Source organism: Pagrus pagrus (genome assembly GCF_965226575.1).
Source record: "Pagrus pagrus genome assembly, chromosome: 3".
NCBI classification, from domain to species: Eukaryota; Metazoa; Chordata; class Actinopteri; order Spariformes; family Sparidae; genus Pagrus; species Pagrus pagrus.
The window spans coordinates 20703335-20846124 of record NC_140187.1 but is presented as its reverse complement, the minus strand read 5'-3'; the positions used below and the strand labels follow the sequence as shown (position 1 = coordinate 20846124).

The window sequence follows — 142790 nt, the reverse complement described above, 5'->3', positions numbered from 1 at the left end:
TCAGCTGACAGTAAATGATCTTCTCAGCGAGGGGGCCACCATGTTATAGCTTGTCCTTGTAAAGCGAAAAACAAGGTTGTACCAAACTGTAACGCAGGATGTGACAATGCCTTTTGATTATTGATCCACAAAGCGGGCTAAAGATTGGTGGTTGACATTGATCCTCCTCGACGTTTGAATTGAGAAGCACATCTGCTGGGGCCCAGCTGATTAGGCAGGAGATGATCTTGTTCTGAGGGAGTCTCAGCTGCGTTCACAATGACGGAGCTGATCTCCAGGGGAAGAAGACAGGCAGGTTCCCGCTGAAGTCAATCTTCATCTTGATACTTTAATGCCTTTTTTGAGGAGTGGTGGGGATTCAAAGGGTTCATTTAATTGTCATTTTGCAGCACAGGGTTGTGCGATGAAAGAAAAAGTTTAGTTTTTTTTCCGAAGAGGAAAGAAGCTGCGCTGTGGTCTGGTGGTACAGCAGCCGAATGAACTGATGAACCCTGTTTTTTCTTGGTATGATTAATATCAGTATGCCCAGAGTCGTAACCTGTCACATACAGGAATATCTGGGGCACGATGTCTCACCCCTTGCTATGAGTAAGCACTCCTCGCCTCTCCTGCTCTCCTTTGACTCAGTGGGGCCAGCCACACAGATCTGAGGTTTGTTATTAGCTGTGAGGACCTGTTCACATTAGGAGTTTTTTGGGTCAGTAGGTCAGAGGACAGGCTCCCCAACACCTGGGGGACACTGAGTTCATCACTCAGAGAGCCATTAGGAGCAGAAGGCTGGACCCTGACCACTGACAGACAGGCCTCTAGCTGCAATAAGAGGTAATCAGTGAGGACATGCGTGTGTGCCTAAGCTGTTTGGACCCGTGATTCTGCAGAAATGTGAGTTAAGGGAGTTTGAAGGTGGGCCCATGCAGAGCACAAGCATGAAAGTATTGTTGATTTTTCGAGAGGGATTGTATTTTTCAAGAGAAAGAGAAAAAAAGGGCGGATTCAGAGGTGGGGTTGATGAATGTGTTGATGGTGGCATTTTGATAGGGGTAATTTTGACCTGACAGGGCCCAGGCTCTCTCATGAATCAAAATGTGTCAGCCGGGCGCTGGAGATGGAGGGTCGCTCTTTGTGGCTCTGACACCCATGTGAGGGTCTGAGGCTGCTGGGGGTCAAGTGTGACACCTCATTAGGACGATGTTGATTTAGTGTGGCCGCAGCGCAACAGACCTCCTCCCATGGGGTATGGAGAGGCGTTTGAGCGGGGGGTGGGTGAAGCACCGAGCACCGGACAGAGAATGGGGGCCTACTGCTCTTCATCCGCGAGGCCGTCATCTGACAGCTTGCAAATCACGCACCTACGCAGCACAGCACCCTACCCCCTCTTTAATTATCCCCACGTCTCTGTTTTGGGACATTTCTTTAACCACAAAGGAGCCGTGTGTGTTAATTGTTTATGAGAGGTATCTGAACATAGTTTTTCTTTCTTTTATGAAAGGCGGGCGCTCTGGTTTGGTCAGTTTTCCCCCTCAGTGAACCCAACGCTCCTGACAGAATAATTTTGACCTTTCACCTTTGATCTTTCGATTCGAAATTGTTTTCTGTAATGTCAAGATTACCTCTGACAGGCTGCAGTTGTGCTCTGAGCTCAAGTGCAAACTGGTATCAGCTAATTTTAAAAATGAGAGTTGGAAGGTTTAAAAGTATCTCTTTCCTTACACCCCCTCCTGTGCAATATTTTTGAATTGTTCTAAGTGTTCTAACTTAAAAAAAACTACAAGTGTTTTTGCTCGTTTGTACTGCCAGTATTCACTATACACACTCAAGCTGTTTCTGGTTGTTGGTCAGGGGTTAATACCACAGAGCGTGCTATAAATACTGACTGTTAACTTAGAAGTCAGTCACAAACACTTTAGATCTCCCGTCTATGTTTTAGTTCAAGGTTTTCAAGCATTTACACAGAAGTTACACAGCAGGAATTTTTACATTTGTTTTATAAAGTTATGACAAAATGTAGAAACTGCGCATGAAAGAGCAACTCCTCTTTTGTTTTGTTTTTTATACTTTATTACAACGATGCTTACAATGTTTTGTGCTTTGTAGTGAAGAAAAAAAGCAGAAAAAACAACGCAACAAAGACAAAATAAACAAATGACTAATACTTGTATTAGTGCTGTCATATGTCATCATATAATCGTAACGATGATAGTGAAATAAATGAAATAAAATAAGTTAGGATGATGAACTCCTCTTTTGTTGATAAAAGACAGGTTAAATCGATGGCAGGATGAAGACAAAATGAAGAATGTTTGAGACAAAGTTAAACTTTGACCTTTAGCTGTACTGCCCCCGTCTGGCCAACTTGTTAAACTGCATTTCAAGTTTTATCTCTGCTACTTTATGCAACATTTCACAGGACATTTACAATAATTGAGGTAAAAGAAGACAAATATTTATCAGCAATATTTTCTTGAAGTGTCATCAATGTTTCACCGATAATGCTCATAGAGAAATAATTTAAATGTAAGCGTTAAAATAACAGCAGATAGTTAAGAAACATGATGGATCATCTCCATTATTCTTGATTCAGGCTTTTTATTCAGGTAGCTTGACTGATTCATTCATGTCAACTGATCCTCTGTCCCCTAATTTCTTTTCTGTTATAACGCCTCAGTTTTAATTACACAACAAAGCCGCGCGCTGCTGGACTGTCCCTGCGTCTCATTTCTCACAGAGAAAATTAATGTCTGTCTTGAATTTGATTACACTGACTCACACAAGCGTCCACCAAATGTCATAGTTTGTCACACAAAAGACATTAAGTCACCCCTTTTCTGCATGCACTCATCATGCATACCTAAATCTAAAATGATGGAAAGCACTGAACTTAATTATGAGAAAACGCATGAATAATTAATGAATCTTATGGTCAGTTATCATTCAAAAGTAAATTATTCTTTAGTAAATAATTGGGATTGTTTTACTCATGCGTAGAATTAAAAAAAAGTAGCATTCGAATGTAAAATAGTTTTGTCAATAAACCTGACCTTCCTCACACCCTCGGTGTCTGTGCAGGCACATGTGCACACCAACACACACACATAGACACGCACACACACGCCCACAAACAAAGGTGCAGAGGGCCATCTGTCTTTTCTGATGGTCCAGATCTGGGAAAACAATGAGGGCTTCGTGATATTTCACAGATTTCCCTCCGAACACTTCACACTGCCACAGCAGAAATCACCACAGTGGTGTTTGATAATGAACGCTTTTTTAAACTGCAGAAATTATATTTTGTCACCCACTTATTAATAAATCCCTCTTGCCAAGAATGAATGATTTATGAATGCTGTTATAGCCGATGTCACAGTCCACTTTTGTTGCCTTTGAGATTTTACTCATTAGTCTGAATAATAACTGTCACTAATTCAAGCTGTTCTCGAATGGCTTTTTGAATAGAAAGAGAGGGAGAGAGTGCGAGTGAGAGAGAGGCAGCAATAGAGAGGAGAGAGGCCTGAGAGATTAACTCCAGTGAGCTCACTCTGAGAGGCCCAGGAACGGCTGAATATTGTTCTAGTGGTGGGGAGATGGGGAGATGGAGGGGTGGTGGGGTGGGGTGGGGGGGCGAAAGGAAAAAAATCCCTATGCAGCCAGAGAAATGAACTTGATGATCTCAGGGGGGCGGGGGGAGGATCACCATTCCTTGCTCCTGACAATCAAAATTAGATTGGCCAGCACTGTGTCAACACTAGCCTCAGTTAAGGCATGACAGGGGAGGGAGGGAGGGCAACCCCCCCGTGGGTGTTTGAGAGTTTGCCATGTGAACTATGGAGACCCCACAGTGCCTTTCACTGACTGCTCAGGCCTCAAAGAAATCCACAACCCCTTTTTATTGGCCAGCACTGTAACCGACAGCATCTCTGCCCCGAGTTTTCTATATTTTGGCAACTCGTTATTGCTGTTTTTGCTGCCATATTTCATTAAAACCTGAAATCTGCAGGGCTTGTGAAACAGAACAAAAATATTAACTTAACTAATCTGTGAGCAATGGGGCAATACTGCTCCATCTTTTATTCTTCTTGCTGTTTTTTAGCCTTTCACTCATCCGGACTTCATCCTCATGATGTGCGAGGGTCTGCTGCCTGCTGACATTAGCTTTTATTACATATTTCATATATTTAAGTGTTTTACATGTGTTTAAAAGAAAAAAAATGATAGAGTTTAAAAGACTGAATCTAAAGGAGAGTGTGAAAGGCCTTTTGCAGTTTAGCCTACATGTCAACTAACCTAGAAATTGTAAATATTTCAAGCAAATTAGTCTCAATTTATGCAAAAATAAATAGAAAATGAATCCAGTATTAAAGAACATTTCATTCATATACATAAAGTATAACATACACACTCTCTGCAGTGTGACGTGAGATCGTCAGCTGTATGTGTGACATGAAGTACAACTGTATTAATCACATAACAGAAAACTTTGTTTCTTAACATCGAATTTGGATGTGTGTGTGTGTGTGTGTGTGTGTGTGTGTGTGTGTGTGTGTGTGTGTGGGTTGTGTTTTTGGAGGTTTGATCAGTGACCTGGAATTGGAGGGAGTGCAGCTGTGTCCTCGTATAACCTTCCCGTTTTTTATTATATCATCCCGAAGAATTTGATGTGTAACAAGAGAACAAACAGCTTTGTCGATGATTCACATTATGGAAAAAGACCATCCTGATGTTTTAACTTTGTTAGTTTTGTGACTTTGCAAGTTTGCTTTCTTTTCCCCCTCATAACATCCTGAATATTAATAGCACTGCGTGTGATAATTCTCTGCTTTAATATGCGGTTATTGTCGTGCCACGGATTGCAGATGTTGTTCCAAAAACAAGGCAGATTTAGGATTATTACCAGGACTGCAGGACGACAGCGTGGGACAAAAGGTTTTGTTTTCCGCTCTCGGGCTGATTCCTGTTGTTGCCAAAAGAGAGATGTCCGACTGACTTTCAAGTAATCACACACTGCTGTGAGGAGCATTCAAAATAAGTGGGAGGAATGTGCAGATTGCTGTGTACTGGCAGAGGAGAAGCCAGTGTTTCATGTTTTCAGTCATCATTAGGATGTTTTGTACCTGTGTGAACCACAGAGAGAGTTAATTTCTCACATTTTACACTCTTACGTCAAAGATGTTTTGCTCGGTGATAACTTTTGTGTTTTTTCTTTTGACTCGATGTCCTGTAACTTCTGAGGGTTTTGCATCACATGCCAAGTAACAGTTGTCATATCTTAACATAATTTTTTTCCTTCAGAATATCTACATCTGCTTCACATATGGATGAAAATAAGATTATTGTGTGCCACTTTGAAATGCATCCCTTTCTCTTGTGGTGAGGAAACAGAAAAAAGATTGTGAGAAAGTCTGAACTTTTTTGCTGTTTTTTTAAACTACTTTAGCAATTTCCTCACCTACATATTTGCATTATTCATTTATTAGTGTCACTGGTGTTGATATAATAAATAAGTAGTCCTGTTATTCCCACTGAATTTAAATGCATTAAAATAAGACATTAATCTCATATTAAAACTTTAAGAAAACGTGTATAAACTTGAATAAACTTCTCATCGTCTCATTTTTTTTTTATTTTGAACTTAATCTGTTGACCCAGCCTATTGTCCAGCTATCAAGAGGTTCACATATTGTTGAATCTTTTATATTGTTGCATTAATCACGATGAAAAGGCCACACTGCCGAGAAATTGTCAAACACCAGAAGGATGTACGCATGTGAGTATAATTGATACCTTTGTCGCTTCCTTTTCAGGCCCGACTGTTAGAGAGGAAATCCTCCAGGGTAGGGGTGGTCACCCCGTCCCCAGGTATAATCTCAGATCTGTGGGACAGTACAGCAACATGCCCCGGCAAGGAAGGCAGGAGTATCAATGGACTGCAGCTCATCACCATCTATGGCAGAGGCAGCAATCGTCAGCTGGAAACCAGATGGTGCGCTGGGAGCACAAAAGAGTGACAGCTGTCATTCATGAGAGCCGAGACTCTGAACCACTGCAGTGAACTGGACCTGAACCTGTTTACTGACTGCAAGTTATGCAAGAGGTGAAAAACAATGAAAAAGGATCAACATGCAGATTTCTTCAAAGTAGTTTCTATATAATGAAGGTGTGCTCGTGAATACGGATACTTAAAACATAGAGTTCACTGTGAAAAAAATCTTTTTGTTCAAACTTTTATAATTTATCTGTGTGTGAGCTGTCTAAAAATGATAAGTTGACTCAATTTGAGAAGACTAGTCAGGGTAATTTTGTCATGATTCAATACAAATGAACATTCCTGGTCATATACACTTGATATTAATTCAGTTGTACTAAGTTTATATAACTTAATCACAATTCAGTTCCTGCAGAATTCACTAGTTGAGTCAACACAGTCTTTCAATTATTTTTCAACTGGAAAAGACTTCATCTATCAGTCTGTCAGTCCACCTAAAATATCTGGTTTATCTACACGAGTTATGTTGAAATTATCAATGTAAAAAACAGCTGAAGCTGCTGGTTGAGAATTATGGAAATGTGTGAGGGGGAGTAAAGACTTCGATAATAATCTTTATCATGATTAGCAAAGTTTTCATCATTGCAAAAGTGAACAACCATGACTTAACTCAAAATGCAGCAAGTTTCCAGCACGTGTTAACTTCAAACTATGAAAAAGAAGAGTCTCAGGAGAGTTTTAACTCTTAAACAAAGCATGCTGGGAAGTCTGCTAATATATACTGTATATTATTATATTTCTTTACTGATGTAATTGAACTCAACATTCATCCAGCTCAACCTTTAAAGTCAAAAGGCTTCAGGCTAGAAGAACTCATGTTTCTGAGCTCTGAAGTCGTCTGAAAATAAAAAATAAAACATTTACATTTAAGAAAGAGAGAGAGATGAGATGATTCCATGTGACTTTTTTTTTTTTTTACAGTGTACAATAAGACTAACAATTAGTGCTACAATTAACAAAAGCCTACTTCTGTAGCTAATGATTGCTACTGCTACTATTGTGGTGTAAAAGGACAGTTTTTCTTCAATGCTTTTGTAACACAAGTCCTAACAGGCGAAAAAAAACAAGCTTAGCAATAAAACAACTGATATTATTTAGCCTTTAAGAAGTAGAGCTTGTGTTGCACTTAAAACAACACATTTGAGAGTTCAGAAGGACAATTCAGATATAAGACTGTAACCAATACATCCATGTTGAAACAGGAAAGATGGCGTTTTCAAAAATAACTTTCAAAATGTACTGTTTATATTATAATTATTTCCCCGAAAACATGATTTTATATCCACTTTGAGAAGGTGGAGTGAGCTTTTTAGAAAATAAACATTTCTTATTAATTTGAATCACAAGAGAGTGCAACTCAAACTCAGTGAGCACAACTAATTCGACCACCACCATTATCCCTTGCTGATGATAAAAACATTTCATAAGCTTTGTCCGGCTGCGTCGACTCAAATCTTGCGTCTCCACAGTTTATTTTATTGTCATGCGAGATTCTTTCATCCCATAAGAGTGCGTGTGATCTTCCCTGAACAGTTCCCCCCTCTAAACACCGACCAGTCAGTGAGCCAGACAAAAAGGTGTTACTGATGACTGTGTCCAGCAATTTAAGCTATTGAGAGCTGCCCCCAATTCACCTTCTTTCTTAACTTTATGGCTATAATTGCCATAAAGCTCCTCCCAAATCCTCCCAGCCCCCACCAGCCTTGCTTCAGGGCTTTGTAACATGTTCAATATTCCCATTGTACTGTACTTTTTTTCCCTCCACAAGTACCTCCATGGTATAGCCCAGTCTTTATTTAATGAAGCCTGGTCAGAGTTCATCATGTTAGTAGTCTTAAGGCTTTGGGTGCAGCATTCAGCCCCTAACACTTCACGTCCATCTTGTACAACTACTCCTTATGTGCCAAAACAATAAAAACATCCATCAATGTCCTCCCTTGTCTATGTAGGGCGGGTATGACTGATGATGTGTACGGCACATTGATGCACTTGAGGGGCAGGGGACTGTGTGAATGTTTGTTTATGTCAAGTGAGGATTTGTCAAAAGGTTTATGTCATTGCTGGCATCAGTCTCCTCGAGCTTGTACTGGGTGGTCTTTGTCTGTTTGCATCCGTAAAGAGCTTCGTTCTCACTCTCATTTGTCCCCTATTGATTCTCCAAATTAGGTTGATGAGAGGCCCTCCTATCAGGTGGCATATTAATTGGGTCAGGCTGGATCTTATATGACATCCAAATAATGGCAACCCGGACCCCAACACTAAACCGTTGTCCTCTGAACGCTCTCTTTCACCAATTAGCCTCGCGGTGAATCTGCTTCCTGCCACCTCTGCTGCCTGTTACTGTTTTCCAAGAATCAGGATGCCACCGGTGGTTTAATTGTGTGTGTGAGTCTGCGTATGTGTGCTTCTCAAGGTGTGAGATCAACCTGGGGTGAGTTTACATTCTCCAAATAAAAACTTGTTTGTATTTCAGTGACTCACACATCTCCTCCAGAAATTGAAATTGCTGTTTTAAAACACTAATAAAGTTGATTGATTATAAAACATAACTGCACATTTAATTGACATAAGCAAAAAAAAATACTTCTGGCTTCATGTACATTTTTTTGAGTGGGGGGATGTGTGAGTATTTCTGAAATCCTCACTATGGCCGTGGTAGCACCGTGTGTTTAGATTTAGCCTAGTAAACCTACCTGTTCACTAAACGCATCACTAAATTAAGTTGAATTGCATTTCACAATCTAGTTCTTACAAAAACACTATGACAAAGTCTTAACACCCAGTAACTTCCAGGTGTAACAGGGTATTTGTAAATCCATTGTTAAATTTGTACATAAAATCCAAATTAATAGTTGTTACTAGCTAGTTTCAAACTACCAGTTACACCATTAAAACTTGAGGAAGTCTTAAAGCATAAAGACTTTTAAAAATGTAATTTAGATGCCAGTTTACATCAAATACTGGGGTCAGATTTGTCGACGACATATTATGAATCTTCATTTTAAGAAAGTCATACGTAGCAGGCTAATTTTAGTTTATCAGTTGGTTCAGTTACGGTACAGCTAGCAGTTAGTTGGAGCAAAGATTTTGTTGTATAGTAATTATTAATAACATTATGTGAGAAATGATTTAATAATAATGTTAGTATTTCACTCTAAACACATTATAATACAACTCTGTTTGACCTGAAAGAGCCAGTGCAGTGCTGCGTAGCTAACTAAACTGACAAAGCTAACCGTAGCTTGCTAACCTCTTTAAACCAACACTTTATCAGAAGAATTGCAATTATATTTCACCAAAGTAAAACTAGACCTTAATTTCAAAATAATAAGCATAAGCTATATTTTTGGAAGTTATGCCTACATCCTTCTGAAGTGTTTTCTCATTCAGCTGCATGTCTGGTTGCTTTTGACCTGAGAGCTACAGACAGATTTAAGTCTACAAACTACAAGTCTGTACTTGCTAAGACCTTCATTAAACCATTAATAACTGAATTAATTTTCGGCCACTTGCCAGTATCAGAGCCAAGCTGTGAACACACACATACTCACATTTTAAGTTGATATGACGAACACCTCCAGCAGAGCAGCATGTATTCTGGCTTGTGTCTCTGGCCTTCTGACGACTCTCCTTGTACTGTGGCTCTGTTTATGGTTTCCACTTACTCCTAAAGGGAAATGTCTGGTTCTTTAGCTGCTGAACGCTCCACTATGTTCACTAGCAGTGGCTAACTTTGTCAATCAACCGTTTGCGGCAGTCGGCAGAGGGTTTATCATTACTTTTTCTTGCAGTAAACATGAATGCAACGCTGTGAGCCTGCCCTCTCACTGAAGTTACATAGTGCAGGAACAAGTGATAACTGAGACAGAGACACCATTCACCCTGTTACAAGACACTGTACCATCTACATGATTTTGAAGCTGTTATTTTAAGGTAAAACAGTTACATAATGCTTCAGGAAGGACTTTAAACACAAACATTTGGATTTAACGAACAGCTGGAGCGACTCAGGTTGAGTTAAACACGTGTACTCGATGCAGTAAATAAACAACAAATCCTGTAAGCTAAATAAATGATTTATTGTACAAAAGAAAAATGACAGTAAATAAACAACAAAAGGCAAAAATAACAATTGAACAGTTATTCATATGCACAACCATTAAACTACAAAGTTGGGGTGATTTTTCTTTTTAAACTACACAAAGAACGGAGGAATGAAGGGGGAAAGTGAGAAAAACATGAGAAGCGGTGAACCTGTCCAAAACATCATAAATGTCAACATTTGGGTAGGTATTTACATAGAGATTTCTTACTCTCATATATTTATATGAAAACACTCTCACACATACCAGTATACAAACACTAAAATTCAAAATGCAACTTCTCAACAAGCCATAGATGTGGGCACAGCTAATTATTTCTTTTGACCACACATTACCAGAGCCGCTACCATCAGTCACTCTGTCAATAACTCAATCTGAACCTGAGAGCAAGGGGACCCTGTGGTTTTCATCTACATTTTTTGGGGGGTTGGGTGGGGTTCTTATGGGTTAAATGTTTGCACAGATTAATCGATGACATTTGTTTTTAAAAAAGCAAGGTTTTTAGAAGGCTAAAGTGAGGTAGACAGACTTTGAAATGCATTGTAATTAATATTAATAAATAGACAATTGACCAGTTGTATTATTTCCAACCGCTGCCCCTAAACCAGCTTTTTCCTCCCTTTGAAATGTTCTAGCATAATTTCCTGCGATCACAAAAGTTACAGCACACAACATGTCATCCTCTACTTTGGCTAACAATCCCTGGATACTCCTCCCATACTTACATGGGTGCTTTCACTTAAAATACACACAAAGGCAAAAACATGTCTACGCAAGACAGTCGACACATTGTTTAAGTCAAAAGGACGTAGTCTCTCTCTAACATGGTAACAGATTAAAGTTGGTGGGCGGGCCATTTCCAGTTAAAGCATTCTATGTTTATTGATCCAGACACTTATTATACACATGACTTATCACCCAAAGTGGGAAAGGAGGCCTTTCAGGCCGCTGGTACAGCACGTCCAGGTTCCAGATTGGATACAAGTGTGTGAGTGTATGGACAGGCCCCCGCTTCGGACAAAAGTCAGGAAAGCGTGATGGTATCAAAACGAGGTGATAACCTCTCTAGTTTATGGTTGATCACCAGAAGCTTGAATAGTTTTTTTTTTAATCCTATACTGTACAAGCTCTCTTGTGCTTGGTAAAACACAAACAACACTTTACCTCCTCACGCCATGAACGTCCCATAGTGCAAAATTTATTGTTGGTAAGGTAGAGTGCCCCAAAAAAGGTTTTTGTACCCCTTTTTTTTTTATATATACATATATCATTTATATATAATGTCAGAAGGCTCTTCCTTTATCCAACAGCATAGTGCTTTCGTTTACAACAAAAGGATATCTTTGCTTTGACATCCAGGAGACAAAGACAGACTTCAAGCGAACTAATCTACTCTGTGTTCAAGCACTAACAATATTTTCTCCGTTACGATGATGACGATATGAGGTGGAGGTGGATGGGGGCATTTCAAAACGCAATCAAATATGTTGTCTTCACTAAAGTCAGTGGTTGAGTTACATTCTCTTGATTTTCTCTGCATGTTACGTGGTTTGTTGTGATGTATAAAAGCTATTCATTCTGAGCACAGTACTGCATTTTTATCTTTTCTGAAACTAGTTTTGAGAAAAGATGAACGAACTGTCCTGACACGAGCTCTGAAGCTACTGCTCTTTAATTTACGTGTATTTTTCAACACAGATGTGAACACTGTACGTATTAGTGTGTCGACTTATAGTGTTAATACTGTAATCATGTTTTGTGCTGTGGGTGAGCATTTGAGCCACCCTCGAGTGTTTTATTTCAGGGTATGGATTCTGCTTTCTGTTTGCTCAGTCCCAGGCCTCTTCAAGTTATGAAACAGTGCATTTGTCTGCTAATGCAAAGGTTGAAGGAGTTAAAGTGTATCTTCCTTTGTTACACAGAAGAAAGGAAATCTGTCAGGTTCTCGTCATCCTGCAGGACCCTCCTCCTCCTCCTCCTCCTCCTCCTCTCACAGCTGAATGACTTCAGAGTGCATCTACTTTACAGTACTGTTTTAGGCTTTAGTGTGCAACTGAAACCTAAATCTGTATTATCTACTTTTGCAGGATGGCAGAAATAGCTATACTGGCTTTATATATCCGCTTTGAACACTGGAGTTAAAATAGTATAACCTCTTCTCTCCCTTTTCCTTTTTGAGTTTTACAAGACTACAAATAAAAAAAGATCAAAGTAGCTGTGAAAGGTTTCGTAGATACTCGAGAATGTCACACTGGGGTGTTATACATTAATAGAGGGTATAGGTTTGGTTTTGTATCTCCTCAACACTTTACATCTCTAGAGCACATCTCTAAACATCTGTAAACAAGATTTTGGATTTATACTAACAGTATTTCTAACAGTAAACCCTCCTCACATTAGCATGGATTTTGTTCTTTTTTGTTAAAGTGAAAGATTGCAGAATAATTCTGATTATGCCCCCTTGCAAACCTTTTTCCGTGGATCGAATCTCACCCGTAAGTAAGTGTATCTGTGAAATTAAGACTTTCCAAACTCACCTTAGGACTGAAATTGCTTTTAAAAAATATTGTAAATGCTCATGTCTCCTGTCATCTCAATCCACTAACCTGGACATTTCACAAAGATGCCATTTAAAAAACAAAATCTTTAAAAACCCACAAAACTAACACGCACTCTATAACATAGTTTTGTCTCATTTACCGTTTTTTCTGAAGCTGCTCCACCAGGACAAGCTCTTTAAATCATTCATAATGTACCGTATTCCCATCAGTCACTCCTTTTAGTCTTTTTTTTGATTCATGTTTCATTTATAACTTTTTCTTTTACAGTTAGAATCAGTTTAATTACTGGAAAATTGGAAACCCAGTGGGATGATTTTGTGGCTGAGCAAAAGTGAAATCTGGTGCCGAGGAGTGGGTTCTGGTGCCAGGGGAGAGCTCCGTAAGGGTTTTGGGTGGTTTGATGCGATGGTGGCTGTACACAAGTGTGCGTCCCCCCTGCAGCCTAAGAGCAGCCACATCTATCCACCACCATCCCTGGGATTTTGCCGTGAATGATCTGCTGCTTGTCATTGAAGTAGAGCATGTTAATGGGGGACATCTTGGTTGGTGTACAGCAGGGCCCTGCGGAGCCACGGGGGTTGGCGTGTTGCACCAGGTGGGTGTGCGGGTATTTCTGCATGAACATGTACTCGCACTGGCCGGAGCAATAGTTGGCTTTGTAGCGTTTGGGAGCAATGATCCAGTCCCAGCCGAATGCCTCGAAATCCACAGTCAGAGGGTAGCGACAGCAGCGAGACTCAGTGGAGTGCTCGTCGCAGTCCAGGCCGAGGTTTCTCCGAGAACGTTTGGTCGTCTCGAGAACCTTCACTTCCAGGAACGGCTGCTGGAATCAGGGGGAGGAGGGGCAGGACAGAGAGAAAGAGGTGGTTATAAGAGAACAACAGCAGCAACACGGCTGACACATCAGAAGTACAAATATTTGAAGTAGTAAATTCATTTTTTTGGTCATTCTGTCATCACTTAATGTCACTAATGTCTTAAAGGGCATCAACTTTTTGGGGTATGCACTTTTTTGCAGAGAGTTGAGTGAGGATCGCGACCACTCTCATGTCGGTGCATTGACTGTGGAGCTAGAGCCAGGCTGTTAATCAGCTCAGCTTAGCTTTTCTTTCCAAAGTTTAAAAAAATATGCTCACCAACACCTCTAAAACTCACAAATTCACATGACTTGTCTTGTTGCTTTAATGTGCACACAAACTGAAGTTTAAGGGGGACTATTATGACTACTGACTACTATAGTTTATCCGTCCACTCAGTCTTTCCCCGCAGTGTCGCATGCACCGACAAGCTTCAAGCGGCCATTGCCAAGAACTTGCTACAGCATACAGGTCTCTTTGAAACCTCAAAGTGTTGTTGTGTTGTTGTGTATGGATTAAACAAATGACACACAAAGTGTTTATCAGTGAGCTGTGAAGGTTCTGGTTGGCGTATTTTTTAACAGAGCAAAGCTAGCTGTTCCCTGTTTTCAGTCTGTATGAACATGCTAATGCTAAGCTCATTGTCTCCCAGTTTTCTCAGTGTTGCATCAATCTTCTTATCTAACTCTTGGCAACAAAGCAAATACTTGTATTTCCTCCAAATGCTTAAGCATTCCTTTAATTTCTACAAAGACTATTTACATTTATCATCCGTTAGGATGGACTGTAGTCTGTAGTCATCAGTGTAGTCTGTGTTTATCTAACATATACTGTATATTCAAAGTGTACTGTATATATATTTAAAATATGGATCTATAGAAAAATATATTTCATCCTGTCACATTTATATATTCATGTTTTTCTGTTTCTTCACATGTCATAACAAAAAAAGCAAAAGTGTGATTAACAAAATAATAATGGCTGCATCTAATTTACCAGTTCTGCTTTTGTCCATGACGGCTCACTAGTACGGATTATTGGGACATTTAGGTAAAACTGAGCCATCATAAATGCTATTAACTTGCATGTTTGCAAGTCGACATGTCTGCTGTGAATTAAGTTTGCTGATACATAATATCTTTGTCAGGCTGATGAGAGCTCAACTAAATATATAACAGAACAGACTAAGTGTTTTTCTTTTCTTCTTTTCTCTTTCAAGTAAAGAAAAACAAACAAAATCAATTGACAACTGCACATATCTTGTGTTGAAACAATCACCTGCTATCAGCTTGACATCAATCTTGACTTCTGATAAATTGGTTGCGCAGCGATATGAATAGAATTTAAACATAAATCAATAAATAAGTGTAGATAAAAACAGTGATAAAGTGAATAGTCAGAAGTATCTAATGCTGTAATTTAAGGATAGAAACTATCCAAGAGCGATATGATATGATATATGACGATATGATTATACTGCTTGTAAGGGTTCGTATGTTGGTTAACAAGTCCACAACAAAGGGATTGAAAAAAAAGAAAAGAAAAACAAGATAACATTTTGGACCATTGTGTATGTTTTTACATGGGTTACTATGTCTTGTCTTATTTGGAGCCAAACTAATATCCAGACTGATCCTGACCTGATATTTTAATGCTAGGTTAGGGCCTTTTCACACACCTTTTTTTTACCACTTATTATTTAAAGTAGACGAAAACTCCTGGAAAAAAACAAAGTCTTAATAGAGTGAAACTCTTTGGCCTCAACAACAATCACTTACAGCATGTTGAGTTGCACTGAGGCAATTTGTGAATTTAGCAAAGTCTCCTTTTTTAAATTTGTACTGTAACGTTTAAAGATATCTAGTTAAACAAGGTGGTCCGACGTATCTGAGGGTTCAGCTGCTTATTTACTATATACTGTGTTGATTTGCGAGCACCTTTGATATCTACCCAACAGTGACATCTTGGACTAGCTGCTAGTTTTGTGATAAACTCAAGCTTTCATTTTCTTTAGTCTGTGGCCCAACAGGAACATTTGAGAATAATGAGGTGTACTCACTTTGAAATAACATCATTAAAATATAGTTCAATTGTGTTTAAGCTAATGTGTGATGCAGGCGATTTCTACCTGTAAGTTACTGTAAACAAATGTTTTCATTGGTTCATTGTTCTATAGAAAAAAACCCATTTATTTCTTAAGACAAAGCTTCTTCTCAATATAAGGCTACTTCTGCTAATATCATACCAACTTGGACTGAAAGAGATAGCAGGATGATATCCTGAAGATTAAAACAAAGAGTTAATGTCAACAGAGACGTGCGTTCAGCATCACAATAATAAAACCTAAATGTTCCCATTTCACATGTCAGGCAGCTGTGGTGCGTTGAGACCATTCTTTAAACATCATGGGAAATTACACACAACTGATGACACAACTAACACAAACTGATTATCCACTATAAACAGTCACAACAGCAGCCCAGTAAGCCTCTTCCACTGGAGACAGTTTGACAAGTCACAGCAGCAAAAGCACAGGTGTAAATAATAACAATAATGACTGATGGCTGATGAGTCGCTTCAGTTTCACTAGTGTTCATGATGGCTCACTGTCAGACTGTCATGTCTGAACCATCATTAATGTTATTAGTATCACCTGTGCTGCTGTGAAAAAGGCCCTCTAAAAAAAATCAGGCAGTAGTTACACAAGTACAGTTTAGTTTTCAGTCCTGGGTCATCAGCACCTGTCTGACACACCACATGTTAATTAATTCTAGATTACATAAAAAGCACTTTACTACTCCTGAGACCAGAACTAATAAACCTAACCTGCTTCATGTAATTTAATGTCACACACACAGTTAAGCTTTAAGCTTACAGAAACAGCCATCCGGTCAGCTCCTCCACTGAACGGTTTGTAAAGCAAGAACATGATTTGATCAGTAACCATGACAACAGTATAGACCTTTTTCATGGCGGACATTTTGGCATATCATAGCAGGAAAATCACAGGCATAGATGATTACATTATTGCATTTATGTGAGCCAGGCATAGGGGTCCTGGTATTGTGAGACTATAACAGCTTACACTCGATGTACAGTACCTGAGCCATCGTTAGTGTTTGTTTGACCTGTGCTTTTCCTGCTGAAACAACTCTGCTGTGAGAGAGGTCTAAAATTGTTAAACATCTTAGCCTTCTCCTTAATAATACCTCACTAATGTAAAGGTAAATATGTCATGTACACATGGAGATTAGCCATTTAATTTCTATTAATTTGTACATCTCCGTGCCCCAAGTTTTCCTAACTCAGGTCTGGTTGTTATTTCCACTGGAGTGAATCTGAGGTCCGGCAACAGCTCAGTTTAGAGAGCATATCATGTTGGTGAAACAAAAACAAAAGGAATGAAAAACAGAGCAACTCTCTGATTTGGCTTGGCATAACTAACAGTTGCTAATAGCCACCAATTTTTTTCTCCAAACCAAAACGTCGACACCTGGACGACCTGAAAGGAGCCAAAGTGACAAAAGATTGAAATAAGCTTTGAATTCAAAACCTGCTCAACTGATATTTCACAAAAAGATATGAATTAATTTGTCATTTTTTAGAGCAGCAACACAATATACTATCCGAGCACTGATCAAAGAGCGCTGATAGAAACTGGGCTTTTCTAACATAGATGGCCGACTCTGTTTGCTCGGTTTGATCCCTGACCCACGAGGTCATCTGCAGGCTACCATAACCTTGACCTTTGGGCAAGGCAAGCGGATCAAATATTTTACTCCATCATGTTTGTTTTACAAAGCCTTCCTCTCCCCACAGTGATTCCAGCTGGGCTCGAGCACAGTTTTTTTGTGACGCATTCAAAAGAGGAAATAAGCTGAAAGGCCGTCGGGGTGAGACCATGTCAGCTTGGCCTTTAGGGCTTTTGTTGCAGAAAAAAAGAAACCGAGGATCAGGGAGAAGCGGAGTTTGACTCTTTCTTTGCTTGTTGTGTTTTGTTTTATTTTGCTACACTTGCCTGTGTTTTTGATCTTTTCCTTTTTTTTGTTCAAGAATAATACTGCACACTGCTGTGTGCTCAGAGGGCAGCGATTTATTGGCCAAGACACCAGAGCTGACCTCTGATATGTGTCGTGAAGATCTGACCCAAATGACCACTTGGTAAATATTTGGTGTTGCTTAACTGGGATGAGTGGCCTACATAATTCAACATAGATGTGGTGTGTTTACTGTCAGTGGCAGTAACTCTCGGCTTTCTAGCTAGATTAATGGTTCACGGATGGTTTTGCTTTCACACTGAAGTTTGAATTCATCTGTGCATAGCCATCATTAGACATAAACGCAGCACATTTTTCAAATCCTGTTCGCAGAGTCGAGGCCCAGGAGCATCCATGAGGCTAAATGACTCAGAGACTACTCAGAGGAACATAAGGTTAGGAACCATTCACATTTTGCAAAAGTACTACTTTGTCTTTAATATTATTTTAGAAGGAATAATTTCAGTTTGTGTGCACAGAAGACGCACATTACCTTTGGAAGAATTTGTGACTGGTGCACATTGTGCCACTGTTTGGTAATATTGGTTAGCACCGGACTTGAAGATGAGGATTTGGTTAGGAGCAGAGGATGTGGCGATGAAGACTGATCCAAACAAAGCAGCTGTGTTTTCTCTGGTCTGAACTAAATATAGTGTGGTCACGACTGACATGTTCAAACAGAGAGCTGCGGTGATGGTATTCAAGGTCAAATACATACAAATACATGTGGTGCATCAATACGTGACTGGTTGTATGTTGTCTTTTCTTCCAAATCTACCATTTTGGTTAAAATACAGAACAGAGCTACAACTTAAATGACACAGAATTAAGCCTCTGTGTTCCTGTTTCATATGTGTTGAGATTTACAATAAGTTTCTTTAAGCTAATACAACTAATACAGTTTGTGTTTAAGGTGACACAAGTCAGATGGGAGCTGTTCTCTTCACAGTGTGACTTTGTGACTTAAGCTGTTAGAATAAAGGCAGATTTACAAAAACATTGTGTTGGCTGCAGATTTGGGCTTCTGCGGAGGGAAGCTACTTTGGTCGTAGTACAAAAACATGGCTTTTGATGTCAAAAAGTAACGTGAGCACAGACTTACCTATCACTATTATGACAAGCAACTTTAACTTGCTCGATCATTTACTGTGAAAATCAATTGTTTGATTTTCACGCACACACAAAAAACGTTCTGATCACTAAAACTCAGATTGATGATCCACTACAAACAGTTACTTCCACTGAAGACATTTTGACATGTCACAGATGTAAATGACAACATTAGTGATGGCTCCTTCAGTTTCAGGTTGCTGTTGTGACGGCTCACTGTCACCGTGTCCTGACTTACTGATACACTTGAATATTCAGAAAACTTAAAGCATAAAGGACTCAAGAAAAAATATTGTTGGACAACATCCAGTCTGAAAACTTCGATGAAAAGATCTCTTATGCATCAGTACAGTAGCCTGTGATACGTTCACACTAAATAGCGACTATTAAGAATGTTGTTCCAATATTTCATTTGTCTGCGTTAAGTATTTTTGTCATAGAGATTAACAGGAGAGATATATAGAGAGTTATCATTACAGAATCACATTTCTCTTTGAATCAAGTTTTATTCCACCAATATGATTTGTCTGCTCTCCTTTGATTGATTTTGTATTTGCATATCTCTGAGCTATAATGAAAGTGATCCCCCCCTGCCCCAGGGACAGGTCTGAGGGTCCTTACCAGCCCCTCCTCCCCGGGTCGCAGCGAGGTAACAGCCAGGTCATTGCCGCTCTCATCAAAGGCGTTGATGTCGATCCCCCAGTTGGTGTGGGGCTGTTTGAACCAGTTCTGCAACACGTGCTTAAAGTCAATACTTTGCCAGTGGCCAACCCTGGAGTTGAGCTCTATCTTCAGGGAGCGGATGCGGATGTGGCGGCTGCCCTGCTCCGTGACAGGCTTCAGCCGGAGGATCTGCAGGTAGACGGTGGAGGTCTGCTGCAGCGGCCGCAGGTACACCCACAGCTGGGCCTTCAGCACCTTAGTGAACATCAGTTTGGGGCTGAATTTGAAGAAGCAGCAGCTCGGCTTCCCGTTCACCTGCACCAGGGGCTCCGCTGTGGAAAACAGGACAGTTATATTTATATGCAGTATACATATAAACAGTGTTTGATGACCCACAACATTAAACATGTGTTGCATGTTAATCTCATCTTCTTCATTCATCGAACAAATAAAGGTTTTATTTTGGCTCGATCTTTGGTGATAAACTTTTTTTTTTCAAACCTCAGTTCATGACATTTTGGGTTCTGCAGGTGGTGCTCTGTTCTGTATTAGTTCCTGCATCAGTGGCTCCAAACACATCACTTTCTGTGCAGCTGGCTGATTTAATTAGCAAAACCCAGTTCAAAACAGACTATTTGGACCAGGAAACACATCACCTCAATGTAGGTTCACTAGTCTCAAAACTTTAAATGAACAAAGGAACACGGAGGGATTCAAAAACAAACACACAAATAAAGTAATCCACCAAAGAAACAATCAGTGACAACAATTAAATGTATTAATTACTTCAATAACAACGATTACAGTGGTCACATAGCTGGAGGAGATCCTCTCTCTCTCAGCAGTTCCCTGAGTCACAACCAGTAGTTTAGTCTTTTATATGCAAGTTGTATTATCAGTGTTTACAATCATTTATTTAATGTGTTAAGACACGAAGTTAAAATGTATTTTTGGGTACACCAATGCAACCAGTGTGAAAAATAAGTCTGCAGGCCTGCTATATTCATATATGCATGTTGCATCATTGGTCAAGGCAGGTACAGTTATTATAAGTCAGGACACTCTGATTTGACTCACACTGACTCCTCATCATCAATCATTTTAACATCGGCCTCATCACAGTGATGGATAGCTGCAGAGATGATCTTTTCATAATGTAATAGAGTAAAAGTTTTAAAGGGAGTAGATAACAGTGCTGAAATCAAAGTCGCAGTTTTTTTGACGCAGCACCCTGACAAGAAATACGTTGATCATGAAGCCAGAGATGACCACAGATCTTGATGTCAGTGAGAAATGTCGGCACATTTGTTTGTAGACACACAGGATGTGGCTTGTTTTTGAAACCCAATTTTTTTTGCTCCATGATGAATATTAACAAGGATTTAAAACTTAACACACACCCTGAGTACATGTAATCCTCAGAAACAGTACAATGCTAACTCAGACAAGATATTGTGATATTGTGAAACAGTCGTACCTACACTGACTCTGACTCAATGCTTTTATTTTGGTAAACTGATATTCTCTGTCCTATTACTCCTTTTAGTCGCATCTGCATGAAGGCTGTCCGTTATCAAATGCACATGGTCCTGTTGTTTGGTCCCTTCAGGTTACATTTGTGATTACATCAAGGTTGGACAAACAGATACATTTGCATATTAAAACAAGGATCAGAAATGGTGGCCAGTGGCCAGATGGTAACCTTAGATTCCCCTGGGTCAATCATAATGAAATGGTCTGTCCCTACATTACAACTAGCAAAATTAAAACAACTTTTTTTTAGTGGCTCGCCCCTGTTGGAAATATATTTGGGGTGTGGATTAAGGGTTACGTCAAACAACACCAGCCGTCTCCTAAAATAGGCAGATTTATTCCTGTCATGATCCTTCGGCTCTGGTGTTTCTGTGATTTGCACCACATGTCAAATCTGCACATGGTTCATTTACATAGACCTCCATCTGATATAATGACATCCATCCATTGCATTCATACGTTCATTTCCATGTAAAGCGTTCATTTATTAAGGGAAATTTATTCTGAATCTATCTGGCATAATAATGTGCCAACTGAGTACAATAGAATATCTAATCTGCCCATTTTCTCGGAGCATATTTGACATATTGAAACTCGAGATCTTAGCGAATAAACCGTTGTGTTCTCTCATTTATCTTGCAGAGGAGGGTTGTTGTTCGTTCGTGTGAAAAATAAAAAAGCAGATAAAAAACTGTATGCAGCTGTCAATCACTGCTAAATCTGAGGTTGCTCAGGCAACCTGAAAATGCTTCCTGGGTCAAAAGGTTATTTGGCACCTCAGCCTAGTTAAGAAATGGGATCAGGGGTCAAAACCGTCAGCCTCTTTACATCTCAGGGGTGCTGGGGAGGGGCTGCCCTAATAGCCAGATTGAGTTTGAAGGTCAAGGTCGACCCTATGGCAATGGTAATATGTCTTTCTTCACAACAGAAACCAAGAGAATCATTTAAAATCTCAGAGACACAACAGCGCCGAATCAGCCACAGTTTGTTTTTGTTTTGATTAGGGTGGAGATTCTCCAGCCAATAGTGAACTGTTTATCAAACCTCAATTGACCAGGAGAACACTGCACCAGGCTGTTTTTCTTTTTTTACACTAAACAAGTGTTGTAATTGAATTATGGGCATGCATTGAGGGATATGAATTCACTGAGGTACAGATGGACTATCCATTAGACGAGTCCAGGGCGAAAAATTGAATAAGGGCCAAGCGAGGGACAGACCTGGTCCTTCAGCCTGTATTTCCATGGACAGTCATTAGTGAGTGTAAATTATACAGTGTCTCACGCTGGACAAACAATATGTCAATGTTCCTTTTGGTGGGTTGCTGGGGTCACAGCAATTAACGTGGGTGGTGTTGTGTTTGCTCATCAGCACAAAACTGGGAATGAATGATTCTGCAGTTTGCTTGGGGTTTACTTGTGATTACTACTTTTTGTTGTTTTTAATCACTGCAGATGGGGGCCGACACACAACCAGCTCTTCCTTTGCAAACAGTTTTTGTTGAGCTCTTGGGAGAGAGAGAGAGAAAAAAAAGAAGAAGAAGAAGCAAAACCATCAAATAGTGCAGAGCAGAAATGGTTCAGTTTATGGAGCAGAGGCCTTTCTTGAGAAGGAGTAATCTGAGAAGCAGAGCCCATGCGTACACCGTGATCCAGTTAGGACCCCGCTTATTAAACACACATGCACAACACATGAGCTACGTCATGTTAAACAATGACTGCATTGATAGGTGAAATCAATTTGTGCCTTTATAGATCCTGTAAGTGCACGAGCACGGAGGATGAATGCCTGCAGCTTAATTACACCCAACATCTTGGCAGAGCGTTCCACTTGTGCAGAAACGAGTGCAGGGCTAGCTTGTAAAAATCAGAAAACCAATGAGACATTTAATCCTCTACCTGCACTAACATTGCTTCTGCTGCCATTACACATTAATGTTGTTGGGAGAGCTCATAATGTTACTGCAGGACTATTTTACGGCTTAATTTCCTGATTTGCTCAGTTATAGCTCATTCTCTGATTTGCTGCAGTAAGGGTATGAATTCTTATTTTGCATTCAGCACCACCTACTGGAGCAATAACACCTCACTGCTGAAGATGAAGATAATCCGTATTCAGTCATAACACTGCTTATTTTACTTTAAAAAGTCAAACTCACATAAGTAAGTATGGACAGAGGCTGTGTTTTTCCAGAGGAAACAGGCTTGTTTGCTTTCCCTCCTCGTGTTTCCAGCCTACTTCATTATTACAGCAGCTTATTTCCCTGTGGTATAATTGCAGCATATGCAGCGCATGAATTTTACTGCCAGCACACAGCAGGCCTGCAGGTGAGCCTATCAAACATCTGGTGGACTCCCCGGGTACCTGTGTCCCATACATAGCCCACAGCCTCCTATACATGCATGTTAGGGGAGACGTATAGAATATAAGGGTTTATTCACCATGCCATCTGTCCTGTTTAATACGACCGTAGCCTGTTTCAAAGTTAAATGCTTTTAATAACCAATTCTGTACAGGAGCAGGAGCCAGTTAAACTGTTGAAAACAGATGGAGAGGGGAAGTTAAGGTGCACTTACACGATAAATAGTTAACATGTGTTTGCAGTGAGAGTGATTAAATGTTGGTAGTATGGTTAAAATTGTAGATTCTTAATCAGCCAAATTATCTTTGATTTCCACGAGGAAAATAGGAAAAAAAATGTCAGAGGGATCCCAAAGGTTTCTACTTTTTTGATAAAGATTAAAGCCTGACGATACTGTTTTTTTAGGCTTTTACCGATAATATGGTGTAAAAAAATTCAGATTTATCGGCCGAATTTAGTAGTGACAGTTAACAATAAGTTAAACAATAAACGTTGTTGTCCCAAATGACATCATTGCACTGAATCAAGAAACTTCACTTGGGATTTATTAGTTATAAACTACCCCAAGCATCTTTTTCTGCTTTATGTTCTGTCAAAAGAAGTTATTGAACACATAAGCCGAGACTGTGACAGGCCAATATTGGCCAGCCGTATATCGGTCGAGGTCAAAGACTCGGATTTGCTTCCAACTTTAGCAATGAAGAGCAACCTCACTATGCTTACTGTGTTTATAAGATCCCCACCCAATGATCATGACAGTATAAACCACATAACACAGCTTACTGTGTTAGTTTTGGAGTTAAGAACCAATAACTGTTTCACGTCCAAATGTGTTCAATTTTCTTTGTTAAATATCAGGTATCAAAGTAAAAAGTAGACAAAAAAATGCCCTCCACATTTCTTTCTCATATAAATGTCAAAATAAATTTCATTAGAGTTCAGTTTTATATCCAAACTTTTGAAAGGCGATCGTGAGCAGATTGTGTACACGTGCCGTAACTCGTCCCAATCAGGTGAAAATCTGCAGCTGAAGCGGTGTGGGGAGAGAAATGGTCACTTATTGTTAAAGTCCAAATGGATAATGCATAATGGTATAAACCTAGATAGGAGTTTCATTTGCATATATATCTATATTTTCTTTTCTTAATGGGAAATGCAAATGTGCCATTTTGTGGTGAGTGTGTGTTTGGGAGCCTTCATGTTGAATAAATGTGACTCTAGGGTATCCCCACGCACCTCGGCATATTAATCATCGTGACACGTTCACGACCCTTCTAATAAGACAGGGGCCACAGTGCACCCCCTCAAACATCCCATCCCACCCCAGCCGCACTCCCTCTTTGTCTCTCGGCCAGTCCCAAGGGACGGGAGAGGGTGGTGGGGGAGGCCGGGCTCGAGCTGGGGATGGAGGAGGAAGGGGGGTGTGTGTGAAGTTAGACCCCCTCATTCAGAAGCCCTCCCCTGGGACAACGGCAGGCACAAGACTCCTATTAGGACTGAGCACAGTAGCCCCCCAGGAGCAACAAAAGACACCTCCTAATGCTCCCTGTTCTAGCTCAGTGAACACACACACACACACACACACACACACACACACACAGACACACACACGGAAACATGCAACCACACATAAACACACAGGCTCCAAACTGACCGTCTCCAGCAAACAGCTCATTGTTTTTAGTGTTGGAGTTATATATGTTTGTATCATAAGGGGAACGTCTGTGGGACAACTCCAGCAGCACAGAGGATGAAAAGAGTGAGCGTGCAGTGAAGTGCAATAAGGTGGACAGCTGGACAGCAGGAAGCATGCTGGGGTCTCAGCGCTTGTGTCTGTGTGCATCCACACATGCATGCAAGACGTTAACGTCAGAGGACAATGTTCTGCTGCTGTTTTCAGAAGTTAAACACAAAACTTTTGACATGAACAGATATCTGAACAAAATCATGAATGAATACTGAGATGAATTATTTCAGTGCTGCCATCAGGTTATTTTCTTTAAAGGAGAAAACACTGCAAGATGACAAATAACAGTTAATATATTTCAATACTATCATTCACACAGTTGAGCGATACTCATTTTGTGACCATTGCTTTTCAGCCACTGATCATTGTGATCCAATCCATGTCATGCCTCTAAGAGTAGAGAGAAAGTAAATCTTCAAACGTCAAGAACAAAACTAAAAATTGTATTTTTCCAATTTGGAAGCTGATCACAAGCTGATTAACTCTGATTAATAGGATCTGAAGTGCTGTTTGTTATATTGCATTGATTAATTTAAATATTTCCTCCACCTACTGAGAGTTTCAACCACATTAACACAGGATAGTGATAATGTGTGTTTCAGCTCACTCATTTTTAATTGCACCGATCTAAAATACCCTCAAATATCTGTCAATCAGCTAAATCTTCAGCCATTTGACAGGCAGCATTCAAACAAGAATTGCATGAATTGTTGGCCGTCATAACTGATATCATGAAAAGTATTTTCTAGACCTACTCTGAATAAAAGTGCCCTATGATAACTGTTATTTGGCACTACCTGAATAAAAATAAAATTGACCTGACAGCCAAAACTTACCAAAAACTACAACTCAGTTGTTGGGAAGTTTAATTTCTTAGTCTGGGACTCTGATCTGAAAAGTGCTGCAGCGTGTTAGTTTACCAAAGTGTCTCTGGCATTCAATTTGGCAGTGACCCTCTTGTGAGATAATCGTTGGCTGAAGCCTCGAGGCAAAGGCTTCAGCAGGGGTGTAGCACAGAGGTGACTGATGGAAAACAGAAGGAAGAGAATAAACACTTGAGAGGCGATTGAGTAATTATATGGTGAGAATTTCAGCCATTATTTAGATGATAGAAATGTAAAACTCATACAGATGTATCATCTCTTGATCTGCAGGATGACCATGTGTCACTGAATAAGGTGATAATGTGATACGTCTGTATAAAAGTTACACCAGTTATCAACTTGCACTCTAATGTTGGTCATCAGTTCACTGGACTGTAGAATAATGCGACCATGATCTGCAAAAATGCCAACGGTGCATGACAGAAACCTGGTTGGTCTACGGGATGACAGAAGCCATGATTTTATCATCAAACTTGATCATTTTATCATCAGTCTTTTATGGACTGTTGCTCAGTGTAACAAGCAAAACTTACCTAACAAACTAACTCAAAGAGAAACATCTGTACAATGACAGAGTTTGAGTTTTCACTGGTTGTTCACTTGGTTTGCACATCTCAGCAGAAAGATTATAATTTAATCTGATGTTTTGATCTTGTTTACGCAGAACGACAAAAAGTTGGTTGATTTTGTTATTGCCTGTTTGAACAAGCACATTTTTATAAACCTTCCTGCCATCCTGAATGCCTGCTCCACATGCTACAAGTGACCTACAACAACACCAACTGTACAACCAGTGACAAGCACAAGATTATGTTTTTCTGCAATGAGATATGGTCACTGATATTTTTTCACATTATCGGTGTAAACAATTGATATTTCAAAGATACTTTTCAAATAGTCGTACACAGCAAGCTTTTAAGGTAGTAACTTCATTTTAAACTCTTCAAGATGTCATGAAGAAAATCACTCATGAAAAGAGAGATTGACACTAATGATAATGAAAGATCAATGAAATAATAAGATCAATGAAACCAGAACAGGAATAAGGTCTGACTCTCCACCAACCATCTGACATCTGCCAGCTCCATGAATTTAAATGACAGTGTATCTGTAATACTGAGCCTGCTGTAATTAATGAAATTACAATTCACTATAATAAAAACAAAATATCTTTAACCTTGTGTTTAATTTACCAGTGACACCTAAAATCTGTTTGTCCTTGTAAAACATGTAAAATGTTACACATCACTTATTTTATTTCCTCATATCGCACGCTGCCTCAGTCTGTTGCACATGACCATTAAGTTGTTTTTTGTAAGAGATGCACGTAGACTGGATAAAATATTGACAGAGCTTCAGGGTCTGAAAAGTGAAGCCAATATGGAAGTTCCTTAAACCTGCATTTTTCTAATGGCCAGCAGTCAGATTGTATGTAAACTTATGAAAAAATGACCCTACTTCTCACTTGATTTGTGACTTCGGCGAACAGTTTCCTAATGAGTTTATGGTCTCAATCACTGGTTCAAGTAAAATAGATGATAAAGCAGGGTATGCTTCAGGGCGTCACTACCTAGGTGTGTCCCTGAGATCTCATTCAGATCCACCCTCCCATCCAGATATGGTCACTTCTGTCTCCCCAAAAAATGATGGAGATAAGTAAAGTGCAAAACAGGTGATGTCACAGTGGCTAGGTCCACTGTCAACATCATACTGTCTAAGATAGTGCAAGGGCATGATCCCTCACTGGCCTGCCAGCCAACTGTGTTAAAAACACCTATTCTAATTAGTTGTTTTAAGTGCTAATGCTCGCTAAGACCAGTTTATTCAACAAATAAACAAATCAGATGATACAAATATAAACAAAACGTTGATCATTCTCTCCTCTCCGTCTTGTATCATATGAAAAAACTCATGTCTCGCTGGTAGGAGTCTGATAGCTGGAACAAACCTTAAAAACTAAACTCAATATATTTTTCCCTGTTATTTAATGTCTCTTATTCCAATAAACTGTGTTTATTGTGTTTAAATAAACACATATGAACTTCTAACCTGTTACCATGGCAGTACAAACATAAATGTCATGAAGGCATGGGGAGACTGATCCATGCTGATGTATTTTTTGTCATTCAACCTGAAACTGAGCGACCAGACACACACACACGCACATGCACACACACACCATTTCATCACCTTCAAGCAACATTATGTAACTGTTTTAACTGTAACTAAGAGCTTTAAAATCATTTGGGTCTCCTATGAGAAGTGTGTGAAGCTTTATGGCACTACATCATTTACCACCACTGGATAATATTTCATGCAGAAAATGTTTTCTGGTTTGCTCTCTGATGTGTTTCGACTGCTCGGCCTCAACTCTCACAGACTCTCCTGATGGGCAGATGGCTACTAAGCTAACCGCCAAATGTAGCTGCTGTTAGCAAGTTAGCTCATTTAGCCATGCAGCTAGCTGACTCTGCCCAGACCAGACTGGGAGCTCAGAGCACCAGGCGTTTGTTGGGTGTTTAACAGGTTTTCAGGCGGGGAATGCTAGATAGGAGTGGCAATGGATTGGGCCAGAACTGGAGTGGGGCGAGTGTGCAACAGAACCAGGAAAAGACAGAAGAGGACTTTGAAGCAGGGAGCTAAGAAGAGAAAAAGACAAAGTGACCGAGCAAGAGTAAACCTTGGACTGGCTTTTAGACACTAGCGAGAGCTTCGTGAAATAAAAGTCTGCAAAACAGCCACCGAGCTGTCCTTCTTGCTGTTGCACTGGTAAGTAATGTTAGCGTGTTATGTCTTGTGTTGTTGCACCTGCTCAATGTTTGGCTGTGTTAGCAAAGCTTTCAAGTAGCTTGTTTTTGATCAAAACAAATGCAGAAATACAGTCATCCATATTTACAATGGTGGTGTATAGGTGAACTCAGCCGGATGCTATACCAATTAAAATGCTTTGAATGCTCAAAAATGTGGTAGCCTATATTTCTTCCTGGAAGTCTTTCTGTCTGAGCACACTCAGCTACGGAAAACAATCCCTGAAGCCACCCAAATCTGTCAGAGTGTCAGCCAAGAGTTTTCTCTAAGGACAAAGTTAGTGTGACCAGATCGTGCCAACCCTCCCTCCAGGCAGCATTTTCTGCATATGCAGTTTCCCCGAGAATTTCAAAAGCAACATAAAAGTTCCCTTTATGAGAATCGCTTCATCCATCCGTGCTGTACATTAAAATCAAATGTGGCTCGCATCCCTAAAGAAATCACTTCGACTGTGCATTTTCATAACTCCCATAATGAACTTCCTGGGGGTGATGTGGGTATGGCAGGCAGAAATACAACCACAGGTGATAAATACAGCGAGAAGCTGCTCTCCTATGCAGCAAAAAGGAGGCTAATTAAATTTTCATGTAGATAATCGTGAGGTAATCCACCGTTAATTGTGCTTCTTTCCAACACAGTGGCTCCCTCATGGGATCCAGCATTATGCACATGCAGCATTTCCTTTGCTTAAACGCCTCTTAGATTTAATGGACTCTTCCATAAACTGACCCTTAGCAGCTCCTCGCACACGACCACACAGAGCCTGAACGCATCCATCAACAATAATCCCCTCAATGATCTCCATTTTATCTTTTCACTCCCCTCCTCCTCCTCCTCCTCCTCCTCCTCACTCATGTCCCTACACAGGGCTTAATTACTGGTGTGAAGTAATTATTTCCTTTATTAGTGAAACGTAACATCTGTTTCAGGTCTTTTTAATTGTACCTATAAAACCCTTCCATGATTTCTGTCCCTTTAGGATAGGACTGGGCTGCTTGTTGCTCCCCGCGGACTCACTCCCTTCTTCCCTCCACCCCCCCTTCATACCCACGACATGAGCCGCGGCGCACCTAACTCAATCACGCTCTCTGAAATCCTTTAAAGACGCAACGAGGAGCTCACCACAAGCAGAGCTCATCTTTATTTATAAGGGGACGACAAATATTACTGCGCTGACATTAATGCAGTCTTACATCCATTCTCACAACTTCTCACTGTTGTATTTTTGGTAAAGCGTGCATTAAATTCCAGAGCAACATATTCCCAAATGCCAAGAGGAAAGAGCGTCTGCAGGGACTGGTACACGGGAGCGTGGGAATAGGGGAAGGAGGGTGGAAGGAGTGAGATTCCTGAGGTCCTGGGGAAATTTTGTCCCCGTATTAATAGACTTTGGTCCCTTTGAAATTTTATTACCCATAAAGTTGACAGTATGTTGTGCAATTTCTACAGTCCTACAGACCTTTCTTTCTTACGTTTTTACTTCTTTTCAAACAAACCGGTCATGCCCCCCGGCGTCCAAACAATTCAACACCAAAGTTTATCTTTCCCTCAACTGATGCCAGCAACTACACAGGGAGAACAGGTGTCATCGTCAAACTGAGACCTCCATGGAATAAATAAATCTATAAAAACCTCACATAGTCATCAAATTCCAGCAAACACTGGCCAGTGAGTTGAAGACAGTCCGACTTCTGCTGCTCTGTCCTTTTAGCGCTCTCCCTCTTAATTTTTATGGTTCCTGCACCTTCAGGAAATGACCCTTTTATAGGGTCAACACTATAAAAGACTTGTTTTTTTGTGGGAGTGGTTAGTAGATGAGTGTGTGTGTGAGCGTGTGTGTGTGTGTGTGGTGGGGGATAAGTGTTCAAGTTACTACCGGTTCGTCTTTGCTGCCAAAGAAAGAGACCCGATGAGGTTAATAGTCTCCTCTTCCAATATATCACATAGCTGTGAACTCTGTGACCCTTTTTGTCAATAGGAGAACTTTTCTCTGGAGTGTGTGTGTGACTGTGTGGGTGTGTGTGGGTGTGTGTGTGTGAGCATCCTTATGTGTCTACACAACTGGGCACATGTGGAAAATTTGTATAGATTTGTGTACATGTGTGTGGATGTTCATTCGTATGTACTCATGAGTTGTGTAAGCCTGTGCTTGAACTGAATGTGCCTCATCTTAACAGGATTACATAATAATACCAGCATAGCATTTCCTAATGTTAGCCTACTGTACACACAATCGTGACGGATGGGACGAAACGCGGGGATAGATTAGTTTAACAAAGTGAAGCGTCTCAAGAGCGGCTTAGTGGTAATCAGAAATGTTTCAAATTTGATCTCAATCTCAGTTTTCACTTTTAAAGATGAAGTTTTTCCGTGATGGATAGAAGTCACTGTCTGTTCACTGGAATAAAATGTAAACATTGAATTAATGCAAAGGGAGAGACAGCAAGTGATGCTTGCTGCTGGATTCTTAACGACAGAGAAAAACGGGAGGCAATTCAGGCACTCCAAACAAGAAAAGGTATCAAAACAAGGGAGGAAATATTTAAGAGCATTCATTATAGTGGCTAAATCATTTTAAAAAAGTCAAAATGTTTGGACTCGGGCTGTCCTGAACACCGTTTTTTGGAGCTTCAGTGGGAATTTAGCAACTGATATATACACTAAAACTATTCTTAGTCCACAGAGGTGCCACTTCTCTTTTAATCCTTTTGCCTGATGTTCTTGAGCAGAATAATTTGTTTTTTAGTATTTAATCCAACAATGATTGAATGAATAGTGTGGGGTTAATCAGCATCACAACATCCATACAGAGACACAGAGAGACAGAAAGAAAGAAAGAAAGAAAGAAAGAAAGAAAGAAAGAAAGGAGGAGAGGGCCAGTGATGGCCGAGGAGGGTCCGGTCTAAATGTCTTGGACAGGTGACAAATGGGATACTAGTGGGGTCAAATCCTCACCCCACCTCGGGCAAAACAAACTGAGCTCCAAAATACACACTTTGCACGCACGCTCACGCACAATTACACACATAAATCAATCAATACACAAACAGTTCAGCTCTTATGTGAACGCAGATAGATTTGTTGATGGCAGCTCATTCACAGTGCTGCACTGAGAAATGACCCTGATAAACTCGAAATCTTCTCTATGCATGAACAGCGAGCGGAGCGGTTACCTACACAACACACTGTATGGAGGGAGATGTTTTAGTGCCGCACTATGATATAAATAGATGTACTTTTCCATGAAATTTCATAGTAATTAGAGACCAGGAAGCATGGACCCTCTCAACCCCCACTGCGGCACCCACGTACCTTGAGTGAATACTAAGAAGCAACTCTGGCACGGGTCCAGTTCAGTATGTACTGTGTGAACCCACATGGCCCATCAAAGGCAGTGTGCACGACCGTGAAAGGGTGATTGGGTTCGAGGTGCGCAGGGAATAGTGTTTGAAGTCCTCCTTCTATCAGAGAGACAGAAAAGGCACTTTTAATCCTGTGGGATCACTAAGGCGCCACAGGCAAAAAAGAGATGCACTCATTCTCTCAACTCTTCCATGAGTACCGGAGAGAAGAAGAGGAAGGAGAGAGGGGGCTAACGGGGAGGAAGGTGGGGGGTAGGAGGGGGGCAGGGAGAGGGTGAGGGGTGGGAGAGAGAGAGAGAGAGAGAGAGAAGGAGCAGATGATAAAAAAAACTGCAGCTGACGTAAAGAGATGAGGCAAACAGAACAGAGAGGAAGTGCTGTAACATGACAGATAGAGCGGTAATGTCAGTCATTAGCTCCTCTGGCTGGCATGAGGCCGGTAGAGAGACGCAATTATCCAGCGTCACGCACAATGCCTTCTTCTTCTGGCTTGAGAAGGTATCAGATCGCTTTGCATTGTGTGAGCGTGCGTGTAGCAGTGCAAGTGATGGGAGGAAAACAGTCAGAAATATAGTTTGAGGATTTGGTTTATGTGCGGATGAGTGTGATTCATCTGGTTCGTAAAAACAGGTGGAGAGGGAATAATCCAATAGTGTCAGATTAGATTGTCAGCATGTGTGGCGTACTTTCTATATGACTGAGTAACACAAATAGAAACACAGGGAGGCAGAGAGAGAGTGAAAACAGGGATCAGCGTTCGAAATGTCTCAAAAATAACGGCCACACATCGGCAAGCGCTCGACAGATGACACATCAAACGCTTGACGACGCCTCTTTAAAATTCACCTGTGAGACACAAGGCATCAGCTGTGCAGCGTTTCTCCTTTAGGATGAACTGAACTGCATCTCTCACATCAATCCTGAGCAAAAACAACAGTCAGAGGAAACTATTTTTAACAGACACGCACGGGGAGATGTTTGCGAGAAGTCATTTAAAAAAGAAATGGTTAAAATCTTGGATAAAGAGAAAAGATGGAGATGACATTTGAGCCTACAGCATGTCAAGTGAAGGTTGATTTGTTATAATCAATCTATAATCAGGACAGGTGAGGAAGAAGTGTTATTAAACTACAGGATATTAAAATATACATCAACTAGTTTGTTCAAAAACTAACTGATGAGAGAAGATAGATAGATAGATAGATAGATAGATAGATAGATCTCCTGCACACAGGCCCATCTTTGTTCCCTCTGATTATCTGGAGTGTGTTTTATCCGCCTTGTGCAGAATATATTACGTGTGTAAATGTTGTTGAACCCCGCGATTCGCCAGGAAAAGGTCACACACTCCCCTCGACCCTAAGTGATTCTCTGTCTTTGTGTACTCGTGGTGGAAAAAAAAACGAGCTGCGCCCATAAACTTCGCATTTAAAAGGCAAGTGCGGCCGAGGGGGGCCGCTGCATGAGGGGAACAATAGCAGCTTTTTGGACACACTTTTTCTCACTGCGATGAACAGCAGGGAAACCGGTAGAGCCTCCTATAAAAGACCGATAGAGCACAGCTGCCAGGGTTCAACAGTAATTTTATAAAATGTCTCCGAGGGGCCTGCCTGCGGTTTATCTGTGGATTTATGGGAAACTATAAGAGGCCGAGCAAATTGTTAGGAGGGCAATAATCCGAGGGCCTCACGGCGCGATCATAACTCCAATGTTCAGGGGCCTTTATGCAAAAGAATAAGACAGAAATGATATAGTGATGCGACTGCCAGCCAAATGCTGCGTTATCATTAATAATGCACTTGACATTCACGCGGCTCTGTCATGCGTTTACTTCCTGTCAGACACAAAAAACCATCTGAAAGTTTGAGCATGACAGCAGGTGGACCGAGGAGTCCAAAAGCTGCTCCGCCAGGCCTCAGCCCTCCATCCTCATCATCATAATCATCATCACCATGAAAACAAAAGTTCATCGGGCCATATTGGAGCTGTCTGCCTCCGAGTGACGAGGCTCTTTATTCTGATGATTATTGATTTATCAGCTTCACGCGTAATCCCTAGCCTGTTTTGACAGCCGTGGCCAGCAGCTGACCACAGACATTTGTCCGATTTTTATCAGTAAGACGCACAGAGTGCACCCCCAATCTGAAAAAAGTATGTTGGGTCAGTGGCTTTAATGAGCCTCGGCGGCTCCACTGTCCGCGCAGCAGGGCCTGAGCCACTGGAACCTTTCTGCTCCGCAATTACGCGCATGACGCATTTGGAGACAATATTGTTGGGTTGTAAACTATTACTCACGCTCAGAGGCCATGGTGATCACGGACTCCGTGGTGGCGTGGTACTCATCCTCCTCCATAAACTCATCCTGGGACGACGCGTCTCCCTGGAAGTCGTGATGGTCCAGGAGCTGCTGGAGCGGAGGCGCCTTGGGCAGCAGCTGATTGACCACTTCCCGGCTGATGTTGGGCGCCTGCTTCAGACGCAACTTGCTCAGGATCTGGGACTTGATGGTCTCCAGCCTCAGCACTTTGCTCTGCTCCCTCCAAACACAGGCGGAGCACTCGTGGGAACCGGCGTCCTCGTCCAGCAGGGACAGCCCGGCATCCGTGGGCGTCTCGCTGGCAGAAGGCAGCAGCAGATTGGGCTCATCGCTCCCCGACTGTCCCAGGGAGATGAGCACCATCAAGCACAGTAAGAAGTTGTACCTCGGCATGACGATGCGTGGACACCAAGCAATGCAACTTTTTGCTTTCTTTCTCTTGTCTTTTTACTCGCTTTATCCCGTTATAACCCCTCTCTCGGATGTGCGCCGCTCCTTGCCTTATCCTACAACAGGCAGGGGATCAGTGACATGCATCTAATCCAAAACGATCACCCCGAAGTTGCCTCTTTTTTTTGTTGCAGCAGGAGATTTTGCAATAAATTGTCAAAAAGAAAAAGTACGTTCCAGTGTGTCTCGGTGCGGGCTGCTGTGATTGAAAGTTAAATTATCTGTCTGATGCATGCACAGCCCGCTCACATGTAGTATAATGGTTGTTTTGGGGCTCTTCTGTACAATTTAGTCCATGGAGGTGTGTGAATGTTCAGAAGTGTCACTGAAAAATGTGCAAGTGCGGTCAAAAAGGGGCTCTTTATATATCTCAGCTGCCCGGTGTCGTAATCCGTCTCCATTGGCTAAGATTGCAACAAAAGGCTTTTAGGTCTGTCACCAAGTCAAGAGGGACAGAGCGAAGGGAGGGTGCGCGCACTGTTATGAGACTATAAATGTTTTTACAGTGCACACACAACGTCTCACATTAGAGAGATGGCCCAATTAGGTTATTATGATGATGACATAAAGCATGGCTGCTGTTAGAAATGGTTTGTTATGGTGTAAATTGATTAAAAATAAAAAATGTAAAAAAAGCTTCATGGATTCATCCCGAATCCTCTACATCATCTCCAAAACCGCACACATCCGAGTGTCTGTGGTGCATTTTAACTAGAAACACACCGATTGGGAAATGTTCGTGATTTGATGCAGATTATTTAGAAGTTGCACGAGCTTGTCCGACGAAACGTGAGCGTCAAAGTATCCAAAGTACACTGGCCTTTGCATTTCAAATCAAATCAAGCGGTTCTTACTAAATGCACACATGCCCTTTAAAAGGACTGCATCCTATGGCAATACTTTACATTTACAATACTAAACATTGTTAAGTTAATAGCCTATATTAATAGATTAAGTGAAATCATGCAGTACAGCAGCAGGTCTACTCTGTTATTTATAATGTATGTCGGCCTGCTTGTAATGTTAATCCTTACTAATCAAATTATTATCACAAGCCTTGTGGAAATGTTACACATTTTAAATAATCTTTCCATTCATTTATATGAATTCTCTCATTGTTAAGTCCTCACGTCTGATCTATGAGCCCATACTTTGTCAAAATGTCACAGGATCTGTCCAAACTGTGGCCCAATCATAAACCACGGTCAGCTGCTGTGTTTATGACTCTACTATATGTGCTCAATAAAAGTTGTCATATTTCTGGAGCAGATTTCTTCATGTACAAACAATGAGTTGCCTGCTCTCAGTCAGCTCATCACTGACTCACTGGCGTCATCTGCTGGAGGAAAACACAGCTGCAGAACAGACCATGTCACCAGTTTTCATGTGAGCTCTCACTCCTCTCAGACTCCAGATTAAAAAAAAAAACCAGGGCCCTCGTTAGTTATATATATATTGATGTGACAAAAAAAACTAAGTCAGTGAGAAGTGAGCTGCAGGAAGGAAATCCAGGGTCTTTGTAAACATATTAGCTTTGTCACTGTGTCATCCAGTACAGTCACAGTCCAGAGCACCTGGTCCACACCACGAAATAGATGCTTATGTTTTGGTGTTTTATATTTATGACCTTCATTTATTCTTGATTTGCACTTTAAATGCTGAACATTAAATACTGCATGTCTGCTGAACAGATCCAAAAATGATGCTGTTGTTTAAAGGGGCACTATGTAGTTTTTGTAGAAGAAATTCAAACTCAGAATTTTAATATTTACAATATTAATGAGGTAATAATACAAACTCAGAAATGTTTAAATTTCCCATAACTGAATGAACAAGCTTTTCTCAGAAGAAAATAAGGTCCCCAGAACACTGTTTGAAGCTAGAAAGGTGGCAGGGTCCGCCACATATACACAAAGTAAAACAGTATGAATTGTGTTGTCCTTTAAGGTCAGTTTGTGTATTCATCTTATTCAGTCATGGAAACAAAGAGAGTTTAGTATTTAGTTTGTTTAAGCATAAAAAAATCAATGAAGATCTTTCTCTTCTGATCAAAATTCTTCCCAAAAACTACATAGTGCACCTCTAATTGTGCTCAATAAAAATATGAACCCTTAAATCAAGCTGTAACAGTGTGATGAGTGTTTCTCTCAGCATTTAAAACACACACTCATTCAGCTAATCACCCTATGGGAGCACTCCAGAGACTAAATATATCTGGAGTACATGTTAAACAGGGCGGCTGTAAGCTCCAACTCGCCCTGTAGATGTGCGATTAATGGACCGAACACTCACCACAGTCTCTTCAGCACATAAACAATCTTGAGTCTGCAGCACTAAGACCTTCTTCCCAGAAAGGAAAGTCCCACTTTTGAGTCTGAGATAAAGGCTTCAGGAGCGGCTGGACTTTTTGACCTTCAATCCAAACTTCTGACGCTGAGCTTTTATCCCCCATGATTATCAGGAAAGTCAGAGTGCTTCAGCAATCCACCGGCTTCAGGTGGTGATAACACTATGTGGAAGAAGGGCAGAGCTGTAAGGTGCGTTATCTACACTCCCTTATGAACAAAATGACCCAATGTCCAGTGCACACTAAAATATTTAAATGTGAATCAAATGAATTTGACTTGTTGTTTTGCCTCAGTAGAGACGGTTCTGTACACTGCCTGTCCTGTACACAATACAAAATACAAAATATTTGGCAGTCTGTATTCTCACCTGTAGCAAACATGTAATAAAAAATCAACTTCAGATTAAACCTGGGATGAGACTGTAAATAAAATGTCTTTAAAGCAACCTGCATTCTTTATGTTTCCCCAATGAAATAAGAAGAGGATGTGGTGGAGCTAATTTAAACTGCTGACCAATAAATACCATGTTTAAGGAAGTTCAAAGTATTTTTCCATTGTATGCTGACAATGCTGCTTTCAAAATTAATGTTTTAGTTTTTTTCTTAAAAGTGTCCCACACTGACAGTATCACATAGGCTGTATATTTGCATCTGCTTCTTCCGAGTCGTCTTTGAAGCTTTATGATGCTGAAAGTAAAATACAAATCCACAGTGGGGACAGGACAAAATATTGATGCAGCAATATATCGTATCACTTCTCTTGGGACGTGATTGTTGATACACTGGTGCCAAATAATGATATTTTTATTAAAACATGCAGGCGCTCTACAGAGATTTCCCTGACAGTTTGACTTACCAGGGTCACTGCCTAATGCCTTGTGGTGTAAACTTCAGTATAGTTGTGTCCTTCCCTTGAACATGTTTTACCTCCTGAGCCGTTCTGCTCTCTGGCAGAGGCCAGTTTGTGTCTATTTTACATTGTAATGATGGCACACATGCTCATAGACAAATTGCATTTAATGTGTGTGATAAAAAGCCACAAAGTTAAGACTTTATGGAATTTTTTATACACTGTTTCATGTCAGTACATTTCAAATTCTGCCAAACTGACACCACAGTGCAGTGAATAAATACATAATTCCCCAGTTAGACAAATATTGTGATGTAAAGTTAGATGATTGAATTGCAATGTATCAATTATCGCAGAATCGCGATATTATTGTTATCGTGGGAAACATGGGAGGCTATCATAAATCCTATGTGAGTTACTCTGTGACTCCCTGATCCACAGGTCACTGTAAGTTTTACAGTAAGTTTCTAACATTAGACCAAAAAGCAAAGTCCAGAAATTGTGTGTTTAATGTTGGAGACAATTCCCCAGCCTTTGGTGTCTTTTGGTAGCTTTTAGGGGTTTGAACAGTACTTGGCTGTCCCACATCCTTGTGTGACATTTTGTGTATTTGTGTTTTGTAATTTAGTGTATTAAGAAGCTTCCCATTATACTCCAACACACACAGACACCATCATGCTCACCTGAAAATACCTGGTAGGCCTTGTTGTCATCGACGAGTTTTGCCACGTAGGACACGACACGCTATCTCAACTATATACACACACGAACTTATTTATTTTTGACTCTCCACGAGGCAGAAATGACTGTAAAGGGCTGATCTTTGACTCCTCTCCGCGAGTGTGGGTGGAGTGAGGGCGGTGTTAAAGGAGGTTTGGTCCCCGTGGCTTTCCGTAGATCACGGCCTGGGCGTCGGCAGTTCACTCACTGCTGCTGGCACAGCTGCGTAGGAAACAAACACCAAACACTTCACACTGAGAGCTCGGAGGTGTCTCTTACATAAACAAAAAGCTTAATATAAATCATAAAAAAAATGCATTCAGTCACTCTGGACAGCAGTGGTTCGCCCAAGAAACGGACGTTATCTCGGGGAGTTAGCGAGGACGAGTCCCTCCGCAGCCTTATAAAAGAGGTGAGAGGAGAAATCACAGCGTCATTAGTCAGTGGGTGTTTGGGGCTAAAGCTAAAGCTAACGTTACGTTTGTGTTACCTTTAATAATCGGATTTTTAAACGGCTAACGCCAGAAAATGTTGTCAGTTTGAAGTTCCGCCATTTTGTCGATTGTTTAAGACTGAACGACGGCTCAAATCAGCTGGTTTCATCAGGCGTGTAGCTTCAGTTCATGTACTTCCCTGTTTGCAGCTAGCTTGTTGTGTTTGTGCTCTGACTGTGTGATGCTAGGCTCTCCACCTGAGCTGTGGTTTTGTCTCCCCATCAGAGCGAGGCTTCATCCCGGCGTCCGGCACGAAGCGACAGCCGAGCAGGGACCCTGAAAAGGAGGACTGACAGTCAGGTAGGAGCCAGGGGTGGACAGAAAAATAGAAACCTCTGTACAGCTAGCTAATCAAAATGTCAAAAGTCTCTCATTTCATTAGTATTGTATTGTTTTGAGGTACGTACTTCCATTTTATGCCACTTTATTCTCCTATTCCACTATATTTCAGAGAAAATATTGTTCCTTAGACTTTACTTACATTTAACTGACTTGCATAAAAAGAGAAGTGATGAGTTTATACAATACAGTGCACTATAACAAATAAAAAGCAGGGATTCCCAATCATCTGGGCCTGTGACTGCTTGCATTGTTATGAGATTTTCATGGTACGATAACCATATCATAATATTTCACAGTTTAAAAGGTTTTGAAACTCAGAATTGTAATATTTACAACGTTAATGAGTTAATAATACAAACTCAGAAATATTTATTTTTTCCATAAGTGAATAAACAAGCTGTTCTCAGAGGTAAACAAAGTCCCCAGAACACTATTTGGAGCTAGAAAGGTGGCAGGGTCCGCCAAATATAAACAAAGTTAATCTCTCCTTTTGAGATCAGTTTTTTTATTCAATTCAGTCTTGAAAACATAGAGAGTTTGTTTATGTAGTTTATTTAGGCATAAACAGTCAGTCAATGAAGATCTTTCTCTTCTGATCAAAGTTTCTTCCCCATAATGACATAGTGTGCCTTTAACAGTATCATGATAGACATACTGCATTATTCTTTATTATTATCAATTTAAATGACCTTTAAAGGAAAGAAAACAGAAGACTTTTTTTGGTTGAGTTCCACCAAGCACTCATTTCAGTCAGATCGTTTTGTTTGAATAACTGTTCGAGGCCAAAGAGATCAAATTATCATATGATTCACAAATGTGTGTAGCAGAGCTTTGTTGTTTCTTCTTTTTTCCCTCAATAATCATTTCACGCCCCTCAAATTTATCTTATAGCCCTTTGGAGGGACCCATAGGTCGGGAACCACTGGTCTAAACTTGCTAACAGCTTCACTTGTCCAGCTAAAACAGTAAAATGCTGTAGTCATAGGGCTGCACAATGAATCAAAATATAATCAAAAATCGCAATATGGCTGAGTCTAATATCCAAATCGTTAGAAGCTGTAGTTTTTTGATAAATGTAATATGTCTGACCAAACAGCATCATAATGCAGAGAGGCCCTGGCCTACAAATCTTGTTCTCCAGATGTAAGATAACTTGTTTGTTTGGTACAGTTACACACAATCTGCAATTGTGTGTAACTGTATGCAAAACTTATAATTCCCATTAATCATGACGCATATCACAATCACAATATCTGTCAGAAAAATCACAATATGGATTATTTAAAATGTGCATTCCTAGTCAACATTTGGTTATTTTTCACTCATTTTACGTCTTACAATGCTGATCATACACTCTGATAATACTTATGTACTTTAACTTGGGTACAATTTTAATGAGGAACATTAACTTGTTATGTAGTATTTTTAGATTATTGTATTGTCAAAGATGATGCACAGATTCGTACCTGCCTGGTGTCCCATATCACAAAGACTGTTTTTAAAGGTGAATTTACACAAAATCCAAACTAACATTCTGTCAACTTGTGGGGACAAAGTGTGTGCCTTTCAGGATGTTGGATCAAAAGCTTGAAAATGGATTTCCTATCCTATCCTTGTGTATTTTTGATGTAATGCTACCTCTCTATATGGCACTCTTCTTTGTTTTCTTTTTTGTTTTCTCAGTTGACCACTAGTGAGTGATGTACTGATGTAAAAAAATACTGTGGAAGGTCAGAAAGGCTGATGAAAAGAAAGCTTCGTAACCTTGTGTTGCACCAATTCATTTTCTATGACCTCAGAATGTCAGCGATACAGCCACTGCTCATACTTAATCACAACTGTGTTTTGAGAGCTGTTATCAAACTTGGTGCCTCCATGGTACAGTATTTAGACAAGGTCACACATTTTGATAGCTGCAATTTCAGTGTACCTACGTCTGTGACGCATCAGATTCTGTCACGCCAGAAGATTAACTACATGAAACTAAAATAAAAACAGATATCAACTAGGTGAGGTGTTGTGTCAACTATAAAGTCCAGTTTCTGCTACTTCAGTTATCAAACTCTTGGTCAACTTTTTTTAATGGTTCACTTTGCCTGTATTGTACTAAGTAAGTTAATCTTATATTTATTCGATAATATACTTTAATGGCCTTTTAGAACATGTTTTCATCTTAATTTAAGTATTCTTTACAAATAAACTTTTTTTTTTCTCTTCACCAGACTGACCAGGACCTCTTCATGGGACTCCCAGAGATGGTGAGTATTTATTACTGTTTTAATAATTATGACTATTATTACTACTGAAAGTCTTGTTCACAGTCCTGTCAGTCGATCACTGCAGTGATATATTCCTTTACATATGGAGGGATTGTCATGCTTCCAGATGAATCCTCCCACTGATGCCTCTGAGAGCTTACTAAACACGTGCCCACCCACTGACTGGCATGCGCTCCTCTGAAGTTGCCCACGCTGATTTGTATCTGTGTTTATGGTGTAGCTGGAGCTGCAGGCCAGCTATGACGAGGTGGTGCAGGAGCTGCGTGGGCTGGAGGTCGAACGAGAGGCTCTGTTGTTCCAGGTGGACGTCCTGCAGGACACGCTGGAGGGTGTAGAGGAGCTGCTGGCGGAGGCCCAGAGGGAAGCTGGACAGGCTAGTTTGGTACGTCAAAGCCTCATAAACACTTTACATCAGCCACATATGGACTAACGAGAGTTTTGTTTTAATAAATTATTTCAGTAACAAGCTGTTAGTCCTCTCATTATGCCAACGTTTTTCTGCATTTGTAGGAGTTGGAACGAGAGAGGCAGGACAAGAGGAAACTGGAGAGCATGGTGTGCTCTCTGATGCAAGAGGTGGAGGGATTAAAAGAGGTAATGTGACAACTGGAATGAGAACATTACATAATGTGAGCGAGTCACCAGGATTTTGAATTAATGTAAAAAAAAAAAAGTACAGTCTTATGGAACATGTTATGTAACGGTAATGTCATCCCTCCTTATTGAGTGTGAATAATAGACATGTTGCATGTTTTATTTTTCTTATCTTTACCTCTCTCTTCAAACTTATACTAATAAGTAACTATCACTAGATGTGGCAGTACGTCTTCTACTGTAAAATTACTTTCACTTCCTTGTGGTGTATTCCTAGTCTGTTGACTGGGAAAAGTCATACAGAGAGGCCGCAAGGATTTGAAGTTTATAAGCATTTTAATACCTTGTGCAGGGCAATGAATCAATATGAGACTATATCATCTTAGATTTTGGATAATGTTAGACGGTGATATGGCATCAGTGTTGTCTTGTCCTGGTTTTAAAGGCTGTATTACAGTAAAGTGATGTAATTTTCTGAACTTATCAGAATGTTAAAAATCAGATATCCAATACATAAAAAATGCATTAATGTCGCTCAGATTCAACTGGTATTAATCTAAATCTAACATGTTAGATGCATAAAAAAATGTGGTTGCTCAAAGTTGATGATTGAAATTTCAAACATTTGGGCCACCAAAGTTAATCAGATCTTGTTCTGTCAATCCACAATCATCAGTCCAAGAAAGAAAAGTTCAGGTCGAAACTTGAAACCATTTTTTTGAAAATGTTAAAAAAATAACTCGAGCTGACGTACAAAGTCATTAAATAAATAATTAAATAACAGTGTCGTGAAATCAGTGATGTTTAATATTCAACGTTATGTATTTCAGTTTGCTTATAAAATTAAATTTTCAATGTATTTTTTTTGCCTCCATATTGGTATTAATTAAATTGGCATTAAATTGGCAGATTAAGAGAATTTAACCAAAATAACTTTAAAATGTTTCTAGATTTTGTTTGATCTAAAAGAAAATTTAATTTCCTTATGGACAATTACGTTTCTCTTTCCAGGAAAGGAACAACAAACCAGTGAACACACATGGAAGTGTGGACGACGTTACAATTCAGAAACACGAAATGAAAAATGCCACACGCAGAGAAGAACAAGACTTGTCGACGTGTGAAAGCAGAAGCACAGCGTCAGAGAAAGTGGGACAGAGTGAAGAGGAAGAAGGAAGCATCCTGACGAAGCTGCGGAAGATGGTCAGTAAGCCCCTGAGCCCAGTGCCCTCTCTTGCACTGGACAACCCACTCTCTGAAGACGGGGTCCTGCGGAGGCCTTATGAAAACTGTGTAGAGGACGGACGAGATCCTTCTCCGGACAGGAACGACTCAGACAGCATAAGTGCCTACGAGGATGCATCAGCTGAGACTCCAGAGCAGGACAGGCTGTTTGCAGGTGACGCAGACAGTTTGGAGCTGCCGCATGATTCGGAGAATAAAGAGAAAAGTTCAGCTAACAACGGCCAGGTCACCGACGGCGAGAGCCAGGATCCCAAAAACCCAGATGGTTGCGTTGTGTCTTAACTAATCGGTTTTATCGACATGTGGGGAAAAGGTCAAAGATAATTATTGATCATTTGGTTAATTGAATAGCTTTTTGATTTGCAGTTTACACGCATCTGATGTTTACGTTCTTAGCAAACTTTGACAACAAAACAATCAGAGTTATAGTTAGAGGTCCAACAAGTAGTCGACTGATAGAAAATTTTTTGTTTTATACATTTTCAAGCAAAAATGCCAAAAGATAGCTTCTCAGATGTGAGGATTTTAGACTGCTGTTGTGACACAATTAATACCTTGACGATGTCACTTTGGGCTCTAGGAAATTGTGATAATGATTGTTCACTATTATTTAACTTTTTATAAGTAAATGATTACTTGAGATAATTGTCAGCAGCTTTATTGATAATGAAATGGCTAGTTGCAGCTCTAGTTGTAATACACTGTAGTAGAGTTGTTAGTTTCAGTTTTAAATTCACAACAAAGGAACTCAGGATCCAGGCGGTTTACTCGCTGGAATTCCACTAATGACTACTTAATATTGATTGCCAATCATTTCTTTTTAATATCTTAAATTGTTTGTTTTTTTAAATACGTGGTTTGGACATGGAACATACTCCATGCTGCTTTGAATGCTTACCTCTTTGGTAATCTTTTAAGAAGTCAGGATTTACCTGTAGACAAAACAGGGTGGCTCTGAAAGTATTCAGATTACTGATGTTTTGGCTACACACGTTAGAAAGTCAGAGTTTAGAGAGGTGGGCTGAAGATTTCAGACATTCAACACTGTACAACAGAACATGTTTGACTTCAGTCTTCAGAGGATTCGATCAGATAATCGATGGCAGTTAAGGTTATAAGATACAGATTTTTTAAATAAGGGAAAATGCCAACTATTTACTGCCTTGCTGACCTGCAAATGAACATTTATCTTTTTTAATCTTTCATATCGGCCCTTTATCCTGTTTTATTTTGAATTTAGGGAAACGGATTCAGCTGCATTTGCACTTTTTAAAAGTTCTTGTATTGTGGCATAAATTTGTCAGATTACATTAGAAACAACATTCCCTTTACAACCAAACACGGAGAGAAACAATCAGCTGACCTGCTGCAGGCTGTCTTCTCTCCGCCCGCATGGTGATGCTGTATGTTTGCACATTTGCAGTGAAACTCGCTGAAATTAGTGTCTTCGGATGTCTCTGATTGCTGTATACAGTTTGTATTTAATCGCAATTTTTAATGTTTATTTTTTACAATGTGACTTTCTTTTTTTATGCTTCAGGCAAGAATAGACCCTTTCACCTCATTTAAGATAGTTTGCATGAGCACATAAGAATGTATATTGATTTCCAAACTGCACATGAACTGATCTCTTTCATTAGTACTTTTGCACGCAGTACTTTTAAACACATATATTAAACAATACTTTAATCAAAGTTATTTACTGAGGAAATTTGTTTTCAAGGGACTTTTAATTGTAGGGGGTCGTTCCATGTTTTAAAGGTGGAGTTTTAAGCTAAGTCAACTATTTCAGTTTTGAGGGAACATATCATGTGACACTAACATTTTCTCAAAATGAAAATAAGTGTTGACAACTGGTCCTGTCACACAGAAAAAACTAAAATGGACCAATTTTAAAACATTAATTAGTTATTTCCTATTTAAGGGTTTAAGGCAGCATATTAATGTTTGTTTTGACTTATTTGTCTTTTACTTTTATCACACAGTCCTGTTTCAACATCATGCTGGCTCACATGCAAATACTTGGTTATTTGCTCTGCTGTCTGCTATTGATGCACACGCAGTTCATATGACATGCTTTCTCCTCCACAAAATGAGCTGATGGGAGTGCTCTTACTGTAGTACTGCTACTGTAGTATTGTTACTGTAGTACTGCTACTGTTGTGCTGTTACTGTTTCTCCTGCTGTGTGGTGGTACTTTGGTCAGTTCAGGTCATTTATACATGGCACAATCAGTTGTTTATGTTGTTGTCATCAACATTTCGTTATATTTTCCTGTCGGCTCAAAGGGTTTGGTTTGTTGTAACGAACCAGTAAAAGTTATGACAATCTTTGACATCAAAAGTTTTAACTGATTAAACATCAAATTTGAGTGCACATCAGTGACTTACTGAGCAATTGAATTGTTTTTCTGTTTCATTTTCACACAGCAATGCAAAAAATATGTTCTTACTGTAATCGAGTGCGTTTTATGGGTCTTAGACTTTTTGACTTGTCCTGAGCTTTGTATTAAATGTTCAGATGTAACAGTAAATTACATGAATTTATACCTGTAACTTAAAATACATTCCAGACATATCAAAATAAAAGGAGTGAATATTGCTTGTTTCTTGATTAGTCGTTTGTTCTGACTTACAGTATATTACAAAAACTAATGACTGCCATATTCAAAAAATCACCTCAGACACAATTTTATTTTAGCATCACATTTAAAACTAAATGTCTGTACTTAAGTGTTGCTGGTGCCTTCAGTGTGTCTACACTGCAGTTGGCAAGGTGAGTCAATGAACTTTTAAATTGGCTCAAAGTTTTCATTTAATAACTTGAGAAGTGTTTTGGCCTGACAGGTTACATTATTTGTCCAGCAGATGGCGATGTTGACCTCTAAAATGTGCTGAATGTGATTAAGTACATGTATTTTACCTATTTCAAAGTAGTTTTTAAATTATGGTCATTTGTTTTGATTTATTTGTATCTTATTTGATTTTGTACTCACATTCATTTCATGTCATCCATGTGATGTCTCAGTATAAATAAGATGTGTTACTATTTCAGTCGAGAGTAGGAGACATGCCTTAAAAATCACACAACCCAAAACAGGAATGCACTTTATAATCTTCTTCATACACAGTTTAAATATTGGTATCATAAGTGTCAACTGTACAAAATTAACACAGACTAAAAGTGAAGTGTTACAGTGTTTTGAAACAAATGTATCGATCACAATAAAAACCAGGTAACCAGATGAAAAGATGATCTTAAAGGTTTTAAAAGGTCTAAGAAGACGATTGAGCTGAAGAGAAAAGTCAATTATTGTAGGAAACAAAGAAAATCCTTCTTGTTTTTTTAAAAGTAAGAGCTTATTTCAAGTACAGAAAAATCTGATCAAAACATCCCCTTTTTTTTCTTCAACGTCAGTTGTTTCCACTGCGGCAGGCTCGCAAAGTCGTCTTTGGTGATCCCAAATACGTCGTTAAAGTCAGAGTCGGAGAGGTGTTTCTGAAAACAAGTGAAAACATATGAAGACCTCACATGAGAAAAAATTGAGAAAAATTATTATAAAGTTTTATTTTATGGTTTGGTAGTTCCAGGTCCCAGGTTTATGAAATACATAATTATTCTAGGGTAAATGGAGACAGCAGGTCAGCTTACCATACAAAGAAGTGACATTTTTCTCACAATCCAACATATCCACATAATCCACAGTCATAAATTACACAATGGGCTAACTAATGTGGCATTTGAGGGCATTTGCGTTCTATTTTTAATTGTCTGTCATCACATATTAAAGATGTAAAACTTCCACATAAAGCTTCAGTTTTAATATGAGTGTGTGCTCTATAAGGTGTGTAATGTATCACTTTCTGATAATAGTGGTGTGAGTTTCGCTCTATAAAATACACAGCAGTTGTTTGGCTTTATAAAATAACTTACCTGTCAATCAAGGTTTTGTTTTAGCCATGACTATTGGGATTATACAGAAGTTATTATTAGATTAATAAATTAGATTTTAGCAGATTTAGACTATTAGAAGATAAGACTGTTTGAGGGGCAACATGCGCAAGGTTTGCTAAATGTGTACTATTGGGAACTCTATCACAACATGATAGGCACACACACACACTGGTTACCTCTTTCTCAGTTGGCTCAACACCTTCAGGCAGCTCGCTGGCGAGCTTGTTGACCAGATCATCAAGTGGAAAACACTGATAGCTTTTCACACTTTCAACACAGTTCTGCTCCTAAAAAGTCACATCAAGATTCAGGTCAAGATTATAATTCTGTGTGTCTTAATCAATGTGTAATCAATCAGTACTGCTGTGGTTTTGAACACACATTTTAAATGTTTGGCACGATGATGGTAGATAAGATTAATGCAAGTACTTGACTCCTGTCCCTGACTTTTTGTCATAACTTGTACATTATAGGCTTCTTGTCATGATCCAGGATGTTGAGCATGTAATTGTAATGTCACCCCTCCTGTCTTGCCCCTCATTTCCTGTCACCTTTACATGTCCACTACCAAGAAAAAGACAAACATACGGAAAACTCTTCATGGTTTAATACACGAGGTAAGAGTGGAGGTTTGTGGTCCTAAAGTAGCCCTGAAATCCTTACTTAGAAACTTAATCCCAAATGTAGCACACGCATTGTTAAATGCTAACATTTTGGTAACCATTGTATCAGATAAATATTAATTTCTGCTGCGTAAACAGATAGAAAAAGGATTTTTTAAAACGATTTTACATACAGGTGTAAAAGTAACAGGTGACGCTAAGTCTCCCAACTCCTTCTTCAACTCCTCGTAGCTCTTTCCTCCCTTGAAGAAAAAATGTTTGTCAGCATTTATTTATTTTTCGCATCGATATAAATGTTGATGCTCTAATTGAAAAACAAAACACTCACACTCCATTTGGAGGGGTCCCAGGCTGTGAACCACCCAGTGAAGGTAGGTGGCTCAAATCCCTGCTTGATCAAGACAGTGGGGGTGTCTGGGTCTCTGTCACCTGGGTGGGTGTGCAGGTACTCGTGGCTCGTGACCATGGCTTCTTTGCGCTCCACCTCATTGGCCTCTTTACCGATCCAGAGAAACACCTGAGAGAAACAACAAGAAAAGGCAGATTGGGATTGAACTGATTTAAGATTTAGGCAACGTGGCAGTTTCTCAGCTTTGTTTGGTCATGCTGACTAAAACATTTCATCAAGCGTAACTTCATACCTGGTCCCACGTGTCCAGCAGCATGACATCATCCTCACTGAGGTCATCCTGTGTGAACTGAGTCACTTCGGTCACAATGAAACGACCTGTCTTATTGGAGCATTCAAACAGGCGTGGCTGGTGGTCTGAAACCGTCTGCTGTAACCTGCAGTCAACAGGTGTGTTACCTTCGCTGTGACACTCATTACGCTCATTTGCAAATATTGGTATTATATTTGTGTCATCACCTCTTGTCACTGGCATAGGGAGCTTTCCCTCCAAGCATATCCCAGAATTCAACAGACTCTTGACCCTCAGCCACAATCTCCTCAGAGTCTTTCTTGCCAATCACAGAGACGACCTCCTTCGCCATGGCTCTCTCATCTCCACTCGACCCCTGGGGACATAAAGTCAGTGACAACCTTTTAAAATTTGAACTACACTTTAGGGATAATTTGACATTATGATTTAATTTGAGGAAATGCAATCTGGAGCAAGAGTGTAAAGACATGTATTACACTCATAAGTACCACAAGTATTACAAGTATAAGTACCACAAGTAATGCATTAGAAAGTATCTTTACTCGTGCTGTAGTTCAGTGAATTATCAGTATCTGATCTGACCACCATTGTCTTTACCTTTCCACACCACAGGTAAATCCCTGCTTGGCTCTTTAGTAAAAACACATCATTGGAGTTGAGAGAAGAGGCCAGGACTGGAACCTCAATGGCTTTAGTGTTGAATGGGTCGGAACCACGGACCTGGAACAACCTTATCGGTGGTTCTGGGTCAGAAGACCCTTTTCTAGATGTACCGCCCTGACAGAAGGAAGAGACATATTCTGTATTGCAATAAAAACAAAAGTACAACTGCCAGAAATAAAATAAGCGGAGAATTACATCCATTTGATAATAAGGTTGAAAAAAATCTAATGAGCAGAATGTTTCCCAAAAAGTATATGAATCGAGTCAGCAATCGTACCTCATAGATGACCATTTTACCCTTGAAAATGGCCATAAAGTGTCTCGGTTCTTTGCCCATTGTTACTCTCACTTGAACCGGCTCACCACCGTACTTCTGATCCAAGTCCACAGCCTGAAACGCTGAGGCTGCCAGTTCATCCTGTGTCGCATGACGCCCCTGGAATAATAAGTGGTAAAGTAGTTTCATTTAATCCGTTAATACAGTTAAAATCAGAATAGTGAGGTGTAAACATTTTTGTAAACAACGTACTACTCACCTGCCACATGTAGAGCAGGTAACACTTCTTGCTGTTAACAAAGTAAGTGTAGAGGATCAGGTAGCAGTCTCCCCCGTAGAAGTATCCGTAACACTCAGGGTCCACAGGGACAAGCTCCAGATTCTCAATTCTCCACACCTGGGCATATTTAAAAGGTAAATTAAACACACAGTATGTAATTTCTGCTGCGAAGGATATCTTAAATAACAAAACACAGCATTTGATGGTGCTGTGAAGTAGCGTGGGATCAAGGGAGTAATTGTCTTTCTTGTTAAAAAAACATCATTGCCCATAAAAATCTGTCTTTGAGTGAGCAATACAAACATGGTATAATGTTTGTACTGCTCACTCAAAGACAGATTTTGACAGATAATGTATAATAAACAATGGTATACAACAGTGGCGAGCAAGCTAGAACTAGCTTGCTACTTTTGTGTGTTAATATATCTTTAAGACTGAACCACAGTGGCATTAGCATGTAACAAAAATACAGTTAGCATGTCGAAAGGTATTTTGGATGTTTGACATACAGCATGTTAGCATGCTAAGATTAGCATGTCTCAGCTAACATGGTATCGTATTCATATTTTACACTTTAGCGTCACATTCTTACATTTAGCATGTTAGCATGCTGCAGTATTCAGCTTTTTAAAGTCAATTCAGATTAAAACGCAGTTACCTCCACTTGACCTGTGCCATCGTCCACCATTCGCTCCTGTGCAGCGACCTCTGGCATCATGTGCATCAGAGAGGCATCAAACTTTTCCTGAGTGATATGAGCTAAAGCAGAATATAGTCACAAAACAAAACCATTAATTGACAACCAAGTGAGGGTTTTTTTTAATAACAAAAATATGTACTTTGTTGTGAGCATACCGACCTACTTTCCCTCTTGTGTGCACTTTGCCCAGACCTTGAGTCTGATCCTTTACCGTCCACCTCTGGAACAGCTGCTTGAAGAGAGCTGACTCTGCCCCGTCATTCACCGTCTCTACATTTGTAGTGATTGGGTAGTTTTTTGCTTTGATAAACTCCTACGACGGCCAGTCAGAAAAAACACAGGAAATTCACCAAGTTGCCAGTTTAATACAACAATCCTGCAATAATACCTATCTGTAAGGAGTAAATACGGAGTGTAAATACAGCACGCAAGAGCAATCGAACACAAGCTAAGGTTACATGTGGAGGTCTGATGTAGAGGTACTCACCAAAGCTCTGGCCATAGCAGCCTGTCGTTCAGCTTTGTTTGCTTTCTTTCCCTTCCACACAAAGATCTTCATCCCTCCCTGATCCAGGAAGTAGCAGTCCTAAATAGATTATTACATTAATATACATGACTAAATCATTTCCTGTCATCAGTAAATAAACTATTTTACTGAGTCCAAACAGCAGTGACAAGAGTTTGAGGCTTTAAGCAGTACAAAACTAGAAAATATTCTAGATAGATGACTCGTTCAAGTTTTATGGTGACATTGGCATCCATCAATGACGTGGCCACGATAAAAATTGTATCGAACACTCACATCATGGTTGAGGAGATCCTGAATCAGTGGTCTGGTGGCAACTTCTGTGACCCTCATCTGACCACCATCATCTGACACACTGGGAAAAGAAGGCACCAACAAGTAAGACTAAACATACAACACTCAAACTGGACATGAATGAATCCTCATCACTGTTAGTGGCTCACTGGTAAAGTGTGAGATTTGACTTCTGTTGCTGGTCAGCAGTTTCATCTGGAGGTCCATCGGTCAGCCCGGAGGTCCTTTCACCGAGAATCCCGTTCAGGATCTCCATGTTGTGAGGAGAGTCACTCTCTGCTTCGCCCTCGACCACCCTGATCTCTGCCCGACCTCCTCTCTCTCTGTCTCGGATGTCTTTGGCCAACAACATGCCCTGAGAGTCAGAGAAAAAAAATAATCCTGAAGTCTCAGACTCCAAAATATAAATTACTACCAGATGTGAAAGAAAACTAATCCATTTAAAAGTGAGATGTTATCAATATTGTGCAATCTCACTGCTGCTCACTCTACTATAATAAACTCGTCACAAGCACATTTTTGCAAAGATATATGTGCAGTTTTTACTTATTTAATACATTTGTATACATTAACACATAAGCTTCTTGTCAGATCTCAGCAAAGCAGCAGATATTTAAGTCGAACTTGGACTTTATATAGCCTTTTTCCAGTCTACCGACCACTCAAAGCGCTTTACAACACTTGTCACATTCCCCCATTCACACTCATATTCTTACACTGATGGTAAAGACTGACCACTCTGGGGATCGAACCACCGACTGTCCGATTTGTGGTTGATTGACATTAACTGATTTTACACACAAAGTTTTTTTGTTCTAGTTTTTTTTTCTACAGTTTTGATTGTTGCATCATGTTAATTTGGTTTTAGCTTCAGACTCAGATTGCTTCAAATTTATGGCAGAAAGTTTGTGTTACAAATTATGATGTGGATTGCGTTTATAAATGTAGGAACCAGTCGTATCTTTCGGTCCACATATCCCGGCTTCTGTTTTTAATCTGTGTCTTTCCTCCCAATTGTTTATTGCTGGAGAACCCATTTCCTGCAGCTCTTTATGACAGACTGAGAGCAGGAGAGATTGAGGGACACAGCGATGGTCGCTAAATTTGTGCTGTTATAGGCTGGGTGCTACACACCACCACTCAAAGGGTGATGCCCCAAAACAAGGCAGAATACTAAGAACATGCAGAGGGGCAGGGTCTCTGTAGATACAGCCACAACCACACATTTCTAGTGATTTGTAAGTGATGATCGTAAGGGATTAATACTGTTTGATCTAATCATTGATTTTCTTCACCACTAAATGGTGGCTAATGTTGTTCAGTCCTCACTTTATTGCTGTTATATAGTTTTGGACTGTGCCTGACGGGATAATGAATCATTCAGAGCCTCCAGGCTTTTTGCAGGAAGAAGGAAATGAGCTTCGACTGTCCACGCCCACAACTTTCCATCAAGGTTTAAAGATGATATTTAGATCTGGTGAGGGCAGGACGAGAGGGTTCAAACTTAGTGTCAGACTTTTTTTACAGTCTGCACTTCAAACGTATATCATGTACATTGGAGGAGGAAGATTAGATATGACAACATATCAGGGTCTTTTGTTGCAAATATATTCACTGATAAGCTGATTATCTATCATCCTGCTTCATGTCCTGTTGATAAGATTGAAAACATGTGGAGTGACTGAGATGAACACAGACTGACTCACTAAGAAATAAAAAGTGTATGTTTATCTGTTTCCCCATTAATTCTGCAATATACACAAGCGCCCACATGACTCTTACTTTAAGCTTTTCCTGTCTGTTACACTTGGGTCCATTCCACTGAACGATGGTCTTGCCGATGTCCAACAAAAACACATCTCCGAGGTTGAAGCTCTTCCAGCTCATCTCCACCTGAAACAAATTCAAACATAAAGCACTCTTTCTACGTGACTTCCTCTCCTCCGAAATGTTACATAACCACTGGGAAGTGTGGCTCACCTCCTTTGCAATCACTCTTTTCCTCCCTTTGACATGAAGCAGTCTCTTCACATCATAGGTGTTGGTTTCAGTGTGCCTCATGCCCGATGCAACGCCACCTTTTTTATAGCTAAACAAGACAGGGTGATGATTGTTATGGTTTCCTTTAAGTGTCTATAAATGATGGCCTGCTGTGACAACTTTTTCACTCACATTATTCCCTGTTTGAAGTATCCTCTAAAGGAATCAGACTCGTGGTTCTGAACCTCACGGTGCTGGACCGGAGTGGAGCCCAAAAACTCGTCGAGCTGGATGGTGTAAACAGCAGCTGCACCCTGTTCATCCTGACTGGACTCTGAGCCGATCCAGTAGTGGATATCATAGCTCACAGAGCTGCTCACCTTATGAGTCTGGAGTCATGCAGGAGTGGACAAAACAGTGGACAGACGACATACTGAACACATTTTGTTCCTGCTTCATTAGCACGTATCCAAAGAGCAAAGTCTATAAATACAACAGTGTTTTTTAATAAACAAACAAGCAGCTGCGGCATCCAAAACCACAATGTATTCATTAGCCACCTTCTCAGACTTACAGACAGAAGTACGTAGCAGTCACCCTCATAAAAGTTTCCATAAGACTTCTCTGGGACTTGTACCAGCTCCATTTTCTGTGCACAGAGAGAACAAGGTGGCCATTTTACTTTAAATCCACCAAATAAATCTACAGTTCAGGTCTGATACCCACAGCTCTTTTTACATCATCGCAGCTGTTTAAGTCATTTCCTTGAGGAACAGACTTTTTTTCTTTTAACCATGAATCCAAACAGCTGATTTGTGGAAACTTCAGTCCACAGGCACTATTGTAGCAACAACTGTGAAATCAAAGTACCTCGATTCTCCAGATTATAATCCCAGGGCTGTTCGTCACTGCTCTGAATGTGTACTCCATGTTGCTCGGATGATTCAGAGACACTTTTGTTGCTCGGGTTTCTTTTTCTGGATGAGGAAATCATTCTGAATTATCTCAAAAGCAAAACTCCAGCATCATTCATTTTTTGAGCATTAACTACATTTTCCATCTGTTCAGATCTGCACACAAAAGTCGAGATTGTTTTAAAAACTTTTCATCTTTAGTCTCTTTTCTCTTGATGAATTGCACAAAATAAGATTGAAAAAGAAATCCAACATGATCAAATCTCATCAGACAGAACATACCTGGTATTCTTGTTTGAAGACTTTCCTGTAAGCCTCTATGATCATCCAACATCTGATTTTCTCTCTGATAACGAGGCCCTGAATCCTCTTCCCCTCAGAGCCCCTAAAAGATTTGCCTGTGTTTGCATGTTTCAGGACCTGTCACAGAGCTCTGCCCAATCACTGAGGAAGACACAAACTCCTGTAGGCAAATGTGCTGAAAAAAGGATTGACTCATATTCAAATGCACACACGCACACATGTACACACACATTGTGTATGCACATGTACATTCATTTTCCACCCCACCTGGCCCTGTACCACCATATCGCACCTTATATGGACAGCTGGGGTAGACTTGATGAATAACAACACAATGATAACAGTATCTATGAGGTTTCACAAGAATGTCATATCATAACACATTCATTATTATAGTCACTGATAACCATAAAGATAAATATTCTTGTTTATCAATATTATTATTAAGATTATCATTAGTAATAGTATTACCTGTACTGGTAGCCGTAGTGATCAAGCAATTGTTTTCAGTATTATTATATACCTTATGTGTCCACTGGGCATGCTATGAATATAAAAATGAGCACAGATGAGTTTGCTTGAGGACATGTAGGAGACAAAACAACGACGAGCAAAAAAAAGGGTTGATCCATTCTGGCCGAGCTTCTGCTTGAGTGTCTGGACACTGCTCCCAAATGACATGCATTTGTTTTAAAGAGGAACAAGTTACACATTAAAGTTTGTCACAAGGTATTGGGATTGATTCTGCTGCAGAAGAGGAGTACTCTTACATCACATACATTCTCCTGTTACTGGGAGATGGATGATACCACAGAATTTGGCTGATGTGTCATCATGTACTCATGTATGGAGAGGTGAATGCAGAGACTGCCAAATACATTTACATAATCTCGGAGTTATTTGCTATTCAACTGGACTTTCTTTGTCAGTTATGTTAACCACATGCAAGTAAAGCACAAGATCATTTTTCATGGTAAATAACAAATGTTTGTTGTGTGAATACTGTGAACTAACAAATGAATCCTTGCTAGTTCATCCTCCCACCCCTATACCTGCTTAACAGAAACAGAAACATTTTCATACACAGCACATAAACAGGTACTGGTTTGTTACATATTAACATGTCTACCTTTTTAAACACGTAATTTAATAATCATCTCATCCTGTTTTTACATCTAAATATATCGGTTGTTATGGCGACTTGTATGCCCTGTATGATTCAGTGTTTTGTTTTTTTTCATTTGCTAACTCGCCTTTTTATTTTTTATTTTACCAAAATAAAAGCTTAATGAATAATAAAAAAGACTCGTATTCAAATGAACACATCCTTACACAAACAAAACTGAGCCAGTGATGGTTCATAGTGAGATAAAGAAAAGTCATAAACCTGCCTCGCACTAACATGAATTACAGTGACCGTATTGTAAAAAATAAACAGAGGAGCTTCAGTTGAAACAGCATTAGTGTAATTCATGTGTATCATGATGACATTTACAAATGAGTTACAACGCAGTACAATAGATAACTGTTTGTACTTCCTGGGCTTAGTGATCACACAGTTAAATCAATAACTTTTAATGTGCAGAGAATTTTGTAAAAGTACATATAAAATATAATAAATAAATATACTTCTCATAAATAATGAGCAGAAGTGCCCTCTAGGGTGCCATTCCAGTGGATAAAAATGTGATGCAGTGTCATATAGGCTGCCCTCCATGCTTGAAAAGGGGTTTGAACTGTTTGTCAATAAATGCATCTCAACTTTACGCCTAATTGTCTGCATAACACAGCGAGCTGGTCTTTTATATCCCTTTAGGAATGTGTCTTGGCATGAAGACAGTTCAGTTCATATGCCATCTTTCACAGTTCCTGGTTTGAGTGCAATAGTTAGTGTTTATTACAAGGATAAGAGCTGCCATGCTGTCTGTGGTGATCATGCCAGTGGACTGCATAGATAGACACTGCAGTGATGCTAAAAATATATATATTAAAATGCAAATTAATTGCATTGTAGTTTGGAATGAAAATAATGCTGTTTTGTTGTGTAAAACTGATTTACCACATCAGATGCACCGGGTGCAATTTACATAAAATCATACAAGAGAGAGCATGAATGAAAGACAGACTGCAGTTTTTACAGCAAACAGCCTAAAATACTTCATATCTGTTCTCCACAAATGTGTTGCTACTGGAAATTATGTCAAGTTGTTCAAAACAGCCAAAATTAAATGACTCATTAACCTGTAAAAGTCAAACGGACTGGAAGAGTATGCTGTTAATTACAGCCTGCTGCTTGGCTCAGAGTGAATCATGGAACTAATTCAATAAATGCTGTAAAAATACATTGAAAAAGAGGTGTGTGGTGATGTCATTCCTGACTTTTGTATACTGAGGTGCTCTTATAATGATACAACAATTTATAATAGTAAATCACCACTAGCCAAACTAACTACTGTTTTTGCTAAGCTAGAGACATAAGCCCATTATTACAAGTGCTCCTGTGCAGAGAGGCAGCTGGAAAACACTGCAGACAGACACTGCTGTGACCTCACCAAAAAATATTCAGCTAATGAATGCTCCAAAACTAATAAATGAAGGTTGAAAAGAAATGTGAATATTAATAGATTTTTCCTAGTCAACAACACTATCCATTACATTTTGGGTTTACATGAGTGCTCACAGGGTTTTAAATCAGATAGATCCCCTGGGTTATTCTGTGCTGTTGTAGTTTGGTGTAACGGCGTTATTGCCAATGATAGGACCAGGATTAACTGCTTTATCTTAAAGGCTGCTTCTCTGATTGGTTTGCCTCGAGATTTATTACAGTATTTATTAGAAAGGTTATGGAGGAAAACAATACTTGAGTTTGAAATGTATCTCGTGTTTAGTGGTCGTAGTATAAAAAGTGTACAAACTGACATTTACTTAGTAAACGAAAAGTAAAAGTTGTTAAAACTATTTTTGCTCGTACAACTTCAATTCAGTAGTCTACTTTACTTGGTAATTCTGACATAGTTGGTTTCCTGACTTTTTAAAGTCAACTATTAACATTGACAGTGTATTGAGTGACTGCTTTAAGATTGCTAATACGCTCCAAAGAAGTGCACAGAACATAAAGAACATAAAGAAGGTCATCTTTTGCCCACAATGAGGCACATCAGGCCAACTTTTACCTATCAAAATGAAGATACCTGTTTGGATTAGAGCTCAGGAAGACGTCTAAGAAATTCATCTCTTAGTATAGTTCATATTGTGTTCCTCAGAAGTTTGTTACAGAGTTTAAAACATAGGTTATTTTTTTAAGTTGGTTCAAATCCCCAGTCTATGGTCTTCTCCGTAATCCAGGAGTACAGTGCCTCACTGACTCCTGACTCTCACTCGCATTATGTTTCCTCCTACGTAGCTTGTGGTCCTGCACCACATTAACGTTAATGTGGAGCAGGACCACATTATAAAACACTGCCTACCACATCAAAGCCATACATACATTTAACCATCAGACCATACATTTTGGGTTTTTTTCAGTTTGTCAGCAGGTAAAAGCTAAAGTAAAGATAAAAACCACTGTCTGTGTTACAGACGGTATCCTTCCATCTACACCAGATGTTGTTGGCTCCTCCCAGACAGCTCAGTAAAACATTCCAGCCCACCTCTGGGAATCTGCTGGCTCCTCCACACTCTCTCACCAAGCTCCAGTCAAAGTTTTACAGGAGCTGAAAAAGACTGAGCCGACACAAAATGAGAGGACTTGTTGTCTTGGTTACTTTGGCCTGCTTTGCCAGCGCTCAGCACCAAGCACTGATTGACTACTTGGAGCGGAGGCTGCTCGCTATTGAGGTAAGACTCACTTTACCTTCCTGCCGAGCCCTGTGCTCCAGCAGAGTCCCTCTGAGAGGAAACTTCCAGGGAAGAGGGCAAAGGCAATGGAATGCAGATGTGGGCAAATCCTGGGGAAAATGCTGGAAAATGCAGCTCTCTGAAATGTATAAGGATCATTAGCTTCTTGTCTGGGTTAGGAGACTGGGAAAAAATGTAGTTTAAATGGGTGATTAGTCGAGATATAAAAATGACGTCAGAAATGACATGATTCATTTAAAAACTGCAGCTTGTACAAGTGGAAAATTCTTAAATTCTTAAATGACTGGAAATCTGGTTTGTTTTAAAGGAGTTGTGCAATATTGGCATCCAAAAATTAGGTTTATCACTATAATCAAGACTAAACTTACTTAACGCATCTTATTGTATTATTTGTATAAAGATTAAATATAAAACATGTTTGATTTTAAAGAGCTTAATAAACAAACCTCAGTTCCTAGGATGCTTTGTAATTAATGTAATGTCAGACTTTTACTCCACTTTTTTCTCCATCACCTGTGGAGAAAATCACTTTTCATTTCTCTCCTCAACGGTGGGGTCAAAGGTCAGCTGCCACAGAGCGAGCTGGCAGGACTTAGTGTTTTGCTAAAGGACATTTGAGCAGGGTGGTTACTTGCCACGTGTGGGCTGAACCTGGTTGTTTTCAGGATGAGTTTCCTACTTATTATGTCCTTCCGTCCCCGTCTATTTACTGAGCCTGAAAAGAACATAAAATTATGGCTTTTTTAGGGATTTCGAGAACTGCATTTAAAGTTCCTGTAAAACAAATATGTATTGCTCATATTACTAAAGTACAAACAGGTAAGATGGAGTGTGAACCTTGTATAAAGATTCACACATAACTAATCCTTTGTCACCTTCTCTTAAAACAGGACCGGATCTCTTTGTGGCATGAACAGACCACCCGTTATGCCTCAGAGCTGCGGGAGCTGAAGCAACAGATGGTTTCCCAGCTGGAGAACCTGGATAAAGAGAAAGAGTTACTGAGGACGAATCTGGATGGCGTGGGGACACGGGTGGACCGGGTCGAGCGTGAGCTGGACTACCTGGAGACTCAGAACGGAGCTCAGCCGTGTGTGGACGTGGACGACAAGCTGATCGAGCAGCAGGTGACGCTGGTGAAGGAGAAGCAGAAGTATTCAAAACTATCAGGTGAGATAATGATGTGCTTAAACTGCACGTGGACAGTTAGATGAGCTGTTTATCAGAATAAAGACTGTATTTTATCGAGGATGAACATGAAAATACTTATAATAAATGTTTTCTTACTCTGATCAAGAACTAAAACACAAAGTAATCCATTGAGAAAGTTGAAGAGATTTGTTCACTCAAAAGGGTGTTAACATATAGTTTTGTAATTGGCACCAAATCCCAAGAAAAGACAAAAAACAACAATACCTTAGTCATCCTTTTTAATTCTTGTAACTTCCCACCCTGTGACAGTTGGCTCCAAGCCTGTTGGTTCCCACAAAAGACAAAAATATTTTAAAAAAACACTGGGTTGCAAAGTTATTACCCCAAACAGCTTGACACTGTTGCTTTAAACAGATGTATCTCAAACAGGAGTGGACTGTGCATGGGTTGGGGACTATTTTCAATGGCGGATTGATACACATTTGGTGGGCTAGTGAAGGAGATGAGGACTTGGGACTTGGACTCAAGTCACTGTTTAGATAAAAAATGCAACTTGACTTGACAGAAATAAATGACTTTAGACTTGACTTGGGCTTGGAAGTTAAAGACTGCTATGTTTTGTCTGTGTTCATTTTATGTTTGAGGATTTGATTTATTTCCATGGATGGTTAATTCAAATAGTGAGGGGGAACAAGAAATCAAGAGATATTCTGCAAACATGCAGAAGGATGGACAGAATGTAACAAGTTTGATGTTGTTGTCTGGCTGTCTTTGGCTGACTTGACGTAGGACTTGACCTTAACTAAGGACTCGACTTGACTTGACACAACCTGTGACTTGACTCACCCAAGAAAAATGGACTTGAGACTTGGACCAAATAACTTGAGCCACATGTCTGGCTAGTGGGTATTTTGAGCAGTGTATGTGGGATTAATTTACCACAGGAAGTTAATCCATGTGTAACATGTGGTGACTACAGAGCAACCACATGTTCATCACCACGACAGAACAGCCAGCTCAACAGTGCAACTCATTGATGTGCTTTTGAGCCTTGTGGAGCTATTCCTCTAAAAACAGTTTTGATATATTGAAATGATTGTTAACATGTTGGAGAGGTGTCACCCACCATGTGAATCCCATGTATCTCTCTCGATTTCAGACTGCAGCGATATGATCTCCAGCATAAAAGCCATGAAGATCTTGAAGCGAGTTGGAGGGCCAAAGGGCATGTGGACCAAAGACACCAGCAGAGGCTCTGGGAAGGTCTACATTTTTAACGGGACGGATGACGACACCATCCATGAGTTTGCCTCTGTGCAGGACTTCACTCGCTCACTGGGGATGTCTCTGTCCAAGGATCTGAAGCTGCCGTCTGCCTGGAGGGGAACGGGACATGTTGTCTACAGAAATCACGCGTATTATATAAACCAGGCTGAGGAGATAAAGGTGGTTAAATATGACATGAGGAACAGCTCTGAGACAGACAGCACAGTGTTTCCACTGCAGGACCATGTCCCAGTGTTCGGCCTGACCCCAGAGACACTGATGGACCTGGCAGTGGATGAAGAAGGCCTGTGGGCCATTTACGCCACACGGCAGAACGAGAGGCACATCTCTGTGGCTAAAATGGACGCCAACTCGCTGGACATCGAGCAGATGTGGGACACAAACTGTCCGAGAGAGAACGCAGAGGCGGCTTTCATCATCTGTGGCACTTTGTACGTGGTGTACAACACCAAGCAGCCTGGTCGCTCTCGCATCCAGTGTGTGTTTGACGTCAACGGTATGGTGACCAATGAAGACGCACCACTGATTTACTTTCCAAAGCGTTACGGAGCCCACTCCAGTCTGAAGTACAACCCGCAGGAGCAGCTGCTGTACGCCTGGGATGATGGCTACCAGATCCTGTACAAGCTGATCATGAAAAAAAAAATGGAAATTTAAGTTAAATACACTGCACTTTCCTCCCAAATCTCCCACAAATGAACCCAAACCACCTAAAAGAAAAAGTTTGAGTACTTGATGTCACTGCTAACCATTTTTAATGCTGTAGAATCTTCTTCTTTAATGTGTATTACTGATCAGGCTCGTCTCCCAACCCAATAGGTGGAATAAATGCTGTAATGTTGTTGCCATGTAAATTTCTGCAAACCACAGATATGTTGAAACTTTACGTTTCTTTGGGTTAATTGTTTAATGTTATGTTGTGACGATGCTGTGCTTATGGTTTGGATAGATTTCGGCACAAAAAAACACTTAGCTGATAGCTGGTAGCTCAGTTGGTAGAGAATGTGCCCCATGGGAAAAGGCCATGTCCTCGATGCAGCAGGCCCAGTCTGACATCATCTCTCTAAGCTGTCCTGTGTAATAAAGCCAAAAAAGGAACTATAGTTAGTTAGTTAGGAAAAGATCGCGTTTTGGGTTAAAACACCTGTTTTCTATGCACCACAAACACAGCTGGAATTCAACCTGATGTCTCATCAGAAATATCCAGTGGTTTCATGATCACAAATGTTAAGACACTGTCTCGAACAGTGGTCTCCCGCAGGCCAGCCACGTTGCCTATCACACCACCATACCCTCTCCTCCTGACATGAAAGTCAGCTCGCATGTAGGTAATCTGAATGGGATACAACAACTATTGAAGAAATAATGTAATGACACGTCTGAAACGTAAAAATTTAATGTATCTCGTGGGTGCAGACACGTGCAGTTGGTATAATGGCCTTAAAGTCTGAATCTTCATCAACCTAATAAAGTTGCAAACGTACTGGATTGTAGAACTGTATCTGTATACTTTCACACACTAGACATATTTCCAAATTCTGAGAGGTGTCATGTGATTTCTCATCGCCCCCAAACATTTATTTCTAATCTAAGTTCATTTCTAATCTAATTAACAATAATTTCTGTGTCTACTTGCGCGTCAGCTTACTGTACTTACCTGAGATCTTCTGTGCCAATGTCTGTTTAGGTTTCTAAAGCTCCAAGGTGAGATTACGTCAAAAACTCGAAGTTTTACCAAGTATATTTGTCTAATATCTGGTCAAAATATCTCATTACAGCTAATAGGAGATACAATCACAATCATGAGATATAGTGATAGAGATAGAGATAGAAGAAACACCTTCTATTCATTGTTTTCCTTTTACTTATTTTTGAAGCATTTGTTTCTTTTTTTCATGCTACAAATACAGGACACATCATACTTTTGAATTAGAGTACGTTTTACGGCACCGATCACTTTCCCTGCACTTACCAGATCTGTCCGTCTTTTGGATAAATGTTGGTTGGCATAAATCTTTGTAGCATTGCATGAAAACAAGTGTTTGCTCAGTTTGATTAGTACTTTGACCCCTCTGGTCAGGTTTGAGAACCATTGCTTTATGGGAATGGTAACAGTGTGTGTAGCCTCTATTATAATTCAGGCCTCAGTGTTGCTGAACTTCTTGATACACGTATAACATTTATTATATTTTATAAAAGACAATTAATGATTATGAGCATTGAAAAGGACGTTTGCTGCTTGAGTAAATTATCTTTATAATGTCTAGTGTACAGATTGATTAATAAACAAATGTGATGTTGTCACTAATAATGCTATCACAACAATGTCGTCACTATGGCAGCCAACCTCAAAGCAGCAAGAAATGTAACTGGGATATTAGGAAACGTGCCATAATCAGCTAGCTGGCTAGCACTGTTATATTCCTCTTTTTATCCATTATGTGTACTTTTTCAGGTTGAGCACGTACATATGTGTGGATTAAATGAAATCACCCAAATTGACACCACTATTTGATTTATGCCTCTCACATAAAGCTGTTGTTTAATAATTTATATCTGAATATAATCTATTTCTTACAGTTTGCTTATAATACGCTCATTTTCCGACAGCCATCTATTCCTGTTTCTGCCTCTAATTATTGTTGACTATGAAAATAAACTACACATGTTACCACGAGGAGTCTGGCAGTTTTCTGTGCACAGTTATGACAGTCACCGAGTGAAGGCCTCTGGATTTACACATCTGGTGCCCCCCAGTGGTTGCATCAAGGAGACACACTGTGGCAGTGTATGCCATTTTCTGTCTCTGTTTATCATTACTATTGAATGTAATATGCAGTATGGTCTAAAGGGCTGTAGTCAGTGCAACCTGCTTACAGGTGTCATGAATGATGGCTTGTTGTTTAAGATGAGGTGACACACACAAAGAAGATGCTCACACATTCCTTATATTATTCTGTACATGTTATTTGTGTTGTGTTTAATGAACACAGTGAAAACTTTGTGCCTGACATACAGTGAGTGCTGAAGGTGAGATAAATGACAGGCTGTTAAAGTGCTGGTGAGGTGACAGAGCTTCTGCCAGGCTGAGTGCTGGGCTATCCTACTGTTTCCACATTGACTTCCTGTTATTGTTATCTTGTTATTGAAATATCACATTTCATTGCTGTTACCTTCTTCTGACGAGTGTCCAGTGAGAGCTTTCCTTAGTAGGCTACTTTTAAGTCACTTGAACCATCTGTATTGACACAAATAAAAGACTGAAAATCTCTTCGTGTCCGATCAAAAAGAAACGTTTTGCTGTCAAAGGCAAAACCTACCAAAACACTACATCAGAACAACTCGGCTGAGCAGGAAAAGACGCTTATAGAGTCATCCCACAAATAAAAGCAAAGCCTGCTCTATTAATCCTTCTACCAATTATGTCAACCCATGACTGAGGGAGTTTCGTGCTCAACGCCAACCGAGGTAAGCCCTAGTCCGAAACCAGGCTGTCTCCAGCTGGAATCGAACCACAAACCTCCGAAGGTCGAGAGCTATGCGCATGCGCATATTATTTGTTTGAATTTGCCATTGAATTATCCACTCAACCATTGCACACTTTCGAAGACAGACTGTCGTAATAATGGCTCTTATCTATGACAGTTGGTTCCGGTCTATCTGTCAACTGGCCACACTGACTTGTGGCAGCACCGAGTGTCTTTGGCAACTAATATGAGGAAAAAAATGCTGAACGTAAACGTGGAGAAGCTGCTGTCTGTACTACCGACTCTCCGTCACACTTCCGCCCGAAAAACAGCGTCTGTCCCCGGCAGCTAGAGCCAGGCAGCTACCGCTGTTTACCGCCAGTGATTATGTGATGTGATTTCGAGCAAAAACCTTAAACTTACATGAATTTGTCGCCATCCACGATTGTATTATTGTCGATCCCGCCTTTGGCCTATGGAGGACGAAAAATTAGTATAAATGAGTAAGTAAGTAAGTAAGTAAATACAGGAATAAATAAATAAAAGCATAAATTGTTGTAGTTGTTAAATAAGTAAGTAAATAATGGAAAAAATACATAAATAAATAAATAAATACAGGAATAAACAAACAAACAAATAGAGAAATAAATATATTTTTTAAATAAATTAATAATTACATAAATAAAAGATTAAATAAAGGCATAAATTAATACATTAATAAATAAGTGCCTAAATAAATATGGCAATAAATAAATAAATAAATGCATAAATAAAGTTGGTAATCAAACAGGACTACATAAATTATTGTAATACATTTATTTCTACATTTTCTACACATAATTTCTTCTTTATTTCTGTGTCTGCATGTTAATGAGGTCAATCCAAAGTAGGAATGGTTACAGGTGTGTGATCTACTCACAGCCTCCTGTTGGAAGCCCTGACATGTCACTAGTTTGCTTACATCACAGAAGTTTAGGTGAGCTAGGGTTTATCCTGTGTAGGGAACATTTACTGCTGCTTCTGTCTGGATCGTCTAGAAGACCGATCCTGCTTTAGATTGTTAGTTTTTATTAGGACCTCCCACCTGACATACAGACACAGAAATACAGAAATAAATACATGTAGGACGGAGTACGTAAATGTAGAAATCAATACAATACATTTGTTTGTGTGTATGTTTGAATACCAACTCTTATTTATGCATATATGCATTTATTTCCGTATTGATGTCAGTTTTTATTTGTCTATTTATTTATTTATTTATTTATTTATTCCTGTATTCATAATATATGAATTACCAAATAACAAAACACTCAATCAGTGACAAAACTATTAAAGAACACAATCTAACCACGTCGAGACCTTGCCTTGCCTTTTCCCTCTAGATGCATATTTTTAAACTCCTTAAAAGTTATTTGCCGACTTAAAACCGTTTACGCTAAAAGTAATATATTATACATTTAATTTCATTTAATTAAAAAACTAAATGAAATGCTGCCCATTCACGGATGACATTCTCAAGTGTTGAAATGGATGCTTTTGTCATGTTTTGGGTTTATTTATTTATTTATTTATTTATTTTGTCAAACTCATAAAAGACAGCACAATACCAAAAATATAGCGGTCTGATGAGCGTGTCCGTGTGCTCTCTAACACTGATTGAACTTCACTGTTTTCCTCCTGGTCAACTTCAGAGTATTCATTGTACCGCACAGACAAGTTTCACTACCTGAAGAGTGATTTTGCCGCTCAGTGTAAATGTTGTTACAGTATTCAACTTGGGACTAAAATGAACGTGGTGAACTCAATGATATGCTGAAGATAATGAGTAAAATAACTTATCATCCCTCGTATTGGACATGAGGCTATTTATCCCACTAGATAAGTTATTCAGTGTATCCATCTTCAATAAAACACACAAACTCGTGGAGTTTGTGCGGTAGCTTGTCAGAGCTCACTCCCGCTTGGTTCCCACACTACTTCAGCCCGGTGTGTTGGACCCTTGCAGGGAGCCATCAATATTGGTCACACACGGACACACTGATGGAAACCAGCCGCCACACTGAGCCAGAATTCGGCGTGGGTCACCTCACCTTCGTGGCTCCAACTCGCTACACAATGAAATAGAACTCCAGGGCTATTTAAAGGCCTCCAGCGGACACTCGTCTCACTAATGGTGCCAAATTATTTATTTGTTTTGCTAAATATTATGCCTGACACACTCTCCCAACAAAAACTGACTCGCCAGGCAGTTTTCCCATTTGAAATGGCTTTACTTTGCAAATGATTGGCCTCCGTTTGGCCGAGATATAGCCTTGAAAGAATTGTCACAACCAATCCGGTGAATGCGCATCTTTTAAATTCAAAGTTTCATCTCGTTTACTCTTAAGCTCTGAATCTTCTTGACTTTATTTATGTCATGTTATCTCAAAAACACAACATGTCGTGATGATGATGTTTATTCATATCAATATGAATATTATCAGCCCATCAATCACTTATGTTCTGATTGGTGAGGCAGACTTTCACTTTTTAAAATCCTGGTTAGTAACTACAGTCTAAAAAAAATCAATTTCTGGTGATTCAACACATACAATGGATTAGTTGTCAGTCAATATGTTTGTTTGTGTGTGTGTGTGTGTGTGTGTGTGTGTGTGTGTGTCTTGAATATTTCCATTTTCTGGGACTTTATCCTTCTACTCCTGCATTTGGAGGCAAATATTGTTCTTTTCAATCACTACATTAATGTATTAACTTTGGTTACCAGTTACTTTTCAGATAACATACTGAGTCAGAGCCAAATGAGTGCATGTTTCAATTAAGGTATTTAATCGACAGTCAGATTTAAAAAAAAAATAAAAAATAAAACTGATTCCAGTAGTTAGAAAAATGCTGAATATGGCGTCTGACAATCGATAGTATACAGTATGTGCATACATGTACAGATACGTAGTATCATTTACTTTTACCTGCAGTAGGCTACTTTTGATTCCTAAGTACATTTAATATCACATACTTTGGGACTTTTGCTCAAGTCTTATTCATATGGATGACTTTCACTTTAACCAAAGTCATATTTGAAGTCAAGTAGGAGTTTTGGATACTTTGTGTTAAAAACAGAAGTTTTGTTCCGACCTACAACCAGCGGAGCCTTTCTACAATGTCAGCACGGACAAGTTCCGCATGCCCTGTACAGCTTGTGCTTGGAGATGAACTGGTCCCTGCCTGGACTCGAACGCGCAACCTGCGGATCTCCACGCCTCTGCGCATGCGCACAAGTAGAGATGAAATTTCCAACTACTTTAACCCCTCGGCCATCGCGGATGACGGCCGCGTAGTCCTGAAAAATCGGATAATATGTGGTGTGCCGTTGGTTTCTGTGTATCCATCGTCCGGCCACAGCGACGGACTTCATAATCAGCACAATATTAACAATATAGCGGTCTGATGAGCGTGTCCGTGTGCTCTCTAACACTGACTGAACTTCACTGTTTTCCTCCTGGTCAGCTTCAGAGTATTCATTGTACCGCACAGACAAGTTTCACTACCTGAAGAGTGATTTTGCCGCTCAGTGTAAATATTGTTACAGTATTCAACTTGGGACTAAAATGAACGTGGTGAACTCAATGATGTGCTTAAGATAATGAGTAAAATAACTTATCATCCCTCGTATTGGACATGAGGCTATTTATCCCACTAGATAAGTTATTCAGTGTATCCATCTTCAATAAAACACACAAACTCGTGGAGTTTGTGCGGTAGCTTGTCAGAGCTCACTCCCGCTTGGCTCCCACACTACTTCAGCCCGGTGTGTTGGACCCTTGCAGGGAGCCATCAATATTGGTCACACACGGACACACTGATGGAAACCAGCCGCCACACTGAGCCAGAATTCGGCGTGGGTCACCTCACCTTCGTGGCTCCAACTCGCTACACAATGAAACAGAACTCCAGGGCTATTTAAAGGCCTCCAGCGGACACTCGTCTCACTGATGGTGCCAAATTATTATGTGTTTTGCTAAATATTATGCCTGACACACTCTCCCAACAAAAACTGACTCGCCAGGCAGTTTTCCCATTTGAAATGGCTTTACTTTTCAAATGATTGGCCTCCGTTTGGCCGAGATATAGCCTTGAAAGAATTGTCACAACCAATCCGGTGAATGCGCATCTTTTAAATTCAAAGTTTCATCTCGTTTACTCTTAAGCTCTGAATCTTCTTGACTTTATTTATGTCATTTTATCTCAAAAACACAACATGTCGTGGTGATGCTGTTTATTCATATCAATATGAATATTATCAGCCCGCCAATCACTTATGTTCTGATTGGTGAGGCAGACTTTATGCTAAATCAAAGTCATGCAGTTATGCATTAACAGCAGGAATGTAAAACTTTGTTTCAATAATTAGAAATTGGAATAATACAAAGTCCAACACAAAGTTTAGAGAAATGCCTTTAAGCATATGTTCATTCAAAATCATATTGCCTGGAAAGACTTCTCAAGAGGCATTAGGGATGCAACAATATTCAATATTTTATCAAACCGTTCAATACGCCCTGTTAGGTTCAATACACAAAGGCAAACAATACAATACAATACTACAATAATGTTTGCTGTTTAACTTGATTGGATACTGCATGTTTTTTATGGAAGGCAACTAAGATAAGTGTTAAATTTTTATAATAAGGTTTGTGGTTTGACTATATGTGCTTTTAATTATTTTTACATGCAATATTGCCTTTGCTAGTGTGAGTAGTTTTATATTAAGATATCGAAACCGTACCGTTACTATGGCCCAAAAACTGTGATGCATACCGAACTGTGGGAAAACTCTACTGTTGCATCCCTAAGAGGCATCCATACAATATGCTTTTTATATATATATATATATAAATAAAAATTTATATCCTATTAATATCTAAAGTTCAGGATCTTATTTACTTGTATTACATGTTTGTAAAAGCAGTAGTAGTAATCAGCAATGTGCTGATTGCCGAGGCTGGCTATAAGTGAAATCAGTCAGTTAAGCCATAGCTGCCATGTTTTTTTGTTTTAGTTTTTCAAAGTCACAAAAGAGACAGCGGCACGGACAAAAAATATAACAATGCGGGACAACAGATGTGCAAGAACCCATCTAGAAAAAGGAAAACTGAGCCAAACTTAGGAACACAATAATCCTCACGTGAACAAACAGTAACAATTATTTAAACAAGTTTATTTTTTCAAACTCTAAATAAACAATATCCATAAAAACGGTTCAATAACTTTGAATAAAATCAAGAGTAAGAAAGATGAAACAGCACATTCTGTAAAATTGAATTACAACAGGGACCATTTGTATAAGTGTATGTACAAAGCTGAGAATCTCAGTTTGGTGAGTAATCCTGCCAGCAAACCTAAATGACCAACTAACATTTTTGCATGTTCAACAACCAAAAAGTGCCGTTTTAAAATCACTTCAAGATAAACTAGACCCAAATTTTGAATTTCACTGCAAGAAAATCAACCTGAAAGAACACAATTGCAATTTCCTGTTCTTTTAGTATTAACTGTTTTACATCAGCAGATGATGCTTGTTGTGTGGCAACTTGTGCTGAGAGCAACCACTCCATCTTTTATCTTGTTATTTGCACTATCCCACAAACTTATTCAATTATATTTAATTCTAACTACTATACTATCTGAATTTGGACATCCTAAAGCTGCCATCATGTTTAAATTGGGAAAATTTAAGGGCAGATAACTTAAATGTGTCTATCTGACCTGCACCCAGTCAGAGGACCATCCCAATCACAAATAACATTTACATCAAAAATGGCAGCTGTACATAAATATGCAAAATAATGTTGTGGAAATAACAGTTAAACATTCATAACTATTATAACATCATGGCTGAAATAACAGCAAAACTCTCGGGACATCTATCGTCTAGAAAGCTGGTTTTAGGTATTAACAAATATCCCCTAAAAGATCCAACATATCCTGTAGGGTCCACTTTTTCTGTCCATTCCGGTGGTGGACATGGAGCGAGGCAAGGAGGTCCTTATTGCTTAGACATTGTTGACATTAAAAAAGCCTGATATTTTTCTCCACTCACAGTCTCAGATGAGGAATTGGCATGGTGACATCGCGAAAGAATCGATGCACAAGGGCATTTTTGGCAGATAACCTTTTGTTTGGGTCATAATTCAGCATTTCCTGCAAGGACAACAAAAGAAACGGAGAGATACAGTCAAACAACTTGTTTAAAGTAGGTTTGAAACTAATTTTTTTTTTTTTTTTAAGTACCACATTAAAAGCTAAAGTAAAGCACTACTAGTGATGTTCCTAATGACTAACATGTCTGAGTTTTAAAACAGAAGTATAAACTTTGACTCATCGACTAGTCTAAACGAAAAAGGCAAAAAATTGAGCACACGTTAATCAATAAGGTTAAACAAAAATATATCATCATTTGTTTATTACATCTTGGACGCAAACGAGAACTGCAATGTCAACATAATGGAATGGATGTTTTATTTTGTTTTATTCATCAACACTTGGCTCTGAAGAAATTACATTTCAGTGCAAATTATGACAATATATAATTTAAATGTGTACATTTAGTGTATGTGCACACTGACAGTTTAACAGTCAACATTTAATCGTCTAATTGACTAATAGTGAACACCCCGATAAAGCACTTGGAGATCGCATACTTCTGTCAGGGCGGCAAAGTTCTTTAATTTATAACCTGGACCTCCTCAAAACAGAAAGAGTGGCAGACTATCATGGGACGTGTCTGATTTTGTTTCATTTCAAATGCAGCCGTTCATGAGAAAATAGAGAAAAATGTTCAAAACATTAATGGATCCAGACATAGACTATCTTAATAAAAATCATATAATTTTTTTTATCTCGCAGACTGTCTTACTACTTTGTAGTGAAATTCTTTTGTTTTGGGTGGAACTGGGCATTTGAAGAACTTCTTTCTCAATTTGGATAATGCTGATTTGTCAAAAATATTTAAAATGTTGTTTCTACTAGACTGAGCAGGGTTAAAATCAGTTGACAGACACAAACAATTAAACGCACGAGACAAATAATTAACGCTAAATGAATTGATAAATAAATGAAAGACAAATGTTCTTACTCCAAGCAGTTCTCTTCCATCCTCATCCAGAAGCGGCACTACTTTGGATAAATCCTGCCGTGCCCACTTTGGGAAGGATGGTTTGTAGTCGGGCATTGATGTGACTCCTGGCCAGACGGTCTCATCAGGTGTGCCCAAGGTGCGGAAGATTCGGAACAACTGATCGATTTCAGAGTCACCGGGGAATAAGGCCCTCCTTGTGATCTGTGCAAGAGTGGATGGTGAGGCAAGTCTGCTGGTTAGATGCTGTGTTTGATCTACTGTCCATCAAGTGCAGGCCTCATTCAATCACAGTAGAGCTTATTGTTAAAGATTAAACTGAGTGCATTACCATTTCAGCAAAGATGCACCCCAGACTCCAGATGTCGACAGCTGTGGAGTAGTATTTACAGCCCAGGAGAATTTCTGGTGCTCTGTACCAAAGTGTTACCACCTAAGAAACATTGCAGAGGCAACATTGTGATTGGGAAAACACAAATATGAAGGTTAAAATTTGCCAATAAGTTTTTACAAAAATTTTCTGAAAGAACTTTGTTAAGTGACATATAATCCTGAGAAATAAAAACAATGAACTTGAGAAGTGTGAGATAGTTTTGCACTAGCTGGCGTTGACAATACTGCAGCATTTAATTTACTCAGAGGAATCATGATGCAGTGCATTTTGCTACTGTGCACCACATTAAATTACATCACTCCATAGTTTTCTTTATGAGGCTTGTTGACAGGGATGAAGAAGGTGGCTGCACACATTACTTCATGCGTGTATGTGCGGACAGGCACCCCAAAGGCTCTTGCCAGGCCAAAGTCGGCAAGCTTGATCTCCCCCTGGGCGTTGATGAGGAGGTTTTGGGGCTTCAGGTCTCGATGAAGAACCCTGTGAGAATGGCAGAAGGCCAGCCCTTGCAGAAGCTGGAAAAGATAACTCTACAAACACAAAAAAAATGTACCCAGGTTTATTTTTGATTTCTTAAAAATCAAGGCATCCATGTATTGCAAATATATCTGAGTCTTACCTTAACCAGTGGCAGTGGGATACCAGTGACTGAGGAGGAGTCCATGAACTTCTTTAGATCCTGATGAAGGAACTCAAAAACAAGGTAGAGCTTGTTCTCTGTGTGGATGACATCCCGCAATCTGAAACATGTTAACAGGCAGGCGGCTTAGAAACTGACAGAAGCAAGTTACATGAGAAAGCAGCAAGCAGAATTTAGCTCAGAGTTGTAACATTAGGCACTTACTTGACAATGTTTGGGTGACTGAGTTCTTTGAGAAGTGAAATCTCTCGGATGGCCGTGCTCGGTACACCCTCAGTTTCCCTGTGTATAAAACACATGGTAAATTAACTATCTAATCCATTTTATCATCATCCTGTTGTATCCGCCTTTTTGTTATTTCCTTGAGGTTGGTTAAAGATTTCACATCATTTGCTGGTTTCACTGTGTGTTTATTTTATTTTATGTATCTTTTGTTTATCTTCACAGGGCAAACACTGAAAGCATTCACAACAAACATATCTTGAGAGACACATGACAAAAATCCACCAGCAGTCTTATCAGCTTACAAAAGATAATGCTTTTACTTTCTGTGATCGGACACAAAGGTTAGAAAACAATGGATAAAGAGTTATGAAGGTTATTGTTAAGAAACAATAATGGCAAAATACACTTAACCAATCTTAATTTACTCATGCATTTCAGTATGTTCAGTGGTTTTGAAGTGTGACCCACTTTAGTAGCAAAATCTGCCTTAAAGTTGACATAGATTCAGAAGAAATTCAGTTAGACTTAAAATGTCATCTTGCTTTACAGACAGTTTCATTGGAAAGTCAGTGAACACATTAACGTAACAAAAAGTAAAACAAAATTATTATCTCCTTAATCTTCCCCACAGATTTATCTTGGGACCAGATTGGGACCCAGTGCACAAATACATGGTAGGTTATATTGTATATTTTTTATTATATACTTCAGACATATTTTAACTGTAATATAAAAAAAAAATGAACATGTTAGGCTTTGTGCTTTGTGTTTTTATTTACTGAGTTAATATGGTTGCCTTTTCTCTAATAATTGAGTGAAATTGTTCTTTATGTAGCTTCTTCTTCTTCTTTTTTTTTTTTTTACAGTAATGGTTACAGACCGTCTCCACCTCCCTAAATCAGTACTTTGAGGGTGATTTATTTGCCAAAAAAGAAACAAATTACACAGTAAACAAAGTTAAAGATAGATGTGATTGCTAGTATTTTTTCCAAATCTCTTTAGATATCAGGATAATATCATTATTGTGAATTTGGCTGGACACAATAATCGTGTTGTGAAAATCTGGTGTTGTGATAGCCCTATACACAGTATATACCCAGATGTAAATATATGTATGACATACTTTTACTTGTACTCTTGATATCTGAGGTCAGTTGTTGCCATTAAATTACTTCTAATACTAAAATACATCTAATGTCAGATAGTTTAAGACGTTTATTCAAGTGCTGTTCCAATGGGTGACTTTCATTTTGACCAAAGTAATATATTAACCTGACACCTGCACTTATGTATGAACTCTGGGTACTTTTAACGACACTGACTGTATTGTATAATCAGATTTATATAGGTCAACAGGAGTGATGGGAGGAGACTCTACAAACTAGCTGCTTGCACATATCGTTTAGCTGTCACACCCTGATGCAGTCATAAGCAGGCCAAAATTGTTTGATGACATTTTGAAGCTACATAAAAGCAACAGTTAGCTCCAACATCGTTGTCTTGGGCTCCCGTTGTGCCCAGATGTTACCCGACAACAATCATATGTTAACTTACGTCTCCAGCCTGATTTTCTTGAGAGCAACAGTTTCTCCGGTGACCTTGTTCTTGGCTTTGTAAACCACTCCGTACGTCCCTTCTCCTATCTTTTCCACCTTCTGAAACGTATCCATTCTTTTGGACAACGTAAGAGCAGGAGGTTTGCTGGTTGTTTAGCTAGTTAGCAAGACTGGGCTCTTTGTGTGTGAGCTAACAACTGCTCGGTGGCAGGCAGACGTTGACGAGCAGCGTGCAGACCGACATATAATTAACTGCTCCTCCGGGCTGGTTCAAGCCGTCCGGGCACAGCCTGAGGACCGCGGTCCTGCCGAGGATGAACTTTCTCAGGTAGAAACAGCTACAGCCTGTGGGCTCAGGTCATCTGTTAGCCTTGGTACTGATACTATCCGTTGATATGTGGATTAGCGTGGCGGCTGCTCCTCTGTGGAAAACACTGAACCGACACAGCAGCGTTTCCCGCGTTAGCCTGGGAGCGCTCGTTTGTTCTGTTCAAGACACACCGGCTGTTGTAGCCGGGTGGTGTTTCACCGTTTTTTTATATTAGCTCCTCAAAAGCGTTCTCCTCGAGAAATGTTGTGTTTGATGTTGGTGCCGACAAGTCAGTAAAGTATTATTTTAAAAAATACTTCAGCTCAAGTGGTTGCTTTTAATGTCAGTGAGTTCGAGCCGAAAGATGGTGGTCTGCTGTCGGGATGACAAACACAACACAACAAACCAACCTCACGGGTCACATAGTGAGAGGAAGGTGACGTATTACGTAACTGGACGTCGGAGACGGAAGCGGCAGCATGACATCAGAGACATTTTTATGTGGGGTTTAGTTTTTATTGAATAAAACAACAATTACAAACTTCTCAGACAAACATCCTGTGCACTTTAATTTGAGGCTAGCATTGGCGAAAAGTCAAATGTACTATTTATTTATTCAATTAAAATTTACAAACTGTAAGGCAACAATTAATACATTTTTTCTTGAGTGAACAGAAACACTACCACATACACAATAAAAAATATCATTTAATAAAGAAAAAAGGAAAATATATATATTTAAAGATTAGAAAAGATTATGGCATTACAGGACAGGGCAAAAAATTCACTGTTGTTTTAACATCACTTTTACAGAAGACACATTCATTGCTTTCAAAGCCAAATCTTCATCCTAAAAATTCCCTGGAAAGATGGAAATCCTTCTTTACTTTGTAGTGAAATTCTTTTGTTTTGGATGGAACATGGCATTTGCAGAACTTCTTTCTCAATTTGGATACTGTTGATTTGTCAAAAATATTTAAAATGTTTCTACTAGACTGAGCAGGGTGTAAATCATTTTTTGGAATAGTTGTGAAATTGTTTGAGCACCTTTATCAAGAAAATCAATTCCATCTATAGAAAAGTAACTAAGCACATTTACTGGAGTAGCCTGCTCTGCCCAAACATAATTTTGAGGTCCTTGTTCTTTACTCAAGTTTGTCCATTTTCGGCTATTTAATAAGTAAACATTTAAGAGGGAAGTATTGTACTTTCTACTCTATTTATTTGATATCTTTAGTTACCAGTTACTTTGCCGATTCAGATTTATGATACAAACTATAATCAACAAATGCCTTATTAGGTAAAGATAAAATATAATTGATCCCCAGGGATTCTTTACCAGATGCAACATTAAAGTGGTGTGTACATTAATGCACTGATTAAATATTAATAATAATAATTCAGTAATATAATAGCCTATACATTCATCTGAAATGGGCCGCACTGCACAATGAGCACTTAGGCCCCTTTTAGTACTTTGGGTACATTTTGATGCTAATGCTATACTTTAGCATTAGCATTTATACTTTTATAGCATTAGAAAGTACCTCATACTCAACATCATGCATCATTTGATCACACTGTCAATGTTTTCCAAAGCAAAACACAACCTTTGAAATACCTTAACTTATAGTTACAGTTTTATACATGTTTGAATGGTTTTTGTTCAGAAGTTATTGGATCTGTTATCTTAGTAACTGTCAATGTGGTCAATGGCCCCATATTTCACATTATACTGAGCAGGATGAAGGAGAAACACAGTTGCTCCCTCTAGTGGCAGTAGTTGTGCAACCGCTCACTATAACAGAAATGGTTTCTAATCTATTATGACACTTGTTTCTATATTTCTTCTGAAGAAACTACATTCACAGACATTTTTCGCATCAGACAGTTTGCCTTGTCATTACAGTAAAAGCATAACGTGTTGTTGTCAATAACAATGTTATTAGTCCATCTTGTGTTTGACAAGTTAAACTGATTACTGTAGAAAAAGATCCTTTCATCTTTAGCTGCACTTCCCTCTGATCATATGTGTCCCCCCTTGTAATGGCTTTGTGTGGCTCCAGGAGTATGGCCGGATTATCCAGTTGGGGGACCCTGGACCTGCTGGGCCCCTAAACCCCCTGTGCCACATGCAACAACGGTCCCAAGTCAGCCTCAAGCTGTGGACAATGTAGTTATCTGGTAAGCATCTTACCCAAATAAATCGTCATCATCATCATTATGAGTTACACTACTGTTTTTCCATCCATGACAAAACAAAATGGTACCCTTTTAGAGGACTTATAACACCAGAAATGTATTCAGATGCTGTTTTTCCTTCTTTTGGGTTCTGTTTAGGCAAATCTTTTCTCAGATTTTTGAGTGCTGGTGCTCTTGGTAATGATGAAATCAAATGACCAACAATCTAAAGAACTTAGGATCACTGGTGAAAAGTGAGTTTGTTCATGTAGCTGTGCGAATGCACTGAATGACTTTTATTCCCTCTGTACCCATGAACTGATTTGACTGTCTGGTCTGATCTTGTACTGGCATTTCACTCACCGGATGGCCTTATTGATCTACCTTTGGGCCAATGATAAAACACAGTCCACGTTTTCTGTGAGTTAGTGTCTGAAAACTAAAAGCGTATTAGTGTGTGTGACCGCAGGGAGCTGGCTCTGTGTTTGTGTCTGTTTTTATGATTTTATGTGTGCTTAATTCTGGCCCTCTCATTACATTTCTCACTACCTTTAGGTATTCCCTTCTGTGATTTAACTCAGCAGAATCTATAATGTCAAATACGTTTTTTCAGGCTTGCTGTGAAGAAAACTACAAATAAACTGCAATCTAATACAAGACTTCTGTGCGACACATTAAATCAATCCAGGAATATTCCTGGAAAGTGAGCAGTTGTAAAATTCCCAGATGTTCGATTATTTCCAATGACTGCCCCTGTCTAAATACAACTCACTAAATTCTTTGTTAATTCCAGAAATTCTCGAAACTTCAGAAACAATGTTATTAAGATAGACCACATTGCAGACTAATGAGGAGAAACTAATGATCGACTATTTGTGGTATGTTAAGTCAGGTGCTCTGTGGGAAGGATTTATTTCCTCCTGAACTCTGCTGTTAGCACATGAGGGGTCACATGTAGTGCAGCCTGAGCAGCCTCACGGGCATGAGACAACGCCACTGAGAAAAAAACCAATCACCGTGGTAACACAGCCTATAATGACTCTGGCTTTACAGTCTAGATGTTTAATCACTTAATAATATGCTCTCTGTCGACTTCATTTATCCATGTTATTTAAAGTTATTCAATTATTTTTGTTTATATATATTATTCAGAAATTAAAAAACAAGCCCAAAGGAAAAGGGGAAAAAAGTATCGAGCATAAAAGTTGGTTTAGAAAGAGAGAAATTAAAGTGAGAGAATAATAAAAGCCATAATGAACCAATCCACTTTGTTTCAGTTTCCTTACCTTTTGTAACTCGATATTTTGCCCTTCAAGAAAAGATTATTATAATATTATTATCATATCTTATATACTTATCATATAAGAATAAACATTTTGACAGATATGTAATAACATCACTTGGCTTTACTATAGAGGTTGCTGCTGTAACATATTTAAACGCTGCTGTCTACTTCTACTTTTCTAGAACATGAGCTCAGGGAATCAGAATAACATAAATAATTCATTGATATGAATCAATGATATCATGTTTCAGGATTTAAAGAATTGATTTGCCATGTGTTACTTGAAGATGCTAAATGCTTAATTAGACTACATGTGACTCACATTTGCTGAGAAACACAGTGTAAAGTTTTATTTTGGATTTATTTGATCTTTATTTAAACAGCAGTGAAGTCTCATTGAGGATGAGGATGAGGATGGACAGCAGCACAGTTACACGGTTGCAGACACAAACGCATAACAGTTAAAGGGACAGTTCAACCTAAAATCAAAAACACATTTTTCTTCTCACCTATAGTGCTTTTAATTCATCTAGATTGTTTTGGTGCGAAGCCTTCTCTGGAAGACAATGGAACTAGATGGCTTGTGGTGCTCAAAAGGCCAATCTACCTTTGGATAGATAAAATCACGACTTGCTGGCCTCACATTTCCTTATACAGTGATATGGTATATTTCAACAAAAATCAAATAGATTCTACGTGAAACTGCTCACAACAACTTCTGTGGATTAACTCGAGTCACTGGGTTATGATTTCTGTGAGGAGACATTGCTGTTGATTATATCAAATGTGTTTTTTTGCCCGCTTTAAGCACCACAAGCAGAGTGACATCTGACAGATGGATAAATAGTATACAGATAAAAGCTTATTTAAGCTTCCTTTACGTACGAAAATAGATACGTCCGTTTCCATCATTTCAAAAACTTCTTCCTCTTGTCCTGCAGTCGTGTCTCTCACTTGAACTATTGGCTACACCGCTACACTGCCCCCCACGACCACTGGAGGTACTGCACCGTTGGTCTGTATCCGTAAGCTTTCAGAAAATTTGCAGAAATACGGATGAAATGAACACAGAGTATGGACAGAGGGCTCTGTCCATATGTAACGTTGAGCATAAATGAGCTTTAAGAGGAAAAAATACGAATTTTAAATTTTGGGGTGAACTGCTCCTTTAAAGTGGAGACAAGGAACAAATTACTGAGGCATAAAACTTCAAGAGCATTCATCAACATTCAAAACATCGATAACCAGAAGTTGATCCAAGTCATTTAGAATCACTTTTAATTCATCCGGTGAGACGTAGCTCCCGAAGACTCAAGCAATTTTGTGACTGACTCCAAAGGAAGCAGCATACTTAAACACCCTTTTACTACTTCAGTACAGACTTTTAGGGACAGCAAGAATAAATAAATAAATAAAAACTTAACTTCACAGTTAATAATGAATCAGCTCCCCCCTCTAAATGCCTTCCTGTCTTCATCTGAATCAAACTTTGGATCATGAAGGAGGAAGTGCCTCATAAACTGAGCACGGGTGTGTCTGCGTTGCTGCAAGCACAGATTCTTAGAGCTGCCGCAGCCTGAGGTGGACAGCAGGATACAGGGGGAATGGCCAAGGAAACAAAAGGATGCTATTGATTTTCCATCCACACACGCATCTTGTGACGCCCATGCACACATAGCTCTAAGGTCATACGTCAAAATGCAGTCATGACTTGAGCTTTGCTCACAGTTCTCACCGCTCTAAAGCAGGCGCCGTGTACAACCTTTTCATTTTACACTGTCCAGAAAGCTTTCATTGATTTTACAATGATGCACTTAGAAAATATTGTCCTACTTGAGGGATATCTGTGTTTGTGTTTATTTGAATTATTAACATGCATTATATCCATCTCTAGAAGTCTTCAGTATTAAATTACCGTACAAATTCACAAGCACTTTGTGGGAGATATTACATTTTTGATAGCATAGCATCAGAATCAGAATTGGTGAAAATTTTGACTTAAATGTTCTTTAAATGTAGTAAAATCATTGTGAGCTCAGGTGAGAATAGAAAATGTAATAAACTGATGATATCAAGGTAAAAAGCTGTGAGTTAACAGTCACAGTGTCTGTAAAATGTAACAATGGTGAACAAACAGTACTCATATCTGTTCTTACAGTTTCAGAGGGGGTGGTGCCAGTTTCCAGACTGCCGGTGATGTCAGAGGTGAGAAGAAACTTTATGGTAATTCATGTCCGAGGCCCTCTTAAAGAGAGTGAGGAGACATTTCTGAAGTCTCTCTGGGAGTTGTGTTGGGGTTCAGGACTGCTGGGTGAGGATCGGGGCTCAAAGAGAGGAGACACACAACCAAATACAGGATGGCGACTCTGTCACTGGTGCTGCTGGTTTTGGCTTTGACATCTGCCACTGCGATAAGTGAGTACATCAACAATACGATTTAGTCCACAGGTGGTTTTATGTTTGTTTTCCATCAAGAAAATCAGATCAGTGGAGTAACGGGTGAAAATCCTAACAAGGCAATAATGGACAAATGTTCTACTTCCTTTTTGAGTTTTCCGTCTCAATTAACACAAAATATCTAAAGCCAGAGATACTGCAAATGAACGAAGTGGGATTACTTTACTCCATTTGCACAATTATTTGTTTAAGAAAAACACTTTTTTTAAAAGTTGAGCATGAGTCTTAATTATTAGGTAAATTGAGTTGTTACTGTGTGTGATGTAAGGCCTTTGTATCAACACAGTTTAGCAGCAGGGAAAGTGATTAATTTTAATTTCCATGACTAGTGTAGATCAACACTTTTCTGCATTCCCACCAATTAAAAGCTTATGTCTGAATCTTTGTTTGGACTACAAATTGAACAGCAAATGGACTGATGTGTGATTTTACGCTTATTTCATGCTAACACACTCCACACTCACTTTTACCCAAACGTTTACATGCCTATATTTCACGCTGTGGCTCCGATTCTTATGCCAATTTGCATCGATGACTAAGAGCTCAAATGTTTCCAGGGTTGTGTGCTTTATTTCAGAATACTGTAACCACAAATCTTTCCTTTTCATACTTGGGAATTTGAAAATAATCTATCTGTCATGTTATTGTGAGCAGATTAAATGCAATAACATTTTCACACACACTTACCACAAGCTAAGAGAAAACCCAGTGAGCCAGTTGGCTGGTATCCCTCATTCCTCTCACTGGGATTACTGATGCTGCCGCTCAGCTGATAGTCACATGAAAGGGATTGAGGGGGATTGCAGGTCGTGTGACTCCCACCGCCAAGAACCCCGACACTCCTCACCCCTCCCCAACACAACAAATATAAACCTGCTCTCGTTTACTTAAGCATCTCTAAGATTATGTGCTGGATTTTCATGCATAAGTTGTGCCTCTCTTAAAAAGCCTACATAAGTTTAACTTTACTGAAATATGTAGTCACCCTAACCCACAAAAATGTGTTTTTCCAGCTGTTTCACTGGAAACTGATGGATTTTGTTGGTTGTTGATGAGAATAACATGAGTTACATGATTTGGCTTCTTTTCCTGAAGAGTTTGTGATTTTTCTTCCAGAGCCAAGAAGTCAGTTCACACGTTACCGCTCGTGGAACTCAAGGATGTATCCGGTGTGGAAAGATGGAGACTCCAGATTCAGGAACTGTTGGTCTGGTGAGGCTCGTTCCTCTATTTCCCCCCCAAAAAAACAACCCAGAATTTAAAAAAAAATGTTTTCCTACCAATTATTCTAATGATGTTGAATTGTGTTTCATTGTCTTTTCAGGTGGTGAAGTAAGTTTTGATCTGAAAAATGATGGACCCACCCTGACCGGAGCGAGAGCAACCTTCTCTATTAATCTGAATTTCCCACCAAACCAGACAGTGCTCTCTGATGGGCAGGTGGTCTGGTCACAAAACTGCACCGTCAACGGTAAGATGAACTTTCCAGTAGTAGCAAAAACACTGTGGAGGTACTACAAGTTCATGTGCAATGGTTCTTCTTGTCTCTATTTAACTTTTAAATGCAACAACAAGCAGCTGAACAGATGTTGCTGCTGTTAATTACCAGATAAACACATTGACAATTTATTATAATTAATGAACTAATGTGATTTTGTTCTATTTTGTTCTAGTTTCATTATGTAAGGAGAAAGGACGATTTATTCTCAATTTCTTTCCACTGTGTTGCCTCATATTGATATACAGAGTGATATTTGTGTGGCAGTACTGGCAGAGAACCAGTTTCAAACCCATAGAAATGCAATAAAAATATTTATTGGGAATCCCAAATTCTCACAAATGCCTCTTCAGTGATAATGCCTCTCAATCTCAATCTACTCCCATCAATCCTGAGGGATTTTGACATTGAGCCAAAATTAAAAGATAGCAACTACCAAGTAATGGGACTGCTAGTTTAATTGATCACATGTCTAACATTGCTATTGATCTATGATCTCCTCTTTTCCAGGTCAACAGTACCAGGAAGGTCAGGCTGTGTATCCCGACCAGGGCACTGAGCAGACTGGAGTGTTCCCTGATGGCACACCATTCACCAGGAACCAGAACAAGAAGTCCCACTATGTGTTTGTGTGGAAGACATGGGGTAAAGATTTAATAACAATTAGTGTGTAGTAACATTGTGCTTCAGTCTCTGCTATTGTTACAGAAAACTCCCAGTGATGACAAAAGGGATCAATGAATGGGTCATAAAAGAATAAAGGGGGAGTTTTGTCCTCCAGCCAGAGACATTAAAGTTTAACATTCAGCTTTCACATCTAAAGACACTGTAACAGAAAACACATGTTGGATTTAAAGGGGGAATTTGAATCCAACTAAGATATGGCCACAATTATAGTTAAAACATTTCAAAAATATATCAACATAATGTCTTTGACGTTATGTCAAAGACTCTCTTGTTCCTCTGCCACTTCATGTGTCTCCTGTCCCCACCTCTCAGGTAGACTTCAGTCAGCTAATAGGGCCACTTAGTTAAGAGGCTAGCTGAATTGCTTGCCAATGGCAGTGCCTCAAGTAGAAAAAAATAAGTGCCAGTTTACCTTTTTTATTGTTTTGTTTTTTAGATTTTCAGGCTTACCTCTTCTGGTAAACAATTCATGAAGATGAACATGCTCTTGTGACAATAGCAGAGCAACCAACCAGCTAAGAGTTGATTATCACAAATGTGGAAGCTGGAGTGTTTCCAAAATGTGTGAATTAATTCAGTGTTGCTGTGATTAAACCACTCTAAGTGATCACAATGTTGCTCTATTGAAGGGCGTTACTGGCAGGTGGCAGATGGACCCTCCTCCTCCCTCTCTATTGGTACAGACAACGTCCCACTGGGCTCCTACAACATGGAGCTGGTCATCTATCACTGCCGTGGCAAAGACAAGTTCATCCCTCTCGGCTACGCTTCCACAGTCTTCGCCATCACAGGTGACTGATCAAACTTGAGGAAAATTATTCTACAGTATTTCTATTTCTTAAACAGCCCTCATCCTAACTGTTCTTCATCTTTTGCTCCAACATCAGACCAGGTTCCCTTCACCATATCACTCGCCCAAGTCAATGATGTAAACCAGGACGACCAGAACTTCATCCAGAACCGAGCCATTGCTTTTAGTGTCAAGCTCCATGATCCCAGCCAATATCTTAACACCGCCGACATCAGCTTCAGCTGGGACTTTGGTGACAGCACTGGTACTCTGATCTCCAGAGACCTCTCTGTCACACACACATACCTCGCTGTCGGGACCTTCAAACCTCAGGTGGTCGTCATGGCTAGCATCCCCAATGGCTGTGGGAACCCCACTGCTGGTGAGGTTTAAACGAATCACTTTTACACATATATACTGTCCTATAAGATTTCTGAACTAAGTCAAGCTCAGCTGTTTCAAACTTTTTCTTCAGTTGTTCCTATCGATGCATCTGCTGCTCCAGCAGTAGTTGTGATTGACTCATCCCCTGCAGCTGCACCAGCTGAGGGAGGAGACGCAATTGCTCTGGATGTTCCTGCTTCTGATGCCACTCCGCTAGCTGCTTCTGTGCAACCAGCTGAAGAAGCCACAAACGCAGAGGATGGAGAAGCAGTCGTTGATACAGACACAGAGGCAGTTGAGGTTGCTTCAGTAGCACCTGCAGTAGTCGATGCAGCTGTTGTTCCAGAGGAAGACGCTGCTGACCCTGCTGTAGAAGCAGATGTCGCTGCAGAAGACACAGATGCAGCAGCAGCAGCAGCAGCAGGTGAGGTGGTGGCTGCTGCTTCTGTCGCACCGGCAGCTGAAGAGGCTGCAGATGCTGATGCAGCTGCTGCAGATGAGACCGCAGTAGTTACAGATGCAGCTGAAGAAAATGTGCCTGTGATTGACGCTGCTGCTTCAGTGGCCCCTGTTGCAGAGGGAGAAGAGGCTGCAGGTGAGGTCACTGACACTGCCACCGTTGCTCCTGTAGCAGAAGTAGCTGCAGAGGAAGAAGCTGATGTTGTAGCTGCTGATGTTGCTGCTGATGCTGTTGAAGCTACTGCTGCTGCCGAGGCTGCTGCTGCTGCTGATGGTGTTGAAGTTGTTGAAGCTACTGCTACTGCTGCGGAGGCTGCTGCTGATGGTGTTGAAGCTGTTGAAGCTACTGCTGCTGCTGCGGAGGCTGCAGCTGCTGATGATGCCATTGCTGATAATGTTGCCGCTGCTGTTGATGCTGCTGCAGAAGTTGTCCAAGCTGCAACAGAAGCTCCTGCTGAAAACGTTGTAGCCCCCGCTGCCACTGAGACCACAACTGTAGAAGAGGCAGCACCAGCTGATGCCGCAGCTGATACCGAGGCTGAAGTTCAGGCAACTGAGAATGAAGTTGCAGCTACTGCAGCTCCTGCAGGTGAGTATTTACTGTCAACTGAAATAATCATACACACAATTAAGATAGCTCTTAAAAATGTCTCTTATTTTTATAGAGCAACCAGCAGGTGAAGAGGAAGTTGTTCCAGCTGAAGGTGAAGTTCAAGCAGAGGTGGAAACAGATCCAGCACAGGTTCCCCTCATTGTGGCTAAAAGACAAGCACCAGAGCTGACGGCTGATTGCATGGTTTATCGTTACGGCTCCCTCGCCACCTCTGTAGATGTTGTCCGTAAGTTGATAAAGCTTCTTTAATTACAGCAATTTAAAACTTAACGGATAATATTATTCTTTAACTGAAACAGTATGATTTATATTGTTAAAATCTGTCTTTCTGCCTCTTTAAATCCTGCAGAGGGTATTGAAAGTGTAGAGATTGTGCAGGTGGCCAACGTTGTGTCAATGGCGACTGAGTTGGATCAGAATGCCGTGGACGTCACCATTAGCTGTCAGGGAAGGTGAGTAGTAACAATCATCGATAACACAAGCTATTTGGAAGTCGGTACAGTTGTACCGAATTTTCTCAGTCTAAAAAACAACACAACTTAAGTTAATTGTCCTCATTCAACCTTTAGTCGAATCAGTATTGTGTCTTAAGAATTCTGTGAGGTTGAACTATAACCATCAGCCCGATGAAGAAAACTGTCTAAAAGTCAAAACTATTGGTTATTGATTGTTAAGGCTTCTTCAATAATCAACTCACTGATACAAAAATAACCTAAAAAAAGATTTAAAAAATCTGATGTAACCCTTTATTGATTTCACCTCTTAATCCTAGTGCACATGTAAAAACAAAAAAAAACAACCAAACAAAAAAAACCATGCAGCTGTCACTTCCTCCAAACTGTAAATAAAGTGGCTCCGACTCAGGGTCAAGAGGTTCACTGACTGTTCAGCACAACATTAGGAGTGTATTGATTTGGGCTTGGGTTCATGACAAGAACTTATCCACTTATGGTTGTTCTCTTTATAACTCTGTCTATGCATCTTCCCTATCCTCCCTTCAGTCTGCCCAGTGAAGTCTGCACAGTCATTTCTGATGCTGACTGTATCACACCCGTGCAAACAGTCTGTAGTGTCGCCACACCCTCTCCAGACTGTCAAATGATCCTTCGTCAGTTCTTCAATGACTCTGGAGTGTTTTGCATCAATGTCTCACTGACCAATGATGTCAGTCTTGCTGTGGCGAGTGCTAGAGTCAGTGTGACAGTAGGTGGGTGAAAGAAAAGATAATGAATAACCACTAAAGTATTCAATCTATAGACTAGTATCTCACTTGTATATTGTGCTACAATTTCAGCCTCCGGTGGTACCCCAGCTGGAACTGCAGCCACAGTCCTGGGTGTTATGGTCCTCGCCTGTGTTGTCTGTTGTATTGGTTTGATGTACAGGTGAGTACCTTATGTATTAGCCTGATTTAATTTGGGACCAAAATGACTAAAACATTAGGAAAAAAAACATGGAAATCGATACACAAAACTAATAAATAAAGAATAAGTTTGCAGTAAAGGGTATTATAATTATGGTAATTGTTTATCGTGGTTTCATTGTGTAAAACATACCTCCTATTATATTTTGACCTAATTTTGATGCAGGTCTTTTGGGATTAATGGGATTGTTTCACCTGTAGGCTAACAGCAGGAAAAGCACAGGTGATAACATTGATGGTGGCTAAGTTTACTGTAGGTGTGTCAGTAAGCCAGCATGCACAATATCAAAACGTAATCTGAAGTCATAAGATAAAAAATATAATTTACATATATACGATCAGAAAGAGTAAGGGTCCCGGGAATGATCCCTGTGGAATGCCGAAACAGACTGCATGGACGTCTGTACAAAAGTTAATGACAATCCATCCAATTGTTGATATATTTCAGTCTGAGCCAAAGTAGTGCACTTACCAACAGTACACATTGCCATCCCTCAAGTCAAGCTGCTAGTGTTAATAATACATTGAACACCCTTGGTATTTACAAATCTTACATTTCCCAATGTCTAGTTCATAGACTGTAGAAATAGAGGTCGGAGTTGTCTCACCTGTTGCATGTTTCTTATTAGGCGCTTCAAGCAGTACCAGCCACTAAGAGAAGACGGTGATGGAGGCGGCTCAGCGGTAACATCAGTGCCTTTGTTGTTGTGGAACTTGCTGAGCCGACAGTCACCAGGAGAAAGTCGTCCATTGCTTCAGGGGAGGATTGTGTGAATATCATCATCAGCTCAACATGTACAGCACCCGCTATAATAATGCCTTTATACACACAATAATTTAACTGTAGCAATATTGTAACTCCCAGTCCATGTATGGAAACAGAACTAAGTGTACCAAGTTAAGTGACCAGCCCCATATACAACATTTGTAGAAATGGAAAGGAGTCAAGTGTAAAAATGTTGAAGCATTTGTAGAGGAAAGTGATATTTATTTTGACCTACAGTATTTTTTATTAATTGGAACTAATGCTTATTCTCTTTTTTGTGGCCTACTTACACTAAACTAATTGGAAAATTAATGTTAGCACATTTTCATTCAAATTCTTTACAATGTAATTTAAATCACTTACATCACATAAGATTATTTTGTTTGCTACCCTAAAATGAATAAAATGAAACTTTATCACCATCAATTCTGTTTTTCCATATTTATCTCCTTTTCATTTGCATGTGATGTTAATTTGATTTCATTGTCCTGAACAATGAAAGAGTGCATGGAAGTGGAGATTTTCATTCTTATCATCAACAAGAACATTCAATACATTTTTCAAATCATACCATAATTTTTAATCAGCTCACATAGAAAATGCTTAATTTTTTATGTATATACAGTATTTGATTTTGTTTCAGCCCGAGAATTATATATTATATATTTCTGACAGGAGGTGGTGGAGACCAAACATGAGCTAAAAGGAGAGTGAATACTGGATTTACGTTCATCATATGACCAGAAATACAACTTCAAATGAATGTTAATGTTGCTGCCTATCTGTAGGATGTGTAAATATTCAACTGATTGCTGAGATATTTACAATATTTATAAGGTGATGTCAGTGCGCTTCCTCCTAGTGGCCAAAAAAATCAATTAACTGATCCAACTAAATTAGTTAAATCACTACCGCTAAACACCCATTAGGGCTGATCTACTTCAGTGTCTTTACGGTTAACTGTAATATTTTGAGAGGGACCACATCAGCTTTTATTTACTTAATGATGGCCGTCAAAGCAAAGAATAAATAAACAGACTGAAATAGGCTTTGAAATGTATCACACATTTACACTATGATTTAAGAGAGAGGACATTCAGATAAAACAGCGATACATCCCAATAAAAAAAATTCTGTCCTACACACAGTATAAAGTAGACTACTTTACTATACCACCATAAACAACAAACGTATTCCTCATTATACCATAACATACAGGCATATCATGAACATGCTTTCTGCAGGCATGTAGAAAGGGGTAGAGACGTGGTCGCAAAGTGCTGTGGTTAAAGCAACACTGCAGCTGAGTATGCTAAAAAAATATTACCATCACGTTCCGCTCCCTGCACAATTAAAATGATTTATCAAGACACTGCAGACTACCTTAATGCATTGAGCTAACAAAGAGTGGCTGATAGTTGCATGTACATCATATGACACACTGCGGTGCAGGAAAAAAGGCTGACGTCACTGCAGCAAAAATCTTTAATGGAAGAAACTATGGCCTGGCCTACACAGGGGAAATAAAGATGGGATATAAAGGAAAGAGATGGCTCTCAGTTAAATGGTTTGTATTTCTGAATCAGATTGAAGTTAAAAAAATAATTGTTGCATTATGTCTTAATGTCTGTTTTTGAAGGTTTGAAAATTCAGTGTATTGTATTATTGCACTAATCTGAGCAGCAAATAAGAGATAACATATGTACATTTTGTGCACCTTTCTTAACAAAACTTTAATGCCATGGCATTAATGCCAATTTGTATCAGTGTGGTTTTACTCATGTATGCAGTGCTATGCAATGTCCATCTCGCTTTCTTGACTTACATACATAAGTATTCTAAATTAAAATCCTTCCAACAGACTTGTGTAAGTCTGCAGTGCTCCATTACAGTAATTACCTAACACAGCCATTAATCATCCTGGACCGTTAACATGTCTCTCTGTCACATGTAAGTGCTGCCAAGATAAAACCCTGCAGCGCCACTGGAGGGCCTCCATTTTTCCTCTATCTTGGACCTGACAAACCTCTCAGATCTTACCAGGCCTGCAGCTTTAACAGGTCACAGCATCATCACCACTTGTCAAAGCAAACCAGCATTACTGGCTGAACTCTCACCAAGGTCCAGAAATCGGCTTCTCTTCTCCAGATAAGGCAGGCAGTGAACCTGGAGATGAGTGAGCCTCGTGACACCACCCGAGCAGCTTCATGGCTCTGATTAATTTGAACGACTCTTTATAGCTCACAACTCCCTAGCAACTGATCTTAAAAAGGATACGGTTTCCTTCATCTGTCCTCTATGCTGCAGAAACCTACCACAGTCAAGGATGTTGTGGTATCTCACTGCAGCCCACAATCAGCATCAGCAACATCTGTCACCTGTAGTATTCTGTACCTCAAACTAAAGCCACTATGTGTAGAAATTAGACAGTTTGGGTACCAGCTCAGTCACCAGAATACATTTGTAAAAATAAAATTAAAAAAAACAAACATTGTGCATTTCTGCAAACCAGGGCATGGAGGTAAGAAAGCCGCTAAGCGAGAGACCACTGTCAAAGACAAATTCCAGACCACAGTTTGCCTCCTGATTCAACCCAATCAGGTCGGGCCATTTTCCAGCCATGTTTATGGGGACAAAACTGGGCATCATAACTGTAAACCTAACCCTAAGACAAAACATGATCTTGTTGCGGCAACATAAAATTGAAACTTGAGACGAAAAAGAAACATACATTCAAAGTTGTGCAATGCCAACTTTTATTGTAGTGATTTGATATGTATATGAACTTTTCTACTTTAGATGTCAAAAAACCCACCGTAAGTAATAGATATAAAATGACGGCTGTAGATGCTGTTGTAAGCTCTCTGCAGCTCTCACAGCTGATTGCTGTTTAGGACACAAATTTGATTAGATTTCTCATCAGATACCACACCCAAAACATTAACTTCATATGAGAAAATGGAGTAAACATTGATTTCCTTACTTACCCATGAGCCTGAGATATGTAAATTCCTGTTCAGCTGTGAAACATGACACACACACTGTGAATCCAATATGTGGCATTGGAAACAGATATTCTAGCCTGATACTGATGAAGAAGCATTATTGAATTTATGGCCCTTTGGGGAATTCTCTGAGAAACCAGAAGGGTCAATCGCTAATGGTAACATCTGGCTGAGGTTAGTATTACTGACACAGTCTACTTCAAAATCATTGAACTGTGTTTTTTTTGCATGCGTGATGTGTGCCTGATGTGTAAGTTGATAATTAAGGTGTAGAAATGCAGATTTACTCTCTACACACTGATAAGAAACCTTGACACATCGTGGTGGACTGGAGCAGGATCTGGTGGAAGACTAGAAAGTGAGATGTGCTCTGAGCAGAGAGAGGGTGAGACAGAGGGGGGATGGAGGGAGTGGAGAGAGTTACTGACCATAAAGCAGGCTGATTAGATTACAGAGCTAAGACTAACATGGGCCATTTATTACACAGAAAGCCAGAGCTCTGCAGCAGCCATGCAGACATAGAACGGAGAAAATCAAGTGTTTGTGTGTTTGTGAATGACACACAGTAAAAGCGATTACTTTATTTTGTAACCACACTGTGCACCAGATCTCCATTAGGCAGAGGCACCCAAAGTTAAATTTAATCAGGAAAAGTGCTGAGAACAGATTAAAATAAAGGCTGCTTATTGGTGTGTAACAGCGTGTATATGTGTGTTTGTGAGGACAAACAAATACGGCACCATATGTTATATTTAGCTGTGTGTCATATCCGATATTAGAGAGCATAAATGGACAGGATTAAAGGTACCGAGCATCACAGGGGACACAAAGGGAACAAAGTGCCACACCCAGTCGCCACAGAGCATGCTCAGAATTACGTCAACTTTATATGAAATTGCAGCCTGTCTGCAGACCTCAATTAAAATTACTTTAGACCTTACACACACATGCACACACACACACAGTCTGCAGAAAGATTTGAAGGTGCTTTTAGGCTTGCCATGTCAATCTGAGTTAAGGCTAAATGTCCCCTCAGTAGCTGCGTTTGTAATGTAAAAGTGTATAACCCAATCATATCATAACTTAACAGTAAAGCTTTTAGTCATTGTGCTTCAATAATTATCAGCCTTGCAGTAAAGAAAAGGAAGCTAATACATTATTGATGGTTTTATGGCAAAGTCGTTTTTGGTCCCTGGCTGAAGCAACTTAAACTTGATGTCCACAAAAGGTCTTTTAGAGAGATAGCACAGTTTGTCAAGAGCAAAAAACATTAGTTTCTGATTTAAAGGTGCCATAAAGTTGTGGATTTGCTATTGTGAATACTGACTATTCAAAACAATAAACATTTTGATGATGTCTTCATAAAACAGGCAATGATTTGTGCTGGGTATGTCACCGAGTCCCTGAACCTGCTCTGACAAATGTCACTATACTTTGACCTCTGTCATCAATTTACCAAAAAGCCACTGTTCACCTGAAATACCGACAAAGTTATTTGACAGTTCTTACTATAACAGGGATTAGTGCATTTCAAAAGGATGGAATAACTGCAGAGTCATGGCTCTGCCCCAGACGCCCAGAATATCAATAAAGTATTCCATTACAGTAAAAGGAAAGAGAGACAGAGAGGGGAAGGGAGACAGATGGAGGGGGGAAAAGAATCAAATCAATGTATCCATGTGATTCAATTAAAACCGCAATCTCACAGTTTCTTATTGAGAACCAGGTAACAGGATCCTTGACACACACATTTAATAGCAAAATTAAGAAAATTACTTGAAGTGAAATCATTTAAATAGAAATCATATGGACAGATAACAATCAGAACTAAATCTGACTGTAAGAATCGTTGCAAAGTGTCAACGAGGGCATGAATCAGGGAGGGGAGGGGTGGGCGTGAGGAGACATCTTTAGTAATCGAAGCAGTATTGTGGAAGCGAGTCTGGCCTCGTGCCGAGCGCTCTGGTTAAAAGGGTGGACCTTTCGAGACGGACAGTAAGACAGAGAACACACACGCACACAGAGAAAGAGAGGCAGGGTCTATCTCTAAAGAGTAGGGAGTGGCCAAAGCTTGTATACTGATGAGTGATTGAGAAAGGAAGTGTTCATGTGGGTGGGGTGAGGAGGTATGAGGGAGGGGGAGGCGCGAGGATGATGGGATAGCCAGCTTGTGTGCATAAAAACCCCCGGCACTCTTCAGTCTGATGTCCTGTTGCCTCAAGAGCATCTCCAAGCCTCCAGCTCTCAATCTTTCCACAGCGATAAAGAACAGAACGAGACCAACCATGAGCCACTCAATGCATACCTCCACCTCCTACAGGCGCACCTTTGGAAGCCCACACCCCATCTCCATGTCCTCTTACTCCAATGTGTCCTCCCGTATGCCCGTTTCTGGAGGGCGCTACATGCGTTCAATGTCACCTGTGGTTTCATCCCGCGCCACCACCTACCAACAGCAGCGTTCCCGCTCCAGCACCCAGCCCCCTCGCCTCTCCTACGACAAGGTGGACTTCACCCTGTCTGAAGCCATCAACCAGGAGTTCCTCACCACCCGCAGCAATGAGAAGGCCGAGCTTCAGGAGCTCAACGACCGCTTTGCCAGCTTCATCGAGAAGGTGCGCTACCTAGAGCAGCAGAATGGTGCACTGCAGCAGGAGCTCAACCAGTTCAAGGGCCAGCAGCAGCACGGTCAGCCCAACCGCGCCACCGACCTCTTCCAGGAGGAGCTGAGGGAGCTGCGGCGCCAGATGGATGGCATCGGAAAGGAGAGGGACCAGTACCTAATGGAGAGGGACAACCTGGCTGAGGACCTGACCCTGATGAAGCAGAGGTTGGTACCAACATGATAAGACAGAAAAGTAAAGTATGATGCATGAAGTAACAAGATCAGTTAAACGACCAGTGATGGGACTGAGATAGATCGACAGACAGATGGATCGATGGTTTGTGTGAGGGGTGATGATGTGAGATATTTAGTTTGAAAGGTGGGTAATTGGAAGATGTATTGAAAAAAAATAAGTAATAGTTTGAGGAAATGGTCAGGCCAGACTTGTCCCAAGGAAACAGAACTATTAATGAATGTGGCGACAGAGGAAGTTGCATCTTATTCAAACAAACCATAGTGTCCCAACAAAGTCAAGGGTTTTCTTTCCTCTTCATTCAAATACTTCCGTTGTGAGTTTGTCGGTCACATACGTTGTGCCAACTTAGCACCAATGCCTCCAAACATGATCCTGACTGTTATAATATTCTCTACATGATCCACTTTAAGCACAGAGAAGGTAGAGAGTCCCTGGGTGGCTGCAACTTGACTCCAGTAGTGATGGTGGTGTAGGGCGTGGCACAACAGTACACATGGACACCACAGAGCAGCAGCATGATACAGCACACCGCCCGGCATCTTAAACAGGAGAGTGTTTCAATGTATGGGCAGGACATAAATCAAAGGAGCCCCAGTGCCTGACAACAAAGTGACCCACGAAAAACTATGACAAAGTTACTAATGCCAAATTGAAAAAGGAAGTGTTCGATGACAGTGATGTTCAATCGTGAACGATCCGAAACTGACTGAGGGTTACTTGATGAGATTATTTAATTGCCGGCTTTAAATCAGCTCCCTATTATGCAAACAGTGATAATATTAAAAGCATTCAAGACAAGACAACTTTAATTACATCACACATTTCGTACAGCGGTAGTAGTAAATTCACTGACAAAGCAAAGCGATATTGTGTCACCTTGTGTAATGTTTACAGTGCAGATCAGTGACGCTAATTCTGGCCGTAAGAGTAGTTTAGTGCTGCTAAACTAAAAATCTTGCCCTATCATCATATAATCATTTCATTATGGTAGTGATTATTTTGTAGATAAACCTAGTAAACCTTAAAAAAAAAAATAAAAAAAAATAAAAAAATCCGATGAGCCATTTGTTTGATTGGATTTCTGAAAGGAACAGAGCCATAAATCCTCTCAAAGAGCCCTAATTCCCATCACTATTTCGTGATTAATGATTCCCCCTTAAACAACGCAAAGTTATCGACTTTTAAAAACATGCACAATTTTGCATGCACCCATTCCATGAGCAGAAAAAGGAGGAGGATGGATGGAGCAGACAAAGGGTGGGGCTGGCTGAGGAGCAGGGAGGGGAGAGAGAGGGAGAGGAAATGGGTCCAGAGGAAGAGAGGTTGGATATCAGGCCTGGTGAGAACAGCGTCAGGAAAAATCAATGTGACTCAATGACTCCATTAGGTGTGTTTTCAGTGTCCCTGTGTGCTGATGGGATGGTGCCAGAGACCCCATTAGGACAAAAGGACCCCTATAACACAGCATGAATTAAAGATGAGGAAGCAGGGCCCACTATGTGATGCTTTCCCCACTAATCTACTTTATGTCCAGTCGGGGCATGACTTCTGTCTGACAGGGCGGATGGACCTGGATTCACATTCACATCCAGACATCATCGACCACACAGACAGCCCATCAGTTAGAAACTTTTAGCAGGATAAGCAAACGTATTGTACAACATTGTTATATAATTTGTGATGACTCACCACAGTGACTCATGAATTTTAACTGAGTTTCATTTTCATTTTGCGTGTTTTTACAGGAGCATCAAATGACGTTTCAGCTGAAGGCAGTCCAAAAAATGTCTCTGTTTGCTAAATTAAATCCCAGATAGCGCAGATTCTACATAGCTGCCCTGTAAATGTCACTCCCAGCTTTTGTCCAATCTGTGTACAATGATCCCTGGAAATCTTTAAAGAGAAGGGAAGTGTGTGTACATAACCTTATTGAGTGTGTGCAGATGACCTTATTGAACTCTAGAGAAACCACATTAGTTGAAAGGAGCAGCTGCTGATCCCACCGGGAGCTCTCCCAAACCCCTTTTACAGGACAGTGAATTAACAAATTGATCCAGAAAGCTTTTTGCCAGCTGGTCCCCTGGTGTAACCTCAGACAGGAGGGTGTTCTTGGACAAATTCATCAAGATCTCATCTCTCTTCTCCTTCTGTAAAGAGGGGATTCTTGCAGCCTCAAGGAAACCTGTGCCTTATTTGAAATATTATGTCTTGTTTTTGTCCTCAAGGTTGGATGAAGAAGCCCAGAAGAGGGCAGATGCTGAGAATAACTTGGTGGCCTTCCGCAAGGTAAACACTCGGCTTACGGGACCAAGATTACCGTATTGGTTACAGTGTCCTCAGGCTTGTATAACAGGACAAAATGGACTGCTTGGTTCCATCTCCAACACTTCCACAATAGTGTCAGAGTAGCTAGTTTAACAGAACACATTTCTTAAATGTTACTGATCTCGACTGCAGCACATTAATGGTGCTGAGGTAATTTTATTTAAATATGTTTCCTCCCAAATTTGCAAATATTTCATACAAGTGAAAAAACGTACTAATGGCTTTGTTTTTAATAATTGTATTTTCTTCTTAAAAAATGTGAATTATAAGATGGAGTTTACATTTTTTAACTCTCTATAGAGAAAGTCTTTGTACCACATCATAACCCAAACATTTCCATACACTAAAGGGAACTCTTAATGGGATTTTTAAAACATAAAAAATAGATGAAATTCAGAATAAATCTGTCAATTGTTATCATAATCTTATAATCATAACAGATTATGGAAATATTTTCTCATTATATCATTATATCTCTAATATAATTATAAAAAATATGTTTATGATAATGATGTTTTCAGTAATGGATGACATTTTGCAATTATGTCAACATAACATCAAATTATGTTTGTTTCATATGAAAAATAGGATGTGGATGATGCCACACTGTCCCGTCTGGAGCTGGAGAGGAAGATAGAGTCTCTGATGGATGAGATTGAATTCCTTAAGAAGCTCCACGATGAGGTAAGTGATGCTACCTCCTCTGCACTGTGCTTGTACAAATAGAGAAGTCCTTCCTCACTGGAGTCACGTATCTCAATGTGTTATCTAGAGACCTATAATGGTAATACTCAACCTTTGAATGCATATATATACCAAGCAACTGACTCCCAATTGATATTTAGATTAAGTGATAGTGGACATTTGCCTGCAATGAGGTTATCCTAATGATTAGCTGAGCGACAGTGCAATCAGTGATGCAGAAAGTACATTTTATGTGCTGGACTGACAAGCTTCAACTTATTCTCTACAGATGAATGACATTTAAATTGTATGTTTAGGTTAAAAACATGAATAGGTGGATACCACTGCTATTTTTAACAACTAAACAACATGATGTCAGATAAAATTAAAATCTTTAAATTTAGTCTGAATTGTTAAAACAGACTACTGTTTCATTTCATTTCATTGAGTTTCAGGAGGAGGAAAATAAAAAAGTAAAGTGTGATTTGCAATACAAAGATGAAATTTATCTTTGTATTGAAAATAGTAGGGGCCCTAAAACTGAAACCTGGAGGATGCCAACTGGCTCCTAACAAGAAATGGTTATATTTTTTCATAGCAGTTTCGTGTTTCTGACATATTTGTTTATATCTTGGAATGATCAGGAAATCCAGGAGGTACAAGTGAGTGTCCAGACTCAGCAGCTAAAGATGGAGGTGGACAGCACCGCCAGGCCCGACCTGACTGGTGCGCTGAGGGACATCAGGGCCCAGTATGAGACCATTGCCCTGAAGAACATGCAAGAATCTGAGGATTGGTACAAGTCCAAGGTGAGCAGACACACACCGACAGCCACATTATGAACTTTCAGTGCAAAAACATATTCATCCTTTTGTGCTTCCTCTTTTGTTCCCACAGTTTGCTGACCTGACTGAATCTGCGAAGCGCAGCACTGATTCTCTGAGGCAGGCCAAGCAGGAGGCCAATGAGTCCAGGAGGCAGATTCAGTCTCTCAACTGTGAAATTGATGCACTGAAGAACACCGTGAGGCCAAACATCACAAGTCATTAGTCTAAAATAAATCTATATCATTATACGCATTGCATTCTCTAATCGCATTGTATGTTTTCAGAACGAAGCTCTGCTGAGGCAGATGCGTGACATGGAAGACCAATTTGGCAATGAGATTGGCAACTACCAAGACAACGTAACCAGGCTGGAGGAGGAGATCCGCCACCTGAAGGAGGAGATGGCTCGCCACCTTCGGGAGTACCAGGACCTCCTCAATGTCAAAATGGCCCTAGACATTGAGATTGCTACTTACCGTAAACTGCTGGAGGGGGAGGAGAGCAGGTGAGGGAAAACTTACAGTGTAAAACAAATGTTTGCTGTTTTTACAGGATCTTTTTTTGTATTCACTCAAGCAAAGCAAATTACTCATTGTTACAAATACCATTATAACACCCAATTTTTTTATTCCCTGTTTAGGATTACTGTTCCCATCATCAATCTTGGCATGAGCAACCACTTTGGCGACCGAGGTAAGTTATACTTCTCTTTGTACAAGATCCAATATAACATGATTGTACTCAGGGATCTCTTTTACCTTTAGTTATAGAGTTATGAAGTATGAGAACCACTGGAAGTGTTTTTTTTCCCATTCTGCGCTCCCATCTTAAATTTTTCTTTAAGTTATAGCCCCATGTGGGAATCTCCTGGATAATTTAACAATCCGTAGGTTCATGTTATAGCCTTCATTTTTTATTGTTCCAACTTAAATTTTGTGAAATTAGTTTTATGTCAGTTTGGTATGGGAGGTGGCTCTAAATACTTCAATATTCATGAGACTCTGCTGCCGTTGTTATGGAGAAGCAAGTAGCAGACGTGAATCAGAGTTGTAGCAAATTTAAAAACACTTCATGGTTGCAGTTGGCAACAAAACTTGTCTGCAAAGTTGCTGAATTCATCCTAAATTGACTCAGAATCTAAACGTAAATTGACAAAGCTGTGGATTGTATTGGCAGTTATCTTAACAGTCCAATCTTTAGCATAACAAGTGTTTATGATTCAGCTGCTGAAATGAATAACATAAAAAACTCTTTACTCTGAATGTAAAAGTCTTACAAGCGCTTTAATGTGACTTTTCACAGACTATGAACATACCCCTGGCACCCAGACCAAGAAGACTGTGGTGATTAAGACTGTTGAGACTAGAGATGGAGAGGTACAATGATTTATACCAAAATGGCATGATATAATGCAAAATAAGTAGAATGATATTATTTGCGTTATGGAAAGTGTGAGGAACATAACAGCTCTGTTTACTTACACCATAAAAAGTGAATTTGAACTAATTGAACTTTGTTTTCCGACAGGTGGTGAAGGAATCCAGGAGGGAGAAGGAGAGAGACTCTGATAGAAACGACAAGGATGATGAGTAGATTAAAAAAAAATTATTAAAAATGTGAAAGCCAGAACAACAAGGGGGAACAAAAACAGAAAAAAAAACAAAGTCTGATCTATATAGTTCTCATTCCCACTAGTTATGTGTTTTATTGTCTAGCAGACAGTCTCTCAGTATAGATGCGATGTTGAATGAATCCCTTTAGACAGTGTCACTTTGGTGCTATTTTAGCCTCCCAACTTTTGCTAAACACCTCTGTCACCTGTAGACCTCAGCAAGACCACTTTATTAACACACCACTTGAGGCCTTGATTTACAGTGCAATCCCGTAAAAACCTTAGACGACCATGTGTTTGTAGCTGAGTTTTCCACTACAGGCTAAAACAGCTGGTTTAAATGCAGAATTTTAGTAGTCTGTGTCGTAGACATGACTTACTAACAAAACTTTAGACACTGCCCTTCAGCCAACCTACCTTAAAAGACAGACTGATAATAAACTAACCTTTTTGCATTTGTTTTAAAAGCTTTGCTATCTTCTTATTGTGCAAACCAACAGATTTCCAGAGACATGGATCATTAATAAACATGTAACGCACAGGAAGTGTTGACACTTAAAATAAGACTGTAACCAACTGAAAAGACTTGCTGAATGTGCTTTGCAATGCTGTGTGTATCTGGCACGACTGATGAATGAATATGTAAGTGCAAATAAACTTAATTAGAGCCAATCTGCATTGTCTGTCCACATGTTTCATTATGAATGTACTACAAGAGTGTTTTAGGAGTTTTTACTAATTTCCTGTTTTCTTTAAACTGTCTATAATCTGTACTTTATGTCCAAGAGCACCTTGTTCTTGTAAAGAATTAAGTTAAGATCAGTGGTTTGCATGAAATATCAAGTTCACACTAGGAAGCAGGGAAGGGGGCGAGGGGATTACTATAATATTTTGTGTTTGAACAAATATTAGATGCAAAGTATTAAGGGAAAACAGTCCCCTTCAACCCAGTAGTGAACAACTGGTACTTCAATGTGTTTGTAAATACTACAACACATGGTTAATTTAGGAAACTGAGTTAGCTAAAATGTATTTCCTACCTTTGAAGTGCTTCTCTTCTCTTTGGCCTTAATTGTCCAGCAGCCTGGCCAAGGTCTTCACCTCTGGTAGCAACGTTTTTGATGCTTTCTTCAAGTAACTGAAGGGAAATTATTCAGTATGGTGTCATAACATGGTTACATAACGTGGATCAAAGACTTTTTTCAATAAACCTTATCAGAAAATTATAGATAGTAGTACAATTAATTTGTCAAGGAGACAAATTAGCTTCACACAGGTTCATTATGTTTTTAGTAGTAGGAGGGACTTCTTTATATCTCCGCCTAATGCCCTAAGTACAACCTCTCAGGCGACACTTCAGCCCAACTGCAAGTGTATTCCTCTAAATTCTCAAGGTCTGGCACATCCAAACCTCAACCATGGCTAGAGTTTAGCTTCTTAGTCTCAACCTGACACAACAATTGTATTTATTCTGATTAGTTTCGAGTTTGTTCGGTAGCTAAAACTGGGAAGGTGCTGCCTTAAAAGCAAAGCTCAGGGCAAAAAGACGCCTGGTGACGACATTCTACATCCGCTCTGAGTGTTCGCTCGCTGTCTTGGCGCGAGACTCGACCGCTTTGACAGCAGACTGTAACCGTCGTACTCATAAGTTAACTTAACTTTATAAACCATCGCTTACTGAACACGACACCTCGATGGTAACACCATTTGATCGATTAGGTAAGTCAGTCTGTGTTGTTTTTCTTTGTCTGCACCGAAACTGAAGTCATTTCGCGGTCAGTCTGCAACACACCGAAGCTAACTGTCCTGGCTACACAACATTAGCAATATGTGGAGGAGGACCGTCCTTTGTGGGTCGACTAGCTAACCGGAAAACTCCTGAGTTTGATATTGTTTACTTACATTAGGTAGGATTCACCTGTAATGTTAATAGTGTGGTGAGTGACAGTAGTGTAATGCCAAAAATTATGATAATACAAATAGAAAGGACCCCTATACTGTATGAGCTGCTTCTAAGTTTACATGTCATGTGTAGGTCCACCTTCGTTAGCAAATAACTTTATTAATTGCATTGATATTGTCCTAAAGAAGAAGCACACAATCTGAAATTCATAATAAATTCAAAGGGCTCCAGACCAACTTTACACACGGGTTGCACTGATAGGCTTCATTTATTCATTTAGTTGCACCAGCACAAAACTTAGGTGCACCCAGTGATTTCATTTGATTTCTTAACACATAATGTATATGACTGTTAACAGCAATAAAGATGCAGATAACTGTTTTATTTGTTTAAATCACTGCACATGCAAAGAAATTGTGATAACCTCAATTGTTTTTAAAACAGTGTTTCAACGTGCTGATGGTAACAGTGCATGACTGATAAATGTATCAATCTCCAATATTACTGGGATGTTATGAAAACCATTAATTGATACAAAAGTTAAAATTCAATTCAACGTTTCGATGATCTTGATCTGTTAGTCTTTCTATATCCTACTGCATGGCTGATTAGACTGAAACTCCATCTTCAGGTTGGCTGATAGTCTAAGGACTTTTTCAAGATGAATTGTGAGCTTTTGGCAACGTGCAGCGCTCTTGGCTATCTAGAGGGAGACGTCTACCACAAGGAAGCTGACTGCTTAGGTGAGTGTTTTTTACAATGTGATTAATGTTTTGTTATCATAATACATGTATGAATTCCCTGCTTCATGGGAAGGAAGAGAAATATATAAATACCATAGATTAAGAACAGAGAAGCATCTGTCTTGTCCTTTGTGTCTGTGTTGCAGAGAGCGTAAAAGACTTGATCAGGTATTTACGACATGAAGATGACACCCGTGACGTCCGCCAGCAGCTGGGTGCAGGACAGATTGTGCAGAATGACCTTCTTCCTATTATCATTCAGCATGGACAGGACAAGCCCTTATTTGATGCCTGCATTAGGTATAAAACCTTAAATGAAACTTCTCACTTGAACTTAAAATGTATCCTTAAAATATTTATAATATGGGTGTGTCTAATAATCAGTTTATTAATACATCATAATATGGTCTTAAGAAGTGGATAATTTGATACACAAATGTCAATATTGTGATACATGATTGATATACTGGGACTAAGTATTATTTCATCAAACAATTGGCATTAAATTATAGATGAATGATAGAAATGTGCTGTTTTAAACTGTTGCTTACTGTATATGACTCTTGTCTGTTTTTTTCTCAGGCTCATGGTCAACCTCACTCAGCCTTCCATGCTTTGCTTCGGTAAAGTCCCTGATGACCCTGTGTTTAGACATCACTTTTTGGAAGTGACAGCTCATTTACAAGCCTATAAAGAGGTAACATGATCTTAATATAAACACACTTTTTCACATTTTTCAGTTTACATTTTCTATTTGTAATCATGTGAATTTAGTGAATATTTATTGGTTGGATAAGAACTTCCATTACTGTAATAACAGCTGTATTTCATGTTCAAACAGTATTTTATTTTACAATAATGAGTTCCTTTTTTTCAGGCATTTGCCAGTGAGAGGGTGTTTGGCATTTTAAGCGAGATATTGTACAACCTTCTCCAGCTGGTGAGTGTTTCAAACAAACACCTCAAATCACCTGTTTCCCATATTATTTAAGTAAAATGGTTGTGCTTATCTGTGTGTTTCCTGTCTGTCCCTCCTCACCCTGCTTGTCTGTCAGGACTGGGAGCAGAGACAGGAGGAGGATACCCTACTGATAGAGAGGATTCTGCTGCTGGTCAGGAATGTGCTTCATGTACCTGCGGACCCATGTGAAGAGAAGGTCTGATTTTAACATGAATGTGTTCATATAAGAGACACAGCAAATTCTGTCCTTTATTAGAAAACTGTTTCATTTACTCTTTACTCTGTACTTCTCCCCTCATCTCTGTCTCTCCTTTAGAAAGTGGATGATGATGCCAGTGTCCATGATAGGCTGCTATGGGCCATTCACATGAGTGGCTTCGATGACCTGGTTAAGTTTTTGGCATCAGCGCAGAGTGAGCAGCAGTGGAGCATGCATGTGTTGGAAATAATCTCCCTCATGTTCAGAGACCAGGTTAGACTGAAGACTGAACTCATTTGCAGGTGTATACATATATATATATATGTAGATGTCCAGCTGTTCTGTGTTTGAGCTCCTATTCTTTCTTTACAGACACCTGAAGCTTTGGTGAGCGCCGGTCAGGCTCGTTCGGCAGAACAGAAGCAGAGAGACTCTCAGGAGCTGGAGGCACTGAGGGAGAAGGAGCAAGCAGCGAAACGTTCTCGCACATTTCAGAGAGGAACCAGGTACAATAGAGCTGATGTACAGCCAATGTCATAGCTGTCAGTCATGTACTTAAGCCTCATGAGCGCCTGAAGGGATGGACTTTTCAGCACTTTCAACACATTCCCACAATATTCTCAACTCATTTGTATATATCACTTACTTGCTGTGTTGGCTTGATTGAACCTGGGTTTGGGTTGCAGCAGAGGGAACTCAACCTGTACATGGCTTGTTTGAATTACTGGAGCTTGAAAAATAAATGTATTTTCTGTTCTGTTTGTTTGTGTTGATGTTTTTCTTTCAGACACTCTCGCTTTGGAGGGTCCTTTGTTGTTCAAGGCCTCAAGTCAATTGGAGACAAAGATGTGATTTATCACAGAAAAGTCAATAATGTGAGTAATGAACTTCTGCAGCTCATCTGTAATACAAGGCAAGCACACAGTGCTTGCAAAATAATTTTAATACAAATCTCTGATCTCTTTTTAGTTCAAAAATTACACTCATGACACAGGAAAAGCAGTGAGACGTGTTCCCAAGAGGAATCGACAGGCTCAGGAGTGTAAGGACAAACGTCGCTCAGCCTTAAATGTTCGACTCTTCCTGCGAGAGTTTTGTGTGGACTTCCTGGAGAACTGCTATAATCGCCTCATGTACCTTGTCAAGGTCAGCTGCTGTCACATTGATGACTTATGTTTTTGTTGTTTAGACTCACAAACCCAATATAAAATTGACCCTTTTTAACTCTTGGTGAGTAGTATACATACCAGATCATCAATCCGTCATTACTACATCAACTTAATCATAACACATTTTAATAAGATCATGAATAAACAACAAGAGATGTAGTGAAGTTAAGCAAGCTTTACAAGATATTTTAATCAATATTATATGGAGCAAGAGAAAGGGCAAGCAAAAGCAGTCCATTTACAGAAAGACCTAAAATTGAGGATGTCTGATTCATTTATGTGGAATAGGTGACTCTTAAAATAAATGGTTCTTAAGTTCTACGAGGCTCAAAACTCTACTTGTCTCCTCTGCAGGAAAGTCTTATTCGAGAACAAACTCAGCAGCATGACGAGACGTACTACCTCTGGGCGCTGAGCTTCTTCATGGCCTTCAACCGTGGCAACGGTTTCCGTGCTGACTTAGTTTCTGAGACCATGTCCATCCGTGCTTTCCATTTTATTGAGCGCAACATCATCAACTACTATGAGATGATCCTCACAGACCGGAAAGAGGCCACGTCCTGGTCACGCAGGTACGAGGATCATTAGAAAGCAGCTTAATATAAAAAACTGTCAAATCCCTCTGTTGGTCCCAGACTGATTATCACATTTTCTATTTAGGATGCATCTGGCTCTGAAGGCGTATCAGGAACTGCTGCTAACTGTGAACGAGATGGACCACTCACAGGATGAAACCATCCGTCAGAGTTCCAGTGTCATTAAAAGTAAGATGCTAACAGCTCTTGTTCAGACAGACCTTTTTCTTTCAGCTATAAAATTTTAATTATATATTTATATTATAAGCTCAAATGGAGCATAAGTATGCACATGCTCTCATCATTGCTTAACTTTGAAGATATGCTATCAAGACAATAATAATGGTGGTAAATCTTGTTCGAAGTTGGAAATATGAAAAGGCATTGTGTGCAGTTGCAGTGCTAGTTGCCCCATCTTCTGTATTTACCTCACTTTTAGGTAACATATTTTACCTGATGGAGTACAGAGAGATTTTCCTGACATTGCTGAGGAAGTATGATGAAACCAGCCAGCCTCAGTCCTACCTCAAAGACTTGGTGGAGTCAACTCATCTCTTTTTGCGCATGTTGGAACACTTCTGCCAAGGTCGCAAAAACTTGATGGTTCAGGTAAGTTCTGCTCAATTTGTAGTGCTTGCAAATTCTCGTCTTAAGTGTCTGCTCAAAATATTAATATCTTGTTCTGTTAACTCTGCAGAAGAAGAAGGTGAAACGGAAAAGGTCTCGAGGTGAAAAAAAGTCCTCAGCCCCAGACACTAGTCCAGAGGCCCTGGAAGAGACCTGGAGGATTGTGGAGGAGGAGCTGAAGGCCACAGGGTTTCAGGTCAGTGTGAGAATCAACCTCAGGGGGGCAGCAGGAAGCATGCATCGTCAGAGGGCAGAACAGTGTTGCACAAGAGCATGTGGCTTCAAAGAGCTTCTTTGCAATGAGGATGCTCTCTAAAGGCCAAATTTTCATATTGAACACCACCTCTCTGTCTTCTGTGTGTAGCTGTCGGAGAGTTTAACTGAAAGCATCGTGCCATTTGATGCCACATCTGAAACTCCACTTGAGGAGCAACGGACTGAGGCCATGGTGCGTGTGCAGGACGTCCTGCTGGCTCGACTTGGACCAGAAGCGCTGGGGCTGCTGCGTGCTGCCAGGTCAGCAAGACTCCGCCCCTCACACTAATGACTCACGTTTAGTTATTCAAGTATTCACCATTTTCTTGTCGTTCTCAGGGAGGTGTGGCCGGAGGGGGATGTGTTTGGTTCAGCTGATGTGGAACCTGAAGAAGAACTAGAACTCCTCAAGCAGATCCTGAAAGCCAACCTGCCAAGTAAGCTTTAAACTGTATTCTTATGTTCCCCCTTGTATCAGAGCATCTTTGAAGCATCTGTGCAGCAATTCAACCTTTTAATTTCAGGGTCATCTCCTCCTGAGCCTGTGATGGAGGATGAGGATGATGGAGCGGAGTTGGAAGAGGAAGAGTTGGAGTCTGTCCAGGTTTCTGAAAGCGAGTTCAACTTTCTTGACTTTATCAAGAGGTGAGGAAAACGGTTAATTTTAACGTTCAAGACTGTAACCTGCCACAACATACCAAAAAGTTATAGTAATAGTAGAAATAGTGCCAAATTTGTGACCTTCCTAAAGAGACATATTACTCTTATCTTACCCTCTTGCAGGTTTGCCAACCCCAGTATTGTACGTCCATACCTCCTGCTACTGAACTCATACTCCAAAAACACACCTCACACAAACCACTGCATCGCTCGATTGCTGCACCGTTTGGCTGTCAACCTCAAAATGGACGCCTTGCTTTACCAGCTGTCAGTCTTCAACCTCTTCAACAAGATCCTGAGTGACCCCGCCGCAGCTGCTTACAAGGTACAGTGGTGAAATGAGAAAAAACATTATTAAGTGCAAGCTTCTGGTGATTGTGAAGGTCAGCTGCAGATTTACACAGGAACTTACCTTTATTCTCTCCTTTCCAGGAATTGGTGACCTTTGCCAAGTATGTGCTGAACCGTTTCTTTTCAGTGGCAACAAAAAACAATAAGGCATATATTGAACTGCTGTTCTGGAAAAATGTGGGGGCTGCACGTGAGATGACTGAAGGCTACACCAAAGACGGGTTTGTGCTCTTTGTTTTGTATTGTTAATACACCTTAACGTATGGGTAAAGGTGATTTTTGTTAACAAGTTACAGGGGGGAAAAAAGCACTGATTTAAATTTGTAAGACATTATACTTGTTGTACTTATACTATTAATAATATTATACTATTAAAAAATCACATTTCCAGTACATGTATTATATGAGCAAATTGAGTTCTGCAATTTGAAGATTACATCTATCTCTTCTTAATATGGCAGAGAGGGTAAGAAACCAACATGGACTGAGGAGGAGGAAGAGGAGCTGCGCAAGCTCTTTGAGGAACATCGTCATTCTGAAGGTCTGCTTTGTTTTTGTTTGCACATTTTTTCTTTTTGTTGTCTTATAAGTTACAAGATGCAGTTACACACTATTTACTTTGATCTAGTTTCTTTCATTGACTGTTAGTGCTGCACAATTAGTGGAAATACTATGTAAATAACAATATGATCAAGAGCAATATCCAGATGGTAGAAGCTGTTTTGGATGAAAGTAAGATGTGTAACTTGACAGAATTATAATGACGCACTGTGGAGCTGCAGAAATGCCCTAGCCAACAGATCTTTTTCTCCAAATTTAAGAAAGTATGTTTGATTGGTACAGACGCCAACAAGTGCTGCATCATCATGCATCATCTTCACTTAAAATTGTGATGCAAAAACGGTCATTGCCACAGACATTACTTGTTTTTTTGTTTTTCTTAACCATATCATGCAGATGTAGTGAGTGTTGAATTCTTTTGTCTAGTGCCAGATATCGTGGAGACTCTGCTGCCATTACTCAGCAACAGCAACCGCAATCGGCGCCAAGTTGTGATGCAGCTGGTGCATATGGGTCTGGTGGATAATGCTAAGGAACTGAAGAAGCAGAAGTATGTACTCCAGACGGAAGGAGTGATACATTAATGTTAATATAAAGAGGGATACAGTGGTGGTCAAAAGTTTACATACACTGCCTGGCCCAAAAAAAAAGTCGACACCTGTATTTAACTAAGTAAATAGGTAAGAGCCTTCCATTGGATAATTACTGCAGTGATGAATATGTTTCAACTGGCAACAAGTTATTTAACCCTAACTGATGCAGTGAGTAGCTTCTCCTTTCTTAAACAACCATGTGGGAAGACGTGTCTTGTGGTCGTGGAAAAGATGTTACTCTGTTTCAGAAGGGTCAAATTATTTGCCTGCATCATGCAAAGAAAACAACTAGGGAGATTGCTGAAACAACTAAAATTGGGTGAGGAACGGTCCAACGCATCACAAACTTGGAAGGATAGTGGTGAACAATCATCTTCGAGGAAGAAATATGGTCAGAAAAAAATCTTGAATGATCGTGATCGGAAATCACGTTAAACGTTAGGTGAAATCAAATCGTAAAAGATCAACAGTAGAACTCACGGCTATGTTTAATAGTGAAAGTAAGAGCATTTCCACACGCACATTGTGAAGAGAACTCAAGGGATTTGGACTAAACAGTTGTGTAGAGAGGCTGCCGTGCTAGAAAGAAGCACGTGCTCCAGAAACGACACCTTAAAGCTCGACTTCTGATCACATGGGCAAAGAAAAAAATATCCTAGTGATAAGTTCTGTGGTTGGATGAAACAAAAGTTGAGTTGTTTGGCCACAATGACTGGCAATATGTTTTGAGGTGAGAAGATGAGGCCTTTAACCCCAAGAACACCATACCTACTGTCAAGCATGGTGGTGGTAGTATTATGTTGTGGGGCGGTTTGGCTGCCAGTGGATCTGGTCCTCTGAAGGAAGTAAATGAAGTAGGAAGAAAATCCCTTTTGACCACGACTGTATATTGCAGAATGACTTTTTACGCTTCATATCTTCAGAAAATCTTATTGAAATTTGTTTTCGTTTCCAAAAGGAAAGGAACTCGGATTGTTCTTTGGACTGAGGACCAGGAGCAGGAGTTGGAGATGCTCTTCGAGGAGTACAAAGACTCTGACGGTACCAGACACCATATTAATATTGTGTAGTGCATGAGCGGAAAACGAAGCAGCCTTTTCACTGCTGTCCTCAGCTTCCGTCCTTGTACAACAGTAGTCTAAGGGACACTTTGTGGTTTGTATGATTATTCTTTTTTGTGATAAACTGTATTTTGTTACAGATGTGTTGGGTAACATCCTGAAGAAGCTCACAGCCAAACGGTCCCGTGCACGCGTGGTGGACAAGATGCTCAGTATGGGCTTGGTGTCGGAGAGACGAGAGCTTTATAAGAAGAGGAGTCGCAGCGCTCAGGGAAAGAGATCTGGAGACGGAATGGTAAAGTTGATTCGTCTAAATAAAAAACAAAATGTATAATAAATTATATTTTCAGAAATGGTGTCTCTACAATAAAGGGCCCTGTTTTTCTGCCACAGACTGAAGAAGAGTTCCTAGAAGGACTAACACAAGGATTCCCAGATAATCCTGTTGACAGAGATGATGAAGATGAGGAAGAGGATGAGTCTGAAGAGAGCGAGGAGGAGGAGGAGGAGGAGGAAGAAGAAGAGCAAGAAAGGGAAAAATCACAAAATGGAGGAAGGAGGAGCCAAAGCCTGCACTCCCCAGTAGAGAGGAGAGCTGATTTAGGCTCCATGGTGTATGCTTTGCAACAGGAAGGTGAGTTTCAAAGTAATATCAGACTCTTTTTGTTAAATGAAATCAAAGATTTAAAGACACTGATGCTATGTGAGTTTCCATTATGAACCTTTAGGATTACCTTCATGCTTTGTTTTTTAATAACAGGCTTGTCTGGACCAATGTTGTGGCTACAGAATTGTCTAAACAAAACAGCAGACGACCGTGAAGAGGATGGTAAGATTATAACCACTTAATTTGAATAATTTAATTTTTTTATTCTTTTGCTTATGGTTTAGCCTCTCAGGGAAGTTACAGCCTGTGTGAAAAACATATTATATTAGTGCTATTAGGTCTGTTAATGAAACTTGTGGTCCATTCACCAGGTGTCTCCCAGGCAGTGCCACTTGTTCCTCTGACGGAGGCAAATGAGGATGCCATGGAGAACAAGAGCTTCCGGAAACTGTTGCGCAAACTGGGAATACGAGCACCTGCAAATGAACAGGTGTGTTTCTCTTGTGCAATATTTTACTACAGAATATTTTCACGTCAGTCTAATTACAACCCATAGTTTTGCTCTTTTGTGCATTTGTTTGAGAACAAGTTGGAGTTTTAAAGTATGCAAAAAAATGTTTTAAATGACATAAAATACTACACACATAAAATGTTAAATACTAAGCAGCGGACACTTTCATATACATTAAATGCATTTATTACTGTTCTGTAACCAGGAGACATTTTGGAGGATCACAGCAAAGATCAGTGCATCCCAGCTCCGGAGTGCAGCTGCTGCTCTTAGTCCAAGAGAGGAAGAACCTAAAGGAGACGAGGAGCAAGACGGGAGTCCAACTGTAGAGTCCCAGGAGGAGGAGGAGCAGCAGCAGCAGCAGCAGGAGGAGGAGGTCTCCAGTGAACAGAGAACTCATGCTCTGAGAGCTTTGCTGCTTGCACGCAAGAGGAAACAGCACACCTCAGAACAAACAGGTACAGAATATGCGGGAGTTTCATGTTCTGTCTCAGGTGACAGCTGTTAATTACAGCTTTTGTCATGTAGGTATGTGTTAAGTTACATGGTGCACTTAAAACGTGCCTCTTTCATAGCCTGTTTTAACTCATCTAGAAGCAAAGAATGGGGTATTGAATATTTTTAAATGTAGAAAGTCGATGTTTTAGCATCATCTTCATCAGAATATAACATAAATCCACTGCAAAGGAAGTGTTCTCAGTCGAGTGTTGTTTTCACTTTGTAATGGAACGTCAATGTGATTTTGATTGTAAATCTCAAATTGTGGACATCAGGAACATAAAAGGTGAAAATCGCATGTATAAAAATCAAGTAATACGTTTCCTCTGTTAGGCCAGCTTTAAAAAATAGTCCAACTGCTTTAGAAGTGAGATGAGAAGCCACTGCGGGGCTGATCAAAGTAGTGGGACACTTTTTAGGTTAGCATTTTAAGATGCAACATTTTCCACCAGTTAGCTTAAATCTGCTGCTAATCAAAGATGAGTCAAGGAATAAGATTACCTTGTTCATATTTTTCAACTTCTGTTATTGTTTTCAGCTCCTGTGTCAGATTTCACTCCTGTTGAGGACACAGACATTACAACTGAGAGGTGAGGTATTGCCCTGTTTGTTGCTTATCTGTTCAGCCCGACCACAGCTGAGAAATGTCTATTTTTAATTCTACATACTCCTAATCCTTCATCTATTCCTGTTAACATCAGGTCCCAGGAGAAGACCTCAACTAAAAGAAGCAGAAGCAGAGCGCTGGACGATGATGAGGACAATGGTATTTTACAGTTTTAATGTGTTAGTTTTATCATATCTAACTGGGAGCTAAGCCATAAAACTTGTTAAAGTAAAAAGTTGGGTTTAGGTTGTCACTCCTTATTTCATGCCAAGTTTAACAAAAGCAGTCCAGTATCAGTAACGAGCCTAAGCATGACTGTACTGCAGCATTATGGCTCACGCTGTACTGTCTTTACAGAGGAAGACTCCACCACTGCAGTGAAAACAGACCCCAGCAGCGATGTGGATTCCGACAGGGAGGATATCTCTGCACCTGTGAAGCGTAGACGGAAGATGGTCTTAATTGACGAAGAGGAAGATGAGGATTAGTGACTTTCTTTAATGGACTGTAAAATAAACTGCAGACAAGGGAGGGATATAAAAGTCCCTCACTTTGCTCAGAGGTGGATGCAGCCCCCCTGGAGGCCTGCAGTCCAGACAGCGGAAACTCTATTAATGGAATACCAAACAACACAAAGAAAAAGGCCTTTAAAACGACCCCTGTGGAGGCAGAGGTCCTGTTGAGCAATTTTGTTTTGTCATCTCTTTTGTACGCTTGATTGGTGCCTTTTATGTAGTTATGGTAAATTAGTTCTGCCAGTCTTCTCTGTTTTGAGTTTTTGTTTTTCTCTTATCAATCCCAGCAGAAACATCATGCAGATATTGTTGTCTAACTCAAAAAACTGCATCTGAACAAATACTTTTGTAGTTTTGGTCATTTCCAGTGTTGACCTTGGATTTCAGATTCCTGCCTTCTTAATAAAAAAAGCACTGTTGTCAAAATAACCCCTTTGTTGCACTACATCATTTCAAACACAAGAGGGCACATGTTGAACTATTCCTTAGGCGAATGAGTTAAAAAAAATATTGAACATGTAGAATATCTTTTTGAACTCTTGAATATGATGTATATGCCTTCAAATTGACTTTTTGAACAAAACCTTTAGTTTTGTACCTCTTGTGAGCAAGTACAGACTCAATGAAAACAGGGACAAGTCAAAGTCTCGGTCTGTTCATATTGATCTTAAAAGTTACACAAACAAATGTCTTCATTAAACTTTCTTCAACACAGGGACCCTGCTTGTTTCTGCAGTTGCTGCCTGCAGTCCCCCATGTTTTGCAGCTGTGTCGGAGGTGGTCTCTCGTCCTTACATCTGGACCATGTTAGTAACTTCCTGTCGCAGCATCTGCTCTGCCCCCATCCCACAGAGCCAGAGGCAGACCTGACAATCCACAGATACTCCTGTGAGTTAAGCATGTGAGCACAAAGCTTAGAGGTTAAATTTGATTTTTTTTTTTTTGTGTTGTCTAATATATCTCCATGTATCAACCTGTGCCAGGCTTGGACAGTGTGTATATTAAATATACAGGGATGACTCATTGTTTTGTAAGTTGAACATAAAACATCTGGAGGCTGTATTGTGTAAATGTTGGTAACAGATGCATGAAACAGTCTTTAAATCATACAAACTTTAAGTAAATACAATCATTGCTTTTGTTCGTGGAAATGAAAACTCCCCTTGAATGTATCAGTCGACACATTTTAGAGTTCACTTCAAATAGATTACTCAGGTTGAAAGTATGAGTATTATTCAAGCACATCTAAACATCACAGAAACTCGACCACAGGCAAACTAATCTCTTTGCTTATCCTAAAATGGCTTATCAGTTAAATCCTTTGAAGGTTTTAGGCTTGTGTATTGATTCTCCTTCTGTATGTCACCTCGGGGCACAGTCTAATGCTTAGGTAAATTCTCAGGCAAATACTCATACTCGTCTGTTCAGTTTGTGAGGAGTAAAAAGAAGGGAAAAAAATGACCTGATTTGTTTGTCACCTTATTTCCCAGGGCTTTCTTGGAGTGGAACTGAGGTTCATGTCGCAACAACACAACAAGATAGTTGTGACTTTTCAGAGATGTAGGTTAGCTGGACAGAAGACAGCATCTTTAGTTTGTAGTACTTTCCAGTACTTGATGCCTTTCCAATAGAAGAATTTCAAACGATAATATCTGGCTTGTCAGTATTGACTTAATTTCCTTGCTAGGAAGAGCAAAAGAAACAAAGAATGCTTCAGTTGCTCACTTATGATGAATTTATTTTACCCTCAGAAGTATAGCCAAACATTTGTCTTTTACTAAATCTCTCTGGAAATGCACTGAAAGGATTTTCATCTAGACTAACATGCCAATAACTGATGGAGTTACTGGGGTATTTCGAAACCATGGAACCTATAATTCACATTAAAGAAATAAACTGTCAGTCGAGTCAAACCTGACTGTACAGATCATAAAATGCTCTCTATATGCAAATGTAGACTGTAAACACCTGTGGGTGTGTTCATCTGTTTGCGCGGTGGCCATACAGTCTATGGTCGTGGTGGCTATAAATAATTAAGACCCTTTATCTGGCATACACGCACAACCACCACCCCCTCCTCCGGGAGACCCTGTGGTGAGAATGAAGTGCTCCCACAGCCTTAGCACACACAGCTGTAGCTCATTCTCTCTGCATGTACCAACACACTCCACAGGGTCCTGTGTCACCAGTTGTTGCTTTCTGGACGCCACAAATTCCCAAAGCCTTCTCAGTGTGCTACAGGGTAAACACAAAAAGGAGGGGAGAATGAATAAGCCTGAAATATAGAACGTGTCTGCCTTCATGTTCAAACACTGGTCTCAACACGTGGAGCTCATTATTGGCCTTGTATAGACAGTTTTATGTTAGTTGAGCTTCGACCACTTTCTAAAAAGGCACCTTTTAAAAAGTAAACTATCATCAGTTATAAGCCAGCAGTTAGGACAGATTTTGGGTTGCCTGCTTGTAAAAAAACCCCACCTCAATAATGGCCCGATCTTTATTACAGGATAATGAGTCATATAATATGAAGTTATGAATGTCAGTAAGTGATTCCTAATGAGTTTCAAATGTTTGTGCTTGTTTGTTAGTATGCTGGGTGGATTATCCAGGCAAAATAAAGTAAACTGAGTCAATTCATTAGTTGTACATTTTAATTACTTGTTTGTTAAATGAATTTTGGCTTAGGTTCTCTGCAGCAGTTTTCCAGAAGGTCAGAGGTCATAGGTCCTTGGTATTGTTTTATTTGACAAAGAGCTAAAAGGACAAAAAATGTCATACTGGAGCAGGCTAAATACCAACTAGAGACAACCTGGCAACCCAAAATGAGTCTTTATGTTGGCCTTTTGTCCATGATGGTGGCAAACTCGGAACACACATTTACTTTTAGCCGTAACAGAGCAATATAACGCGTTACTAATAATGTATTATATATATCAATCAATCAATCAATCAACTTTATTTATATGGCACTTTTCATACTGTACGGTAACACAAAGTGCCTCACAGAGGTTAAAAACAAAACAGAACAAAACAGAACAAAACAATACAAAACACCATGAAGACCACAAACCTCCCACCCCCACAAACATACACACAGATACACATTTACATACACACTCACACACATACACAGACATATGGACAGACATACACACCCACACACAAACATACACACACCCACACACATACACTAGCTGTTGCTAAGGAGACATGGCTGGGCACCGAAATCACAGGTGATATAAAATATTACGACAGTTATGTCATGTAAGGCGCTACAATCCGCGTTACCGACCAAATTGCAGTGTTTATTGTTGTTTTTTTAAGAATCCATCCACACCAACATGACCATATTAATACAGGCTATGCTTGTGTTTAATATAGCCAAGCCTATCAGTTCTTTGTTCAGTCTCTGTGTGACTGAAATGAGCTGTATTTAGTCGGCCTAATGATGAAGCCTAATCCTCCGAGCGCACTTTAATTTACATTCTTGAATCACATATGTCCATGCATTCCTTGTTCTGTGGACTAAAATAAAAAGGCATAGAAAAAGTGATTTTTGTCTTGTCATGTCATTACAGGCTACATTATACAAGGTATAGGTCTATTGTGTTTCATATGACTGAGCCTACAATTAAGGATATTTATTCCTATCTCAAAATATATCAGACTTTGATCCTTAGTCTGCCTGCTCATCCCTGTGTCCAAGGCCAATCATTTATTTATAAAAGATCTAGGCTGGTTAATTGTTCTATATAGGTTATTTGGGCATTTTGTTGAAAGTAACTCAAAAGTAGTGTAATAAGTAATTTATTACTCTACACAGACAGTAATATTGTAACGTAGTGTATAACTTTAAAATGAAGGTAACTAGTAATGTAATATATTGCATTTTGAAAGTAGCTCGTCCAACACTGTTTATGAGTAATGACATAATGACAGTGTTACATCATCCTCTACAATTAGCTCCTGTGGGCTTCAATTAGCGTAAAACATTAGCTAGCCTGTTCTGTGCTCTCATATGATGTGTGTGGGGGGTAAACACCAAATTACATTACAGTGTTTGGTTTAAATGGGCTGCCGTGATTATTCTCAGGTCATTATTTACTTTAAAACTTAAAATAACTTGGCATTAAATGAATGCGTTCATAGGAGCTCAGGTACAGCTAGCTAGCTAGCTGATTGAAGCAGCCTCATCTGTTGCTGTGGCCCCACACTCCCCCCCCTCCCTCCCGGCCCTGCCAACGGACCAACTGACGACGCCGCCTGGATGGAGATAGCGAGGGGATCGCCTCCGGGGAGAGAGAGGGAAAAACTTTTCCTCCTTTGTGTTTTTAAGTGGCGTTTACTTCAGAGCAGGAGAAGGGGAGGCGTGTGAGGGAGGATCGTTCAGTTTTTCCACAGTTTCTTGGTGACGGGAACTCCAACGGTTAACCCAGTCTCCAAGTTGTGTGAGTGAGTGAGTGCGTGAGGCACCGCGGAGAATGGAAACTAGCTAACCTTCCTCACGTCCGCGGTCAGAGCCCGTCTCTCGTTTTCAGACATTTGCATGAGGCAGGGTTTACTTAGGAACAAAACGATGCCGCTGTCGTCGGTTTAGTTAGGTCAGTCCGTGAGTTTAAAAAAAAAAAAGAGCCTACTGGGAGAAAACCGGTTCTCCCCTTGTGCTCTACCGCCGCTTTTGTGTGTGTGAATGGTGGGGGTGTTTTTCCTGTTTGACAGGGCCGATTGTCAAGGAGAAGTTACCGATACAGCTGCCGAACACCCGGGCTCATCGGTAAGTTTTTAAAAATCACTTTTACTAAAGCTTCAAGTGTATTTTTGTGAGTGTTGGCAGATGTCACTGGGCTACTCTCCGCTTTAACGCCAGAGGTTTGGTTGGTTGTAATTATTATTCTCTGCCAGAGGACGTTTGAATTCAGTTAACTGTCATAGGAGACAATAGCCTCATACTTCATTGTCGATGATGATTGATTATAGCCGAGCCATCCCACCTCAGATCACAAACCGATCAGTGCCAAACTCTACAGCTGGAATTGTTTCTAATAACACGTAAGCAAGCCAGGCTGCTCCCATAGCTGCTCCCCCAGTAAAGCGTTTTAAACTTCAGTCACATACTGCAACTTATCCTTCAGCTTGTGGGGACAAAGACATAATGATCCAGGGTGATTGTGGGCTTTATTTGTGTGCACTGAACCAAGTATTTAGACCAAAACTCCTCAGTGCTGTGCTTGAATCAGAACTGACTAACAACTCCAGGTACTTCAGCAGAAGTTGTGCTAGTTGAAGATGGTTAAGTAGCTCTTAAGAAACAATTAAATTCAGCACTGATTTGTTTAATTTAAATCAAATTATATGTAAACTCCACTGATTGGATCACTTAGAGAAACAAAACTTGTGTTTCTTTATTACCACCCAATGCATAAGCATAACTACATGGTATCATCCTATCATATAAGCATTTCATCGCCTTTTCTGGCCCACATAGCGTGCAAAAAGCCCCGGCCCTGTGGTTCTGCTGCGTGATCCAGACTAGGAGTGCCTCTTGGCTTTTTGGACAGTGTGATGACAGTCTACAGGTCCTGTCTTTACTGGTCTGTAGTTACACCCCCTCACTGAGCCCCCCTTCATCTACTTGACCTAAACTCTGTCAGCCTGCACCAGATGGTTTTGCCCCTTTTGAAACAGCAGAGAGGAAGCCCTTCCCTGCTTTGGGGGAAAAAGAGACGGCAGGAAAGGAAGCATAAAGAGCAGGGGTTGATGAAAGTTGGACTGCACATGTTGTTTGCGTGGTACCTTTTAATTAGCAGGGACGGGAGGCTCTCATTTTTTGTCTCGTCTTGCGAATGTGCTCACACCATGTAGACTTCTCATTTTTAAAAAGTTAACACAAAAAGTACGATTGAACTCTGAACTTTATTGAAAGTATTCTAAGCAGCTTTTAGGAGAGTGTTGTTGGAGAGAGAGAGTGAGCACAGTAAGAGCAGCTGACCAGCACAGCAAAGTACGAATTCCCATTTTATGAGGACAAGCTTTAATTTGAAGTTAGGTAATTACTGTGTATGGATCGTCTTTCTTCTTTAAACATGAGCAGTCTTTTTTTCCTCTTAAAACAACAGGGCCATAAGCTAAGGTTTATTCTTTTGATTAAGGTACTGGCTATATTTAGTAATACAAAGTGAAAATAATATACACAATTCTTACTTTTTACATGACATTTAAGAACAAAACTCTTTGGAAATTTGGGAAATTTGTAGTTTTACGTTCAGCTGTTGTACATCTGAGAAAAAGATTAATTCATTTGCCATCTGTGGTTAGTTTATAACATGATCTAGTCATTAATTCATGAATATTTGATAGAAACAAGTGACCTATCATGTATACTCGGTGTCTCCTCTGCCGTTAGTTGTTTTCATATGTAGGACATTGTTCAAGATTGTTCATTGTTCAAATGGTCACTTCAGTTTCACAATGACACTGTCACGTAATGATTATTTGGGTGACTTTAACTTAGAAGTCTTCACAGTTGTTGCATTAGCATACTTCAGCTCTGTCAGGCCACATGCTCAGGCCTCCTACATCTGTCCATATGCGCCGCACATGGCCAGATCTCTGAGGAATGACTCAAAGCTTGTCATTATGAATAAGAGCCGTACAGTACAATCTGTTCAAGATTGTGGTCTGTGGTCAATCCAATAAGAAGACAACATTGCTCTGTACCTGTGACTTTCTCCTCTTATCAGGAAGTGCATCAGGGGTGTATTCTTAAAAGATACCTCAAGGAGTACTTGATGAAGGGATCTTCTTAAAAGTGAATAAAAGTGAATCTATAACGGTAATCTTAATCTCTTTGTATTGAGGTAGGGATGCACCATATGGATTTTTTTCAAACGAAACAGTAACTGATAAGTACCTGCTTCCCATGGCAGATACTGATAAGATAACTGATCATTTTAAATTTTTTATCTTTAAAAAAAAAAGTTCTTAACCTGTAGTTTATCAATTAAGGATCAGAACTGAGATATAGTGAGCGGAGACGAATAATCTAATATTTCAGAGCTCTGATAAAATTTGTTGTGTTCAAACTCGAGGGCTTTTTCCCTCCTCTCTGAACCCTTGCAGAATATACATTGCGTACTACACTTGTTCCTCTTCTCCTCCGTCTTTTCTGTGTTTATTTGCAGATTGCAAACCAACCACTGTGAGTGTATAGATGCAGTGCTTGTTAAGTCAATGAAAGCAATTTGGCTACATATAATTGTCTTTTTTATCAGCTGTAATTTCACAGATACCAATAATTAGCACATAATATAAATGTCCTTATAAACTGTCAGAACAATATGTATCGTGCTAGGTTGTGGACAAAACAAGACATTTGATGATGGCATCTTGGGTCGACATTTTCCACCATTTTCTGACATTGCATAGATCAAAAAAGGAACTGATTAATTGAGAAAATATACAGATTAATTGACGATTAAAATAATCATTAGTTGCAGCTTTAATCATATGCAGTTCATCTTGATTTTACTTATCAAATGTCCAACTTAAGAAGCCTAACTAAAAGAAGAACTGACATGACTGAGGAGTAACTTTGACTTTGTGTTACGCTCGGAGATGGAAGGATGAAGGATCTGGAGACTCTTGGGTGCAAGAAAAAAAAATCCATTGTCACATGGAAACCACATAAAAACTGATACCAGTCATTTCGCAACATCCATCCATAGGCTACTTATAGCACTTTAAACATTGGTTATAGTTATGACATGAGAGCAGAGTTGGAAAATGAAGGACATGCGTGATATTTTAGGATCATGAGATCGCTGTAGGAGGTACAATTATTGTCGAGTGGAATTTGACAAAGAGGGTTAAACGTCGGCTCTAAATGATAGAGCTGCAGTGGAAGCGCTGCAGACATATATAGGCACTGCACGGAGGTCTGAACCACCACTGACTCCTCTTCTGCCACTATAGCAGACCTATCTACAAATTATCACACTTCAATCAGTGGCCTATTCGAACTTGGTTTGGCACTCTGCCTGAGCAACTCTTCTTGCTTGTACAACAGTTTGATAAAAGCGCTATAATATTATCAACATGCCCCAGTCTTCAACTCTACTTCATACAGAGGTCAGCACAACCCTGGAACTTGCGTTGGTGTCTTGCTCAAGGACACAAATGCGCAATGGGTGGTTACATTTAGGTTCTCTGTGCCAACCTAGTGTTCATCAGCCGCATATATTATCTGGTACACAGCGCTATACTGTCATGCTCTCACTGACATATGGACATCAGCCTCCATCACACCGCCTACTAAATGCTGCTCTGCACCACAAACCCTAATAGAGCGTTGTGGAGCTGCCCCTCCTTGCTGCACACACTGTACGCTCCTTCTAACTCCAGCTTAGCGCAGCATACAGAGTTAACAGTGATTAGTCCTCACCATGGATTTTACCATGTTAATGACCATGTGTATTTCTGATGTACAGTCCACACGCATGCACCATTGACATGTGACTCTTTTCAAAAGGCTCCTCATTGTGTTTCTGATCTTTTCTTCATGCCTCTCTATAAGTAGCTCTCTGCAGTCTTAAGTTGAAAGGCCTCTATTGTTTATACTAAACTCAGGCAGGCGTGAGATTGAGGGATTATGAGGGGAAAAGACTAATAAAATATTGCCACAAATGACCATTATTGGGGTTTGTGACCAGAGGGCAAATGATTTGGCAGCGAGAGTTATAAACTTGACTCTTTTCAGTGATCTTTATTCGGAAATTGGAGACTTCAATAAAGTCCCATAATTACCAGTGAGATTACGACTAAAATATGGTCACTTTATCTGCTGCCAATTGGGTCTTTTAAAAAAGCTATTGAGTGCAACCAAATATTGCAAAATGAAGATGAACTATTATAACTTTGTTCAGTGACCAATATCCAGGAACTCCCAACTGTGCTATGTGCAAAATAAAGTTGTTTGGGTGAATTAAAGCAGCTTTGGAATTGGGAGACAAATATTTGTACAGAAAATTGACAATTTTAGAGAGTTTGCGGTCACAAATATGTGGAGACATTTCAGGTCTGCGCAGGGGAAAACCAGCCCTGTTAATGTTGATTCTGATCACACTTGGTCCTAAAACTGCCCTTTAATGATGTTAACAAGAAATGGAAAGCTGTTTTGACAATGCAATGAGGACGCACTGGGATACAATCGCTCAAACCACATACAAAGGATGAGTGAGACATATGAAGATTTAGCATGCAAAATTATCCCATGATTCACATATAGTGAACTTTTTTGGTGTGCACAATAGAGCTTTTAAAACAGTCGATTTGCCTATGCCACACACTCCAGTGAGGTTTGCATGCAAGGGGAGTGGATGTGTGTCTGTGTGTGGCGAAGGATAAATCTGGATTAAAAAATAAAATGAGAGGAATATAACTGGTATGCGACTGGTGAATGTGATGGTAGAGACCTGTGGCCCTGGCAGGTGTTGACTTGTCTATATAAAGTCTGCATAGAAGTAAACAACAATTACAGTAAAGCAGTCGTTTACTGAGCATTTGTTGTTCTCATGCTCCCTCCAACAATGCTCATACAAAATTTCCAGCAGAATCACACAAGTGAAATGAGAGATGAAAAAAGAGAAACCAAACCAAGGACATATATCATGCAGAAGTTAAAATATAGGAATAAATATATATAAAATAGAATTAAAATATACAATATTGTTCTCGGGTAGACTGGTGTACAGTGGTGGTGAACAGAAATGCACATAAATATCATCATCAGTGCATCATTGTGGTCTGAATATGGCTGCATGGAGCTCAGTATATTGACAGTAATTACAAAACCTCTGAGCATTCAAAGTCTGCAAAAGGAAAAGTGTTAACTGACTATCATGTGGTACTTTGTTCATTATGCAAGTTTTTGTTCCCCTCTGTGACACAATAGCAAGTGTTATTTGTAGATTAGCCTGCGAGCCAGACAGATTACAAGCTTGTTTGTAGTTGACAATGCTAACTTTCTTAGCAGTCCAGCGTCCTTGGTAGCTGCCTCGTGTTTTCCAGTCTCAGATTCTCAGTTGAAATCAGGAGAGAGGTGTTGTCGATGTAAAATGATGTTTTAGTGTTGATGATCCTGCTTTTTGTCCCTATCTCTACTCCGTGTCACTAACACAAAGGTCAGTTCCTGCTGAAACCTGATGTTCCACTTCCTCTTCTGGTCCTGAGCTTCCTGCTGTGGAAAGACAGGAAGCTCAGTAGTGCCCATATGATGTCTTGCTTAGTATGATCCAGAGTGAAAGCAGATGGTATTGAGATGATGAGCATACATTTATCCATGTTTATCCAGTGTTAGGCTTAGCACAATATGGCTCACATTTTAATAACCCCCACTGTGACAGCGTTATTCCCATGGTGCCTGTTGTCCGGACTCAATCAGTCTGTCAGCTAGTCCGGGCGTCCCGCACAAGGTGGCATGATTTACGGGTGCAACTGCAGAGCACAGACCCCAGTGCATCTCACATTCTTGGTAGTGTCTTCCAAGTGACAGGCAGCCAAGTCATAACACTGCAGGTTTTCAGCTTCTCAGCTGGCCCTGGCCGTCAAGTCGGAGAAGCTCTTGCAGAATCCTTGGCTCTGATCACACACACACACACCCCTTTACCAAACACACCCAAATTAGCTATGTGGGGAACTTTTGGTCAGCCCAGCCCGTTCCTCAGCAGCTGAGCACTGCTCAGCCCCCCTGCAGTATTTGTTCAGGGGGAGTATACTCTGGTGCTAGTTTTTGTTTCAAGGGCAACATAATGTTCCAAAAGCTCATCTGCTAAGCTAAGTGACTAGCTAATGTCACTAATGGTTATCTAAGACACTGAGGTGATTATCAAAATGATCAGAAACACTATATATGAAAACGAATGGCACCTCGCTCGTGAGTTGATTATCAAGAAAACAAAAAAGCTGAAAAAAACTTTATACAAAAACGACTGATAAGTACTATTAACAATTTCCACCTCTTTGGTCTATAGTGAAATATCTCAACTACTATCAGATGTATCCCCATAAAAATGTTTGCACAGACATTTAAAGTCTCCAGACTATGAACCTTCCTGACTTTGTTTATGCTCTGACTTCTCCTCTAGCATCATCACAAGGTAGACATTGTTGTTTACAAGTGAAATATTTTGACAACTTTTTGATGAATTGCTGTGAAATATACCACGGATTCAAATGAGAGGCTAAACTTAGATGGTCGACCTAGTAAAAATACATGCAAAACACCAACATGTTAGTATTGTCGCTGTGCATGTGAGCATGACAATATTTGCATCTAGATCTATTAGCAGCTAGAGCCTCACAGAGCTGCTACTCTTCTTCTTGTTGACTTGTATTGAATTAGTTGCCAGGCGACTTTAGCTTGTAGAAAATTCAGCGTGGAAGCATTGGCAGGTTTGGGGGCCCTCTGGAGAGCTCAGTCAGTAAGATAGATAGTTCTGTTTCGTGTTAGGACCCCCTCCCTCCATCACTCACCAGCCCCCCGAAGGCACATACTTGGCACCCATCTTAAACCAAACACTCGGGATCTACCAGTTTCCTTGGTGCTCTCAGCCATCTTTATGCAGTCTCCCTTTTCGTCCGCATGGTTTCCTCTGAGTGCCACTAGAGGTCACAGCATGGGCCTCAGAGTCTTTGTTTTGCCCCATAATGGCTCTATTCTCCCTCAGCAGCAAGGACTTCCAAGCCTGCTAGACATAGGACACCATTGTGACTCGCAGAGGGGTAACATGAGGCAGACGCACAGAGATATGGGAGTATACATGCGTGAGTTTATTAAATTACTTTTAAAATGGTGTTGAAATATTAACTAGTTCACACTCATAGTGCAAGTACTGGCAGATCCCGACAAAAAGTTGTTTTAACAATCAGAATATAACATTTAACAGTAACCAAATATGTTCTGAGGTAGGAAGGACAGTAGATTTTATTACTTTGTATTAGCATTGATGATGATCTAAATTCAATAAGCCGACCACAAAACAGTCATTCAGAGTCATGGCCCGTTACAAGCAACAGAGGAAGATGCCAGTGTCCAATTACAGTAATTACTATAAGAATGAGCTACTGTGTAATGTGATGTGTCACTATTTTATCTACCCACATGATTTAGTACAAAGCTGTATTCAGATTTGACGTGCTGTGTGTTAAGTACAAGAGACATCAAATAACTTTTTGTGTTGGTTCTTTGGAAGATGAATGGGCTCTAAATAGACATTATTCTTTTATACTTTAGTGGTGTAGATTTAGTTAAATATCTTTATAAACCCAGTGACAAGTACATGATGCAGGTTGTTGTGTAGCAGAAGATGAGCTTAATCACTCATTGTTGTTAAAGTTTTACATGTCTCACGAGGCACAGAGGCCAAGAATTGCAGACAGAAAAGGGTCACAGCAGGTAAAAAGGGGAAGGCTTTTAGGGCTGAGTCAGACAAAACGAGTTCTACAAATGACAGCTGGCAGACGCAGGTGTTTCATATCCAGACAAACCAGGTGGCTTCATGCTACATTCATGTCATATTGAAGAAAGGCCAACTGGGGCAAAAGGATCTGGGCCAAACCAAATGCACTCAACATCAAGTTTAACTCAGGCCTTAAGTAAACTGTATCTACTGAAGTCTGTTGGCTCATTTTTTGGAAGTACACATTAACCTTTCGACAGTTCCACATTATAAAATCAAAAAAACTTTTTCTCTCATGAGACCGAGACCAAAGAGCGAAACAAAAGCCCATCACAGTGAGGTTACTGTCTCTGTCAATCCATTTTCTAACCTCTTATCCTTTTCAGGGGTCACATGGAGGTTGAGTCACTGGTTAATGGGCAAAGGAAGCCAGTCTATCACAAAGACAAAAACACTGACACTCATATTCACATTGACTAGAAGTTTCAAAGATGTTGACCCTTACAAATATGAAGAGCTGTCATATTCAAACCCTTCTTGCTTGACTGTGCTAACTGTGTGTAGCTTTGCATTATCCACCGTAGAGTTTGGTTCTTCATTTGAAGTTGGCTGGTGTTGATGTGAAGACTATAGCCTTGATTGTCTACAGAGATCTCTCAAGTTGTTCTCATTTCATTAGAAAAGTTACTATATTTTATGTCTGTCTCAGTCTATCCAGTTTGCTGTTCTTACAGAACATAAACTATCCAAACCTTGTTGACTGCTATCTGTCTATCGGCAAATAAGACTACATTTACCGAGAGCAGTGGCCGATTTATCTGTTGCGTCACATCATATTCGCACTGGCACATTTATGACCTTTTGGCTCATCTTCATCAGTTTGTAAGGCTATAAGTACTGAAGATTCTACTAAATAGTTGTATTACAGGGTGGAAAAAAGGCTTTTGAAGCAGTTACTTTTCATAAAAAAGATTATTTTCTTGTAGAAGGTTGTATCAAGGTTTGCTTCATACATTTATATGATTTAAGTAGTTTTCTTTCAACGATAGTGTAATGAACGACTTTTTAACAGTTCAGTTATTTTTTATAATGAAAATTTCTTTGTCTGTTTTTTATTTAAACATTGGTTTAGCCCAGAATTTTCACGACCAGTCTTTAATTCAGGCAATTTTTCCAACCTTTAGTTGATATTAGTATAGATTGCACTGTAGTCCATCTATTAGATCCACAAGTCGTTTTATAAGCAAAAACATTGTTTGTTACAGAGTACTGAACGTGTCTGATGAATGACTAGTCTTAGCAGATTGGGATATTTTTATCAGCTCTTAACATTAAATCATACTCCTAAACTATTGTACATAGTATCTCAATTTCAGCTCAACTGGCCACATGTACATATAGGACATATTTCTCCTAAATTCATCTTAAAAAAAGAGATATGAGACAAACGCATTGTCACTGATGGAAAGCAGAGGAGAGAAATAGGTACTGGAGAGCTGCAAGTGACTAAAGAAGAAAAGAAAACTTTCCAGTGGACTCTCATTTTTTCCATGTAAAATCATTCATAGGCAGGACATACAAATTACACAGCCTTGTGTCAGAGAAAGTCTAAACAAATGAGGCCCATTTCATTGAGAAAATAGATTTGAGTTGAGTAAATTTCCAGGTAAAAACGGAGACGTGGAGGACAGACAGGGTGGAAAGAGAAAGACCTGGCAAGGAGCACAGAATAAAAGCAGAGCAGACTGTTCCTGACTGTTTGTCTCAAGTAGAAAACGTGAGCTAGCTGTAATCGGATCTCAGCTGTGGTGAGATCATACAGGAGGCCTGCCAGCAGCAGTCCACCCATAAGCCTTTAGCCCCACTGCAGCCCTCTGTGGCTCTCTACAGGCCTGCCAGTGCCAGCTAAAATATCATTTATAATTTTTCAAGTACTAGTCGGTTAGCTTCCTATAAATTACAAAGTAGTTGGAAGTGAAATGTAAAGCCCTAGAAAAATTTGTTTTTAAGCTATATTTTGCATGCAATTAGAAGAAAGTGGGCTCTGTACAATTTTAGATTATACGTTAGCTTGTTATGTCCTGTTAGAAACATGTATTTCACCATGTATTGTGAATCCTTGTGCACAAAAGAGGCACCAGCGATTGTTTTGTTGAAGGAAACTCTCCGATTTTCATATCAACAAAACCATGATGACCTTATTCTGTCCTGCTTTTCTTTTTTCTTTAGTGTTATCATATCAAGTAGGCTGATTAGTGAGTCACAGCTTAACCCAACATGTACACCAGACAATTACAGATAGCACAATGAATTTCAGCTTCTTCCCTCTGGACGTAGCTTTACAGACAAAAGGTGGAGAATCAAGCAGTAAAAAAATAGCTTTGTTCCAGCGGCCATCACTTAGATGAAGAAGTCGTAGCAAGATTTGCACAGATGCTATAGAAACGATATCTATCGCACCTTTTTGTGCTAAATATACCACATCAAATGCATCGTCACAGAGCTCAAGACAGGGCTGTTACTTGTAGCTAATGAAAAGTCGACATTTTGGAGATGCATGTTTTTTTGATTGTTTTAAATTTGTTTTTGCCAGACGGTAACATTAGATGCTCTGCAGTCATTTTGGACATAGATACTGTGTTACTAGTTCCTCCTTCCCAAGTAACTCTAAAAGCATAGTTGGCTAAGATAAGAGTTTATTGATCCCCCACCAGGGAAATTAACTTGTTACAGCAGGTCAAAAGTCAGAAGCAGAGGGGGAGGGGGAATGATTGAATGATAAATAAAAATGAAACGAGTTAAAGCAAGACAAAGAGAAAAATAGAAAAGGAAAATTAAAACAATAAAAAAAATAATATTAAAGCCTTTATACACTGTATTCAACTTCCACATATACAGATATGACCAAGATGTATAAGTGCACTGGATTATTGCAACCATAACTGTAACCCACACATGGTGTGTAGTAATACACTAAAAAAAAGGTCAAAAATAGTCTTGGACTGCACAGGACACAATCAGAAATCGCACAGGATAGTTGCTTTGTGTAAATATGAAGCTATGTAATATATGTCCGCAATGTAATACTATGTATTTATTATATAAAAAATGTGTATGTAATAAAACTAGATTATTTTACTATTTAAGCCAATTACTCTTCTCGGGTGACACACCACAGATGTGTTCATGACAATAATGATTCAGGGAGAACACATGGGAGCACACCAGAGCTCAAGTATCTTCTATCTGCGGACACCACACCTACTACATGTTTCACCCTCTGAGAGGTTAAGCACCAAAACTACAGGGTTAGGAAAAGATCTCAGGAGGTGTGACGTGTTGACTGTGAAACTGCAGCTGGACCCTGCTCAGAGGCGCCATTATGGATCCAATTGCATTTTTTCCCTATCTCTGCTTCTGATTGGCGTACCCTGATATTCTGACCCTTTCCCTAACCAATCTCCTTCCTCATGTCTGAACCCAGCCAAGGGAGGCAACCAATCAGAGGCAGAGTAAGGCGGTTCTGAGCCAGAAACGCAGCGGGTTCAAAGCAGAGCCCAACAGGGTCCTGGCCCATGAATTACAGTGGGCGGATGTTTGTTTGGTGCCTGATAGTGATGTGCGGATCGACACCCGCGGACACTGCGGATATAAATGCGGATCGGTCGGTCCGGGTCCTACAAATGCAACGGATGGTTGGATGGCGTGTGTGAAAGCATACACATTAAAGTGGAAAAAATGATACCTTAAGGTTCACTTTCCATCAGGCACGAACCAGCACACTAGACTCTGCAGGGTCCAGTTGTCTTCAGCAGCAGCTTTACACAATGGAGGCATTCAAGATCCGAGAGAAAATGAAAAGAGGAGAAGTAAAAACAAGAAGAAAGGAAGGGCAGAGGAGCTCCGTGTGGGAGAGGTTTAGTGAAGTGGTGAACCAGGACGGGTCCAGTGCTGGGTATGTCACCTGCAACAGCTGCGAGGCGCTGTACGTGTACGACAGCCACAAAACTGGTACCTCCAACATGGTTCATCACGTGTGCACTAGAGGCAGAGGCCAGCCGGGTCAGGTGAACACCTCCTCCTCCCTCCGCCGAGACAGCAGAAGATTACCACAGGACATTAAATCAAAGCTGGTGGATGACTTCGTGGACATGTGTTGTCTGGATATGCGCCCGTTCGACATTTTCACCGGTAAAGGGTTCGCCCAGGTGGCCCAGACGCTGATAAACATCGGGGCTAAACACGGTGCTGTGGACGCTGGAGGCATCCTCCCCCGGCATAAAGCGGTGTGTGACAGGGCGAAGCAACAGGCGGCTGCAGACAGGGAGAAACTCTCCGGAGTCATCCAGAAAGTGATGGAGGACGGTGGGATCGCCGTGACTCCTGATGCGTGGACAGACGAGTTGAGCAGGAGGACGTACACGGTCCTCACCTGTCACTACATCAGTGAGCAGTGGCAGCTGGAGAGTCGCGTCCTGGCCACAGCCGAGTTTGACAGTCAGAGAAAGACGAGCGAAAATATCCACGAGCGAATAACCAACGTGCTGATGAATTATGGGATATCGGCGGAAAAAGTAGTTTTTGTGGGTGACCAGGTGCCTGACATGCAGGCCGCGCTGCGGACCTACCACTGGATCCCGTGCGCCTCACACGCCCTGAACACGGTGTTGAGACTCGCGTTCAGCGGGCAGGACGCACCTGAGGGCATGGCAGATGTGCTAGAAGTGTTGGATAACTGCAAGAGCCTCGTCACGTTTCTGAAGAAAACAGGAGCGTGTAGGAGTTTAGCGCACACTCTCATCCAAGAATGTGAAGGACGCTGGACCAGTAAAGTCCACATGTTGGAGTCCATAGTGAGACAGTACAGTGACATCAGACAGCTCCTAGAGGACAGAGATCAGCTGCACAGGATGGAGGGCATCTTTCAAGAGCAGCTGACACACCTGATCGACTTCCTCACTCTCTTCAAGTTGGCCATGAACGAGCTGGAAGGAGACAGATACCCCACAATCCACACGGTGCTGCTCTGGTTTCTCAAACTCAAGAAACACTGCGAGCCCAACTGTGGAGATCCATCATACATGTTCCTCCTGCGGGCTCGAGCATCCAGCCTGCTGGAGGAGATGATGCTCCCGACTCCCACTCACAAGGTCGCCACGTTCCTCTGTCCCAGGTTTAAATCACTGAAGATGTTGACACCTGAAGAGAGAAAAGAAGTGCAGAGGCAAGTGAGGGCACTTATAGATGAAGAACCCAGCCTGAGCCTGAGCGCAGCAGAGAACACCTTATTCACTGACCTATCGTTAGGATCAGGTACATTTTTACTTTTCATCCTGTATTAACCAACTTAGTACTACTATACAAGGTCCAATTACAGCTAGGAGTAAAAAACATGTTAGTTAACTGAAAGGACAAGCATGAGAAGGCATGGGGCATATATTTATTGATACTGGGATGTCTACATGACTGTGTGACTCAACTGCCTTCACAGTATGTGTTTGTATTATGATTCCTATTCTAGACATCTTAAATCTGGCCCCTGGTAAATACCCGTCATGGTTATAATAAGAAAAAAGAAGAATACATAAAAAAAGAACATTACTTAAATTAATAAAAGCTAAACCAAACAATAACTACACTGAAACAAACAAACCCAATTCGGAAACTAACTGAAACTAAATTAAATTGAAATAAAAAAACAAATGAAAAATACAAAGCTATAATAACTCTGTTGCTGTGTACACTAGCTGTGCGGCTGTGCGCATTAAGGAGCCTAATATCTCCTGTTGTAGGTGGTCATGAAGTCGGACAAGCCAAAAGGCAGAAGGTGGACTTCACAGAATGGGAAGACGAGACCCCCAAATTTATGGATGAAGTGGAGGAGTACTGCTCTACAAATTTTCAATTCGAGGAGTCATCAGAAGAAAATTTGCTCTGTTTCTGGGAGAAACAAGACCGCTTCCCACGGCTGCAGCACCTCGCAAGGAGAATCCTGTGCATCCCTGCAGCAAGTGCTGCAAGCGAACGTTCATTCAGCTCAGCAGAGGCGAGGTGGAATCATCTCAGTCCTGGCACTGTGGATGCTATTTTATATTTGCACAGTGCAAGAAAAAAGTCTAAGTAGCTTTGGCCGTTATGTTATATGTTTAGGATGGACCTTTTTTTTTGTTGGACAGCCTGCGAATATTCGTATTTCTTCTTACTGTTTGTGTTCGGGAAGTTGCAGTGGCATTCAGAATTTTATTTTGAAGAGATCATTGATTTGCCTCAAGATCCCAGCCTGTGTTTGGACTGCTGAATGCATTATGATTTATTGCTTATTTATTTTTGTGCAACAGCCAAAGGTTATTATTATTTTTTGTATATATATATATATGTATTATTTGAAATTATATGTGTTCGGGAAGTGGCAGTAACACTCAGAAAACAGAATTTGAAGTGCTTAGACCTGTTCATCTGTGTTCAAGCTGACAGGTCTAAGCACTTCACATCAAAATTAACTTTTACTTTAAATATATGTTCACATATTTAAAACCAGCGAATTTCAGTGTAATATGTTACCATGTCATCATGCTTTCATATATCCATATGAATGTGAAAGTATAATCCAGTCTGCATAGCCACAGTAACATAATTTGAATTGCGGGTATTGACTGTTCACACCCCTTCTTTGTTCTTCTACTCACCCACAAGGTCGCACATACAGTCCAGGTTCATACACTGAAAATGTTTGGCATAAAGCAGCCGTCCTTCTAATAAATCCTGAGCTCCATCAGAGCTTTCTGACAAAATCTTCTCCAGGAGATAGAAATTTAATTCTGCTTCTTCTCTCCTGTCAAGTTTATGACTACAGTTTTTAGTTTTGCTGCTTTAATGTGCCCTGATATCTGCTGCAGCGACATCACTGCACATATGGAAACATTTAAAATAACTGAAGCCAGCCTGTAATTAAGTAAATTGTTAAAGAAAACACTCATACATCAGTACAACAGACAATAACTATAGTTTAAAAGGCAATACAGGGACACATCGTTCCGCTACATCGGAACAAATGATTTAGAGTGGGACATCAGAGCTGTTCAACATTTCACTAATGCCACAGCACGCAGGGTTGCACTGAGTTGCTTAGCTTTGTGTGTTGAGTTTGTGGCAGCTGCACATAGACACAGCTGCCAGGAAGAAGTCATAGTTGACTTGAAGATTTCACACTTCCCGTTCCCTCAGTGGTACTTAGCTTTTCTGTGTTTATCAGGTTAAAACTTATGTTTTACTTGACTGATATTCAGCCACACTCTTGCTTTCCTTTTCCACAATTCATCACATTTTCTCTTCTCTTACAGTCGCCAAAGCTGCTCAGATGGACTTGAGATAACACCACCAGAAGTTCTACCCTTGTCCCGAACTTCAGCCTCCCACATTCACCCAGAATGGCAGATCCCACTGGGCTGAGCTCTGAAGGGGCCGGGGCAGGCATCGCCGAGGTCGACGCCTGCAGTCTGGAGATAGAGAGGAAGTATGATGTCATCCCTGCCGTCATCTGCTCCATGTGTTGCCTGTTTGGCATCATCTACTGCTTCTTTGGTGAGGATCCCTGGCGGCTCATAGGCCTTGACATCAAGCAAGCTGAAAGTTAATGTTTTTTGGATGACAACACACCATCAAAATGTCACGTGTAACTGTAAACTTATCTCCATTGTGTATCCTTGAAATATATCAGATTGAGTTGGATAAACCTGTGCGTTCACCTGATGTTACTGATTTTCTCTGCAGTTGTAGTAGGTTTTAGTAGGCATATTCTGTTTCTTGTTAAAAATATGACATTGTTGTTCTCTCTTCTTCCAGGTTACCGCTGTTTCAAGGCCGTCATGTTCCTGTCTGGTCTCATGTTCGGCTCCGTCATCATCTTCTTGCTGTGCCACAAGGAGCACGTGCTGGACACTCAGCTGAGCGTGGAGGCCAGCGCTGGTATAGGCCTTGGTATAGGCCTGCTGTGCGGTTTGGTCACTATGCTGGTGCGAAGTGTCGGCCTCTTCATGACGGGCCTGTTGCTGGGCCTCCTCCTGGCCCTCGCTGCCCTGCTGGTCACTCACCAGTTCTACACACCAACCACAGTCTGGGTCCCACTGGGTGCACTCCTGGGGACAGGCATGCTGTTTGCCGTGCTGACACTGCAGTGGCAGAAGCTCTTCACCATGCTCTCCACGGCTGTGTTCGGGGCAGCTATCATGACAGTGTGTGCTGATTACTTTGTGGAGATGCTGGTTTTGGCCACGCATGTGTATGAGTGCTTGCGCCTCACACCGGGGCCACCTCTCTGTTGGTACAGCTGGGTCATTCTGGGCATCTGGCCCGCCCTCAGCATCATAGGAGTACTGGTCCAGTGGAAACTGACGGACGACAGCTTCTCGCACACTGAAGGTAAGCTTTATTACAGACCTGTTTATTGGGTCAGAGCACCTGTTGATATGGAAATGTGAAGCTGTGGAGTTGGTGCAGATGCAAAAAGCTATCAGCTATCTTAATGCATATTACTTAATGTATGAAGTAACTGAGAATTCACATTCCTTAACTGATGATCTATTAAGTATGAACTGATCACATCAAGAGATAGTGACTTGATCATTTGTTTATTGGGAAAAACAGGAATTCATGATACATCCTGCATTAATTCAAAGCATTAAATCATCTTGAGTCATATATTAGTTACAAGCTTACAAGGTAAATTTATTGAAATTTTTTTCAAAACACAAGGCTTTAAAAAACAGAAAGTTTATAGGGATTTATCCTACATCTGCCCTCTGTTCATTCGTCTTAAAAAATAAGAATAAAAATTGGAATATGTTCTCACTGTTATGTTATTCAGAAAAGTGATTTTAATTTTAAAAACACACACACACACACATATATATATATATATAACTGATTTTTTTAGTATCTCCACTTGCAAATATGTCAAATGAACAACAATCTAATTTGTACACTAATATTTGATATAAATTATTATATTATTTGATAACTAAGTATCAAATAATATAATAATATATTTGATAACTAAGTATCTCTCCAGAAAGTTACATTTTGTCTCTTTCTGTCTGAATTTTAACTTTTTAGCATTTTGAATAATATGAGCCCAGATGTTTTAGATTTTACAAACATGCTTCTTATTCCTACTGCATCTCTGTAGTCAGTCCAGAATGAGTGTGACTTGATAGATGATAAGCTGACTTTGAATCCTCTTCTCCTTGTAGTCGTTATCAGTCGGAGACAGAAGAGAGTCCAGCTGATGCGGATTCGAGAAAAGGACGCCAAGAAGCGACAGCAGGCAGGTGGGCAGGAAGGCACGTACCGCCGTAAACCCACCCCAGTGAAACGTTACGCTGGGGACCTACTGGCACCGGTCAGTGTCACCCAACATGGCGTGTGCTGTAGATACTGATGCCATTAAATACTTGTGAAGTTGACTCCACGATATTTGTGCACCTTGCTTACCTCTCCCTGTGTTGTGCTTCTCAGAGTTACCTGCAAAGTCTGCGGGACAGACAGATGGGCACCGGCACTTCCCTTAGCAGCCTGGGCACCGCAAACCACACCATGATCGACCTGGACTACGACACCGGGTCCACCGCACCCCTCACAGCTACAACTCCAGTCGTTAGGGTCTGAGCAAAGCAGAGATGAAGAAGGGACTATGTAGTGCTCTCTGGTTCTCCAACCGGTTCCTAATGTAGAGTAGAACCAATAAGCTGCTCCCCTCAGCTGAGGGTTCATTCTGCCCTTGAACTGATGCAGAGAGGATGGATTTCTTCCTGTCAGGATGTCCCGAGAAACAGAATGCTGCTTGAGGGGAGAAGTGTCACTCTATAACCACTGCAACCACTGTCTTTCTCAGAGAAACAATGAAAATAACAGATACTAACAAAGTAAGGTCCTTCATTTCCTCTCAACACGTATTAAATGCATAAACGGCAAGTACGAGCCTCAAAAACCAGACGTTTTTCTGTTTTGGTAGTGAACATTTCGTTTGACATTACATGTACTGTACTTAAAAAGTTAGTCATTGCCATGAAGTGTTTTGTTATTACCTGTCTTGCTGTTTAACTGTGTGGATGTAGGAAAGTTTTAACAGTATATCAACTTTCATTTTGTGTATTTTTGTAGGTGGAGTGTGGCGAGAGAGCCAGATATTACATGTAGTTGGAATCATGGAATATGAAGCAAAAACAAAATAATGCAAATAAACTACAGTTTGTATTTTTAAAGCTCTTTACATGAGCTTTTAGCGGGATCTTTTCCAGCAGCAATCTTTTAATTCTGTGACTTTATTGTGTGTTTTATTGTTGCTCCTGTCAGAAGTTAGACTGTCGTGTATGCTTGTGGAGTAAACTTTTTATAATTTAATTTATATATTGACCAAGTACATGGTAGTGTTGACAAAAAGGACAAAAAACAAAGCATGTTTGTCGTTAATTTGTAGATTTTTTAAATAACTATCCCTTTTTTTTGTCTGTTTGAATTTTTGCAGGGACAATGCACTTGTTACCTGAATCTGTACATACCTGTTGATAGAAAATTCAAAAATGAATAAATGTGTTTGATACAAATACATTTTTCTTCTCATTGGCTGTGTCAGATAAATTGCACTGTTTGTTTCTTTGGGCTCTTAGCAACACTGGCGGCATTACTCACCAGATTTTTCATGGGCGAGAAAGAGGTCATGGGGAGGATTTCCTACTCCACAACCGGTCGGAGTTACTTTTTTTCCCAGACAACACAATGAAGGACAGAGTGGCCTTTCATCATAGCAAACATTAAATATTTTTCTTTCCTTTTTGTGGGAATGTTGAGCCGCTTTTCTGGCGACAGCAAATTGCAATCAGAAAAACAACTCCTCTGCGGACATTTTGTCTTGTTTAATCGTAGAAAATGTTACATTTTCACTTAAAATAAGAACACAGATCTATTTCACATGATTTCTAACAGACCAGTGTGAGTCATGAGATAATTGACATGTTTAGTAACATTTTAAGAGCACTGAACACTCAAAAAGATGACTGGTTAAACAAAATGTCCTAACAGAAAGTGCACACTCCCATCATCCTATTACATCTCACTGAAAGTATTAAGACACATAATCCAACACATATGTTAGAGAGAAAAACAGAAGGCCCCCCCATGATTTCTCCCTGAGATCATACAAAAGCTTACATAATTCTCAGAGTCACAAAAACACACGTTTGTGCTCAAGAACTAAGCCTCATAAAAATCAGCCTGCTGCGGAGGGCAGGACTAGCTCGGTTAAAATCCAGTGAAACAAAATCAATTCTCACTCCAGTTTTTCTTTTTGACATCTAAGATAGTTCACAATCAATCACTGTTGTTGAGGTTGCCTGGTTGTCAATGCCCCTGGAGTGGAACCAGCACCCCCTGCTTCAGACCTCGTGGCGCCTGCTGCCCCCTGATGGTCGACTCCTAGCACCGCATCCAGCGCTCCTTCTTGCTCAGTGGGTACCCTCTGTCTACTCTCAGCAGCTTGTTCACACGCCAGTACTCGTCTCCCTTAAAGAAGAAGATGTTGCCGTTGGTCCAGGTGAGGGCGGCGTCCGGACTGGACGGCACCCCAGTGAAGAGCATGGACAGCGGTTTGGGGTAAACAGTTAAGTCTGTGTACTTCAGCTCATCAAACTGCCAGTGCTCTGAACCCTACACAGAGACAGAGACAGAGACAGAGACAGAGACATGGGATAAGAAGAGATGATTTCTGCAAGAAGAGTCATCAATAAAGTCATATTTTGATCATAGATACCTTGATAAAGACCAGCTTCTTGTTCCTCTCCAGGTACAAGGCTGCATCGATGTTAGGAGGGATCCGTTTGACTGATTTTGGGTAACCGTAATCCAGCACGAACATGGTATACCTCCACACTTTGTTGCCTGAAACAGTGCAAACATTTAGTTCTGGACTCACAGCTGCAGAACACATACATACACATGACAGAGGCATTGGACAACAACTGCACCTTTAAAAAAGTAGGTCTTGTTGGTTCTTTGAGAGTGAACAGCTGCATTCAGGTTGCCGGGGAGCTCCCTCCACAGGCTGCCAATCTTCATCGGTGTGTTGTGTCCCAGGTCGGAGATCGTCCACACATAGTCACCACTGAAAGCAAAGGTTTTCCTCCATGGACCTGGTGAAACAAACCGCGAGCTTCTAAACTGTTTGTGACACATTTTGTGGTCCTAAAAAACACTGTCTTCATATAAAGCAATATCAAATATTGATATTCATGAAAATGAACCTGGAATAAATTTTCTGACTGATGCGCATGCCAAAGATGATTTGTTCTCTGTGAAGCAGATATATTTGTTGTCTCATTTTACATGCAGGGAATGGACAAAATTTATTGAATCATTATTTTGTCTATTCCCTTTAAATCCAGTTTGTTGTGACTGCAATGCACACAATTGGGGCTTTTCCAACAACAGTGAATCTATAACTTACCCAGCATGATGGCATCCAGGTCGGCAGTGCAGGGGTTGGGGATGTTCTCCGTACCATGGCTGCTTTCTGTGGGAAACAGACTGTCTGGGGTTGTTGGACTGGCTAAAGTGCTGGTGGCGCGTTTGCCTGTAAAACAGAGAAGTTCCAGATTATGTAGGTACAGTTTAAAGTGACTGCGAGGAACTTTTATAAAGTTATTATAAATGACCTGTAACAGCAAACGAGACCATCAGCAGAAAGACAGATATTTTTATATAGTTATTATTAATGCCTTTGCTTTAATTATCTCTGAAGGTCAAAGGAGTCACATCACTCCAGTACTTGAAAGCAGAGAGGATGGCCATGTTGACCCGTGTCTTCTTCATGTCAGGTGTGTAGTTGATGATGCGGTAGGTCAGACGCCACAATTATCACATATAAAATCACATATAAATACGTTACCTCATGGTGACCCATCCTGCGGTCTCGGTTAATTCTGTCAGCTAATCGATTCATTGACAAGTCATAACAGTTTTACCTTACTGTAAACAGCCCAGCATCACACATCACTGTTAACAATTAATAATACAGAAAGAGGACATGTTGTACAACACAAATAAACTGGGTAATGACGTCACAGTCATAAAACTACAGATGAACATGTCTTTGGCGTATCAGTACTACAATGTCTTGATATTTACTGATGGACACATCAGTGACAGATACATTCGAAATAAGCAAATATCTGCCATAAGATTTATCTGTCAGGCTCTTATCTCAAACCAACAGGTTTGTATTGTTCCACTAAATACTCTCTTAAGAGAACATGTAACCTCTTAAGTATTTTCTTCGATGCCGGTCAGATTTAACCCTCAGTAGAAGGTTAATCTGTCATTAAATCTGCATGTCAGCAGCTGCATGAAGAGCCCACATGAGGTGTCAGGTCCAGTCAGAGGCACTGATTTATGCAAATACACAATCAATACCAGTCCGTCAGCTCTGATCCAGTGCAGCGGGCCTCCTTGATGCACTCACCATATAACGCCTGGATTCCTTTGATATCATCCGAATGCAGCCTGAATTTGGCACGGTAACCAGCGTAGATTGGAGCCATCAGAGCGCTTGTGTACTGAGAGTGACCCAGGCCGAGGGCGTGGCCGATTTCATGGGCAGCTACAATACGCAGATTAGTACCATAATATGACCCCTCAGTCCAGAACTCATCCTCATCGAAATGGACAATACCAGACTCTGGTGACTCAGCATGGGCCAGGACATGACCTGCAGGTGGTACAAACAAACAGTTCAAGTGAGAGTTTCAGTACCGCAGTAGCAGTTTGTGTTTCACAGTGACATAATATATTTAATAAACTAACCACGGCCGTCAAATGGGACAGGGCAGCCTTTTTTGTCATGGAAGGAGATCCTTATGTCTGCTCTGCCATAGTGGATCTCTCTGAAGGTCAAAGGAGTCACATCACTCCAGTACTTGAAGGCAGAGCGGATGGCCATGTTGATCTGTGTCTTCTTCATATCAGGCGTGTAGTTGATGATGCGGTAGGTCAGACTCCTCTTTCTCCAACGACCTGCAAGAGAACGATCCCCTTTTCTAAATCACCACAACAAAATGGTCTACCTCGATAAATGTCTTTTGATAAAGGTTTGGAAACATTTTTGCACAGAACAAGTGTGGATACATTGAAAATACATCAGGAGGGATCTTTTAATGACCAGTATTTACAGGAGGAACGATTACAGCAAGAAAAGTTTCTAGTTCATATGGTCAACTGACAAATGTTTGAATACTTTATTGTTGCATGGTCTCTTACTGAATCTTGTGTTTAATGATGACCTTTAAAATCTTGTGCAGTATAAATTTTGCCAGCTCCCCATAAGCAAGAAAGAAAAGATGCTAACTTTGATGTTTTCTTTCATAGTACTTTAAAATACTAATAGTTGAGTTTGAACAAGTGATTTTATTTCTTTACCAGTAATTTCTATTTGTGTGAAACATTTCAGCAGTCTCTCTTTTATGGGTTAAAAGCTGCTGCCTTTAGAGATCAAGTGATTTCTCAGAAAAGTCTACTTTACTTTTTACTGTTTAAGACTTTGTCCTCACAGTCGTCAGAGTTGTAACACACTTTTGTTGTTCACACTGTAGGGACATCTGGACAGAGTAGTTCACCTGTGAGGTTTAACAGACCTATAATTGGCTTCAAAGCGCACAACAACCATGAATACAAACTTGCTGGCACTCACCCAACACTCTATATCTGTGCTGTTTCTTGTTGAAGGGGTCCTCCATGCCACAGCGCGGCCGCCTCATCACATCCAGAGTAGGTTCATCTAATTCTCCAGTAGGTGGCAGATCGTTCACCCTCTGGAAAACCCTGGAGACAAAACAAAACATCTGCACACTGATTTGACAACACAAGGTGGACTGCCCACATCCTCCTCCACTTTTCAACAGACCCTCAACTAGATCCAACATGTGCTAATCTATTTTACCTGAGAGCCTCAATGACCTCCTCCAGGTAGTGAGGGTCCTGTGGATCAGCTGGCTCATTCAGGTAGCCATACTGCCTCAAATAGGCCTGTGAATGCAAAGACAGACAACTTATCTAGACAGTGTATGTACTGACTGTTTAGATAGGCATCGTGTGAATGTATGTTTAAACAAATCAGAAAGCAAACTATCATCTTACCTTTGCTTCATCTAGTTCTGTCCACTGCACCACTGCACAGAGTGCTCCACTGAGGCTGAGCAGCAGCAGCAGCAGCAGTCCTGTGTAGTCCATATTCAAGTTTTTTACAAAGGGTTTCTGTCCCAAATATCCAGGGCTCAGATGCTCAGAGCCTGAGAAGTGCTCGGCGGAGCTGCAGACTCTGTTTGTTCTCTGAGCGCTCCAGCAGTTTTTAAGCCCGGCGCATGAGTCAGCCCTGCGGCTGTGATGATCCACTCCTGAAGAATGAGGATTGCAAGAGCAGCCAGTTGACCTCAAGCCAACATGTCTGCTGTTAAACTGTACAGCTGCTCAGAGAGGACGTGGAGCTGCAGCAGCGGTCTTCACACTCCACCAGTTTATAAGGTCGAGCTACCGATTAACTCTCTGACAAAAGGAAAGTCTTCCTGAACAAACTCTATATAATATTATTCCTTCAGGGTCAGTGCCATTTTGTTGATACCAGGTAGTAAACAGTACTGTGACCATTCAATCATGAGCCTAAACCACAGACAGTGTTTTTGCCCTCCACCTCCACATTCCTGTCATTTCCAAACCTGTCCCATCTGAGACAAATATTTATGTTCATTACCCAATTAATCCACTATTTGGCCCATCCTTGATGACAGGTACGAAGGATGGCCCAGACATGGGGTTGGTATGCTATTACATGTTGTCAACAACAACAACAACAACAACTATATTTCCTTTTTTTGCAAAACAAATGTGGGTATTAAGGGAAAATGTTCACTTCACCACCAGAAATACAAAGGTTTGTGATATTACACCTAAATTGATTGACAAGTGTTTAAATGAGCTAAAACAAGACAAAAAACTAAAGGACAAATGCTTTTTTTTTCATTAAAAGCCACATTAATCAGTATCTTATAGCCTAACAATGACTCAAATCACTGTGGACTAATAATGTAAAGTGGATAATGAGTCACTGTCAGCGGAGCAATCGAGAATCATGCACTAACTGTGCAGCTCCACTGAGCCTTTTAGCCTCTTTAGCTCAGTCTATTGATATGGTCACAGTATATACGTACGTACTTTTAATTTGGGTGTTTGAGTATTATAAACACATTTGATTTTAATTAAGTCAAAGAATAACATCTGATGACATTTGTCAAATTTTGGTAGAGGTTGGATGATGACGATTTCTGTTTTTGCCTCGTCAGCCAAATTTAACTACTTCTTGTGTCAGATTTTTCATAAATTTAGGAAATTAGTTTGCAGATGTGTGCATTTTATCTCAAGGTATGAGTGCATGTAGGATGGTAGGCATCATACAGCTGTATGGTACCTTGCAGACTGAGACAACACACTGACACTAAAGGTTTGTGTTTGTATGCCAACAGTGTCTGGTGGTCAAAATCCTAGCAACCGAATTACTCATGCAGGCAATGAGGTCAGGCTGTTTCTTGTATATTCCTTTGATAATTTTAGAATAAGATTAGTCCACATGCTGCACATTCCTCATTGCATCACAATTTTCCACGGATAAATTCATCCAGAGCTTAAGTGCACTCGTTTGCATTTACCACCAATGTGACACAATTCTCTGTCTTTGCTGACCTAGATAGAAGTGAAACTTACTCAAGTCAGCTTTATCTGCTTCCTGTCTATTGTGTATTTCCTTTAGTGAGTGAATCATTATCACAGACTATGAAAATAAAGGAACAGAAAGAAGGAAGTGACAAGATGTGGGAGTACAGTAAAAGCTATTTTGGATGCGGCTGCAATAGAAGATATTTGTCATTTCATTTGCGGATTTTGCTTTCCTTCATTTCTCCTAAAAGACTTTGTGAGTAGTGGATACTCACAGCAGCGTCACTTCTCTGAAAAAAACAGCAGAATACATCAGTTCTCACAGCCTGGGTCAACTGCACAACCATAAAAAACGTGCTTCTTTATCTCTTCTACGCAATTCTGGCTACCGCAGTTACCAGAGTCATTTATGACTCAGAGACAGATCACAATGAAAAGTTTACAACAAACATGATTACTCAACAACTTCCTGGTCAGTAACCTCAAGACACTAATAAAGAATCCCACCGTATTTATCATGAGTGGAAAATCATGGAAAATATCGTGAAAAAAAAAACCCCCATCCGTCTCAGAGAAATTTACGTGCAGGATCTTCATCTGTTCAATCCTGTTCAGGGAAAAGGGTCAGTCGTCAACATGACAACATCATGACTACCAGGTCATACGCTCATTATGAAATCACACAAATAATGGACTATGACTTAAAGGATAAATGAGTGTAGTTTTGTCATTGTTTGTCTTGATACAACACCTCATCTTTTACATGAGTTGGTCCTCCCTTCTTTCCTGCTGTTCATCTTCCTGCCTGCTGCACATTGTCAGAATGCTGTCTGAGTCACTTCATATCCTGTTTCCTCTGTTACCACAATAAAGAAACACGAGGTAAAAGTTGCAGGAGGAGGTTTCTGGAATAAACTTTGGTGCTGAAGCCAAAATGACAAAATCCGGGAAAACACAGAAGATTTCATTTTCAACATGAAACTGTTCATGACACATTTTGGATGGACGGTGTCTTTGGAGTTGAAACTTGATTTCTGCATAATTAATAAAATGTTGTTGAAATTATTATTTTTTTATTTAATCCTACATTAAATTAAATCGATTTTAGAGCTATCCTCATCAATTACTGCTCAATTACCTCATCCCGCTGTTGACAGTTGCTGAATTTTAGCAGAACTAACAAAATGTATCACCCACATGTGACATTAATGTCATCTTGAAGGTTACCTCATTTATGCTGTTGGGTTTTTCCATCTTTCCTTAAAGTGAGGCTTTCCAGAGTTTCTGTCAGTAGTTTATATTCTAAACAAGGGAAATCATTTGGTTTACATGTATGATAACTCTTGAATATAAATGGGTGCATATTTTTTTAGTGTAGCGGTCTGCAGAATGCATAATGTGTCTAATGGTGGCTACACAAGATTAAAAACTGTCTTAAGACAGTGGTGAAGCAAAGTTAAAGTGCCGTACCAGCAGAGTACAGAGCAGTTTTTCTCCTCAGACTGAGAGACTCCTCAATTCATCCTTAGGTTTCAACCATAAAAATAATTATTTTTATACTAAGACTTATCCAGCCTGGATAAGACAGAATCTGATCGGGTGACAAACACTATGAATAACTATAATACCTAAACAGCGATAGCCAGTCTTCTTGCTGATGGCCTTATTTCCTTAAATAGGTCATATAGAGGCATCAGTATAAAGTTGAGACTGTTTCATAAGCAGTTAAAAACTTCTTGCTGTACGTTTTAATAAAAATTAGAATGGACATTTTTTTTATCCAGAAATTGAGTCAACAGAAGCATTTTAGTGTAAAATTAGAGCTCTTTATTCATTATCTTCAACGATAATGTACATCTTACACAAAGCATAGCGTATACAAATGCTGATCACAGAGCTGCATCACACGCATTCAGCAGCTTTAACAGATTCAACTGTTAATATGACATCAATGAATTAACATTAACATTACTGAACATTTCCATGACCCTGAAGAGCAGGGCTTCATTTGGAGAGGCAGTGCAGTCATTTCAGTTCAAACAAGTTCTAAAGATGGAGGATATTTAGGTTAACACACATTATTTATTCTCTCTGTCCTTGTATGGAGTCAACATTCAACCATCTTTCTCTAAATCCTAAATCCTCCTTCCACTAACCTGTATGTCATAGCACAGAGGGTCACAACTGTGGTCAAGAAGCACCCAGACCTCTGTAATGTGCTGCAGCGTTGCGGCATAAACACAGCTAACTTTAGCTAAATCTCCACAGTGAGGTGTGGTCATTCCTACAGACTTTAAAACAGTGGAGGACAGAAACTGAATGGCAGACAGAGGGTCACAGCTCACCTCTGATTTGCAGACTAAAAACAAGCATTTATGATGTAAGCCACTGACAGCTGCTCCTGGTCGTTTTACTCCAAGCTGCTCAA

At 40.1% G+C, this 142790-nt stretch overlaps 10 protein-coding genes across 14 annotated transcripts; 6 read left to right on the top strand and 4 right to left on the bottom strand.

The window, feature by feature from the left end:
* Window positions 1-10100: 10100 nt before the first annotated feature.
* On the bottom strand, window positions 10101-35187 carry LOC311255426 (growth/differentiation factor 11-like). 2 transcript variants are annotated; one of them, XM_084349894.1, is made up of 3 exons: window positions 34363-35187; window positions 19330-19703; window positions 10101-13527 (listed from the first exon to the last, which is right to left on the bottom strand). In XM_084349894.1, exons 1-3 carry the CDS (start codon window positions 34775-34777, stop codon window positions 13147-13149), a joined length of 1170 nt encoding a protein of 389 aa, XP_084206020.1. In that variant the 5' UTR covers window positions 34778-35187; the 3' UTR covers window positions 10101-13146. The 2 variants fall into 2 exon arrangements, with proteins under 2 accessions (XP_084206020.1, XP_084206021.1); XM_084349895.1 differs by having other exon boundaries at window positions 10101-13524; window positions 34363-35186.
* Window positions 35188-38769: 3582 nt separating this feature from the next.
* LOC311255427 (uncharacterized protein) lies at window positions 38770-46306 on the top strand. Its single transcript, XM_084349896.1, has 6 exons — window positions 38770-39163; window positions 39471-39545; window positions 41810-41845; window positions 42087-42248; window positions 42377-42460; window positions 43472-46306. Exons 1-6 carry the CDS (start codon window positions 39065-39067, stop codon window positions 43985-43987), a joined length of 972 nt encoding a protein of 323 aa, XP_084206022.1. The 5' UTR covers window positions 38770-39064; the 3' UTR covers window positions 43988-46306.
* Window positions 46307-46589: 283 nt separating this feature from the next.
* Window positions 46590-54603, bottom strand: avil (advillin). The gene is made up of 19 exons (XM_084348211.1): window positions 54535-54603; window positions 54239-54313; window positions 53857-54053; window positions 53665-53773; window positions 53467-53577; window positions 51834-52039; window positions 51667-51745; window positions 51352-51450; window positions 51024-51177; window positions 50823-50923; window positions 50144-50281; window positions 49885-50043; window positions 49542-49721; window positions 49151-49299; window positions 48924-49068; window positions 48611-48799; window positions 48456-48524; window positions 47836-47946; window positions 46590-47203 (listed from the first exon to the last, which is right to left on the bottom strand). The coding sequence occupies exons 1-19, from the start codon at window positions 54592-54594 to the stop codon at window positions 47090-47092; spliced, it is 2445 nt and encodes an 814-aa protein (XP_084204337.1). The 5' UTR covers window positions 54595-54603; the 3' UTR covers window positions 46590-47089.
* Window positions 54604-58160: 3557 nt separating this feature from the next.
* olfml3b (olfactomedin-like 3b) lies at window positions 58161-62661 on the top strand. Its single transcript, XM_084348207.1, has 3 exons — window positions 58161-58718; window positions 59630-59909; window positions 61051-62661. The coding sequence occupies exons 1-3, from the start codon at window positions 58620-58622 to the stop codon at window positions 61833-61835; spliced, it is 1164 nt and encodes a 387-aa protein (XP_084204333.1). The 5' UTR covers window positions 58161-58619; the 3' UTR covers window positions 61836-62661.
* A 7181-nt stretch (window positions 62662-69842) lies between these two features.
* On the bottom strand, window positions 69843-75054 carry cdk2 (cyclin dependent kinase 2). Its single transcript, XM_084347822.1, has 7 exons — window positions 74594-75054; window positions 73019-73096; window positions 72794-72914; window positions 72534-72704; window positions 72112-72213; window positions 71781-71984; window positions 69843-70846 (listed from the first exon to the last, which is right to left on the bottom strand). The coding sequence occupies exons 1-7, from the start codon at window positions 74707-74709 to the stop codon at window positions 70742-70744; spliced, it is 897 nt and encodes a 298-aa protein (XP_084203948.1). The 5' UTR covers window positions 74710-75054; the 3' UTR covers window positions 69843-70741.
* Window positions 75055-80664: 5610 nt separating this feature from the next.
* pmela (premelanosome protein a) lies at window positions 80665-87849 on the top strand. The gene is made up of 12 exons (XM_084348491.1): window positions 80665-80786; window positions 81945-82040; window positions 82153-82299; window positions 82837-82971; window positions 83643-83804; window positions 83901-84185; window positions 84279-85235; window positions 85312-85485; window positions 85609-85711; window positions 86261-86466; window positions 86554-86644; window positions 87312-87849. The coding sequence occupies exons 1-12, from the start codon at window positions 80729-80731 to the stop codon at window positions 87454-87456; spliced, it is 2559 nt and encodes an 852-aa protein (XP_084204617.1). The 5' UTR covers window positions 80665-80728; the 3' UTR covers window positions 87457-87849.
* Window positions 87850-92657: 4808 nt separating this feature from the next.
* prph (peripherin) lies at window positions 92658-99434 on the top strand (the record flags this gene model as incomplete). Of its 2 annotated transcripts, XM_084348243.1 has the most annotated exons (9): window positions 92658-93283; window positions 95540-95600; window positions 96228-96323; window positions 96968-97132; window positions 97221-97346; window positions 97435-97655; window positions 97791-97843; window positions 98453-98526; window positions 98678-99434. In XM_084348243.1, the coding sequence occupies 9 exons, from the start codon at window positions 92658-92660 to the stop codon at window positions 98741-98743; spliced, it is 1488 nt and encodes a 495-aa protein (XP_084204369.1). In that variant the 3' UTR covers window positions 98744-99434. The 2 variants fall into 2 exon arrangements, with proteins under 2 accessions (XP_084204369.1, XP_084204370.1); XM_084348244.1 differs by lacking the exon at window positions 98453-98526 and having other exon boundaries at window positions 92659-93283.
* A 935-nt stretch (window positions 99435-100369) lies between these two features.
* On the top strand, window positions 100370-111876 carry timeless (timeless circadian clock). The gene is made up of 30 exons (XM_084349500.1): window positions 100370-100481; window positions 101297-101408; window positions 101555-101708; window positions 101991-102105; window positions 102286-102348; window positions 102464-102565; window positions 102686-102841; window positions 102941-103074; window positions 103356-103443; window positions 103538-103714; window positions 104092-104309; window positions 104398-104501; window positions 104752-104921; window positions 105010-105135; window positions 105304-105455; window positions 105534-105631; window positions 105719-105839; window positions 105978-106179; window positions 106287-106426; window positions 106667-106746; window positions 107193-107316; window positions 108318-108400; window positions 108561-108715; window positions 108814-109054; window positions 109181-109249; window positions 109399-109517; window positions 109744-109996; window positions 110575-110626; window positions 110738-110802; window positions 111001-111876. The coding sequence occupies exons 2-30, from the start codon at window positions 101327-101329 to the stop codon at window positions 111129-111131; spliced, it is 3774 nt and encodes a 1257-aa protein (XP_084205626.1). The 5' UTR covers window positions 100370-100481; window positions 101297-101326; the 3' UTR covers window positions 111132-111876.
* Window positions 111877-115389: 3513 nt separating this feature from the next.
* On the top strand, window positions 115390-134216 carry LOC311254277 (transmembrane protein 198-like). 3 transcript variants are annotated; one of them, XM_084347961.1, is made up of 6 exons: window positions 115390-115606; window positions 115878-115932; window positions 130954-131194; window positions 131456-132031; window positions 132862-133010; window positions 133127-134216. In XM_084347961.1, the coding sequence occupies exons 3-6, from the start codon at window positions 131041-131043 to the stop codon at window positions 133274-133276; spliced, it is 1029 nt and encodes a 342-aa protein (XP_084204087.1). In that variant the 5' UTR covers window positions 115390-115606; window positions 115878-115932; window positions 130954-131040; the 3' UTR covers window positions 133277-134216. The 3 variants fall into 3 exon arrangements, with proteins under 3 accessions (XP_084204087.1, XP_084204089.1, XP_084204088.1); XM_084347963.1 differs by having other exon boundaries at window positions 115390-115932; window positions 132862-132939; XM_084347962.1 differs by having other exon boundaries at window positions 115390-115932; window positions 132862-132951.
* A 311-nt stretch (window positions 134217-134527) lies between these two features.
* Window positions 134528-138991, bottom strand: mmp19 (matrix metallopeptidase 19). The gene is made up of 9 exons (XM_084348252.1): window positions 138794-138991; window positions 138597-138682; window positions 138348-138478; window positions 137465-137674; window positions 137124-137369; window positions 136110-136235; window positions 135631-135795; window positions 135417-135544; window positions 134528-135313 (listed from the first exon to the last, which is right to left on the bottom strand). Exons 1-9 carry the CDS (start codon window positions 138884-138886, stop codon window positions 135083-135085), a joined length of 1416 nt encoding a protein of 471 aa, XP_084204378.1. The 5' UTR covers window positions 138887-138991; the 3' UTR covers window positions 134528-135082.
* Between the last annotated feature and the right edge of the window lie 3799 nt (window positions 138992-142790).

Excerpts from the sequence above, each read along its gene's own strand:
- LOC311255426 (XM_084349894.1), bottom strand. The coding sequence starts at position 34,777 with ATGCCGAGGTACAACTTCTTACTGTGCTTGATGGTGCTCATCTCCCTG. Across the intron at positions 19,704-34,362 it reads GATCACCATGGCCTCTGAGC|CGGAGCCCCTGGTGCAGGTG; the intron begins GTGAGTAATAGT and ends TGTTTTCCACAG. Across the intron at positions 13,528-19,329 it reads GACCCGGGGAGGAGGGGCTG|CAGCCGTTCCTGGAAGTGAA; the intron begins GTAAGGACCCTC and ends CCCTGATTCCAG.
- LOC311255427 (XM_084349896.1), top strand. The coding sequence starts at position 39,065 with ATGCATTCAGTCACTCTGGACAGCAGTGGTTCGCCCAAGAAACGGACG. Across the intron at positions 41,846-42,086 it reads TCATGGGACTCCCAGAGATG|CTGGAGCTGCAGGCCAGCTA; the intron begins GTGAGTATTTAT and ends TTTATGGTGTAG. Across the intron at positions 42,249-42,376 it reads AAGCTGGACAGGCTAGTTTG|GAGTTGGAACGAGAGAGGCA; the intron begins GTACGTCAAAGC and ends CTGCATTTGTAG.
- avil (XM_084348211.1), bottom strand. The coding sequence starts at position 54,594 with ATGGAGTACACATTCAGAGCAGTGACGAACAGCCCTGGGATTATAATC. Across the intron at positions 51,451-51,666 it reads AGGATCTCCTCAACCATGAT|GACTGCTACTTCCTGGATCA; the intron begins GTGAGTGTTCGA and ends TAATCTATTTAG. Across the intron at positions 49,722-49,884 it reads GTAAAATGGTCATCTATGAG|GGCGGTACATCTAGAAAAGG; the intron begins GTACGATTGCTG and ends TCCTTCTGTCAG.
- olfml3b (XM_084348207.1), top strand. The coding sequence starts at position 58,620 with ATGAGAGGACTTGTTGTCTTGGTTACTTTGGCCTGCTTTGCCAGCGCT. Across the intron at positions 58,719-59,629 it reads GGAGGCTGCTCGCTATTGAG|GACCGGATCTCTTTGTGGCA; the intron begins GTAAGACTCACT and ends CTCTTAAAACAG. Across the intron at positions 59,910-61,050 it reads GAAGTATTCAAAACTATCAG|ACTGCAGCGATATGATCTCC; the intron begins GTGAGATAATGA and ends TCTCGATTTCAG.
- cdk2 (XM_084347822.1), bottom strand. The coding sequence starts at position 74,709 with ATGGATACGTTTCAGAAGGTGGAAAAGATAGGAGAAGGGACGTACGGA. Across the intron at positions 73,097-74,593 it reads AAGAAAATCAGGCTGGAGAC|GGAAACTGAGGGTGTACCGA; the intron begins GTAAGTTAACAT and ends TTTTATACACAG. Across the intron at positions 70,847-71,780 it reads ATGGAAGAGAACTGCTTGGA|GAAATGCTGAATTATGACCC; the intron begins GTAAGAACATTT and ends TTGTCCTTGCAG.
- pmela (XM_084348491.1), top strand. The coding sequence starts at position 80,729 with ATGGCGACTCTGTCACTGGTGCTGCTGGTTTTGGCTTTGACATCTGCC. Across the intron at positions 85,486-85,608 it reads CACCTCTGTAGATGTTGTCC|AGGGTATTGAAAGTGTAGAG; the intron begins GTAAGTTGATAA and ends TAAATCCTGCAG. Across the intron at positions 86,645-87,311 it reads TGTATTGGTTTGATGTACAG|GCGCTTCAAGCAGTACCAGC; the intron begins GTGAGTACCTTA and ends GTTTCTTATTAG.
- timeless (XM_084349500.1), top strand. The coding sequence starts at position 101,327 with ATGAATTGTGAGCTTTTGGCAACGTGCAGCGCTCTTGGCTATCTAGAG. Across the intron at positions 104,922-105,009 it reads GCAAAAACTTGATGGTTCAG|AAGAAGAAGGTGAAACGGAA; the intron begins GTAAGTTCTGCT and ends TTAACTCTGCAG. Across the intron at positions 107,317-108,317 it reads AAGGAACTGAAGAAGCAGAA|GAAAGGAACTCGGATTGTTC; the intron begins GTATGTACTCCA and ends CGTTTCCAAAAG.
- LOC311254277 (XM_084347961.1), top strand. The coding sequence starts at position 131,041 with ATGGCAGATCCCACTGGGCTGAGCTCTGAAGGGGCCGGGGCAGGCATC. Across the intron at positions 131,195-131,455 it reads CATCATCTACTGCTTCTTTG|GTTACCGCTGTTTCAAGGCC; the intron begins GTGAGGATCCCT and ends CTCTTCTTCCAG. Across the intron at positions 132,032-132,861 it reads CAGCTTCTCGCACACTGAAG|TCGTTATCAGTCGGAGACAG; the intron begins GTAAGCTTTATT and ends TTCTCCTTGTAG.
- mmp19 (XM_084348252.1), bottom strand. The coding sequence starts at position 138,886 with ATGGACTACACAGGACTGCTGCTGCTGCTGCTGCTCAGCCTCAGTGGA. Across the intron at positions 135,796-136,109 it reads CCTGGATGCCATCATGCTGG|GTCCATGGAGGAAAACCTTT; the intron begins GTAAGTTATAGA and ends TTGTTTCACCAG. Across the intron at positions 135,314-135,416 it reads AGAAGCTGGTCTTTATCAAG|GGTTCAGAGCACTGGCAGTT; the intron begins GTATCTATGATC and ends GTCTCTGTGTAG.